Consider the following 121,896-nt stretch of genomic DNA (forward strand, 5'->3'; position numbering starts at 1 on the left):
CACACCCAGGTAACTGGTGGCTATAGTCATGCCTACTAAGATGTGGGTACATGGGGTTGATAGCAGATTCCAATATGTGCCCAGAATTAGAATATTGATCCAGATTTTTACATTAGCCATCCCTTTTGTTTCTTCTGAGCTGCAGCCAGAGATCACTAGTTGGTTCACAGGAATAAGCAGGATTAGTCTAAAATGCAGGCAAAAACTTAAAAATAACTGATGAGACTAACATCTATTAATAGAAAAATAACAGGTATATTATAATTTTTGAAACACACTGTTTCTCCAATCCTCATTTTTATAAAAAACAAATCATGATAAAACTGATTTGTTTGCAAAAATAAACTTTAGCCTTATTATACTTGGCCTGATTGTTTGCATAAAGCACAGCAAGAATAATTATTTGCCATATAGGCTCCTGGTTAAATTGGCTTTGATGGAACTTCATTCCACAAGGAATCTCAGGTAAGACTTTTTTTAAGGCTTAATCCCAGCCACAGGTTTGTACCATCAAATCCTTGTATGAGTTGGTGAATTCCTCTCTTCTTGAGGTCCCAAGATAGGGGCTCCTGGGCCTGTTAGAAAGTGACATTCTTTACAGACCACAGGTTGGGAACACTGTACAGGGACTGTATAGACAAGGTATCAAGCCAGTTTCCCCAAGAGGCTTTTATTGTCTCTGTAAGTCAAATTTGATTCCTTAAAGGAATGCATATCATTCCAGTCAAAGACTTCATAAAATAACCAGCTTCTCCAGTTGTGTTCTGTTGCAAAAGAAAACAGATTCTTGTTGTACTTATGCAAATAACTATACTGCTATAAGAAAAGAATATCTCACTGGTAGTTTCCAAATTTTGAAGAAAGGTAGAGAGAAATAAATATGCTTCAAATTTTGTTTACAGGAGTACTCAATTATTAAAAGCTGTAAATAGCTCAAAAGAAAAGTTTTCTTGGTTTTGAAAAAGGATTAGCAACATTTTAAGCAAAAGGTCATAAAAGGATTATTTCAATCTTCTATTGATTTAGTCCATTCAGTTAACTTTTGTTCTGCTTGATATTCGTGAACATTTTAGCTCTCCATTCTTTCAGGAGAAAGAAAAACTTTCTCCTGAAAGTTTTTTCTCTATTCTAATGTCACAATCTTCAAAGTTATCAGAAGCCTGTATTTAGGAGCACCTGTTAGAGTTCTATTGCTGATTATAAAACCACCTTTTAAGGAGGGTTAAAACAAGACAATAATTGTCTGTTAATGACAAAAAGTCTTAGGGTAGCCACAGTCAAAGACAATTGACAAAGACATTTGTTATCCCTGAGACACACAACAATTTAACATAACAATTATAATTATATACTGTGTTATATTAGAACTATACGAGTTTCACATAATTTTGGAACATGTACCAATAACATTTTAATAAAAAGTAGATTAATGCTTTAATAAAACTCTGTTGTGTTTTAATTCCAGTGTTTAATATATGAATAAACTTAATAAAAGTCCTTTAATTTTGGCTAATGTTCACACACAGAATTCCTTTTATAGGATTAATTTTTTCACAAACCTTCAACAACTTGGTCATACCTTCAGCTTTATCCTATCTAACATAAAACAATCCTTTAACCCTCCAAACTAGGTAAAATTTACATTCCCATGCCTTCTTATAATCTTCTAACAAAAGCACATTCTACTTTCTTTGCATACCTTACGTGTAAGACAGCTTTTCCAGTAGTCTCATGAACATGTTACACTGCTAACTCTTCACAACTTTTACTTTTTGTGAAAAACCTGGTAAGTAAGCAATTCACTAGACTGAAGTGCAGATAAGGTCTGACTCTTTCCAGCATAGCTGGGGGAATGGCTAACTCTTTAAGTCCCCAGGCCATACCTAGCTTTAAAATAGGCAAGTTGTACAGTGAAGAATCAAAGTGGCAGTTTATGAATCATTTATTTTGTAAGTCTAATAACCTTTAAAATTGCAGAACATTTCTTTCATAAATTCCCTTTCATGAATCTTTTCACAATTTACACAGATCATCTATGGCATGCTTGGACTTTCTGACTTGTCCTAAATATCCCTCTTTTTAAAGAACTAGTCATTTTACTTTAGGACAATAATTTACCATGCAAGATCCTTTCTCATGTAAAATCTCTTTTGTTTATCATCTTCCTTAGGAAAAATACCTCTTTACCTTTGAATTAGACAAAAGTCATATTCCTTTTGTTAGAAAGTTGAGATTTGTACTGAATGTTGCTGTGCAAGTTCTGTGAAGGGGAAGAAAATGAGGTTATTTACATACTATAAAAGTTATCTCCCTGTCAAGAAATTGCTCAGTTATATTTTTGCTAGGACTTGCCCAAATAATTGTAGGCTATTTCTAAACCCCTGAGGTAAGACCATCCATGTTGAAGTTGCTCATTAAAGATTCAGGTAGCTTTCCCAGGAGAAATACAGCTATTAGAAAGATGAATTCAGAGTTCAGGTAAATATTAAGCAGGCACCCATTTGGAAAGTATATTTTTGCCCAAAGGGATGTGAATCTCTTGGAGGGGGTGCCATTGGCCCCATTACCATGGGATTTGGAGGGGAGTTGCTTAGACAAGGAGATTAGCACAGAGTAGGCAGCTCTTGAAAGCAAAAGGGAAATTTATAATTTTACTTGCCACCTTCAGAGGTGATCTTGGCTTTTTCCTGTACGAGTGTTCTTAGGGCAACCCAGCAGGGGTTGGAGAACTCATAAAGCAGCCAATAGTTGAGCCTGCCTCTTGTCCCTACATTTCTCCTTTTTCTTAGCCCTGTCCTCCTTATTCTACTCTCAGTTATAAAAGACTGAGGAGGCTAATCTGAGGACCTCCTGCACAGGGGAACTGGGTTCCAAGGCTGACTTTTGTAATTTCCTCCCAGTTTATTTTTAAGCCAAACAGTATTACAAAGGAAAACTAGTTTTTTTGTTTTAACGTTTGGGAAAATCAAACTTTTCCTAGTTTTCGGGGATGCATCCCAGGGGCATGTCCTGTGCTATGGGGATGTGATTACCCATTTGCAAAGAGAACAGAAGAGAAAAAACGGAAAAAGAAAAAAGAGGGCATTCCCTCTACATTCCTATTATCCTGAATGGGACATCCACCGTTGTCCTTTGGGTTCCGGAATTAACCAGTCTTACTGTGTACTCTTGGTCCCATCTCATCACAATTACCCACTTGAGAACAGAGGAGATACTGGAGTTAACAGTGGGCTCCCTGTTCATCCTTGAGGTTCCAGAATAACTGGTCTTACTTCATACCCCTAACTTTTCATCTCTGTTCTAATGATAATCTGTTAGCCTGGGAGTACCCTTCATCTCTGTCCTATGGGTACTTTTGTCTCTTGCACCTATGGCCTTGGGCTGGCCTATACCCTTGTCTCCATGACTTTATAATGACTCTTGCTCAGAGCATTCTCTCTATAAAAACGATGACCTCTTTTCTCAGATTCCCATTTCCTATGTTAAGTAGACAAAAGCCTGTCTTTCAGCTAACTGCCACAAGGGGGCTAGACTTCCCTCCCCACTCCCTTTGAATATGACCCAGAAGGTCCTAATTCATGTTGAGAAGAGTGTGGAAGTAATTAGAGAAATGAAGGCTACAGGAAGAAGTGGGAGGAAGTGAGAGGAATACTCATGGAAAGCCTTCATATTCTTGCAAAAATAGCAGCCGTTGGATTCAAGAAGACATTTATTTGCCCTCTTGATGTAAAGTAGTAACCTCTGGAGGAGTTGGAGCTTTGGCTAATAACTGGCAGAGGAGGGGAAATTCTTCCTTTGCCACGAATGGATGCTTGCTAACTCAAAAAAAGCAAATAGGTGGGATCCTTAAAGGGCCAGGGTAAGGCCCCATGCAGGCAGACAAACTGCTTCAAAAGCCACCAGGAAACCCAGCCCTGGGGCGTAACAGGAAGGAAAAGCATATAGTAAGTCATAAGGAGCTGGTAGAGCCAAAGTTCCAATTAGTGTTTGTCCCGGCAATTTGTCAGCAGACAGGGGAAGGGTTGAAGGTCATCCAAGCTGGTAAGGTAAGAACAAGAACAAGTATAAACCTTAGGAGATATTCACAAGGGAGCCCATGTCTTTGCTGCCTCTCAAATGTGGTAAGAGCTGCGGGAGTGTGTGTTTAAGAAGTCAGGTGGCATGCGAAGTAAGAGCAAAGAGATAGACTTGCCACCGTGGCAGATGGTCCGGAGGGTGCGCAAGTCCTTTCCAGAATACACACAGAGAAAACAGGAGAATAGGCAGTGCAGGTTCTTGGGAAGGAGCCAATTTTAGTTGAAAAAGCAGAGGAAACCCCAGACATTGCACCGTTTTAGGCTTCAGCCCTACCATTCTCATGAACCTCCTGTCCAGGAGGGCCATTCATGCCTCAGATCTACTTGGTGCAGATGCCACAGTCCTTCCCACCCCTGCAAGCCATCCACCAGAGTGAACTGAGAAATCAGCCAAGAGGAGCAGAATCACTTATGGCTGAAGGACTTATTCTGGGGGTTGGTTAGTAAGCAGAAGAGAGAAAAGGAGAAGACCATGTACAGGGATTGAATGCCTCCAGCCAAAGAAGGTGTGGCAGAGAGGTCTCTTACCACTAGGGAACATATCTGAGTCATGCAGCATCAAAGTATATTAGTGGCAGAAGTTATCCGAGTCCCACGGCACCAAAATATGTTACCAGTGGCCGGTATCCAAATGACTGGGGTGAATCTGTACAAGTCTGCAGCAACCTCAATTCTTGCCTCCTTCAGAATTCTGCTGAGGGACATAAGGCAGAAGGAGAGACTGAGGCAAGTTTTAGAGCAGGAGTAAAAGTATATTAAAAGCTTTAGAGCAGAAATGAAAGCAAGAGAAGTACTTGAAGAGGGCCAAGTGAGTGACTTGCAAGACAAGTGGGTGATTTGACTTTGGCATTTTATAGGTCGACATACTTCTGGGGTCTTTCGTTCCTTTTCCCCTGATTCTTCCCTTGCGATGGGCTGTCCACATGTGCAATGGCCCGGTAGCACCTGGGAGGGAGCATGCGGAGTATGTTTACTGGAGTTTTACACATGCTCACTTGGGGCATTCTTTCCTTACCAATCTTGCATTTCTAGAGGAAGGTTATATACCAGTTAAACTCCACCATTTTGCTTAATGCTTGAACTCACTCACCCAACTCCTGAGATCTTACTGGGAAGCTGCTGATGACCAGTTTCAGGTTTTTTCTATCTATAGGGGGACTGCCTTTCCCTGGCACTGGCTGTGACCAATTATTATTTTAGAGAGACAGTTAACAACTGCATGACCCTCACCTGTCGCCTGACATTCCTGGTGTGTGTGTGTGGTGGAAGGGGGGTGTCATGGGTTGGGGGTGAACCAGGAGGAACCCTCTTCTGCTCTGCTCATGTCTGACTAGCTACCTACTGTAACACTTTTTCCTTACCATCTATCTGTGGTTTACTCCAGAACCAGCAGGAGCACTATTTTTTTTTTTTTTTTTTTAAGATCTATTGAGCTCAGTGCAGTGGCTCACATCTGCAATCCCAGCACTTTGAGAGGCCAGTGTGGGCAGATCACTTGAGGACAGGAATTTGAGACCAGCCTGGCCAACATGGCAAAACCCCGTCTATACTAAAAATACAAAAATTAACTGGGCACTGTTGCATGCACCTGTAATCCCAGCTACTCGGGAGGCTGAGGCAGGAGAATTGCTCGAACCCAGGAGGCGGAGGTTGCAGTGAGTCAAGATCAAGCCACTGCACTCCAGCCTGAGTGTCAGAGTGAGACTCTGTCTCAAGAAAAAAAAAAGGAAAGATATATATGCTCTAGTCTCTCCTGGACTGAAATAGAGTCCCAAATTCATGCTTTTTTAGAGCTTTTTATAATGCATGCCCAGGACTGAAAATAACTTGGCTAGAGGTATATAAAATAAATTACAAAACTTTAAAATGATTTCTCCAACTATCATATTTTAAAATATTGTTGTCTTCTAATTCAATTAATCAGTGATCTGCATTTGAGAAGAAAACAAAAGGAAGTATGTTCCAGTACTTTAATTGAGGACAGGAGAAAATCAGATCTGAGCATTTGTCACAATGAAGGTGAATATATTCTTCAGCATTCTGGCAGGGAAATGATAGTACATGCAAATGGGATTATTGAGAGAATTTAAAATAAACTATTTACCAGGTGTAGTGAAGGGTAAGGGAAAATCACAAGGGATGGGGTAAGTGTCCCAGGGTTCCCTAGTGGGAACCACTAGGCCTGAAGGGCAGGAGAGAGGAGGGGCAGCTGTAGGAGGGGGCCAGCAAATAGGGGCTGTCAGGAGAGAAACAACCTGCAACCCAGCCAAGAAGAAACTAAATGCCCAAACCTCATCCTTCTGCCACCTTTCAAGCTCCTGCCAGCCCCTCCCACTGGCCAAACCCAGCTGGAGGCAAAGGGCAAGAATGCTGGTTGATACGGACCATGTAGTCAGCCTTCAGCCTTCAAGGGCATGGTGTAGAGTGGAGAAGGGTGGAGCAAGGATTTAGAAGGGTAAATGGAGACTGTCTAGCACAGTAGATGATCTTACCACTGTGTATGGACACCTTAACTACTTTATTTGCTTGACAATTTTAAAGTATTAAAGGTAGTAAACATTGGTAAAATTCCTAGTTGCCTGGTACCTGAACATTGATGCTGCATTTGGGTAAATCTCCATATTTAAAGCCCTGTTTTTCCCAGATAGAAGACAGAAAATTTGTTTCCCCAGCCCCTCAATTGCAGTTAGCTCATTCGCTTGTGAACCTGAGTCCCCCAGTTAGCGCTTTCCAAGCACAGCGGAGCCTTGCTTGAAGAAAAGTTTTGGGCAGAATTCATTGTGCTGCTGAGGATGGTGAGAGGGGTGACTGGCTTTCAGGGTCAACAGAGGTAGGACTGAAGCAGCACCTACATACTACGGAGGGTGTCTTCACAGCAGAAATGGCGGTGGTGCTGGGGCAGTCATAGTTTCACTGAAGTCAAATTCCTGTAAGTATCTAGTTCATGTATCATCTAGTGGTCAGTGCTTGGAGCAGTACTGATTTTTTTCAACAGGCCAGTTCTAAAGTTTTGAGCCATTTCTGAAATGTCCTCAGGTCTGGTTCTCTGGCCTTCCCAACAAGTTTGTGAGCTACACAAAATCCTTGAAATAAATTACTTTTTTGACTAATCAGTTGGAGTCAGTTTTTGATGGTTGTATCTATGGACCCTGAAATACACAATACTTCTATTATTGTATCTGCTCTTATTTTTTTAATTCTCTGATATTTATCTAAATTAGACACTTGATAGGTTACTGCCATGTGACAGATAGACTAAAGAGCATACTGGCTAATTCAGCTTTCTATCTGGAGCAAAAAAAATGCTGGTATGCACATATTTTTATTTAAAAAACACAGCAGATTGAAACTGAGACCTTAAGGAACCTGGGTGTGAAATGTCTTTGCTTTGTAAACAATTAAGCATGAAGTAGAAATCATTTATCAAGCCTCCTAGTTATATCACTTTTGATATATGCTGTGAATGATTTTGTTGGAGAAATACAAATCTAGAAGAACCCAACCAGCTCTAGCTTTGCTACAGTATACCATGTAGCTTGGAGCAAGACCTTTAATTTCTGTTTCTTCTTGCAGATCCAGAAATGAGGGGCCTATAATATAAGCCCTTTGGTATTCCTTTGACCTCTAAAATCCTATGATTACATATCTTTTAAAAATCTTGAGGGAATATACTTGTTTTTTTCTGTATATAAATCTCGAGGAACCACAGAATCTGCAATTCAATTCAGAGAGCTCTTGTTCAGTAAAAACAGTTTGACCCTTGACAGGGAAAACCATGACCTATGATTACTTTTTTATTGTTTAATATAGAGATGGGGTCTTACTATATTGATCAGGCTCATCTCAAATTCCTGGCCTCAAGCAATCCTCCTGCCTCAGCCTCTCAAAGTGCTGGGACTATAGGTGTGAATCATTGAGCCCAGCTCCTATTATTTTTATAATCTGCCAGTCATCCTAACATTGCTAAAGACAAAAATTCCATTCGGTTTTTAAGCATGACGGCCCATGGCCTAGATACTAATTAACGGTCACTTGTGTGTCACAGAAAAGGGAAAGGATAGCAAGGTAGATTTTTTTAAAAACAGCTGTGGGCTTCTAATAAGCTGGGACTTCTAAGAAGTTCACACTTTCGCATTGCCGTTCTTCCCCAAACACATGGCAAAGATGGATAAACTAGAAAAAAAAATGACATTGCAGAGTTCAAGACCAAAAAAAAAAAGATGATGGTAAGCAACAGAATACAAAAGAGTGAGTTGGGCTGAAGCCATGGGCTTGCCGGCTCCAGGTCCAGAATCAGGTGGCAGTGGCTGGGTGACAGGAAGTCTACTACTTGAGTCTACTACCTGAGACAAGGGACCTGAATTTGAAGCATTGCTCTTAGACCGAGCTATGATTTAGGGAATCTGTGGGCCCAGGGAGGTGAGAGAATACAGATGCAGTCTTGAAACCAGAAAAAGACCCAAGCCACATGTTGCCTTGGTGACTGGACCTGAGATATCTGTGACATTGTCATGACCTAGAGCCTTGAGCTGCATTTGTAGCACCTGGTTCTGACATGGAATTCCAGAAAGCAGGGTGACAAGACACCCACAAAACCACTGGATTTAGAGAAGCAGACACAGGGAGAGAGGAGAGACAAAAAGACCAAAAACAACAAAAAACATTTTAAAATAAACCTGCAAATCAAAATTGCAAAATTCACAGAATCTAATCCTGAAAAAAATATAGTCAATAAAATATGAAATCACAACATGAAGTCAGAACACAAAATTATTCAGAATATGAACTCACTCCAGTAGGAAATTAATTTTAACGAACAGTGTGATACATTGGTTAAAACAAGGAAGCTTAAAGAGACCCATAAGAGAATAACAGTTAGCCGTCATGGAACTAAAATAGGCAAAAATGAAGCAAGAACAGATAAATATGCAAAAATAACCAAATAGAACTCTTTGAGTGGAAATATAGGCCTTGATATTTAAAAAAATACTTAATAGATGGAATGAACTCTAGACCTAGTAGGGGAAGTTCTCGTGAGTGGGAAGATCATAAGGAGGAGTTCACACCAAATTCAACACAGAAAGACAAAGAGTTCAAATATATGAATGAATGGTTACATGCATATGGGTCCAGAAAAAGAGAATGAAAAGAATGACAGAGAAGGAACATAAGGTGCTTAACATGAGAGCTTTTGTCCTAAGAATTATCCAGTTCAAAAGACATAAATCTCAGATTGAAAGTTCTCTTTTGATACCAGAAGAATAAATAAAAATAAATTCCCACCTAAGAGCATTGTAATTAGACTTAGAACGTAAAGAATAAAAGGAAATCTTACATGTGCCAGGAAGAAAACACAGATGATCAAAAAGAATAACACTATGAGACTTCTCAGCAGCAACACTAAATCCTACAAAGCAGTGGAGAAAGCAGTCTTTAAAGTGCTGAAGGAAAGAAACTTTCAACTTAGACTGTTATATCCAGCTGATCTTGCTCACATTATTAACCTTTTCTCTCCCATCCCTACTCTTCCTCACTTTACTCTTCCCCCACTGACCTGGGGCTCCTTAACTCCATGATATGGACATCAAGCACCTGCAATCTCTTGCGTCTCACCACCCTAGAGCAGCCAGTCACACCTCTGTGGCCTAGAGTTTCTGCTGCCTCCTTCCCTATAGCATGAAACCTGGGCAACCAGGACCAGAAGCAAAAAGAAATGCTGCTCCATTATCCTTCATGCAATCAAATTTGTGCAGGGGGTGGGGAGGAGGTAAGAAATACAAATGCCTGGGAAAAGGAGGAGATCCAGGTCATGGGAAGAAAGATGTGACACGACCTTTTTGAAAGTTTGAATATATCCACATTCTGTTGAAACCTTGAAACTTTAAATATTTGGGTTCTTGTCATTATCTTAAGTTCTTCATGCTACTCTTAACGTCACAAAAAGCAGTCTCTAAGTCACATAGATGATCTCTTGGGCATTTTCTCTCTCAGCCATGGAGAGCTGTGAAAGGCAGAATCATTGCTTTTCTCAAGCAAATCAGTTTCTTGATGTCTTTTGGTTCTCACTTGATGCTTTGACCCCTTTTATAGATCAGAGTGCTCCAGGGTAATGGATAGTCTTGGGTGGTGAATAAAGGTGGATAAATAGGGACATGGACAGTTAAATTGGGAGCCTTTCTTACAACCTTAATGGTTTCCCCCGCCCGCCAAGTTTCCTTCTCTATTGAAATGCCACACCAATGCTTGTTGGATTTATGAGGTGGCCATACCAATGTGTTGTTTTTTCTTTTTCTTTTTCTTTTTTTTTAAGCTTCCCTTGAGAGAATAAATGGTAATGGAGAGAACTATTTAACAAGGTCCTGGTTTTTCTTGCAAGACAGTAGCTAAACTTGCCTGCATTTATGTGCATTTTTGTAGGGATCAGTTTGGTAGACAGTATTAGCAGAGAAAGGACACCTTGATCTTGGTTTGCAAGCACTTCTCCCATCAGTCCTAGATTAGGCCCTGTTCAGCCATGCAAGGGTGTTGGTTTATATGTGCTGCAGCAGTGGGCGTAATGAATATAATTTACCCGGTGGACAAAGGTATGTACCAAGTGAATTTAAATAATTGGGGTGGATTGGCTAGTAGGTAAGGAGTGGGCTTTTAAAGAGATATTGAAGATTGAAAGGTTTGGTTTTTTTTTTTTTGAAAATAAACATTGATTGTAGATAATGAAAAGCTAGGGTTTGCCCCCTTCATATCTACTCTCCTTCCAAATAGTTGTATCCAAAACTGTTTTTCCCTCTCCCCTACCTTGCCCCCTGTTAAAATAGAAATGGGGATTGATTAATGTCCTGCTCCTGCATACATGTAAAATTTGTACAAAAATATCTTCTATGCAAATGATTTGTAATCTGTAGACTTATTACCTGGGAGATGTCTTGAGATGTGAAATCTCATCCTTTGGGTTGTGGGTTTTTTGTTTTCTCCAAATACATCTGATGAAAGAAAGAAAGAAAGAGAGAGAGAGGGAGGGAGGGAGGGAGGGAAGGAAGGGAAGGAAGGAAGAAAGAAAGATGTGACAAGAGAGATTACTGAGAATTCAGCTATTGCCATAATAATCTATGATCTTAAAATGTCTCTCTTTCCCCATCATGTGTGGGTGCATGCCTGTGTAATAGAGAGATGAGATGAGATCACTGAGATTAGTTTTTGAAATGTGGTTTCCCTCAACACATGTGTCTGAAATCAGGGGCAGCTAGTACAATAACAATGTTTCCTGACATCCTTGCGTAACAGAGTTTAATGGAATTTCCCCTCTAACCAAGAATCATTCTCATTTGTGCTGTGAAATTGCAGTGGACAGGGCTCCTGCTACACAAGAATATATTGACCTAAGGCCTGATCTTTCCCCAGCACATAGTCTTACTGGTGGAATCCTCTATTCTGCATCTTCAGTCAAGTAATTTGATCTGTGTTCTCCCTGGCTCAGCACTTGTGTCTTCTTTTCAGTTTCTGGGGTTTTCATGTTGCTTTCAGGATAGAGTTTGTCCATGAAGATTTTTGCAGTAGTGAAGAGGTGTTTTATTGCAGGCCTTGTTGCCTCTTGACCAATTAAACAGCTTATTAACACCATCTAACAACTTTTAAAGATACTTCACTGAAACAAAATTAAGGCCATTTTGACAACTTTGGCACAATCAAATTTAACTTCCCAAAAGTATTGCCTAAGTAGAAAGCAGAAGGCTTCCAAATATGATAGGAAGTGACAGATTTTTTTTAATTGATGAAAAATGTAAGAAGTAGATGTATTTCTGAAAAGCCAAGTAATTTAAGTTATAGTCAAAATATAAGGAATTAAAATATGTGCTATTTCTCAGCAGACTTGCAAATGAAGTGTCTTTTTATGACATTTGTTGCTCTTTCTTTAATTACTAAGAAAAATATAGGAAGGGTAGAAGAGAAAAAAAAAATCAGGTATTTTGGCCCTGCCTTGGAGATAGCCACTATTAAATTTTGGAGTCTACTATTTTATAGCCTGCTTTTTTCTCTTTGGATATAATAATTAACTTAATATACTATAACATTTTCTTATGAACTTTAATATGACTGCAGCATAACATTATTTTATGATTGCATAGTATTCAATTATGTGAATGTATCATAATTTGTTTAACCAGTCCTCTACTTTCTGTCTATTTGGCTGTTTCTGATTTCTCACCCTAATAAGGAATGTTGCACTGAACTCCTTTCTACAAAAATCTTTTTTGTATATCTTGGATCCTCTTTTAAAGTGACTTCTGAAACATTATTTTTTTCATCCTGAAGGTAGGAGTAACTACCCTGAGGGATAACTTTTAAGTGACAATTTTGTTCTACCACAGGCTCTCCCAGGAGTGCTGACTTTCTGGTTCACGGTGATGTCAGTTACTGGATGGCTTGATGTTAGTTGCTAAGATGGCTGCATCCATTCTTAATGGACAGGCTCTCAACTGATGAACTCTTCATTTCCTTTTTGAAACTCTAGAATTTCAAAGATGAATGGAATGCTTTTGCCATTCCATTCAAACCCATTTAAAAAAAAATGAAATGACTCATGTCACCTTCTTGAAGCAGCTGAAATTAATTTTGATGTGTTTAATTTGTTCTCTAAGAACTGTTATTTTTGGATTTTTAGTAGCTGTTCCTGTTCTTTCACAATGCCAATTCATTAAGTTTATCAGATCCATAATGTACATTTTAATTAACCCCATCGTTGGCCAAGTAGAGTTCTGTAATACTTAATTGAAATTTTGGAGAAATTTGATGGGCATCTTCACACACGGTTCAGTCCTATTTAATATGAGTCAGAAAAAAAAGACATCTTTGGCTCACAAAACTGCAGCCCTTACATTAAATCTCTCTTAAGTCTGTCTTAAATCCCAGCAGCCAGAAAATGAAGTCACTGTGGACCACAGCCTAAGAACACAATGACTTCAGAACACAAAATCTTCAATTAGGGAGGAGTTCGTAATAGTCACCCTAACAAGAAGTAAAATTTAAACTCTCCTGGACAATAGTGAAACTGCTTATGCTCAGATAGCCAGAAAAGGGGGAAGGTGAGTGGCAGGGGAAGAAGAGAGCTTTCTCAGATTTATCCATTTCGTTTCATTGTTTTTTCTTAATTTGGTGTTTTTTGATAGTACAATATCTGAATGCATAATTATGGGATACAGTAGTTCTCTTCATTTCGCCACCACTAAAAATGTTGGGAAAATGCAGATTTGTTCCAGCTGACCTAATTACTGCTAAAGTAAATCTGATTGATTAAAAGAAAGTCTTTTTTTCTCAATATAAATAACAATGTTCTGAGTATCTTGGGTTTCCAGGGTGCAGCAGCTGAAAATAAAGTTTATGGCCTATGGCAAATGCAACGTATCTTAAGATATATCAAATTATCTGGCTGAAACAAATAACTGGGGAAAATAGGCATAATGAAAGTACAGAATTTCCAGGTCAATTTTTAATATTTTTAGCAGCACTGACCCCAGAAGAATTATAATCAGTTTTTAATAAAGGCCAATTCAAAAGCAGCAGTGCAAAACTTAATATTCCTGGCACTTTTCATAATCATGGCTGTTTTCTCATAAACCACTATCATTCAATTTATAAAAATTAGATAATGCTACCTGGCTCATTAAATAGCTTACATGAGTTCATACTAACAGGATGTCAGAGAAAGAAAGAGAAGCCTTTAGAAGGGCTGGGAGAGGAGGGCCGAGGAGAAACAGAGGCTGCCCTGAGAGCTTGGGGGGACTTCAGGCATGATTCCAGCCACACCCTCCTCTTCCATACCTGAGCCAGAGCAACATTTGAGGAGCACAGAGTGACTGCAAGAATAAATGCTCCCTCATTTTTCCTCTTTATCATAAAACAAAAATTATGTGACCTTCCATCATCCGTTTGTAACTCAAGATGACTCAGAGCTGGGAAATTAGAGGAATTACCTGGGGCAGTGTGTATGGCTACTGATATGACTAAGGGAAGGAAGAGCAGAATTAGGACCTAATGAGTCTAGGAGGATGGGGTTGGGCTTCTCCTGGGGAAATATAAGCATGTAAGTCACCAGGTGACAAAGCCCTATTCCCTGACTCAATGCGTAGGAAAGAGAAGCACTGAGGGAGGGTCTATGGCATTTTAGATACCAATAATGATAATAAACAACACTGGCATTTAGAGTTTACAAAGAACTTTAATTCTTCCCTCATTTCTATTCCATGGACTCCCTTACATTTCTAACCATGGGTAAACTCAACAGGAATCATGCCTGAAATAGTATAACATTCCTGTCGGAAGCAAGTGCTCGGTGTAGCCAAAAGAAACCCGCACTTAGAATTTCTCAACAAGGCACCTTTACTTCTGCAGAAGTGTGCTGCTTGCACCTGTTACAATCACAAGAGGACACCGAAAAAAGGAGGGAAGGGGTTTTTAACCGTAACGCAGTTCCTGTTTCTATGTCCTTCCCCTGTTGGCTGGAGTTGGACCGCATAATCTAGGCTGACCTGACTAAGACTTAAACCTTTCCAAATAGGGTTAATGCACAATTTGCAGGAAGGGAGTAGAGTTTATTCACAGGTGGCAGGAAGTTAAGTCTTTGAAGAGGAATTTAGTTGTCCTAATAATTTCCCCTCTTCTATTTTATAGTTCTTCCTCTTCAAATTTCTTCAACAGGATTCGGCCTTGTTGTTCTTCTTGATTATCTAGGAGCAAGAGCTTATCTGAGCACGGAGCAGGAGGGGTGAGAAAGATTTTTGTGAGAGCTGCTTCTATGAGGGTTAACTCATGAACACAAGGTATGATACAGCAGCCCACAGGATGAGTACACCTGTAACAATTGGAAGGGAGGTAAAGATTGAGGTCATGAGTCCCTTCCATTTTCCAAACGACCTTTCCATCAGGCCCGTAAAGGGGTTGTCTATTCCAGAGTTTTCGGCTAATTCATTTGCTAGGGTGGTAAGGCCTCATAAGGCTTTTGTGATTGTCCCATTGGGGGCTGTATTATTAGAAATAAAGGTACAATTCTGGACCCCAATCATCACACAGATGCCACCTCTTTTGGCCAATATCATGTCAAGGGATATTCTATTTTCCCATGCCATCTGGCTGGTAGGGCCTAACTGTTCAGTTATTCCTTTTATGGCATCTCTAGTATAATTGACAAATCGCTGCTGATTGTAGTATATATAATTTATCCAGTCTACATTTTTGTTTATAGTGGACTACCAGAATAAGATAGACTCAAACCCAGTGGCTATTTGATTTTGAGTTTTGAAATCATTTTGTACCCCCACAGGACCCCAATACTGTCTATGTAAATGTGGGGGTCAAAGGACCCATGAGGGGCTTCTTGTTTTTTTCTGGGTTACCTGTTTTTTGTCCGGTTGATGAAATGCCAAGGTGAAAGGGATAGCCAGTTGGATTAGGGCACAAGTGCCACTCCAACTGCTTGGCAGTGTACCCCATATTGGTCCCCCACAATACCACTACACATCCGCTCAGGGATGGACTAGGGCCGACTGATTGGTTAACTCTTGAAAACGTTTAGGCCCACCACATCCTGTCAGGTTTCCAAGGAATGTCAAATTTTCCCCTTGCCAAGAGAGACACAAGGTAAAATTGGCATTGTGAGCTGGAAGTCAAATGGCCCTTGGGGGCTGTCCCATAGGGTTCCTGACCTTTGGGAAAAGTAGTGAAAGAGCAGCACATGACTTGTTTCCCCAGGCTGTGGGGTGCTGGAAGAGAGCTATTGTACAGTCCATACCTGGTTGGTTGGCCCATCTGCGTGGGAAGGAAACAGTATGGGTCTCTAACCTGCCCGTTGCACAAGCGTAACAATCACTTTTATTTAGGGTGTGACCAGAATATTTAATCCTTTTCAGCCAGACGTTTACATCTTGATACCTGGTTTCTATGGCTAGGGTTTGCTTTAAGTCTTTGACTTCTAGTACAGCTACTTTGGCTTTGTCGTTGGGCATGAAGCATTTATTGCTTCATGGTTTAATTTTGTGGGTTTGGGGAAGAGGCAATGGTGGGAGATGGAGGAGAAGAAACAAAGCACATTTGAAAGAAGCCCTTAGGATCCTTTCCAGTGATATCCACTCCCAGGCCATAAAAGCACCTTAAAGTGGACGTAGGGTTGGTGGAGGTAGGGATATTAATAGAGATAAGTACTGGGTTGCAATGATAAGACTGACAATTGGGGAAGGGGTTCCTTTGGTGAAGTGGAGGTAGGGTTTTAGTTCAGTGCCACCCACTGAGGAGGTCCAGCCCTGATGTTTAGTGGTCCAGAGAACATCACCCCACTGATAACATAATCCCCAACTTTGGGTGTGTCCCCACCAATTGCAAGAGGTGGGGGTGTCAGTTTCTCTGGAAGGACAAAGGTATTTTTCTGAGGAAGCTAGGTGTCTTTGATTTTGGAGATCCCCACAAGGCATGACAAGACAAGCATCAAATGTAATTGTTTGGGGAAAGGGTGATCAGATTACATTCATGGTAAGATGTCCTCAGGTAGCTAAAGGAAGAAGAAAAAGACTGATTAAACCGTTTTGAATGTTAGTTTGGAGACATTGGTCCTGGAGTAATGGTCCATGACTTTGCAGGGGGTAGGACCCTCTTTAGTCGAGTGTGGTGGGTCCACCATTTCTCGGCCATTGGATTGCTGTCTCAGTGGTTAGGAGTACTAGATAAGGTCCTTCCCAGGTTGGTTCAAGCTTTCCCTCTTTCCAACTTTTGATAAAGACATAATCTCTGGGCTGGTGTTGGTGAACTGGGAATTCGAGGGGTGGAGTTTGCACTAGGAGGCCTTGAGTTCTGACGGAGGAAAGGGTAGAAGACAGACCAAATACATATTTTCTTTTGAGAAGATAATTTATTTTTGTCTTAAATGTAGGAAGGTCAGTAATGGAATTTAGATTAGGCAGCCTGTAGAGCATTTCATAAGGGAACAGGCCAAGATATTTTTGAGGGGCGGTTCGGATTCTTAGTAAGGCAATGGGAAGGCATCTAGTCCATGATAACCGGGTTTCAAAGATTAATTTGGTTAGGTGGTTTTTTAGAGTTTGATTCATTCTTTCTACCCTCCCTGATGAGGGTGAATGTCAGGGAGTATGATATTCCCATTTTATTCCTAGTGCTTGGGTTAGCCGCTTAATAATGTGTGCAGTGAAGTGGGTCTCATTGTCTGAATCAATGTTCTCTATTAGTCCAAACCTGGGTATGACCTGTTCCAACAGGGCTTTGACTACGTTACTGGCTGTTGCACTTGGGAAGGGGATGGCTTCTACCCAGTGGGTGAGATGGTCTACTATGACTAGTAAATACTTGAGGCGGCCTGTTGGGGGCATTTCAGTGTAATCAAATTGGACACTTTGGAATGGCCTCAACCCTGGGTTTCTTCCCCCAGCAGGTTGCTTCTTTAGGGTTTCCTTATTAGTTTTTCTGCGCACTATGCAACCATCTGCCACTTGGCTAGTGAGGGTATATATCCCTACACACCCATAGACTCTGAGGGCTGCATCACACATAGCTTGTGGACCCCAGTGAGTTCCTTGACGAAGCTGTTACAATGTTTTCCTTCCATCTGGTAGTACCCACTTTCCCTCTAGGCTCTCCTTAGCTCCTATTTTCTTTAGTGTCTCTTGGTCTGCATGGGAGAAGATGAGGATCGAAGCCAGATCACGGGGGACAAGGGGTTAGATGGAAAATGGGTGCCTCTTGGGAAGAGGCAGCTTGCTTAGCTATTTCATCTGTGAGGTTATTTCCCCGGCTTTCAAAAGATGGGTGTCTTTTAGTGTCCTGGGACATGGATAATCGCAATTTCTTCCAACAGCTGAAGATTTTCTAGTACTTGCATGATTCATTCCTTGTGGACCAAATCTTGGCCCTTACTATTGATGAGGCCTTGTTTAGTCCAGATCTTTCCAAAGGTATGGATTATTCCGAAGGCATACTTGGAGTCAGTGTAAATAGTTCCTTCCTGATTCTGTAGGTATTTTAATGCTTGGTTTAATGCAGTTTACATGGTTAGGCAGACCAGTTATTTGGCAGTCTTCCTGACTCTACCTCTGTAAGGGTTTCCCCAGCAACTACGGAGTGCCCGTTGTGCCCTTTTCCTCCAATGACCTGGGAGGAACCATCTATAAGGAGGTGATGCCCTGTTTGGAAGGGGGTTTCGCTTAGATCCAGTCTGACTCTAGTTTGATAACTGATTAGATCTAAGCATTTATGCTCAGGTTCTTCTGGGTTTGGATTTCCTCTTAGGAAAGCAGTGGGGTTGAATGAATTGTCAGTGGTTAGTGTGACGTCATCTCTCTCTAGTAAGATGGCTTCATATTTTAAAATTCTTGAGTCAGTGAACCATCTCTTATTTGGGTCCCACCGTAAAATTTATCAAGGGCTCTTGGTGGGACTCGAGATGGAAGATGTAGAGCCCCTGACTGCCTATTCTTCAAATGTCACAAGTGGAAGGACTTCCTTCTCTCTCCCATTTGGGACATTCCCTCTTAAACTGTCCTGGCTTTCCACACCTGAAACATCTGTTTTCCCCTCTCCCCCTTCCTGTTCCTTGACTCTTGGGTTTCATCCCTTTGCTTCCTGTATGGCGTCTGGCAGTCGGGTACTTCGAAGGTTTACAAGTTCTATTTCTTTGGGACCCCTGTTGAAGAGCTCCGTGTTGTAGGGTGGACAGCATAATTTTTGCCTTTTGCTTCTGCCTTTCCTCTTCCCTCTGTACATGTACCTTTTTCCAATTTTCTATCTTTTGTAATGTCTTTGTAATGCCTGGCCAACTATTGGTGACAAAGCGGAGTTTTAACATCCCTTATCCCAGTGGGTCCTCTATGTTTAAACCTCCATATTTTCTTTTCTTTTTTTTTCTTTTGAAATGGAGTCTCACTCTGTCGCCCAGCTTAGAGTGCAGTGGCGCGGTCTCGGCTCAATGCCAGCTCCACTCCCGGGTTCACGCCATTCTCCTGCCTCAGAGTCCTGAGTAGCTGGGACCACAGGCGCCCGCCACCACATCCAGCTAATTTTTTGTGTTTTTAGTAGAGATGGGGTTTCACTGTGTTAGCCAGGATGGTCTCAATCTCTTGACCTTGTGATTCGCCCGCCTCGGCCTCCCAAAGTGCTGGGATTATAGGCGTGAACCACCATGCCCAGCAACCTCCCTATTTTCTTATCTGTTCCTTAAGTCGGTTTAAGAATTCCATGGGCTCCTCATCTTTCCCTTGTTGTACATTAAATGCTCAGGAAATATTTTGAGTTAGAGGATGTGATTCCTGAATCCCTTTAATTATCAAATCTCTGAGATCTCTCGTGTTTTCCTGATGGGCCGCATTGTTATTATCCCGCTGAGGGTCCATGTCTGGTCATTTATACTCTGCTGCAAGGACATTTTGACCAGGAGAGTGTTCACACTCCCAGACTATCATAGCAGCCCTGCGGATCATGGTTCTGTCCTCTCCTGAGAAGAGAATACCTAGAATAGACATTAATTCAGCACAAGTGTACAGTTGTGGCCCCAGAAATTGGTCTGTGACCAATTTGATCTGCGACTCCAAAAGGGTCATCTAACAGTGGCTTGAGTTCCTTTTTTAGATTTATAACCTCTGAACTAGTTAAGGGGGCATTTATGAAGCCAATATCCACTCCTCCTAGTGGTACTTCCCTTAAGGGAAAAAGGGTTTGGGCAGACTTCTTTAGGAAGAGGGGAAAGGAAAGTTCTGAATACCCCTTCGGCATTGTTCTATTTCTCACTGGAGCTTTCCTGAGGAAGGGGCATATTTGAGTGGCTGTCCAGTGGGGATGTGGGGTGGCAAGGCCCATGGGGCAGGGTTATAAGGGGGAGGGACTGAGTGTTTAACTTGGGGCAGAGGAGTAGGCAGGGGAAGATAGGCTAGAGGATCCCATGCATCTTTAGATATAGAATTTGACTTAGCTAGGTCGTCCTTGGAGGGTATTGAGTTTGGTTTTGCTTTTCATTCTCTAGGGGATAAAGGAGGACAGGTCCTTGTCTCCAATATAGACTGTAATCTCTTGATAAACTGGACTTTTATCATTGACATACTGGATCAGGAGTTGGCATATCCAGTCCTTGTCTGACCCAAACTTTGGCCAATAGACCAAAGGTCTAAGGATGGGTTCCCTACTCCAAATAAAACAGCAATACTTTATCATTTGCTGTGTATTCCTGTGTTTGGTCTTTTCATTATCCTTCCAGCATTTTAACATAAGGCTTAGGGGACTGTCAAGGGGAATTTTATTGTCTGCTTGGCCTTTTGTAGTCCCTGTCTTACTTGGGGTATTTCCCATCCTGGAGGTTGGTGAGGCTCAATCTGTCATATTAGAGATTTCTTGCACCTCCGTATCACAGAGGTTCAACCTCTCCTTTTCCCACTGGAGGTTTCTTGCACTCTCGTGAGCACTGACTTGTCCTTATTGGCTGCTTCCCTTGTGGGTATTTTAAGTCCCTCTTAGCACTGGCGGGTCGATATAATCCCCCAACTGGAAAACCGCCCTAAGCCGTATGAGGTGACCACAGAACCAAGTCCGGACTCCACACTCGCTTTGCACCCAATGGCAAGTCTCACTCACACACTTTCAACCTCCAGAGATCCTGACCACCAAGGAATACTTTGTTACCCCAATAGCGATGTTTCTTACCTTGGTCTGTGCAGAGTTACCTGGTCGCCGTAGAGTTCTTAAGGATCCTTCTATGCCCACATTGTTCAGAGTCTGGATTTAGTCATCGCTTCTGGCAGGACTCGATCCTCCACTCCTGGGGCCTCCACAACAAGGCAGTGGGATGCATCTCCCCATGAAAGATAATCACTAGCCCCTCCCGAAGGAGAATGGGATCCCAGATGAGCCCCCAAATTTGTTGGAAACAATCGCTTGGGGTAGCCAAAAGAAATCCATGCTTAGACAGAAAATTTCTCAGCCAAGCACCTTTTCTTCTGCAGAAGGGTGCTGATTGTGCTTGTTACAATCACAAGAGCCCGCTGAACAAAGGAGGGAAGGGGTTTTTAACCCTAATACAGTTCCTGTTTCTGTGTCCTTCCCCTATTGGCTGGGGTTGGACCACACAATCTAAGCTGACCTAACTGGCTGAGACTTAAACCTTTCCAAATAGGGTAAACGTGCGATTTGCAAGAAGCAGGTAGGGTTTATTCACAGGTGGCAGGAATTTAAGTCTTTGAAGAGGAATTTAGTTGTCCTAACATTCCCAAGTTGACAGGGAAACATTCAGTAGGTTTTAATTAAAATCACAAGAGAACCAGATTCCAAGTAAGTATTCAGCACAGAGCAGTGTTGCACTGTGGACTTTGCTGCACAAGAGGATTCACTCAATAGGCTCTCTAGGGTCATTCAGAGAGATAGAATATCCCACTACTTACTGAGAAGGAAACTTGAGAAATGCTGTGTTGCCTTCTAGAATCACTGATTTGCAGGCAAGTCTTACCCTAAGTATGGTAAAGAGGCACTAGAAGGGACTGGGAAGACCTAGCTGCCTATGTCTTTATTCCCCTTTTAGGTGCACGTATGCCATTTTCAGAAGAACAGAACAGTGTTCACCTATTCTCCAATCTAGTAAGGCTGGCAGTCCCAGATACTGAGTCAATGACCAAGACTGAACTCTCTCCCTCATTTCAGATTGCCCATGCATGATTTGACCCTGGGAAAGAGAGTTCCATATTGATATAATACCCGTCCTGAAGTTTACAAACAGCCTGCAACTTCCAATATCTGGTCTTGGCTTCAATATCATAACTTTTTGCATTGCTAACATAAATCTGCTTCATCTAGGAAGAGCATTAACTCCCAGAGAACCATCGTAGTCAAAGCCAACAGCTCTTCTTTCAATATTACCATCCATAGCAGGGCTCTAGCATTCCCTTGAGCCAGCTTTGGCCTTGTGATTTTTATGAAACGCTGTGACCATGGTTTCAGCAGCACTAGCTGTGGGTCCGACAATCTCAGCTATTGCGACATTAACATTCGTAGAAGCTCAGTAAAGTCTTTAGCTTTGGGAGATGAAGAAGGCATTCCATGGAAGTGCCTGATGTTTCTCTCTGCTCAAGCATAAGTAAGTCCACATTCAGCCTCATAGCTCTGGGGATCATTGACAAAGCTCCCAGGGCTGCTGGAAATGGATCAGGAATTCCCCAAGCCTTGGAGTTAGGCCTGTAAATCAGCCCGTTGAATGCTAATTTGAGGTCTAGTCATAAGGGACCAACAGCTGTTGGACACCCCAGAAAGGCAAGTGGGTAGCAAGCAGGGCTTCAGATGGCTTCCTCTCAGGGCCTTCTAAGCAGCTGGGCCATAGAACAGAAATTCTCTGGAGCTTTTCACTGTTCTAGCTGCCACCTTCGTCATTCATGAGTTTTGGTAAAGGAAAGACACAAAGAATATGATTCAGCAAGATAGAAGTACCAAGGCAGGAGAAATAACGGCAGAAAAAGTTGGAGAATGAACAATTTAAGAGAATACAGGCAAGAGCAAGGATTGAAAAAGAGCAGTTACTGAAGCTGCAGCCCATCTATAGCCGTCAGTGTCTGATACCCATGATTTAAACTTAGCTTTTGACCAAACCTCTTAACATCTTTTTGCATTACCAGGAGATGTCTTTATTTGTGTTTTGTAGATGGAGATACGAAGAGTAAGGACTGAAGTATCTTTGCCCAAGAACACACAGTGTAGTAGTCAGATTTTCCCAGCCCCTTATTTATCCTCTGGCCTTTTGAGACCTAAAATGCCTTATTGTTTAAGCCTTAACCAGTGTATTTTCTTCGAGACCTCTTCCTCATTGGGTTCCAAGACACAATTTGTTGTTGCTATTCTGCACACTGCATAAGGAGAGATGATTGTATCATAGTTTTTCCAGAATTGTAGTGAAGCATCAGAATGAAGCAAATCAATTGTACGTGTAAGAGATGAAAGCAACTTTGGAGATCACTGAGCTCATCTCCTCATTTGCTAGATTAGAAACCTGAATATAATCCAGAGAGGTGAAGAGGTTTACCCAAAATCACACGGCTGTGCAGGAAAAGCTGGAACTGCAACAGAGATATCTTGATTCCTAGGCAGCTATCCACCCAATAGTCTTACCAGACAAAGATTTGTTTCTTTTCTGAATATATCCAATCCAAAGTAGTTAGCATTCCCAGAACATTCCAAGTGGGTGACCAATAGCAAACAACTCAGTGTGATCTAAAGCACTGATTTCTGGTGTTTTCTTCAAGGACGTTTCTGGTTTTCAGTCTGTTAACCATAAGGAATATTGAATTTAGCAAAGTACATTGACGTTTTCTATGCAACATGTTAAGAACAGCTGAAACCAATTAAATGCTAATCAATTTTATTCTGTCTGATGCAGAGTGGAAAAAAATGTTCCAAAGGTCTCTCCACCCTGAGATGTTCTTGGCAACGGGTCTCTGTGCTGTGGGCCCCCTCCCATCCCTCTTAGTCATGTACCCTCAAGAAGAGGAGACCTGGCCAACTCCCTTCAGATTTAAGATGAGAGCAGAACTGAGTCCAGCATTTTCCCTTGAAATAAAAGTTTATGATTCCAAAAGCACAGGCAACAAAAGTGAAAATAGGCAAATGGGATTGCACCAAACTAAAAAGCTTCTTCACAGCAAAGCCAACAATTAAGTGAAGAGACAACCCGTGGACTGGGAGAAAATATTTGCAAACCATACATCTGATACAGAGCTAAAATACGTAAGGAACTCAAATAACTCAATTGCAAGAAAACAAATAACTTGATTTTTAAATGGGCAAAAGATCTGAATGGTATTACCTAGGTTTTCTTCTAGGGTTTTTATGGTATTAGGTCTAACATTTAAGTCTCTAATCCATCTTGAATTAATTTTCATATTAGGAGTAAGGAAAGGATCCAGTTTCAGCTTTCTACTTATGGCTAGCCAATTTTCCCAGCACCATTTATTAAATAGGGAATCCTTTCCCCATTTCTTGTTTTTCTCAGGTTTGTCAAAGATCAGATGGCTGTAGATGTGTGGTATTATTTCTGAGGACTCTGTTCTGTTCCATTGGTCTATATGTCTGTTTTGGTACCAGTACCATGCTGTTTTGGTTACTGTAGCCTTGTAGTATAGTTTGAAGTCAGGTAGCGTGATGCCTCCAGCTTTGTTCTTTTGACTTAGGATTGTCTTGGCAATGCGGTCTCTTTTTTGGTTCTATATGAACTTTAAAGCAGTTGTTTCCAATTCTATGAAGAAAGTCATTGGTAGCTTGATGGGGATGGCATTGAATCTATAAATTACCTTGGGCAGTATGGCCATTTTCACAATATTGATTCTTCCTATCCATGAGCATGGTATGTTCTTCCATTTGTTTGTGTCCTCTTTTATTTCACTGAGCAGTCATAGGCATGGGCAAGGACTTCATGTCTAAAACACCAAAAGCAATGGCAACAAAAGCCAAAATTGACAAATGGGATCTAATTAAACTAAAGAGCTTCTGCACAGCAAAAGAAACTACCATCAGAGTGAACAGGCAACCTACAGAATGGGAGAAAATTTTTGCAATCTACTCATCTGACAAAGGGCTAATATCCAGAACCTACAAAGAACTCAAACATATTTACAAGAAAAAAACAAACAACCCCATCGAAAAGTGGGCAAAGGATGGGAACAGACAGTTCTCAAAAGAAGACATTCATACAGCCAACAGACACATGAAAAAATGCTCATCATCACTGGCCATCAGAGAAATGCAAATCAAAACCACAATGAGATACCATCTCACACCAGTTAGAATGGCAATCATTAAAAAGTCAGGAAACAACAGGTACTGGAGAGGATGTGGAGAAATAGGAACACTTTTACACTGTTGGTGGGATTGTAAACTAGTTCAACCATTATGGAAAACAGTATGGCGATTCCTCAAGGATCTAGAACTAGATGTACCATATGACCCAGCCATCCCATTACTGGGTATATACCCAAAGGATTATAAATCATGCTGCTCTAAAGACACATGCACACATATGTTTATTGTGGCACTATTCACAATAGCAAAGACTTGGAATCAACCCAAATGTCCATCAGTGACAGACTGGATTAAGAAAATGTGGCACATATACACCATGGAATACTATGCAGCCATAAAAAAGGATGAGTTTGTGTCCTTTGTAGGGACATGGATGCAGCTGGAAACCATCATTCTCAGCAAACTATCACAAGAACAGAAAACCAAACACCGCATGTTCTCACTCATAGGTGGGAACTGAACAATGAGATCACTTGGACTCGGGAAGGGGAACATCACACACTGGGGCCTATCACGGGGAGTGGGGAGGGGGGAGGGATTGCATTGGGAGTTATACCTGATGTAAATGACGAGTTGATGGGTGCTGACGAGTTGATGGGTGCTGACGAGTTGATGGGTGCAGCACACCAACATGGCACAGGTATACATATGTAACAAACCTGCACGTTATCCACATGTACCCTAGAACTTAAAGTATAATAATTAAAAAAAAATAGATCTGAACAGACATTTCTCAAACAAAGATACAAGTGGCCAACATATACATGAAAAAAAAAATGTTCAAACATATCTAATTATCAGGGAGATGCAAATTAAAACCACAATGAGATATAGCCTTACACCTGTTAAAATGGCTATTAAAATGATTACAAGGTTGGTAAGGATGTGAAGAAAAGGGAACCTTTGTATACTGTTGTTGGGAATGGAAATTAGTACAGCCATTTTGGAAAATAGTGTGGAGGTGCCTCAAAAAAACTAAAAATAAGGCTGGGAGCAGTGGCTCATGCCTGTAATTCCAGCACTTTGGGAGGCTGAGGTGGGCAGAACACCTGAGGTCAGGAGTTTGAGACCAGCCTGGCCAACCTGGTGAAACCCAGTCTCTACTAAAAATACAAAAATTAGCCGGGCATGGTGTCAGCCACCTGTAATCCCAGCTACTCAGGAGGCTGAGGCAGGAGAATCACTTGAACCCAGGAGGCAGAGATTGCAGTGAGCGGGGATCGCACCATTGCATTCCAGCCTGGGTGACAACAGTGAAATTACATCTCAAAAAAAAAAAAAAAACCACCTAAAAATAGAATGACCATATGATCCAGCCATCCTGTTTCCAAAGAAATTGAAATTTGAAATTAGTATATCTAAGAGATACCTGCACTACCATATTCATTTCAGCATTATTCACAATAGCCAAGATATGGATTCAAACTGTGTCTATCAAAGGATGAATGGATACAGAAATGGTGGCATATATACACAATGGAATACTATACAATCTTCAAAAAGAAGGAAATTCTATTATTAACAGCAACATAGCTGGAACTGGAGGAATTTATGTTAAGTGAAATGAGCCAGGCACAGAAAGACAAAATACTGTGATTTCATTTATATGTAAAATCGAAAAAAGTCAATCTCATAGAAACAAAGTGTAGAAGGTGGTTATCAGAGGCTGGGGCAGGAGAAGGGATAAGGAAAGCGACAATGTTAATCACCAAAAAGTACCAAGTTTCAGTTAGACTGGAGGGATAAGTTTTAGTGACCTATTGCACTGTACGATAGGTGACCACAGTTAATAATAATGTATCATGTATTTCAAAATTGCTAAAAGAATAGATTTTTAACTATTATTTTATTGTCTCTTCACTATTAATCTCCCAACAAAAAAAATAAGTTGGTGAGATAGATATATTAATTAGCTTGATTAATCTTTCTCAAATGTATATAATACATAGATCAAAATATCACATTGTACCCTATAACTATTTGGTTATTAAAAGTACTTTTTGTTAATTAAAAATTTTTTAAAGTTCATCCTGGGAAGAAAGAAAGCTGCAACTCTGAGGCAATGTATATCACAACTATGAGAATAGGAGGGGTGGAGAAAGACAGTGAAATCCAGCCACATCCATCCTCTGTGGCCACCTCATGCACTTAACCAACCATCTCTATTACCTAATCTCCTAATGCCAGTTCCCCCAAGCTCCACCTTCTTCCATGAGAGACAGACAGCAAAGCCAAAGATTTTCAAATCCAACAAATTAGAGTTTGAATTTGGGCTCTGCCAGTTATTAGATGTGACATTAGACAAACTATTTAATCTCAATAAGCCTCGGTTTACTTATTTGTAAAAGGAGAATAATAATACCAACTTGAAAAATTAAATGATTTGAGATCTGTTTTCCAACGTGGTGACTAAATTTAAGACCAATGTATTGTATACTTGAAAAGTGCTAATAGAGTAGATTTTATATGTTCTCACCACTAATAAAAGAGAAGTACATGAGGTAACATGTAGGTTAATTAGCTTGATTTAGCCCTTTCACAATGTACATACTTCAAAATATCATGTTTTATACCATAAATGTACACAATTTTTATTTGTCCATGAAAAAATAAGAAAATAATTAAATGAGATAATGGAATATCTGACACATAGTTGGTGATCAATAATGCTAGCTTTGTTCCACACCATTCCTTCTAATAAATTATTTTTGTACCCTTTCCTATATTCAATCCATTTCATTTCATTTTCCTATTAGCCTTGTTCAAATATGTTAGAGCGTGTGTGTGTGTGTGTTTGTGTGTGCGTGCGTGCACGCACATGTGCATGTGTACATCTGTGTGTCTGACTGTCCTATTGTATCTTTCCTGGAGGACAGATAGATAAGAAGGTGTATTAGGAAACTACAAGCCAAAGTGTCCTGATCTGCTGTGTGCACAGCAGGGAACAGATCACTCTTGATCATATCCAGGGTTTTCAGTCTCTAATCCCAAAGCCCAAAATTCTCTGGGCTTCTTGAAGACATCCACAGTTTTCAGCACCAGTGTGTGTGTGTGTGTGTGTGTGTGTGTGTGTGTGTGTGTGTGTGTACACACATGGTATTATTCTCACAGTATCACCAGCTGCTGAGTGACTATAGGCCACCATCCCTAGGCTATACCCAGGGAACTGGAAACAGCCAAGTGACCCCAAAGCAGATGTGCTAAACTGCTGGCTATCATCCAAGAGCTGGGGGAGTGATCAGACCCACCTATACAGGGAGCAAGAGCACAATGAAGAGACCAAAACAAGTTACCATTCATGCTAAAGGACTAGTTTGGGAGTGGTTGGTTAAAACAGAATGGAATGCCTTATTCTAACCACCTTCTTAGTTTTGCAAGGTATTCCATCTTTTTACAAGACAGGAAGTTACAGTTCATCTCTCCTGTTCAGATGAAACATGTTTTCAAAATGGTAATTATTTGGTGTTTCTTCCTGGTTTCTTTCCTGTGGTTCAGTAGACTCTGAAACCAGCAAAGATTTTATGGTTGATTAGGATTTGCATTTTAAGTAGTTAGAGCTACTCAGATTTTTTAAAGCATTGATTTAAAAGATGCAGGTAAAAGTTTTCTATCTTACAGCAAACTGTTGCTTGCCTCCAAAATACCAGTGTTGCACTTTAATATTCTCTTTTGAATACACTCATGCAACCTAAATTGTTTTTCGTTCTGTTCCATAAAGTAATACATCTCTATGAATTTTATTTTTGATGAATACTGACAGCACTCTACTTAGTAGCCAGTCCCTGGTTTGCCATACAGTATACATTCTCTATAACTTCTTTTTTGCTTAAGCACTGCATCACTATCAATGCTTTGAAATTAAAGATGCACAAGTTATAAATACAGAATAAAGAGTAACCAACTAAACTTAACTGTTTTTTACTAAGATCGTATGTAGATTTTAGTTCTGTGTTTGCTGTAAGTTCATCAAAACATATTTAAAAATGACTAAAGCTGTTTGCATATTTATATGTATTATTTGATGTAATAAAGTTTATGTTCATTAACAATCAGTAAATAAAAATAAAGAATTAGACCCTAACAGATGAACAATTACATTAAATGCAAATAGTCTAAGATCATTAACTAAAAGAGATTGATAGATACGTTTTAAAAACAAGATCCAACTATATGCTCTGTGCAAAAACTTGCTTTAAATATAGTGATATAGGCCAGTTGAAAGTAAAAAGATGGAAAAAGATATATCATGCAAACATTAATCAAAGGAAAGCAGAAATGGTTATATCAATCACATAGACTTAATATTAACTGTCTTAATATTAATAAAGTAGACTTCAAAACAAAGAAAATTACCAGAGAAGGACACTATGTAATAAAAGAGTCAATCCACCAATAACATATAGCAATCCTAAATGTGCTTGTATCAAACAACAGAGCTGCAAACTACGTAAAGCAAAAATTGATAAAACTGAAAGGAGGCCAGATGCAGTGCACTCCAAGCTGGAGTGCAGTGGCACGATCTCGGCTCACTGCAACCTCCAACTCCCAGGTTCAAGCAATTCTCCTGCCTCAGCCTCCCAAGTAACTGGGACCACAGGTGTCCACCAACATGCCTGGCTAATATTTGTATTTTTAGTAGAGACTGAGTTTCATCATGTTGGCCAGACTGGTCTCAAACTCCTGACCTCAGGTGATCCACCCACCTCGGCCTCCCAAAGTGCTGGGATTACAGGCATGAGCCACCGCGCCCGGCCTCAGCATGATTTTTTAGAAGTAGGGATGGTAAGAAGGACTGCTCCCATCATCTCACCCCTGGTAGTCTAGGTGGGCTATCATTCCCATGTTAAGATTGCATCCAGATGGCGGTGGACTGCCAAGGTGCCCCATCTGTATCACATCACCAAGCAGGGGCACCACTCATACTGAACTAAGAAAGCATCTAGGTTTAATGCCAACATCAGTCACCCAACTGGCCAATCTTAAGCCTAGATCAAAGAGTTCTTCACATGTTTAAATCATGCAGCTATTTTTTGTATGCATCTTATAAATATTTATTACTTGTCATGGTTTTAAAAATTTTACCTTTTACAAGTATAATTTTTTTGTTTTCGTGATGTTTATAGAAGCAGCACATTGAACAAGTGTGACTGTGACACAATCGAAATCCAATTTAGTTTTCTGTTTCCTGTATCACCTCTAAACTTTATCCAGCAGTGAAAGCTTTCTTTCTACCACTGGAAAATATCCCAGCAAGCCTGGTATGCATATGTATATAGATATCTATACACACACACACACACACACACATATATATATCTGTATTTTTTTTACTAATGCTTAGATAAAAGACAGTCTTACAGACTTTTATGTGCAAACTCAGTCTTAATTTGGTAGTTTGAATATCAAGTCCTAGATATTAGTCAACTCTTCCATTTCCTTCCTGTTCCCTAGCTAAGGTTTCTGCTTGACAGCTGCCTGTTTTCCAGAAGGGAATGTGGCTGGTTTCTGCTTTCCCCACTCACTTCCTCCTTCACTGGTTATCTGAAGTTTTACTTCTTTCAGGGACAGAAAAGGGCAGGCTGGAGGGACGAGAGGTAAAGGTCAAAGGACAGTACTTGCTGGCTAGTGGCTGAGAGCTCTCTAGGCCAAGCAGAAAGTCAAACGTGGCTCCCTGCCTGGGCACTTTCATGGAGATTTCCATCATTCCATGGTGCAGGGTACCTAATAATGTCTAGTCCAAGTGGTCATTGATAATGTCTTTCAAAGCCTCTTAAAAAAAAACAGCATTCCCCTCTGGCTTCTTCTTGCTAGAAGATAGCAAGAATTCCTCTTCTCGTTGGAAGATAGCAAGAATTCCTCTTCTTGCTAGAAGAAAGCAAGAATTCCTCCAGGTCACTCAGTTAGGACGGCAGGTCAAGACTAACACAGTCACTTCTACATTTTCTTGGGTGGGAGTCAGGAGCCATTGCCCTATATCCCCTAAGTGCTGAGAGCACCTTCCATAGCTCTCCTTGTAGTTCCAAGGAAGCTTCTTGCACTAGGTTTCTTTTTTGTTTGTTTGTTTCTATTATTGTACTATGTTTAAGGAGAAGGCAGTACTCCCTCTCTTGGGTCTCTAGCATAGCACCAGGTCTCTCCTAAAAGGTCTTCCACAAATCCTCCTCTGTCTTCACATTCTGACTTATTTTAAATATCGTTGATTGAGCTAAGATATCCAAAAATCATAGAACAAGTTCTACACAAATTCCTTTGGAAATTCACATGTGAGGAGCCTGTCTCACATGAACCTTGGTAATTTACCTACTGTATTGAAACCTAAGTCTAACATCCTGCTATATTTATTTGTTTGATTACCTTCTATTTTTAAAAAGTGGGCCAGGCATTTTGGCTCATGCCTGTAATCCTAGCACTTTGGGAGGCCAAGACAGGTGGATCATTTGAGGTCAAGAGTTCGAGACCAGCCTGGCCGACATGATGAAACCCCATCTCTCCTAAAAATACAAAGATTAGCCAGGTGTGGTGGCACACACTCCAGCCTGGGCGACAGAGCGAGACCCTATCTCAAAAGAAAAAAAGAAAAATAATATCAGTTTCCCATTTATGATAGAGAGTTTATTTTTTAATTAGTATACTTGTTTATATGGTGAATCAATTTAAAGAAAAAATATTAAATAATGAAATATAGGAGATACATATATAGGACAGAAAACATAGAGATGGTAGGCTGGGCGTGGTGGCTCACACCTGTAATCCCAGCACTTTGGGAGGCCGAGAGGGCGGATCACGAGGTCAGGAGATCGAGACCATTCTGGCTAACACAGTGAAACCCTGTCTCTACTAAAAATACAAAAACAAAATTAGCCAGGTGTGGTGGCATGCGCCTGTAGTCCCAGCTACTTGGGAGGCTGAGGTGGGAGAATGGCGTGAACCCGGGAGGCGGAGCTTGCAGTGAGCCGAGATCAAGATCGCACCACTGCACTCCAGCCTGGGCGACAGAGCGAGACTCTATCTCAAAACAACAACAACAACAAAATAATAAAAATAAACATAGAGGTGGTATATAAGGCATAGTCATCATATATTATAAATCAAAGGTACTTTATAAAGATTTATTTAGTGCCAGGCGCAGTGGCTCATGCCTGTAATCCCAGCACTTTGGGAGGCCAAGGCGGGCAGATCATGAGGTCAGGAGTTCCAGACCAGTCTGGCCAACGTGGTGAAACCTTGTCTCTACTAAAAATACAAAAATTAGCTAGGCGTGGTGGTGGTGGCACACATCTGTAATCCCAGCTACTCAGGAGGCTGGGGCAGAAGAATTGCTTGAGCCTGGGAAGTTCCCCAAGGAGGTTACACTGAGCCGAGATCACGTCATTGCACTCGAGCCTGGGCGGCAAGAGCAAGACTCACTCAGTCTCAAAAAAATAAAAGATTAATTCAGTAGAAGCAAGAAGAACATGTTGAAAGGAGGAGCAACTATAGTTTTAAGTTACCGTTTTATGAGTCCTGAAGACACACACAAATACACGGTTATGAAGAAGATTTAGTAGATGGTATGAGTGACACTTGGAAGTCGAATGCCTTCTGAAAGTTCAATTACAATACAAACTGCAGATTTGCTTGCCCTGTTCTCCAACTTGTAAGGAAACTGGCCCATCCCTCCCAAATAAATCTTAAATAAAAGCAATACATTCAAAGGGGCCCATTCCCTATCCTTCCCTAGCCAGAGTTGATTGTTCCAGGATGGGAAATTGGTTTGAGTTTGGCCCATTAGACATCTTCATTAGGAATTTGGAATCATGACCAAGAGAATAAAACTCAGTTTGACTTCCCCCTTCAACAGTGAATGGATTCACTATTAGTGTGCCGGAAAATTATATTTCTGAACTTGTAGGATGGACAGTCCTCATCTCAGGTCCTAATATGTGTTACCCAAACTAGTAGAAATGAATGAACAGACAACCAGAATTTTGATTTCTAAATTTGTAATAATAAAATGATCTAATAAACTAGATACTTAGATACTTTGATTTATAGATCAGCATATTCTGTCACTGTAAGTGAATCTATATAAGCAGCCAAATCATCAGAAATTGTCTTGAAATCAGAACAAGAGATACTAGCTGAGTGATCGTGGCTGGTGGACCATGATAACCTGACGAACCCACCTCTTCCAAGGGGATCTACTAACCTTGAGAGCCGAATCCTTGTGTTCTTTAGTTCTGGATGCCTTTTATTTGACCCACTTATTGGTTCTAACTTTTTTATTCTTCCACTAACAGCTAACCCACTTTTTAATTGAAACTTTGCTTTTTAAATATCTCAATAGCAGTAGGCTGAATAATGGCCCCCCAAACTATGTCTACATCCTTATCCTAGAACCTGCGAATGTAACCTTGTTTAACCAAAAAAAGGTCTTTGCAGGTATGATTACATCAAAGACCTTGAGATGGATGGGAAGATTATCCTGGATTATCCATGTGGTCCTAATGCAACACAAGTGTCCCTCTAAGAGAGAAGGGGAGGAAAGTTTAAAAAGTGGTGGCATACCAGAGGGTAGAAATCAGCTTTCTCACATTCCAGGGTGATTGGTAATGGCTTGGAGGAGAGATGTCCAGCAGGCACCTTTTGAAGGAAGACCATCCGTACCTTTATGATAAGGGAGATGCCTGGAAGGCAACAGGAGCTTCTCGGGACTGCTTTGCTTTTTGTTGTTGCCGGTGTTGCCTAGGAAAGTTCTTCACCTTGGTGATAACAACTGGTTCTGGTTTCCATTTTTTCCATACTTGTGAGCCGACCTCATAGTGTTCCCTTGGAGACACCAGCACCAGCCAGCTGTCCCCTCTCCTCAGAGATCTGAGTTTCAGCTTCGTGAGTCCCTCCTCTGAGTTCAGAGACACCAGCAGTGACAAAGAGCCCCCAGCCTGACTTCAGCTCAGCAGGGCCTCTTTCTAAGCTTCTAGATCCAGATCACCCTGCCTCTTCCCTTAGTTCCCCTAGCCCTAGGAATGGTGGCCGCTTCTTGCAATTACATGTTTTCACACTTTACCTGGACAGTCTTCCAATACCTGTTTAACCAGTTTCTTAAGTTAAATTCTTTCTGAAAAAATAACTAGTGTGGCTTTTGTTTTTGAGACAGGGTCTTGCTCTTGTTGCCCAGGTTGGAGTGAAGTGGCATGATCTCGACTCACTGCAACCTCTGCCTTCCGGGCTTAAGCAATCCTCCCACTTCTGCCTCCCATGTAGCTGGGACTACAGGTTGCACCACCATGCCTGGGTTTCACCATGTTGCCCAGGCTGGTCTTGAACTCCTGGGCTCAAGCAATCCCCCCGTCTCAGCCTCCCAAAGTGCTGGGATAACAAGCGTTAGCCACTGTGCCTGGCCTGTTTTATTGATCAAACCCTTATTATTAGAGTCACAGACAGAAGATAAGGCAGCATGACCACGGAGGCAGAGATTAGAGTGATACAGTCACAGGCAAAGGGATGGCAGCAGCCACCAGAGGCTAGAGGGGGAAAGGAACAAATTGCCCCCTCGAGCTTCTTTTTTTTTTTTTTTTTTTCTCGAGACAGTTTCACTCTTGTTGCCCAGGCTGGAGTGCAATGGCGTGATCTCGGCTCACCACAACCTCCGCCTCCCAGGTTCAGGCAATTCTGCCTCATCCTCCTGAGTAGCTGGGACTACAGGCATGCACCACCATGCCCAGCTAATTTTGTATTTTTAGTAGAGATGGGGTTTCTCCATGTTGGTCAGGCTGGTCCCCCTCGAGCTTCTGAAAGGAGAATGGCCTGGAGTGAGCACAGCCCTGCTGACATCCTGATTCGGGCCCGGTGATACGGATTGCAGACTTCTGGCCTCCAGAACTGTGAAAGAGTAAACTTCCATTGTTTTAACCACCCCATTTTTGTGGTCATTTTTTACAGCAGCCAATGGAAACTAATACACCAATGCTCACAGTTTCAGCTGAGAGCTGAAATATGGCAACACTCTTACAGGTGTCTTTATATGCCTGAATTCTGATTCATTGTATCTGTTAAGTAACGGATACACAAGTAACAGCAACTGACTTTACCTACCATAAGCAAAAAAGGGAATTTGTAATTAGTGTACAGGGGAGTCTGATGGAGCTTGAGGTCAAGGATGCAGCTGGACCTCAAAAAGAAATGAATCCCCTGTAATCCCAGCACTTTGGGAGGCTGAGGTGGAAGGATGACCAGCCTGGGCAACATAGTGAGACCCTGTCTCTATGAAAAATAAACAAAATTAGCTGAGTGCGATGGCATGCACATGTAGTCCCAGCTACTCAGAAGGCTGAGGCAGGAGGATGGCTTGAGCCTGGGACGTCAAGGCTGCAGTGAGCTATGATTACACCACTGCACTCCAGCCCGGGTGACAGGGTAAGACCCTGTATCAAAAAACAAAAGCAAAAACAAAAACAAAAGCAAATGGATCCAGGCAACCTGGGGATCGTCTTTCACAATCGCTCTTCTCTGCTCCTTTCTGAGCATCTCTCTGCTTCATGGCCTCTCTTGCTGTTGCCTGGCTTCCTCCGTGACTCAGCCGCATAGCAGGTAATGGCTTCTACCAATGCTCTCAGCTGTAAATTGTGTTTCCTCAGCTGTTAAATGAAGAACTTGAATAATATGCTCCGCAAGCTCCCTCTGGCTCTGAAATTTGATGGAATTCTATTAGGAGTCCTGTGCACTGGGTGACACAGGGGATCCTGAGGAGTGGAGGGCAGGCCTGTGTGAGACCCAGCTGTGCAGGAGCAGGCGCGCCTCAGGAAGGTGGCCCAGTCTGACCGTAGAGTGCCGGGTGGGGATCTCTTCAGGGGCCTGGTGAGATCATGGGCTCAGCCACGCTGGAGAAGAGTTGGTGACACCTGGCACCAAGGAGGGGCATCCTGAGTCTGCACCTTTGGGCTGGCACTATCCACTTATATGCTGATGGTTGGCAGAAACTCCAGGTTTGTCATTGCCTATCTCTAATTAGCATCAATAATTTATTCATTTCTTGCCCTGTTTTGATAGGAAGAAGCCCCCCACGGCCTTTTTTTTTTTTTTTTTAATAAAATGGATTATACTGCCAACCCCACCTAACTACTCCCTCAGAGCACCTGCTTGAGATAGGTTCAAATCAGCCCTCAAGCCACAGTGTGATTAAACACATCTATGCCCACACAGAGAGTTCAGGAAATTCAACTCCGCCACCTGCCAAGACACAAAACCTCACTCTAGGCCTCTTAGCCTCTTACTGATCCTGATCCTGGGATTTGGAGCCAGCAGAAAGCCCAGGGGATTTCTTGCAGAGGCTAAGGTGGGCTTCAATGGTGGGGATATCAGGCCCAGACCTGGCCTCAAGCTGGCTCCTGGTCTTCACGTAACGAAACAGCCACCTTCCTTACATGGATTCTGCCATGCACCTCCCACTTGACCTTGTCTACTCCAGCTAGACTAAATTGCTTCCTGTTCATGGCTTCTCTCTTCTCTCTGGGCTTCTAAATTGCCCGTAGCCACAAATTCCCATTCCTACCCATCCCACTGTCCGGGTCCTTCAACTGGATAGTTTTCATCTGCTTATAAGACACTTCCTTTGGGACATGCTCCCTGACCCCCTCTCACTGAGGTTGCCCCTATGTGTTCCCATGGCACCCCTTACTTGTCATTAAGCTTCTCACTCTGGCTGGCAGTCAGCTATTTACTTTTTTGCCTCCTTCCACCAACCAGTAGTTCCAAACTTTATCTTTTTTACCTGCATCTCCTGTACTTAGTACAGAGCCTGGAACATGATGGAATCCCCATAAATGTGCAATGAGGACAGGATGAAGTGCACATTTACCACTTTCACCACCTTCCTAGGGACTACCGGCCCCTTCCATGTTTCCTACTTTCAAACTGTGGCCCCTTCATGTTATAATGATTATTTCATCATGAGGCATAGTGAAAAGAGAGACGCTGAATACCCTAAACACAGAAGAGGCAATGTTTTCTTAGATGAGCTGCCTTTCTTGTTCACAATGAACTAAAGAAGGTTTTTCCAGGCATGGCAGATATTCTGGGAGATTCAGGAAGGGGTACAGGGAGGGAAACCAACCTTTCCTGCATCCCAACTTGAACCCTGAAGGGAGGATTTCCAAACATTCTCCCAGCATTGTTATGGGAGGACATACCTTCACCTGCTCTGAGTCCCTCTCGTGGCTTTATTTATTATGCTCCCATAGATTGGAAAGCAGAGGGAATTCATTTTGAGACTTCAAATTATGTGCAGCACTCAGATGATTACATCTGTCTCGAGAAACATCACTCATTGGCCTGTCTGGAGCTATTGTTGTGTGGTTAGCTCAGCACATAGTTTCCAAGCACAAAATAAAAGGGTTAATGTGTGGAGATTCGGAAGAAGTCTCTTATTTGGCACCTGTACCAGCTATGAGATAGTTCCTCAGAACCATCCCACCACTAAGCAACCAACCCTTTCTGAAGGGTCCCAGCTACTCCCCAGGTCCTCAAGAGTTTACAGGGGCTGTGGAGCACCTCAGGGAGGGGCTCCCACTCAAGAAGGAGGCATTCTTCCTGCATGGAATAAGCCGTGGAAAGAGTCCCAGTTCTACAAGACTGAGGATATGACTTTAAAAAAAAAAAAAAAAAAAACAGCATAGACATAATCACCGCTTCTGTAGAAGGCACATCGTTACTTCCAACCCCCAAGCGAGTGTCTGGGTTGAAGAAAGAGAATGTGAGAGAGATAAGGTCTTGAGGCAACAAGGAGGAACCCTCACTTGACTCTACAGAACTGACCGTGTCTGATGTGCACACGTTATATTACTCTAGACCAGTGGTTCTCAACCAGGAGTGATCTTGTCCCCAGGAAACACCTGACAAAGTCTGGAGACACCTTTGGTTGTCGCAAATTGGAGAGTGCTACTGGCATCTAGTGAACAGAGTTCAGGCTATTTGAAAAGGCTTCAAAAGGGAGGATCTAACTCAGGCTTGGGGGTTAGAAAAGGCTTCCTGGAAGAGGTATATCTAAGATACACCCTGAACTACCAGTGAAAGTTAATCAGATAAAGGATATGATGGTTCATGGCTTTCTGGAGAGTTTCCCCTTCTTCCTTGATGTTGACCTCAGTCCAGCACATGTATGAATTCCTCACATTTTTCTGGATGACAAGATTTAGATAAGTAGCGTCATTCTCAGCCCTGGCCTCCAATATTCCTAGCTTCTCTTCCCCATTCCCCTGCCCTGCTGCTGAGGACCCCCTGCCTTGTGGTTGGACCCCACTACATACAACCTGGTGCTCATCCTCACTCCAGCACCTGCAGCTACAAGACATCAGGTGGTACCAGGTTTCCCACCTGCATCACTTCCTGCAAGAAAGTAACCACCTCAAAAGTGCCAACGAACCGTTACTCCAGAAAGAAGTTAATTCAAGTTCAATGCATTTATTGGTCTGTTCCTCACTTTTTACCTTCTTAAGCACTGGTTCTCAAATGTGGCCTCACGTTAAAAATCACACAAAGTTTTAAAAATGACTATGTCCTCAGAGATTCTGACTTTGTTGGTATGGGTGCAGCCTGAGTAGCAGAAGTTTTACACTCCTCTCAGATTATTCCAAGAGGCAGCAAACACCAAGGACCACAAAGCCCTGTCCAAGTATGTTGGGCCCCAACACGGAAGCAGTACACTGATGCTCTCTGGCCCCACACATGCAGCCAATGCTCTCCTGCATAATCTTCCCACCTTGCCCATCTGCTCCCACTAGTTCTGCCTTGGACCCCACGGAATTCTCCTTTCATTACTCTTAACTTTGAACGGCATTATCAGTTCTCCCTTTCAACTCAGGGTCTGTTCAGTTGCCTTAATCATCTTCCCATTCCCTCTATTCTATTCTGCCCAAGTACAACCTTCTTCTTCCCCACAACATGGAATCATTTATCTGCTTATCCATTCCCCTATGCATAAGTTTATTGCTGCTGTGGCAATTTACCACATACTTATTGACTTAAAACAACACACAAATTTATTATCTTACAGTTCTCTTACAGAAATAGGTTTTACTGGTCTATAACCAATGTGTCATCAGGGCTGTATTTCTTCTGGAGGCTCTAGGGGAGAATCCATTCCCTGACCTTCTCAGCTTCTAGAAGCTGCCTGCATTCTTTGGCTTGTGGCCCCTGCCACCATCTTCAAAACTAACAGCATGCCATTAGAAGTGATTAGAAGATCCTTGAGGAATCGCCATACTGTTTTCCATAATGGTTGAACTAGTTTACAATCCCACCAACAGTGTAAAAGTGTTCCTATTTCTCCACATCCTCTCCAGCACCTGTTGTCTCCTGACTTTTTAAAGATTGCCATTCTAACTGGTGTGAGATGGTATCTCATTGTGGTTTTGATTTGCATTTCTCTGATGGCCAGTGATGATGAGCATTTTTTCATGTGTCTGTTGGCTGTATGAATGTCTTCTTTTGAGAAATGTCTGTTCATATCCTTTGCCCACTTTTTGATGGGGTTGTTTGTTTTTTTCTTGTAAATTTGTTTGAGTTCTTTGTAGGTTCTGGATATTAGCCCTTTGTCAGATGACCAGCCATCCCATTACTGGGTATATACCCAAAGGATTATAAATCATGCTGCTATAAAGACACATGCACACGTATGTTTACTGCGGCACTATTCACAATAGCAAAGACTTGGAATCAACCCAAATGTGCATCAGTGACAGACTGGATTAAGAAAATGTGGCACATATACACCATGGAATACTATGCGGCCATAAAAAAGGATGAGTTTGTGTCCTTTGTAGGGACATGGATGCAGCTGGAAACCATCATTCTTAGCAAACTATCACAAGAACAGAAAACCAAACACTGCATGTTCTCACTCATAGGTGAGAACTGAACAATGAGATCACTTGGACTCGGGAAGGGAACATCACACACCGGGGCCTATCATGGGGAGGGGGGAGGGGGGAGGGATTGCATTGGGAGTTATACCTGATGTAAATGACGAGTTGATGGGTGCAGCACAGCAACATGGCACAAGTATACATATGTAACAAACCTGCACGTTATGCACATGTACCCTAGAACTTAAAGTATAATAATAATAATAAATAAATTTTAAAAAAAAGAAGTGATTAGAAGAAAACTTCTAATTACTGGTTTTCTCTGACCTCTGCTTTGTCGCTTCTCTTCCTCTAATTCAGACACCATGTCTCCCTCTTATGAGGACCCTTGGGCCAATCTGGATAATCCATAATAATTTTCCTGTCTCAAGGTCCTTTACTTAGTCATATCTGCAAAGCATCTTTTGCCATGTAAAATAACATGTTCACAGGTTTGGGAAATTAGAACATAGATATGGATATCTCTCTGGGGGTAAGGGGTGCATTCTTCTATCTACTACACCCTGTTAAGGCAGCTGTCAGTCTTGTAATCTGTCAGCTTTCAAATACCTAGAGGTTCTGAGATCTTTAAAGATGGAGACATTGTAACCCTGGACATTTTGGACTTATTTCCAGTAAAATGAGAAGGATGAGTCAAGCCAACACAGCAGGTGACACTGGTGGTGATAGTAGTGATTTTGCACCCCTCACCCTGGGGATATCTGACAATGTCTGGAGACGTATTTGGTTATCTCAAGTGGTGGTGCTAGTAGGAGGGTACTACTGGCATCTAGTGAGTTGAGGCCAGGACATGCACAGAACAGCCCCTCTACCTCAAAGAATTATCTGGCCCCAAATGTCAGTAGTGTCAAGGTTGAGAAATACTGAATTAAACTATTCCTACTCAAAAATGTGGTCCGTTAACCAGCAGCCTGAGCATGACCTAGAAGCATTTAAAAAATGCAGAATCTTGGGCTCTGGCCCAGAGCTGTTGAATCCGGGTATGCATTTTAACAAGGTCCCCAGGCTATTCTATACATATTAAAGTTAAAGAGCAATGGACCAGAGCAATGATTCTCCACCTGGGCTGCACATTAGAATCACCTGGGATGCTTTAAAAAAGACAATAACCTGAGTGTAAGGCTCAGCTCACAGATTAATTAAATCAGAACCTCTGGATGTTGGAAACCAGGCATTGATATTTGTTAAAAGAACTCCAGATGATTCTAATGTGTAGTCAGAATTGAGAAGCTCTGTCCTATGATCTCTGAAGCTCTGCTATTCAAAATGTGGTTGGTGGGCAGATATATCAGCAACACCTGGGAAAATTTTAGACGCACAGACCAACCTTTTGCTCTACCCCAGAACTTTTGAATCAGAATCTGCATTTAACAAGATGCCCAGGTAATTCCTATTCACATTAAAATTTGAGAAAAAAAATCCCATTTCTTTTCAAAATACAAAATATAGATTTTGCTGAGGCCATTTACTGTATTCCTAAGTAGGGAACTACTCAAAATCTTGTTTAAACAATGCTGTTCTGTTTCCAAATACTGCATGTTGCATGACTATATTTAGTTGTGCTGTTCACAGGTAAATCACTACATTTTAAGCAACTCACAGCTTGCCAGCTTCCAGGAACAAGGCTTTCTAAACAACGTGGTGTGTGGAAAAGCACTGTCCCCGGAGAGTCAGGAGTGAAGTTAGCAATGAGAAACCTGGCCAGGATTTGCTTGGCAAAGAAGTGTTTCTAATAGAGCCCACACTTGGGTTGTGCCAAAGGGAAGGGAGGAATGAGTTACAGAGCAAAGGCAGACAGGGAGGAAGCCCTGATGATAGCACTTAAATTAGAATGGGAGGTTGCAGAGCTGGGAGTGGAGGTATGGATTTCCAGAGATCAGTACAGCCCTTGGCAGTCAAGGCTCAAAGTAAGTTATGAGCAAACATGCTTTTTTTTCTTTTTTATCTAAATAGAGTAAGAACAATAGAGTGAGCAGAGGAAGAGGAGGAGCAACCTGTTCTACCTTCTCCTGGAAAATAAAAAAGGAGAAAGAGAATAATTTGGAATTTAAAAAAATACTATCTAATCTTTGAAATAGGAATTACCATATCCATATTATAAAGGATTAAAATGAAGGCTTTGAGAGATTAAGCTACTTGCCCAAGTACACCGACCTAGAAGTGGTTAATTTAAATACAGTTTTCTCTAATTTCTGTTCATTATGTCCTGAAGGGGGCTGTTACGGATTGAGTTGAGCCCATTCACTCCCCAATATTTATATGTTAAAGTCCTAAACCTCAGTGCCTCAAACTGTAATCTTACTTGGGCATAGGGTCTTTACAGAGGTAATCTAGTTGAAATGAGTTTTTTGGCTGGGCACTGATCTAATATGACTGGAGTCCTCATGAAAAGGGGAAATTTGGAGACAGGTAGAAATGAAAGATGGAGACACAGGAAGAAGACAGCCATTTATAAGCCAAGGATGGAGGCCTCAAACAGATTCCTCCCTCATAGCCCTCAGAAGGAACCAACCCTGCCTATACCGTGATTTTTGTCACTGGGTGGACCTCACAACTGGAGTTCGGCCTGGGAGGCCACATGAGTGCTCGGCTTTGTGCAGGAAGGAATTCAAGGGTGAGCCAACAGTAAAGTGAAAGCAAGTTTATTAAAAAGTAAAGGAATAAAAGGATGGACACTCCATAGGCAAAGCAGTGGCATGGGCTGCTTGACTGAGTACACTTATGGTTATTTCTTGATTATATGCTAAACAAGGGATGGATTATTCATGAGTTTTCCAGGAAAGGAGTGAAGAGTTCCTGGAGCTGAGGGTTCCTCCCCTTTTTAGGCCATATAAGGTAATTTCCAGACATTACCATGGCATTTGTCAACTGTCATGGTGCTGGTAAGAGTGTCTTTTAGCATGATAATGCATTATAATTATAATATAATGAGCAGTGAGGACAACTAGAAGTCATTTTTGTCACCATCTTGGTTTTGGTGGGCTTTGGCTGGCTTCTTTACCACATCGCATTTTATCAGCAGGGTCTTTGTGACTTATCTTGTGAAACCAGTCCTGCTGACCCTCTATCTCATCCTGTGAGAATGTCTAACCTCTTGGGAATGCAGCCCAGCAGGTCTCATCCTCTTTTTCCTCAACCCTTATTCAAGATGGAGTCACTCTGGTTCTAATGTCTCTTGACAATTTCAAGCTTCTAGCTGCTACACAATCAATTTCTACTGTTTAAGTAACCCAGTACTTGGTCCAGCAGCCCTAGAAAACTAAGTGACGCTACTAATAAGGGTTTAATCAAGAAAACAGGTCAGGCACAGTGGTTTATGCTTGTAATCCCAGCACTTTGGGAGGCTGAGACGGGGGGATTGCTTGAGCCCAGGAGTTCAAGACCAGCCTGGGCAACACGACGAAACCCTGTTTCTACAAAAAATACAAAAATTAATCTGGCATGATGGTGCAACCTGTAGTCCCAGCTACACGGGAGGCAGAAGTGGAAGGACTGCTTGAGTCCAGAAGGCAGAGGTTGCAGAGAGCCGAGATCATGCCACTTCACTCCAACCTGGGCAACAAGAGCAAGACCCTGTCTCAAAACAAAAGCCACACCAGTTATGTTTTTCAGAAAGAATTTAACTTAAGAAACTGGTTAGGCCGGGCGCGGTGGCTCACGCCTGTAATCCCAGCACTTTGGGAGGCCGAGGCGGGCGGATCACAAGGTCAGGAGATCGAGACCACGGTGAAACCCCGTCTCTACTAAAAATACAAAAAATTAGCCGGGCGCGGTTGTGGGCGCCTGTAGTCCCAGCTACTCAGGAGGCTGAGGCAGGAGAATGGCGTGAACCCGGGAGGCGGAGCTTGCAGTGAGCCGAGATCGCGCCACTGCACTCCAGCCTGGGCGACAGAGCCAGACTCCGTCTCAAAAAAAAAAAAAAAAAAAAAAAAAAAAAGAAACTGGTTAAACAGGTATTGGAAGACTGTCCAGGTAAAGTGTGAAAACATGTAATTGCAAGAAGCGGCCACCATTCCTAGGGCTAGGGGAACTAAGGGAAGAGGCAGGGTGATCTGGATCTAGAAGCTTAGAAAGAGGCCCTGCTGAGCTGAAGCCAGGCTGGGGGCTCTTTGTCACTGCTGGTGTCTCTGAACTCAGAGGAGGGACTCACGAAGCTGAAACTCAGATCTCTGAGGAGAGGGGACAGCTGGCTGGTGCTGCTGTCTCCAAGGGAACACAATGAGGTCGGCTCACAAGTATGGAAAAAATGGAAACCAGAACCAGTTGTTATCACCAAGGTGAAGAACTGTCCTAGGCAACACTGGCAACAACAAAAAGCAAAGCAGTCCCGAGAAGCTCCTGTTGCCTTCCAGGCATCTCCCTTATCATAAAGGTACGGATGGTCTTCCTTCAAAAGGTGCCTGCTGGACATCTCTCCTCCAAGCCATTACCAATCACCCTAGAATGTGAGAAAGCTGATTTCTACCATCTGGTATGCCAGTCCTTTTTAAAATTTCCTAAAATCCCTTTGTCACGACACTACTCCCCACTTCAAAAACCTTTATTAACTCACGGCTCTCTCTCTATCCCCATTTTCTCTCCACCTTGACCCTTATCCCTTACCAGCAATGATTTCACTGGTCCCTATTTAATACTTTTTTTATTCTTCATGTTGACAACTCCACACTCTCTCCATAAGCCCTTTCTTCAGCTGTCTGCCTCAATCTCAGCAGTTGAGATCATTTTTCCCAAAGAAAATATGCTGTCAGACAGCAACTCCTTAACTTATCTCCCCTCTTCCTCTAAACCTAACTATCATGGCCCTAACTCCTCCTTCTTCCCTGTCCCAGAGGCAGAACTTTCAGCCCTCCTGTACTGGGGTAACCTTCCCCCATGTGGGCCTCAAACCTGATCCCTCATGCCTCTTCCCAGGCCTTGCTGTCTTGTCTTTATTCTGAATCTCGCCCTTCTCCAGGAGCTACTTCCTCCCCACCTATAAATACACCCACATCTTCTCCCATCCTAAAAAAAGCTTTCAAAGACCCAGCTCCCTTTTCAAATTCTCATCCACACAAAGCTTCGCTCCCTCACTTTCCTTCCGGTCACTCCTCCACCCATGCAGTCTGCCATCTATCACTGTCACTCAAACACCTTCCATTAAGGTCAGCAATGATCGAATAGCCAATTTCACCGACCTCTTAGTAGATTCTAGGATGGTTTTTCTTGGTTTAAGAGTAATACACATTCATTATTAATCATGAACATTTTGGAAAATACAGAAAAAATATGTAATAAAAAAGAAAGTCATTGAGAGGAGTTCCACTGCCATGGGGCATCTATGAGAGAACTGGAGTTCTTGGAATGAAAAACTAAAAAAGGAGAATATAAATTGAAAACAGTTCAGAGGACACAAAATGTTGACACTGTAATCTCAACTATTGATAATCTTTGGGGAATAGTTCTGGATAATCAAGCATTCTGAACACCTAATGCTCATCGCTGTAACCACCAAGATATTTGACTCTTATCATAGAAAGCTAAAAATCTATTTAAAAGATAATATACTCCCCTGCCTTCTGTGACAGAGGATACCAAATTTAACCTTTTACTGATGGCTTAAGGTTATGACACAGTGTAGCAGAAACAATAATAGAACTGTATTTGTTACCTCTCCAGTATGTGCCAGGCCTGATCTAGATGTTTTACATAGGTAACCTGAATATCATCATATGCCGTTTCCATAGCTCATCTGCATTTTATAAATGAGCAAACTGAGGCTCACAGAAGTTAAGTTATTTACAGACTGCAGCCCATGTTCTGCGCAGCAAGGCTTAGACTTGAAGCTAAAACATTATGTTCTTTCTGCTGCACCAAGCTGCCTGCCCAGGGTGAGGAGCACTGGGTTCAATTCTTTGTCTTCCTAGAGACCTTGGAAAAGCCACAGGTCTGCTCTGGGACTAAATTACAAGCCTCAAATAGGTTTTTACTGCAGAATGCACATAACAAAGAAGCCGTTTCTTAGCATTTGGGCTTCCGTGTAGTCTTTGTATTTGCGTGCTAGGACAACCTTAACCAAGTATCACAGACTCTGTGACTTAAACAACAGAAATTTACTTTCTCAAAGTTCTGGAGGCTGGAAGTCCAAGACGAAGGTGTTGGCAGATTTGGTTTCTTCTGAGGCCTCTGTCCTCGGCTTGCAGGCAGCTGCCTTCTCACTGTGTCCTCACATAGCCTGTTCTCTATGGACACACATTCCTGGTGTCTTTTGATGTGTCCAAATTTCTTCTTACAAATAGGACACAAGTAAAATTGGATCAGACCCTAATGGCCTTGTTTTAACTTAATCACCTCTTTACAGCACCCATCTCCAAATACAGTCATGCTCTGAGGTACGGTAGGGGGTGAGGAAAGCATGATGTGGGATGTACACAATTCAGGCCATTACAGTCTGTGCAAAAACAATGGGAGAGTTGAGATCCAAAGTGTGGCTTTTAGTTACAAAAGCTAATATTCCAAAAGACTCAGGGCATAAAATCATGTCATACTATTATTATTATGTCATATTGTTAAATTATGAATCACATATTTTATAATTGGATTAGATTCCTTTAAATTCCTACTGAGATTTAAAACACTATGATTAATTATAGTACTAGGTACAAGAACAAATTAGAAATTTAAGTCATTATATTTATACTAATATCCTTTGACAGCATTAATTTTTAAAATGTTTATACCTGATTTTTGTTGTACTTCTGACTCCCCCACTGCTATCATGCTATCAGGAGCTTTTCTTAATCTTTGCAATACACAACCAGATCCTTCCATCATTTACCAACCCCATTGTAGCCCAGAAATTTATGTAAATCAATAGGCTTTGTTTGAAGGTTTAAGGGGCTTACCCATGAGTCAACTCTGTTGCACAGCGTCCATGAAACCTCTTTTAGTGACTTGGAGACTTTGCTTGCCACCTTCTACCCCCAGCTGCATTTGAATTGTTTAGGGTGACCCAGCTGCCTCAAGTTTCAGGTACATGAAATGTCATCTTGTAGAACCTTGGCAAGGGAAAATCTGTTACCTCTCCATAGAGGAAAACTTTGACATTGGCAAGCAAAACTCTAGGACATATTTAAATTCCCAGATTCATAAACACCACATTGTTATACAGAGTGGGATAATATAACCCAACATGTTCTCCCCCTGGACACCACTATCTCGCAGAATTCATTGTATCCCTTGACCAGTCTCCATTTGACCTAGGCCTAAGTCATTACCTCAGAGTAGGTTTGTTACAACAAAATATGGGTATCAAGTCAGCCCTTTGATTTTGGGTTCTAAAATAGACTTTGCAAGAGAAAAGCATTTTGAAATCCCAAAACTTGACTTTTAGATATCAAAAGCTAATTCCCCAAAAGACTCGTGGTATAAAATTATACTGTACATCGGCCGGGCACGGTGGCTCAAGCCTGTAATCCCAGCACTTTGGGAAGCCGAGGCAGGCAGATCACGAGGTCAGGAGATCGAGACCATCCTGGCTAACACCGTGAAACCCCATCTCTACTAAAAGATACAAAAAACTAGCCGGGCGTGGTGGTGGGCACCTGTAGTCCCAGCTACTCAGGAGGCAGGAGAATGGCGTGAACCCAGGGGGCGGAGTTTGCAGTGAGCCGAGATCACGCCACTGCACTCCAGCCTGGGGCACAGAGCAAGACTCCGTCTCAAAAAAAAAAAAAAATTATACCGTACATCAGTAAATTATGAATCCCATGTTTCTAAAGGGGCAATATAGAAAGTCTCTCTGGTTGGTTCTAGTTATTCATATTTTGAAAGTAAACAATAAAATATGCTATTTCTGTGCAGGTATTCTAATAAAGATAAAAACCTAAGTTTTGGCCAGGTGCAATGGCTCACACCTGTAATCTCAGCGCTTTGGGAGGCGGAGGGAAGCTGATCACTTTAGGCTAGGAGTTGGAGACCAGCCTGGCCAACATGGCAAAACCCCATCTCTACTAAAAATACAAGCATTAGCCCGGTGTGGTGGCACAGCCTATAGTCTCAGCTACTCCGGAGGCTGAGGAGAAGAGTCGCTTGAACCTGGGAGGCGGAGATTGCAGTGAGCCGAGATCTCACCGCTGTACTCCAGAATGGGCGACAGAGCGAGGCGGTCAAAACACAAACAAGTTTTAAATGAAACTATACCAGAAACAATAACTGAGAAGAATTCCAGGGGTCTACAATCCAGTCCCCACTTCTGGGGCTGCATGAGAGGGAAGAGAAAGTCATTTTGATGACTTGCAGAAGGCCCTGTAACCTTCCCCCATAAACTCAGTCCTGGGAGGAAGAGGGACAGAAGAACTCTCAGAATCATGTTTGGGAAATCTGAGCCCAGGGAGAGGTGTCCACCCCCTGTGGACACCGAATGATCTGAGTATGGGCAGAGAGGCCAGAGGCTGCCTCTGAAAGTCCCTGTGTACCCAGACAGCAGGTCAGGAACCAGGGAGCGGGTGTGCCAGGAGAAGCCGCACAGTGAGGATGAGGAGGACCACAGAGTGAAGAGGATGCCTTCGTAGATGCCGGGCGTGCACCCATGATGATGCCCATCCTCCCCACATTCTCCCAGCGGAAAAGAAGGAAAACAGTGAACTCAGTGAGCAAACCCAGATTCTGCTACCAGGGAGAAGGGAGGCTGCAGATGGGACTTTAGTTTAGTCCTAGAAAAGGAAAAAAGGTTATTTTTTTCCTGCACATCTGAGTGTATGGCCTGAGGAAACTGTTTTCCTCCTATACAGAATATTTATCCCTTTAAAGGCTATAAAGTCCAGTTGAGAGTGATTCTTTCAGTTAACACCTATACTCCATGGCACACACGCTGCCTTGAGATGTAGACGCTGGCAGTCTTCGAGACACACTCAGCTAAGCTACTCATCCACAGCTTACACATGTAAGTCCCACACGTGCCTCAGCGCACCCATTACCACAGGCCGGCCAGGGGTCTAATCACAGCCTACTTGTTCATAAGGACCAGAACCACTCAAGCTGTTGTCAGCAAAATTTTTAAAAAGAATTTATTGGAAGGATATCAGGGTATCTCATGGAACTTGGAGGCAGAAAGAACTAGGCCTCACACCAGCACCAGGCCTCTAAAGACAGAACCAGGAACTCAAGAATCAAGTCTCCACTCGCCTTTTGCCAAGACCCTCAGGCTCTCTCCTTGCTTGTTTCTGCTCCTCTGCTCTGTGTCTCTCTGAAATCCAGTTTCCTCTTCTCTGTGTGCCTGGCCCCTGCCACTCAAGACTAACATGTGGTTTCTCAGCTCAAAGCTCAGGAGAGATGGTTATAGGTTCTGGAGTGCATTCTAATTCAAGGATTTTTTTAAAGAAAATCTTTTTAAAGGGGCACTTCATTTTCCATTAAAAGCTGTTTTCAACTTTTAACATTTTAAACCAAAGAAAAATGGAAAGAATAGTACAATGAACACTTGTGTAACCTTTAGTTAGATTTACCAGTTATTAGCCCTCTATGATGTCTACTTTCTTTCTCTCTCTTTCTCTGTATAATATATACAGACAGATACACTTTTTTCTCTAAACCATTTGAAAATAAACTGCAGAATCATGAGATGTTATTGCCAGTTTCTTCTTCCGGTGTCTCCTAAAAACAAGAATAATCCAGCAGACAAAATTGAATTGACTCAATCACCACCTTAGCTCTCCCTTGGTTGGGTGTCCAGGCCTGGTCCACTCAGCTATGGTGCAGGGGTTATAAGGCACAATCCCACCTCTGGGTTCACCTCTCTGGGTGGGGTCAGTTCTCAGAGAAGGACATGGCTGGGCAGATATTCAAAATGATTCTACTGCATCCTAATTACTTTTTATCTCTTTTAGATTAAGGTTTCAGATAAAATATGCTGTCATGAATCCTTGAGGTTGTCTATAAATAGCTGAAACTGCAAAATCTGAATCTACAAATGCTGAACGTCTACAACATTTTCAAACAGCCCAAATCTATTCCTGCTAAATGACTGCACAACTTTCTACTGCTGATCACTTCCAGTAATGAAACTGTGATCTCGGAAAGCTTAGGAATAAAATAATCATGAGAAGATTCTCAGTACCTACGAATAAGTAAAATAGTTAAATAGCTAATAGTAATTGAGCATTTACTCTGTGCTAGGCACTGCGCTAAGTATTTTACATACATTATTCCATTCCATCCTCATAAAAACTCTGTGCAATATTATTCTTTATAGAAGAAGTAACTAAGGAGCAAAGAGCTTAGGCAACCAACCAGCTAGTAAGTGGCAGGTCTCTAATACTCCTTAAGCTATATTATTAACCACCACCCTGTATCCAAAAGCATAACCATGCCCTGAGTGCTTAAGGGAGCTATTCATCTTCCCCTGTGCCTCTAGAGAAAGAAACTTGAGCCCATTTTTAGTAACAAAGAATGGACACGACTCCAATGCTATAACTGGATAGCCTGCAACAACCCTTACCGCTTTTACTACAGGAAGCTCCCTAGGGAACAATCAACACAGAATGAGTATTCCTGTGCGGTTAGCACTGTCTCTGAACAATCCCCAAATACTCCAAGTTCAACTAAAAGGCCACATGCCAGATAAAGAAGGGTTACCCTTTCCTCAAGAAGATGATGGTGCTGGAATGAAACCATCCTAATTACATTCCTGCCTCGGCCAACATGTCAGCGGGAGTTTCCATCAGTGCTTGGTCAGAAGGCAGGCAGTGTGCTCCCACACACCAACAGTACGCTGTGAGGGTCCTCTCACCACAATATCCTGGGCTAAGCAGTGTCCATCAAATGCACTTTTAATTACCCTCATCCTCACAGGGTCACAAAATGTCGACTCTTAAGATACATTTAATCCACAAATTGATAAATACACCATACTCCTGCCTCAGCACCTAAGTTAGAGGTCAGGGTCAAATATTGGCACTTTACCAGCCCATCAGGATGCGTTAGCCCAGTTTGAGTTCAGTTTGCAGTTTGGGGGCTCAAGTCTCAGGGGATATTCTCAACTTTATAGCCTCTGCTGGCAGCCTCATCAAGAGGTTGCATATGACAAGGATAGCAGAGCTATATAGGGGAGGGGAACATCACTCACTTTCCTGACCTGTACCTCATAGGAGAGGAAGTAGTCCGAACATATTCAGTTTTTATCAATAACTCCTTATGATTCAACAACATAGACAATTTTTAAAGCTTTTTTTCTACTTTTCTACTGTTTTCTACTTTTCTGCTTTTGTTTTCTACTTTTGAGAGTGTTCCAAAACTTCCTTTCTGCAGTGTAAGTTACCACTTCCTGTAACTGACCTAAACTACACTCTCACATTTCCTTGGATGCCCTCTAGTATAACTATTCTCAGTTTAGTCATGGCATCTTTTGAACAGGGATTATTTACCTCTATGTTACTAGGCTCTTTCAGGCTGCTGGGAAAAGACACACTCATAATAAGGAAAAAAATGTGTTCAGTGCAAGGACACATGAGGATGTGAGCCACTTGAATCTGCATGAGAATCACTTGCACCCAGGAGGCGGAGGTTGCAGTGAGCCAGTATCACAGAGAGGCTATCACCTCTGTCCTAACCATAGACTTCCAAGATTGGGGAGCACAACACGTTTCACAGAGACCTAGAACAATAGCTTCACATTGTCTCAGTCTGAGTTCTAGTCACCCACTTTCATTTTCTCCATCTGGTATTTATTCTCCCAAAGACAGCGGACTGAATCAGCTTGTCACCATCCCACCATGGAGCGCCCCTTTTCGGTCAGTCTCTGTGACTCTTGGTCTCAATCATGTCCAACTTGTACCTATTAGATTTTGACTCAAGGGAAAAAATCTGTTGTTCCATCATTTATGGCCAGGATAGCAAGATAAGCACATAGTATATGAGAACCATCCGGAAGACAGCTGGGGGCATGACAGAAATTTCAGCCTGCATAGCCTGTCTTTTAATTTATATTTAGTAAGTTCTGTTTTATAACTTCAGAGTTGCCTTAAGTGCAGGAAATGCAATGGCCGCTGGTAAATTGCAGAGATTAAAGAATTGAAAAGTTTCACTGTCACCATGTGCAGAAAAGTGTTAACATGGCAGAGCTGAGACTACTGGACTTAGTAAGTGCTGATTGCAAGGCTTGTCCACAGCTGGCATCAGAAAACTTGGATTTAAGGAGAGTCCCCACCACTCTCAGAACTGCCTGTGTAAACAGTATGGTTTATGCTGAACACTTGCTTTCCTTCAAGGAGTCTGAAATTCTGGCACGTGATAAATAGAAGGTGCCTACGTGATCAGCCTCACAAAAAGCCTTGGTCACTGACTCGCTTATGAGCTTCCCTGGAGGACAACACTTGACGCGTGGTGTCCCAATTTGTTGCTGGAGAAATTTAGTGCATCCTGTGCGACTTCACTGGGAGAGGACTCTTGGAAGTGTGTGCCTGATTTCCACTGGTCTTTGCCCTACATGCCTTTTCCCCTTGCTGATTTTGCTTTCTATCTTGTCACTGCAATAAATCATAGCCATGAGCACAACTATAAGCTGAGTCCTGGGAGTCCCCCCTAGTGAACCGTTGAACCTGGGAGTGGTCTTGGGGACCCCAATACACAGCCAATCACATCCACAGATTCTCATTTGTATTGGGGTAGCCTATCTCCTCACATTTAAAAAAGGAACCACAAGTCTTTTCCCTGCAGAGACATTACATTGCCCCTCTCTGCCTTCAATTACAGCTATACATTCATTACCGCTATTTAAGTCGGGAACTTGAAAGAGTCAGCTTTCTTTGGAAGTAGCCATAAGAGACTAAAACTTTAATGAGGGCAAAGAGAAGACATCAAGGGGAAGAACCAGCTGGAGGAGGCTGCCATCTGATAGGCTCACTCTGAGTGGTTATTCAGCCGGTTAGTGGCAGCAATGCTATTTACCATAAAAAGCTGGTTAAAATGAGCATTTTCTGTCACACTCAGACATTCCTAATGAGCCAGATTCTTCCACGGCATGACCTTTTTGTGCAGGTCAGCTCCTTTGAACAGCTGCATTTATTCTCTTCCATTTTTAGGTTTTGCTGGCACATTAAAAATAATACCTAAGGGTCTGAAAGAAGCCCTGTCACTGCTCAAAAGTGCCTGATTTACTCCTGGGGAGTAGCCCAGACCCTGAGAGAATCTCAATCTATGAGGTCTTATGATAAATGTCAGTGATTATGCTGATAATAGAGTGGTCCACCAAAACTATGCAAGGGAAGGCATTTTCTTTTCAGGAGGAGGGGGAAGCATGAACTGCTTCCTGTAAAGCCTATGACTGGTGCTTTAGCATCCTGCCTCTTCTCCCAGGGGAGTAGGTGAGAAGAGAGAAAGAAGGTATAGGAAGGAAACAGACTACAAGGAGGGAAAGAGAAGGAAAAGAAGTGGTCAGAGAATGAGGCAAAAGCTCGCTTCAGCTTTGAGCCTCTGGCCGTGAAAAATTCCCATCCCCAGGGGTCCTCTGAAAAGTGCTCAACCCCACCCATAACCTAATGCCACCGGTTACACTTCATGCTGCCCTGAGGCCATCCCCTCATCAGTCCCACCAGGCTTACTCTAACTGGAGCTTACAGGAAGGTGGGCCCATCATTCTGATCAAACAAGCAGCCTCTCCAGTCTCCTCATAAATTCTAAAGGCAGTTGTTTAGCCCTGTCTGGAATATCCAATGCCCTGTGCTCAGGAACAAGTCTGTGGTTCTTCTGTCCAAATCCTACATGTCTTCATGATGTCCCAGGCCGAGAAAGAGCCAGGAACCTGGACAGTGGTTGTTTTAGTCTGCCCAGGGTCCCTTCTTTGGAGAAATCGCTTGCTCCGTGCCATGTGGTTTGTGAAGCTATCAGTAAGAGTGTGCAGCCTGCTATAGAGATGGTATCATGACCCAAACACAGCCAACCACAGGACTGCCCCCTTGACAATGTGCTTCGTCCAAGGGGTGGGCACCTGACACAAGCAGGGCCAACCAGAACCCTCCCCTGAGTTGGATCTATGGCCCAGGAGAACAGATGCTCTTCTGGCTAGGCTGCCAAGGCTGAAAGGATGGCATTTTAGGGCTTGCACCAGCTATCTTCTCAGCCACATGGAAAAAGTAAAACAGCTGAATAAGCTGAGAGTCTGGGGGGGGTGTGTGTGTGTGTGTATGTGTGTGTGTGTGTGTGAGAGAGAGAGAGAGAGAGAGAGAGAAACTTACAGCATTGAGTTATGCCTTAGTTTATTAGTGCTAACTCTGGTAATTTAAACAATACAAATTTATCTTCTCACAGCTCTGGAGGCCAGAAGCCTGAAATCAAGGGTCAACAGGGCAGGACTCCCTCAGTAGAGTCTGGGGAGAATCTGTTCCTGAATCTTCCAGCTTCCAATGGCTGCCAGCAATTCCTGGCATCCCTTGACTTGTGGCCACATCACTCCATCCTCGTATCACCTTCTTTTCTGTGTGTCTTTTCTCTCCTGTCTGTGTCCAATCTTGCTCTGCCTCTCTTTTATAAGAATGCATATCATTGCATTTACACCCCACCCAATGATAATCCAGAATAAATCACTCCTCCCAAGATCCTTAAGTTAATCACATATTTGCCATATAAGATAATATTCGCTCTTTGCCACATTAGGTAAAATTTACAAGTTCCAGAAAGTGACTCTGTTTTGGGTATGCTTTTTAGCCTATCACAAGTCCCATTTGAGTCCCCAAGACTTTAGATTCCACAGTTCTTCCTTCAGCCCCATGAGCCACCTCAGTAGACTCCTCATCAGCCAGTAAGTTCCTTCCTGGCCCAGGCTAGCATGAATGGGTTCAGTCACTTGTATTAAGGGCGTCTTAAATAACACACATCCCCATGTCTGTAGCAGGCTGGGCATTGGAGGAAGTAGCAAGGTGCAGCAGACAGAACATTTGCTCTTTCATGAGTGTTTGGGAAAATCACTTTCCTTTCCCAGCTCTGCTGTTTCATAATCTTTGCAAATATTAAGCTTAAAGGACTATTGCATTTGTTTATGCTATCTTATTTTTTAAATACCCTGTAATTATATTTATGGCTTGATGATCATTTAACGATTTTTTTCAAATGTGATTTTAAAAACCCAACTTAAGAGGCTTGAGCAAAAAGAAGCAGGTAACAAACCTAAAATGTCTAGGGCTATATCAGGTACAACTTGATTTGAGGCCCTAATGATGCCACTGGACTCCATCTCCTGGTGCTGCCTCTTCAGGATTGGCAGTATCTCAGGCCCAGGCAGTGGCTCCCTGCAGCTTCAGAGTCACACTATCAGTACCCAGGCTAACAGAAAAGAGAGTCAGCCTCCCTAATGAGTAAACAAGTCTTGGAATTGGATTTCATTCACTCCATTGGTCTGACTTCTGTTGAATTCCTATTCAAAGTAATCACTATGGTCAAGAGGATGAAATGTAGTGATTGGCTTATCCTAGGCCATTTGCATGGTTGAAGAGTGGAAGAAGAATGGTACTCCAGAGGGAAGGTGGATGTTGTTACCTGAAGTGTGGGGAAAGCATGCTGGGTGTGAAAGGAATCAATGTGTATTGAATACCATGACATTAAAAATTTTATAAAATCCATTTATTCTTTGGGAGGCTGAGGCAGGCGGATCACAAGGTCAGAGATGGAGACCATCCTGGCTAACACGGTGAAACCTTGTCTCTACTAAAAATACAAAACAATTAGCCGGGTGTGGTGGTGGGCGCGTGTAGTCCCAGCTACTCAGGAGGCTGAGGTAGGAGAATGGTGTGAACCCAGGAGGCGGAGCTTACAGTGAGCTGAGATCACACCACTGCACTCCAGCCTGAGTGACAGAGTGAGACTCCATCTCAAAAAAAAAAAAAAATCCATTTATTTATCCAAATGAATAGGTCTGCCAAGTTTGTAATGAATAGATGGATTATCATAAATCATACTTTTATAAATATAATACAAAAATGTATACTACCAACTTGCAGAATTTTCCAAATTAATTTGAAGGAGATCGTGTGAGTTTAGTACCTTTAGACAGGGCAAAATAGGCATACATTCAAATTATGCATTACTTTGGATATGTCAATAAACACAAATATTTAATAGATATTTTATTTCCCCAAGTTGCTGATGAAACCATCTTATCACAGATGCTCTCAATGGTTACATAAATGTCACCCTGAACATGATCAATTAACCATAATAAACATTGTACTCAACTCTCAAAGTGTTCTTTTGGCCTCAGTGTGAGATTCGATTTTCTGTAGCCATAGTTTTCAAACTTTGTAGTTACACACTACCACCAATGAGGCTAATATATACATTTAAAAACATGTAAAATATAAAATGAGTTAAAGATAAAATAATTAACATGCTTTTTTCTTTTTTCTTTTTATTTTTTCAGGATGGAGTTTCTGTTGCCCAGGCTGGAGTGCAGTGGCACAATCTCAGCTCACTGCAACCTCTGCCCCTTGCCTCGTGCCTCAGCCTCCCAAGTAGCTGGGATTACAGAGGCATGCCACCATACCCAGCTAATTTTTTGTATTTTTAGTAGAGGTACAGTTTCACTGTGTTGGCCAGGCTGGTCTCGAACTCCTGGCCTCAAGTCATCAGCCTGCCTCAGCCTCTGGAATTGCTAGGATTACAAGCGTGAGCCACCGCGCCTGGCCTAAAATAATTAACATTCTTTATTTTATTTATCAATGGTGAAAATACCTTTATGATCTCATTGAAAAAAAATAGTAGTACATTTAGTGAGCATGTTGTCATTACTTCATTTAGAATATATTTTCTAGACCGGGCATGGTGGCTCACATCTGCAATCCCAGCACTTTGGGATGCCAAGGCAGGCAGATTGCTTGAGCCCAGTAGTTTGAGACCAGCCTGGGCAACATGGGGACACCCTGTCACTAAAAAAAATACACAAAATTAATCAGCTTGGTGGCATACACTTGTAGTTCCAGCTACCCAGGAGGCTGAGAAAGGAACATCGCTTGAGCCTAGGATGTCGAGGTTGCAGTGAGCCATGATGACACCATTACACTCCATCCTTGGCAACAGAGTGAGACCCTGTCTCAAAAAGGAAAAAAAAAAAAAAAAAAAGGAAAATATTTGCCTAACATTTTGTGACAGAGAGCTGAAGGTCTGATTCTAAATCCAGTTTATTTTGATATTTGGTATTATAGCTGTCAGAGCTGAAAAAGCTAACCCAGTGTTATGAGCTGAACTGAGCTGCTTCCAAATTCACATTGAAGCCTGCACCTCCATGTGACTGTTCAGAGATACGGCCTTTAAAGATATAATTAAGGTTAAATGAGGTCATAAAGGCAGAGTCCACATTAGATAGGACTCATGTCTTTACAAGAAGAGGGAGAGACACTAGGTAAGAGCCATATGAGGACACAGGGAGGAAGCAGTCATCTGCCTGCCAAGGAGAGAGATCTCAAAAGAAATCAATGCTGCTGGCACCTCAGTCTTGTCATTCTGGCCTCCAGAACTGTGAGAAAATAAGTTCTTGTTGTTTAAGCCACCCAGTCTGTGATATACTTTTATGGCAGCCCTGGAAGATGAGAGCACCCACAAATATGGCTCTATTGGCTTGACTTTGGTCAAATTCCTACTCTTAATCACTATGGTCAAGGGGTTGAAATGTGGTGAATGGCTTATCCTAGGCCATTTACATGTTTGAAGAGTGGAAGAAGAATGGTACTCTAGAGTGAAGGTGGGTATTGTTACCTGAAGCGTGGCGAAAGCATGCTGGATGCGAAAGGAATCAATGTCTACCGAATATCATGACATTGACTTTCTACAGATACCATTGGCTCACCCACCAAATGACTCATTTTCCAGTCCTATAAACCATTCATGCAAAGGTGTTTTTTGTTGTTGTTGTTGAAACTTGGATCATAAATTCCCATCTGCTCTGGAAATCAAAATTAATTAAAAGGTTTTTTGTTTGTTTGGCTGGTTGGTTGGTTTCTGTTTGTTTGTTTTGAGACAGGGTCTCTCTCTGTCACCAAGGTTGGAGTAAAGTGGTGCCATCACAGGTCACTGCAGCCTCCACCTCCCAGGATCAAGTGATCTTCTCATCTTGGCCTCCCTACTCCCCCAGTAACTGGGACTACAGGGGAGTGCCACAATGCCCAGCTAATTTTTGTATTGTTTGTAGAGATGAGGTTTTGCCATATTTGCCCAGGCTAGTCTCAAATCCCTGGGCTCAAGTAATCCTCCCACTTCAGCTTCCAAAAGTGCTGGGATTACAGGTGTGAGCCACCATGCCGGGCCCAAGTTATTTTCAACAAATGAGTAAATAAACCACTGGAATTCTGTCTGAAGATTTTTAAACAGGTTAGAAAATTTTGTGTAAGTTTTTAAAATGTGCATACACGAGAGTTTTTATGGTGCCACACTTTTATTGTTTTGGATAACAAAATAGCCTAATGATAAGACATTTCCAAACATCCCATTTCAAAATATTTTCTCTACTGCATAGTTCTTTTAAAAGGTAATTATTTTCTCACTCATTGTTAGCATCACATTTTATCTTGAAGGGATAGATTGTGTGTAGATTTTTTTTAAAATCAGATAGGTAACATTCTACTTGTTATCACGTAAAAAGACAACAAAATGGGAACAGCTGTCTTTATGTCAAACAAAAATGTGTGTTATCAAGTTCAACAACATTTAAGGCCTCTGTCCCAAGAACAACTACGAGCCATAGTGAGGTATAAAACATATTCAGAGTCACTTCCCAAGCCATTACTGTGTTATACTCTGTTATATTTTCAATGATAAAATTTAGAAAATTAACCACATCAGTGACTTCCTATAACGTGTTATGTAGCTCTGACCTCAGTGTCTTTGCTGCAGTAGTTTATCCATAAATCGTGCAGTGAAGGATTTCATGTGTGAGCATAGCTGTGAAACTTTACCCTGAATCCTTCCACTCCGTTCAAAACTGTCATTGCCCTGCGGCTTCACTTACACAGTTCTTCCAGAAAATATTGTTTTCATTAAATAATTTATTATTAAGAATAAATGTTAGCCAGATGCATTGGCTCACGCTTGTAATCCCAGCACTTCGGGAGGCCAAGATGGGTGGCTCACTTGAGGTCGGGAGTTCAAGACCAGCCTGACCAACGTGGTGAAACCCTGTCTCTACTAAAAATACAAAAATTAGCCTGGTGTGGTGGCACGCGCCTGTAATCCTAGCTACTCGGGAGGCTGTGGTGACAGAATCACTTGAACCTGGGAGGCGGATGCTGCAGTGAGCCCAGATTGTGCCACTGCACTCCAGGCTGGGAAACACAGCGAGACTCTGTCCCAAAAAAAAAAAAAAAAAAAAAAAAAAAAGAAGAATAAACCTTTTCCAGCATACCTTTCTTTAGTTGCTCACAGAAAAAGCAGTTCTTTGTGTATCTCTTTATTGAAACGGAATCTAGTCAATATAATAATCTGAGAAACATTCGAGAGTTTTGTATTTTCATTCACTACATAGCAAATCTCCCACATGGTATAATTTACTCTAACACATTTTTGTTTTCCTGCTAATCTTCAGCTATATAAATACATATATATAAAAAACACATTTTATAGAGAATACATTATATGTAGAGTACATTTTATATATATAACACATTATATATATAATTTTTTCTTTGTCAGTTGATCTATAATCTATAAAAACAATGCTTATCACTGGCTTGCTGTTAATAAATATGTGGGCGAATCTCTGTTCGAGGCTCGCAGCTCTGAAGGCTGTGAGACCCCTGATTTCCCACTCCACACCTCTATATTTCTGTGTGTGTGTCCTTAATTCCTCTAGCGCCGCTGGGTTAGGGTCTCCCCAACCCAGCTGGTCTCAGGAATTATATCTATATATAATTTTTTCTTTGTCAGTCCCAAGGATGTGTTCTGACCAAAGAATGCATTTTAGCTTGTTATCACATTGTTTTCCATGTACTATTTCTACTATTTCTGATTAAGCAATAAGACAATTATTTTCCCCAAGGTATGTCTTTTGTCACTAACAAATCTAAAAGGAAGTCTCTAAACATTTAATATTAAACTGAGTGAAATTTTCTAAAGTACTAAGTTGAGTATTGCATGTCTTCAGACATCACTGAAAAAAAAAAATGAAAGGATTTGTCTTTATGTTCCAAACACCTGGTTTCTAAAGGTCTTGCAAATCCTAAGTACTTTTAATCAATATCTCAAAGCATACTTAGGATGAGGATGTGACTAATGATAATGAATGTGAATCTGTATTTCAAATAGCCTTATGGCTACTTTTGAATTTTTCGATTGACTTGTCTTCAGTCTCAGTCATTGTTGTCACTGTGTTAATGTGGCAGACATCGAGGTCTTTTTACAAGTAAGAAACTTGTCAGTTTTGTCCTTTTCCTATAAATAAGAAAAAGCTTTATTCTCAAAGTATAGTTTTTGTAGTTGAAATGTTTTTAATCTAGTTTAGTGAAAACTAGATAGTATGTAAATCCAGTTAAGTGGGCACACTGCAGTACATCACAATGTGTTAAAGGGAACTAGCTGTTGTCAGTCCCTTTGTGTAGGAAAACGTCCACTCTCCCCTCATAGTATTTGGCAAATGGGGTTTAACTCATGACTGTCTGACATGCGGACGAAATACTGGTGTCATAGTCAATTTATATATTCACAAAGTCAATTTCTATTTTCATATAGAAAATAAGTAAAAATAGAAGTTCTAATATTCTTCCTCTGTCTCCTGGGGATTCTGTACCCCACTTTTGAGAGCACAGATTTCGTTGTAGGATGGCTGATTCACTACTGTAGTGACATTGGATACTCCCAGAATCCATTCCCTGCTTCTCCAGCCAACACTAGCCTGATTCTCTTTCGGGTGGTTCCACTTGACATCAGTTTGGGGATGTCAAGAAACTCAATTTGGACTTCAAAACAGGATATCCTAGGACTCTTTTTTTTTTTTTTTTTTTTTTTGAGGTAGGGTCTCTGTTGCCCAGGCTGGAGTGTAGTGTAGGATCATGGCTTACTGCTGCCTCAACCTCCCAGGCTCAAGTGATCTTCCCACTTCAGCCTCCTGAGCCACTGGGACTACAGGTGCATGTCACCACGCCCAGCTAATGTAAAAAAAAATCTGTAGAGATGGGGTCTTCCTATGTTGCCCATGCTGATCTCAAACTGCTGGGCTCAAGCAATCCCCCCACCTTAGCCTCCCAAAGTGCTGGGATTATAGGCATGAGCCACCACACCCAGCCTCCTAGGACTTTTGTAGCAGCTCCAAAAAGAAGCTATGTCCCTCATCCACATGGTATAGTCCAAGGGTGTGAATTGGCCAGCACTGCAGCTAGTTTACCACACTGATAGCATAGACTGGAGCTTCCAGGAGCCACACTGTGACATCCGGGGATGAAATGAGACTGCTGAAGGTAGGGGCAAGAGAAGGCAAGAAATGGGATCTTTGGTGATCTTATTTGAGCTCCTGGATGAAGGCTTATCTAAATCCAGTCCTATCCATGGACTTCACAGCTGTAGGGGTCAATAAATTCCATTTAATTGTATAAACCATATTTAAGTTGGTTTCTCTGTCACCTGAAACAAAAAAAAATCCCTCATTAATATAAACTGTCAGCCCTCTCATGCAGTTTGTTTTCTGATTTTTACTTATTTTCATCTTTTGCTTTATTTATTGCAGAGTTAACCATACGCCATAGCACAGTTTTATGATCAGTACCTGTAAGATCTCTCTAGTGAATTATTTCCATAGCAGTGCATCTTAATTACATGCTTACTGTGTACTAGGCACTATTCTAAGTACTTTACATATTGATACATTTAATCTGCACAATAACTCTATGAAATCAGTACAATTATTATCACGATTTTATAGATGAGGCAACTGAGATGCAGAGAGGTTAAGTAACTTGCCCAAGGTTACATAATAAGTAGTAAAGCCAAGATTTACTACCAAGGCAATTTTGTACCAAGGCAGTCTGTCTCATAAACCCATGCTTTTAATTGCTACAGTACACCACAAAGATTACACTAGTCACATGCTAACACTGATATTGTCCAACTGTCTGATTTTTGCTGCCATTGTGATGAGTGTAAAGTGACATTTATAATTTACTGTGTAACTTTGGACAAACTACTCAAACTCTGTGTCTGTTTCTTCATCTGTAAATTGGAGATAATAAAATAATACTGATTTCAAACAGTTGTTGTACAATTTAAATGATAGTAGTGATGTTGAGTGTCTTTACTTATTGTCCATTTGGGGTTCCCTTTTTGGAAATTGCCTGTTCATACCTATTGCCCTTTTTTATTGGGTTTCCTGTCTTTTTCTTATTGATTTGCAGAGTGTGTGTATGTGTGTGTGTTATGAGTTACATGTCAGTTTTAGATATTTATACCTCCTTCTATCATTCTGTCTATGGTGCCCTTAGTTGAACAGGAATCTTGTGTTTCATTTTTATATACTCAAATCCATTCATTGTGTTCCAAATGTAGAGAGGATAAAGATATGAAAAACATTGTTTATGCTCTAAGCAACTTAAAAGTAGCTGGAGAATCAAGAACAACTATGAGAACAAGTGTTAAACATTGTATAGCAGTCTGCAATATGATGCCCTAAGTTGTAAGGCTGAGTAGCCAACAGTATAAACTTGGGAAAGTATCTAAATCTTCCTGAGCTTCAGTTTTATTTGGAAAACGGAAACAATTTAAAAAAAGACCTTTCCATTTACTGTATTTTTTAAAATTTTTATTTATTATTATTATTTTGAGATGGAGTCTCTCCCTGTTGCCCAATCTCAGCTCACTGCAACTTCTGCCTCCTGCGGTCAAGCAATTCTGGTGCCTCAGCCTCCTAAGCAGCTGGCACTACAGTTGCCCACCACCATACCCAGCTAATTTTTGTATTTTTAGTAGAGACGGGGTTTAATCATGTTGGCTAGGATGGTCTCGAACTCCTGGCCTCAAGTGATCCGCCTGCTTTAGCCTCCCAAAGTGCTGGGATTACAAGGCGCGAGCCATCATGCCCAGGCTCCTTTCCATCTATTGTGATAATTAAATAAGAGATGTTGAATTGTTCTCATAGTACCTGGTGTATAGTACCAACTACAATTTAGATGCAAAACAGATCAATGAGATAATAATGGCTATCATGTTTGGAGGTCTACTACCTGCCAGGCACTTTTTATATGTATCTGCTTAAATTTCACAACTCCCTGCAAGGCATTATCACTGTCATTTGTCAGACGCAGAAACCTAGGTTCAGAGGGCTTATTATTTGATGAAAGTCAGGCCACACAGCTAGTAAATGGCAGTGATAGGATGGAAAGCCAGATTGCTTTGACCTCTAACCTCCCGTGCCTTCTACTATGCCAAGCTGTTGTCAGAAAAGATACTAAGGAAGCAATGAAACTTGACGTGGTTCCTGAAAACAAAGCAAACAAACCAACCCAAGCATTTTATTAGATAGGAGGAAGGGAGGAAAGATCATGCCAGATTCTGAGAGAGTGCAGTGGATCTGCAAGGGATGCAATGTATTGAGAGTTATTCGAGGGCAGAAGCAAAACTTTATCCACCATACTTCCCTTCAATCCTCACACAGTGACCAAGACAGAGTATCTGGTGCGGAACATTTATTCCCTAATCTTATTATCCTAACAGGGGAGCAGGAGTAAGTTGTCTGACTGGCGAGTTTGAAAGAATTGGGCATGTGTCACTCTATCCCCTCAAGTTTGGGGAGCAGGCATGTCCCAGGAGGCACATGTTTTCTGCTCTTCCATGCAGTCAGTCTAGTTTTTACACAGGCAGGTTTTCCAGCTCTGCTTGTGACTGAGTGGACATGTTCAATTCTGGGCCCACTGTCCCTTCAGATCTAAAGTCATGGCTGCCATTCCAGCCTTTAGCAGAGACAAAGCTGACATTTTGCTCTCCATAAGTCTGACTCCTGCTGCTATCTCAATGGATTCTGAACTTACATGGGGACCATGGGTTTATCTTGAAGCCCCCTAAAGCCACAACAGTGGGCACTCAACAAACCAGCAGAGTGAAAATGACAAGTTCAGAGGACAATGAGAAGACGGGCCTGCTTTGAGTGGAGGAAGCACGCCGATGTAGTTGAAGAGAAGTTAGATGAACAGGGTGGGCCCAGTAATGGACGGCTTATAAGAAGGGCAGAGTTTGGATTTGATGTGGGAAGAAGAGCGTTGAAAGTTTCTGAGTGGAGGAAGAACATGAACACTAGGAAGACAGTGTTTAAAATAAGGTAGCGAACGAATATGAAAATGGATTGCAGTAGAGACTACAGGGAAGAGACTGGAGCCCTAGGACAAAGAAAGGAGGTTTCTAGAATTTCTGAGTGAGGGAGGATGAAGGTTTGGCCTAGGAAAGTGGACATGTGAACGGAGGCGAGGGGATGCATATGAGATCTCAGCGGGTAAACTGCCAGGCTAAGGGTACAAGCTGGCTCTGAGAAAAGGAGATAGGTTTGAAGGCAACCACCCTGAAAGAGGTAGATGAGCAGGCCCTGAAGCTGAGGGAAGTGAGGCTTAGCCTTGGGCATGTGAAATCTGAGTTGCTAAGTGGATCTGTTCTCCGCACCAGTTATGGCAGGAAAGGCGCCTTAATTATGAGCATTTTAGGGAGTTAACCCTGTCAAAGAGGTAGCACACTTTCGAAGGCCAAGGGGTGGGACGAAGGTGGTGAAGATGGCAAGCCTGAACACAGAGGCTACTTGGGATGACAGGGGTGGGAGGAGGGACACAGGTGATGAGTGAGTGGGCGAAGAGAAGGGGACACCACTCCCGGGCCCGAGGGAACGAGGGGATGAGGCTGCCGGCAAATGCTGGACTCAGGATCTTCCCAGCAGAGCAGGGCGCCCGCCACCTCACCCAGGACAATGCACCGTAGAACCCACAGCAGACTTCCCCACGCCGGGCGGTCTTCCCGGCCCTGCACCCACTTCCCGGCGCCCCGCTGCCCTGTTGCCGTGACACCCTCGACCCCGGGATGCGGGGTCTCCTCTGCCTCCCTGGGCCTCCCCCTTCAGCCTTGGGGGGCGGCTCCGCTTCCCAGGCCGCGGGACGTCTTTACCTCTAGGTTCCAGTCCCGGCCCTTCCCGGGCCCCCCGCGGCACCGCCCACCTGGCCACAGCCGCAGCCCGCCCGGGCCGCCGCCAGCCAGCAGCCCCTCCCGGGGTGGAGTCCCCTCCCCCTCCCCTTTGTGGCAGGGCCCCACGGGACGCCCCCTCTGCCTCCGCTGCACGTCCAGTGGGACGAAGGGGCGCCGTACTAGGGGCCGTGCGGAGAGAAGGGTTCGGCGGCGCCAGGACTCCCGCGGGCTCCCCGGAGCAGGGGGCGGGAGGAGGGGGAGCGGGAGCCGCGGGGGCCTCTGCAGCAGAAGGGGGAGGAGAATGGGGAGGAGCTGGTGGGCAGGCAGGCGGGGAAGGAGAGGTCTTAAGGGGCGGCGAGCCCAGGTCGGATTTCCTCCGAGGCTGGCGATCGGCGGAGCTCCAACCTCGGCTTAGAGCTCGCTGCGGCCGTCCTGCCCCGTGCCCTCGGAGACCTGGACCGTACCACGGTGAGCGCAGGGCGCGACGCGCGGAGGCCGGACTCTTCGGGCGGCCGGGGGTGCTCGGGCGGAGGGAGCGAGCCTGCGGGACCCGAGCAAGTTTCCCAGGTCGGCGCGGGGCCCGGCGCCTTCAGACCCGCTCTCTTCTCTCTTCCGCAGATGTGGAAACGCTGGCTCGCGCTCGCGCTAGCGCTGGTGGCGGTCGCCTGGGTCCGCGCCGAGGTAGGCGAGGGGCCGAGGAGTCCGAACTCGGTCCCCGGGGCCGCTTGGGTCTGCGCGCTGGGCGGGTGGGCGCGCGTCCTGGGGATGCTCTCCCGGGGTGGCGCTGGGAGTTTCCGTCCTTGGGGTGGGCTGGGGTGGAGCTGGGGGAGTGCTGTGAACAGAAATGCTACTCACGAAACTTAAATCTCTAAAGCAGGAAAAGTAGTTCGGGCCGTAAGCGGGAGCCCCAACGCGGCTAACATGGAGGGAGAGCGGGGAGGAGGAGAGGGGACGGGCTGGGCCGACGGGGACGAGGCGGCGACTGGAGCAGCAGCGAGTTCAAAAAGGCGCCTCAGTGCCTTCCTTCACTTCAGAGGAGACAGAGTAGTTGGGGACTTTTCCCTCCCAAGTCTGTCTCCGGGGGGCAGGGGCAGAGGAATCTCCGGATTCTTCTTTTGGGGCAAAATTAATTTTCCTTTCTCTCTTTTAAAGTGAGATCATGATTCCCTGAAATGTATTTTTTTCTTTGTGGAGTGCCCTCGGGTTATGTGTTATCATCTGGGCCATGTAACGGCCTTTTCCGAAATGTTCCCTGTAACGTTGCGCAAGTGTAAGAGAAAATCCATTGCTCTGCTCTTTGGGGGCTCGAGTTTCCAGTTAAAGCGTTTCAGCGCTTGTTTTTTTGTACCAATTTTTTCAACTCTAACGACCTTCCTGAGACACTACAAACAAACCAACAAACTCTTTGCTCAGAAGCCCCTCCATTAACTCAAAGGTTTATGGACAGAAAATAAACAATTCTAAATTCCCCGGGCTCCAGTCTCCAGGAAAGTGAGGTCAGAAACTAAACATTTGATAATTATGGCAGGAAATATGGAAGGAATTAAAAAGCATGAGGGAGAAGAAATGGAATGCACATTACAAAAGAAATAGCTCCCTGGTGGGTGGTTTATGCTCCCCGTTTGAATTTTTTCCTTCATATTACAGTTTAACCACACCCTTAGCATTGCAGCTTGACTGTGCCCAAAAAAGTCATAAATGCATACAAGGTCTTCACAATTTTTAAAAAATACGCATTGGTCTGAATTCTCATTTAATTCACTACTGCATTGTTGATTGAGGTGGAAACTCAATCAACTGTTTTTACTCCCAATGAAATAAAAGTAGCTAATATTTATTAAATATCTGCTGTGTTGTAATAGAATTCCACTTTAATGACAGATACATTGAGTCAGAGAAGCTTACCCAATGCTCTCAGCTACTAAATGCTAAGGGTGGGATTTGAACCCAAACAGTCTGGCTCTGGACCCAAGGCTCTTGACTACTAGACCACACCACTTCCAAGCACAATGGTTTAACATTTACCAAGTACATTTTTGTATACCACACATTGGGCTATGTACATTACTTGCAGTTATTTCTTTTAAAGCTCTCAAACCCTATAATGTAGGTTTTATTAACCCGATTTTACAGAGGAGGAAACAGGTTTAAGGAGATTAGGTAACTTGCCCAGGGTCATACAACTAGTTAGCTCTGAAGCAGGATCTGAGCCCACCTGTCTATCTTTGGAGCCCATCTTGAATTCCATGTCTGCTTCTTACCCATTTGGTTTCCAGGGTTTGCATTTGAGGGAGTATTCCCCTTCACTGGCTGATGTAGCCCTGGTTAAGAAACATTCCTCCATCCCCTGCTGTGGCCCTCAAAAGGCAGCTGCAGACCAGTGATGGATGAGGTGAATCCCTGGTTGGTTTTCCAGCAGGCTTAAGAATTGCCAGCCAGTGTGTGAAATCACTCAGTGAACTGGAATGCAAATATGAGGTGTGAGGAGGCTGCTGGTTCACTCACCAGGCTGTGTGGCCCAAGGTCTGGGATCTATTCTAGGCGGCCTGCAAGACACACACCCCTCCCAACCCCCTTCCTCACAGGGAAAACTTATCCCTGGTAGGAAGTTCCCCCAGCAGCAATTTCCTGCTGGAGGTAGAAGAGCATCCAGTGCTCTCACAGAATTCCCAGGCGAACTCTACAGGGAAGAAGGCAAAATAGAGAAGTACTGAGATGTAAAAACAGAGTGTGTTGGTGGAGAAAGGAGGCTGTAAACTCAGTGTGTGGAAATGGTCACAATGAAAAGAGCGAGGGGTAGGTATGAGCTAGGTTACATTCCATGGCTCCAGGTTATTAAGGATTATTATCTTTTAATTATTCCAACTTCCTGGTGCCTGGCCAAGTAACATTTGGCAAGTTTTTAATCCATTTAATAATAATATACCTTTAACTATTGAGGAGGAGGTACATTAACCCTCTCCCTCTGGGAATGGAAATTTGGATTTTTTTTAAAGCATTTTATCTTGTAGTTAGTGGTGCTTGCCGTTTAAATGTCTTCCTTGTTAACTCTAGGGACGGTCTGCAGAAATGGTCACATCATGATATTTACAGTCTTTATTGACATGAATCTATTGTAAACTTTAAATCAGCTAAAATTGTACGAATATTGTTGAACTTTTTAGAAATGGAATTTAGAAAATAAATTGAGGTGTCTTGGTGCTTTCTGCTTTTTTGCAACCGTAAATATTTAATTCAGCATATTTTTAAAAAATTTTAATCGCTTTACAAATCATGTTAATATTTGAAGCAGCCAGAGCCTCTGTAGTAAACTTCAGAATCAGAGTTGCTCACCACTTGGGAAAAGGTAATTGTCATCAGTATTAATGCCAGTCTATGTCAATCCCATTTGGTTAGATTCTCAAAATTATTAACAAAAGTCATTAAGGAGCCTGGGCTTAGGGGCTCATGCCTGTAGTTCCAGCACTTTGGGAGGCCAAGATGGGAGGACTACTTGAGTCCAGGAATTTGAGACCAGCCTTGGCAACATGGTGAGACCATATCTCTACAAAAAATAAGAAAATTAGTTGGGCATGTTAGCACACGCCTCTGGTCCCAGCTACTCAGGAGGCTGAAGCAGGAAAATCACTTGAGCCCAGGAGGTTGAGGCTGCAGTGAGCCATGATGGTGCCACTGCACTCCAGCCTGAGCAACAGAACGAAACCTTGTATTTAAAAAAATAGAAACAAACTCATTAAGCAGAGTGTCATATTGTTTTGAATGTGTTTCATGGTCTCCTACTTCCTTGGCACCTCGTGATTGCTTTCTCATTGCTGCTTCTCTTTCTTACCTGCTCACTCTCTTACTACTCTGTCTGCAGCATATACCTTCAGCCAGCCTCCCTCCAGATTCTGCCACATCCACCTGAGCACACACACCCATGCACTCTGTAGTCTGCTTGAAAGAGGGTACTGGGTGCAGCGTATGTCTCTAGATGTGTGTAGATTAACATGTGAATGGACTAGGCAGAGAGGGCAGCAGCAGAGGGAATGCCTCCACTAACAATTACACAGATACGCCTTTTCTAGATTATCTGGGGAGGGGCCTGTGTGAGCCTGCTTTTCAACCCTTTCCCATCCCCTTCGCATTGGGAATTACTGCAGTTCATTGAGAAGTGTTGATGGTGGATGCATGGTACGGAGCCTGGGAAAATGTTAAGAACACAGGCGGTAGTGTGTGTGCCCTTGAAGCTCAGTCAGTGGATATCTGTCACTCTAACATGGCGGGCTGAAGAGAACCCTGTGAGCCCAACTGCCTGCTTTAGGAAGACAGCCCTGGCAAGTACCCAAGCATATCCCAACTCTCCTTTGGTGGATGTCTCTGCTGTCACTATGATTCCCAGCATTCCAGGTCTAGAAATTCATTATGATAAGTCACATGTACAGTTGACTGATTTGTAGTTCAGAATCCTCGTTCCAGTAAGGGATCCATGCTTGACCCATGAACTTTGAGTGCTTTACCTAAGAGAGAACAGTAACAATTCTACAAACAGATGTACTTCACTTAGCTCTAGACGTGCAATACTAGAAGATTATGAGGGCTTTGTCCTTCTGAGGCCACGTTTCTTAACCTCATTTGTACCCTATTATCAGCATATAGTTAACCACTAGGGGTTTTATTCGGGAGCTCCTCTATGTTCTTTAGAATTGTTCTGATGGTAGACTCAAGTAAGCCTTGCATCTAACCCGTATCTCTGACTGCATCTTCTTGGAGCCACAACTTGTATTATTAACAAAGCTAAAGAGATCACTAAAATGATCTCTTGCTTGTTTATCCTTTGGCAAATAAGCTACTTGTTGCAATTCTAGAGACCACTGCTGGAAATTGGGCTGTAAAACATAGCAGGGATTCTGCGGACTAGCCAGAACAGAAGGACAAGCACCCAGCATATGAGGCCCTGGCTATTGCAAGTGGCTTTAGAAGGTGGACACGTTACAGTTCTCTTAGAACTTTCTGGATTGGGTGACAGAAACCAAGACTCCATCCCCAGGCTCACAGAAGCAAGTTGGAGAGGAACCATGAGGTGACAATCTGGTTGTGGGCTGAGGTGGATGTAATGATCCCAGAGGAAATGCCCCAAAGATGAAAAGAAAGTCTTCAAAGTCAGTGAGGCAGAGCAACGCATGCTGCCACAAGAACAGGAAGTAAAGGATGAGCTGTAAATACCAGTGATCACATATGAGAATTGAAAATGTCATGGATTCTTTGTCTTAGTCCTCTTCAAATAACTGGACGTCTGGCAGAATGTTTCTAACAGACATAAATTTTATTAGGTTAATGATACCAGTTAATAGGGAAAAGTAGAGTTAGATAGGTTCATGTTGTAAGCCAGATGAATAATGTCCTCAGAAGGCAAATGCATACTTTTTGTCTAGGATGCTCTATTCTGACTCCTGCTATTTTGGCAAGGGGCACTTTCTCTAAGAGGACGCCATGAATGGCGTGGCCTTCCCTTCACTGTCCTCATCGAGCCTATTCCCTCCTGCAGCTGAGCGCACCTGGTACTCAGGTGACCTGAGTCACAGTGAAGCACAGGGCATGGTCTCTGCCCTCAAATTATTTACAATCTAGTGGTGGGCCCAGGTGCTTTAAATCATGGCAGCTACAGTTTATATTATTATAACTACATAGTAACTAGCAGTTTTATACTTATTATTGCTGTTTGTTTTTTAAATTTACATTAATGTAGGGCTTTCCTTTGTAAGATCCTTTTATGGTAGCCAAATGCACAAATCTTCCATGTATAGCTTCATGAACTTTTACATCTGGCCCATGTAGGCACCATCCAATAAGACGGAGGGAGTCGGTACAGAAAGGAGGCTATGAACCTGTGTGTTACCATGAAGTTACATACAGAAAAGCTACCATGAAGAAAATGAGGGATAGGGATGATCTATCTGTGCCCAAATACAACCATCTTTTAATCTGTCTCTTCTCTTGGTGTCTAGCCCAGGTAACATTTGGCAAGTTTTTAATCAATGTTTTAACAACAGCAAACCTTCAATAATTGATGAAAGGTAAATTAACCCTCTATATGAGATTTACTATTTGGATGTTATTTTTAACATTTTAACTCGTTAACAATAAATGGCTTTCCTTGTTAGCTACAAGGATGTGCAGCAAACACAGTGAAATACAGCCTTTGTTGAAATGAATCTGTTTTAGTAAACTTTAGATCAGCTTTGGGGAGCTTTCTTGACTGTTTTGTGGATGGATAGATATTCCAGGGCTCACTGTAATCTTTATTAAATTCGGCAAAGAACTCAAATCATTCTGTTAGACCACTGTGCCCTGGTCATTATTACTTTTGAAAGGACTCTACATAAGATGTCAGTCATGTTATTTATGACAGGAAAAAACTTAACACTGACTACATAGTCAACCATAGGAGAAGGGTTAAATAAATCATGGAACAGCTATATGTGCCACCAAAAGCATTTACAAAAACATTTTGAAGCTCTGGCAAATGATTATAATTTAATTTAGAAAGCACACACACCCCCAGCTTTATTCTCACAACTGTAAACATTTATAGAAAAGTACAACAAACAAATGTGTTAGAAATTATCTGTAGGTAGTGGATTTATGGGTCATTTTATTCTTTGTCCTAGTCTTTTCTATATTCTCTCAGCTTTTAATTAGCATATTTTATTTTCATATTTTATCAGAAAATAACATACTAACTTTTTTATTTAAATAAAATACCACATATTAGGAGAAGGGAAAATTCCTCTTGAAAAAAGGAGGGGATCACAAGAATCGTCAAGATGTCAAGGCACTGGATGAAATATCCAAGGGGCAGGACTTCAGGGATTGCTTAAGGAGAAAAAGGTGGGGTGGTAAATGGCCTTTCAGAGATGGCACAGACATGACATACATATTACTACTATCCTCTCCCTTACCCATGACACACATTTCTAATCAATCATAGAATTCTTTCCTACTGAACTTGGAGAAGATTTGAAAATCCTACTCAACAATGTTCTAGGTAGCCACTAACAATGAGAGTCTATATGAGATGAAAGCTATTTACCATCCCTGCTGGAAAAATCAGTCCAATTTGACAAACATTGACACATCTTTAGCCAAAATTAAGATAATTAGAAGGCAGAGTTTGGGACTGTATGAAACTGACAAAAACAACATGGGGTAATAGGTGATAGAACTGGGTTAGCAAATGGATGAAATGTCAGGAAAACAGCACTTACACCAGATTTTGGCCCAAGCTTCTAAGCTCTTTGGATGAATCTGAACACCTTAAAATAAGCCAGACCCTCTAACATTGGCCCCATCAACAAAATATGAGAATTTTCTTGGCTATTCTGATGAAGTAAACAGTTGCTCTGCTAAAGTTCTAAGAGCTGCTGCTGTCACAGATAACAGCTTTTGCATTAGCAGCAGCCTGGCAGTAACTTGCTAATAGAATGCTCTTTGGGTATTTGGAGTACAAAATAATTCCCATAAATCTTCATTTCCTGCTTTGGTTGGAGGATTTCCATTTAATCTTTTCGTAGACTTTAGATGCTCATTTGGAAGCCATCACCAATAAACTATTCCCAGGATTAAGTCTGAATGTATGACCCCCATATATCCCTTGAATAATCCTGGACACTATTTGTGACCAGCCAAGCTGTTGCCAAACAAGTCATGTGATACATGACAAAAGCTATCACATGTTGCAGGCCCAGATTTACACGTGCATGCATGTGTGCATGTGTGTGTGTATGTCACGGGATATTGGCTTGAATTGATGTAAGGAAAACATCTCTCTGTCTTTCTATCCTTTTTGTTGTTTCAAGATTTAAAATCCTATGTCTGAGGCAAAATTTGCCTTTTCTCCTGTCTTTCCTCTTATCCTTCAATGACAGTTAATAAGTGTAATTTATTGATCTACAGAAGTGTCAGGCATTATGCTAGTCAGTTTGCACATATGCTACTATTAGGAAGAGTGTCGGACTAAAAAGCCTTACCACACGGATCCCTGTTCTGAAGGAGCTGCTACCACCATAGCTTCTTGGCCATTAGGGGTCAGATGTAAGGCTTTAGCAGAAATTCCCCTTCCTCACCTCTTGCCACTACTTCAGAAAATCCTGAAACATGGCAGTGGGATAGATGGCCCCTGCCCTCTCGGAATTTGAAAGACTCCACTTGGGCAGCTGGGGCCCTTTTCAGCCTGTCCACCTAATCAGTATGTCCAGTAGATGGCAGCTTTTTGTGTGGAACTTTATCTTACCCTGTGACTATTCCGGGGGTCTGCTGTTTTTCTCTTCCCGTTTTCCTTTCTTTTCTTGTTCTCATTTCTGGGTGTCTCCAAGTCTGCTTTTTTTTCTTTTTCTTTTTTTTTTGAGATGGAGTCCCGCTCTGTCGCCCAGGCTGGAGCACAGTGGTGCCATCTTGGCTCACTGCAACCTCCTCCGCCTCCCGGGTTCTAGTGATTCTCCTGCCTCAGCCTCCTGAGTAGCTGGGATTGCAAGCGCCTGCCACCACACCCGGCTAATTTTTGTATTTTTAGTAGAGATGGGGTTTTACCTTGTTGGCCAGGCTGGTCTTGAACTCCCAACCTCAAGTGATCCACCTGCCTCAGCTTCCGAAAGTGCTGGGATTAGAGGTGTGAGCCACAATGCCAGGCCTAAATCTGTCTTTTTCACAGACTCTGTAACAAACCCATTTTGTTATTAAGAGCAACATTGTAGAACAATGAAAGAGTCTGACTTAGAAATCCTGCTGTGCCCTTTTCTGGGCACCTTTTTAAAGTCATGTAATGTCTCTAACTTGTAGCTTCAGTTAAGAGCGAGGGCTTTGAGGCAGTGGACTGAGTTTGAATTCTGGCCTTGTCTAGCTGTGAGGCCTTGTGCAAGTTACTTAACCTCCCTGAAGTCACTTTCCTTACCAGTAGAATGGGAATCATTCCGTGTCTCTGCCTGTCTACTCGATTAGATCATGGAAAAGATCTCCTCCACTCATGGTATATAGTCAACACCAAAAACAAATACCTGCAAGAGATGAAGGGCCGCTTACCAGTCCCTACGAGGCAGGGACAAAGAATGTTTTTGACTAATGATTTCACCAAGAGAATTCTCAATATACAAGTAAACATCCACTAGGCATTGTCTTTATTTGCATAGCCTTTGTGCTGGCTCAGGTTGTTACTCTGATACTGATTTAACCTTGAGAGGAAGTATAACATAATGGCTTAGTGCTCAGACCTGGAAGCTAGATTAAATCCTAGCACTGCCCTTAGTAGCCATGTGATCTTGGGAAAACTACTTAAAACCTCTCTGAGCCTGTTTCCCCATCTCTAAAATGTGCTTAATCCAGAGTATCTACCCCATAGGTTAGTTGTGAGAATGAAATAAGTTCTTACATGTAAAGCAGAGTGTTTTGGCACACAGTGTGCAGTGTTAGTTGGTATTATCATCCTCATGACATCTCTATGGGATGAACTCCAAAAGCCATGGGGTGTGTGTGTGTGTGTGTGTACATGTGTGTATGTTGTGTGTGTGCGTACACGTGTGTTTGAGCACACATTCACGCATGTGTACATGTGTGTATGTTGTGTATGTGCATACACATGTGTTTGAGCACACGTTCACGCATGTGTACATGTGTGTATGTTGTGTATGTGCGTACACGTGTGTTTGAGCACACATTCACGCATGTGTATATGTGTGTGTTGTGTATGTGTACACGTGTGTGTTTGAGCACACATTCACGCATGTGTATATGTGTGTATGTTGTGTATGTGCGTACACGTGTGTTTGAGCACACATTCACGCATGTGTAATGTGTGTATGTTGTGTATGTGTACACGCGTGTGTTTGAGCACACATTCACGCATGTGTATATGTGTGTATGTTGTGTATGTGCGTACACGTGTGTTTGAGCACACATTCACGCATGTGTATATGTGTGTATGTTGTGTATGTGTACACGCGTGTGTTTGAGCACACATTCACGCATGTGTACATGTGTGTATGTTGTGTATTGTGTACACGTGTGTTTGAGCACACATTCACGCATGTGTATATGTATGTTGTGTATGTGCGTACACGTGTGTTTGAGCACACATTCACGCATGTGTATATGTGTGTATGTTGTGTATGTGTACACGTGTGTGTTTGAGCACACATTCACGCATGTGTATATGTGTGTATGTTGTGTATGTGCGTACACGTGTTTGAGCACACATTCACGCATGTGTATATGTGTATGCTGTGTATGTGTACATGCGTGTGTTTGAGCACACATTCACGCATGTGTATATGTGTGCTCATGGCATGCAGAAGTCTCCTTGCTGCTTTTTCCCTCTCCAGAGATTTAAGTATCACCTTCTTTTTTAAAGAGAAAACTAGGATATTTATTTCAGTGGATGCTTTAAGGCCCAGAATTTTTATCAGAACCCTTGCTTCTACTGAGCTAATCTTGCCCTTAAACTTCTATATAGTGTTGCTTCTGTGAAGCCACAGTTCTATCATTCCTCCAGGAAGAGATTGAAGTACTCATGGAGCATCTCCTGTGCAGAGGCAGTAGGATAGGAAGCCAGCATAGGTTTTCCTAAAGGTAGAGTGAGTGAATGGAAATAACTGGGAAGAAAACAGAAAGAAAAGGCAAAAAAAGATGTATGTATGGAGGTAGCAAACAGATATCTTGGGTGGTCATTTTCATTTTGCTGTGGTCTTCATAGCATGACCTGTTACCAGGCAATAAATTCCAAATTGTTGGTGTGGAAAATGTGATAATGCAAAGGAATAGGATCCTTTGCTTTCATTATTTCAAAAATAAGTGCCAGTTACTCTCAAAGACAGGGTGAGAAGTATTCCTGGAGCAAGCTGGAATTTGTCCCTTTGGGAGCCAAGGCCATAGCTTCTGGTACTTTGCACACAGACCTGGAGTCCCACTAGGGAGGGGCTGCTGTGTCTGCAGCCAGTCCGATGCCAGCCTTACATGGCCACCCCTTCCTGGCCGTAGAGCCAGCTCTCTTTACCACTCCTTATGTTGCTCTTTGCTCTTTGCTTCATCTTTCTCCTCTATTTTCCTTTTCTCACCATCACAGAGAGGTCATCCTGAAGTGTCTGGGCCGCGGTAGGAGCTGCCAAACATTCACGAACCACCATGTTCACATTAGATGCAGAGATAAAACTGCACAAAGTCTCAGTACACTATTTTTCATCACTCATCTGGGACAAAGTAAAATTTTTCAAAGTCAGCTCAAAAGAGGAAGGCAAAAGGTATTGCAAATCTGTTCAGGCACTGAGTTAGTGCTGGTGGATAAGAGACCTTGTGCCCAAAGAGCTTGCAGTCCAGAGGGGAGGCAGACAGGAACACAGGCTCAAAGTGATGCAATGTGAGGAGTATTAGGACAGGGCTGAAAACCTAACCCAGCATAACAGGCTCAGGAGCGCTTCCAGGAGGAAGTGACCCACCAGCTGAGCTCTGAAAAATGACTGATAGTCACTGTGTCTTACTTGTGGAAGTTGGAAAACAAACCAAAGACACTTGCGCTGGGTAACATGCACTCAGCATTGTAGAGGCCCATCATTTCACTTTCCGGGTTACATCACTTGTTATATGGCTATGTGTCTGGAATGACGGGTCAGACTTGGCCATTCTGGCCACACAGACATGGCAGGCATGACTTCCATTTGGTCCAGTTACTTCTGAGTCACATTGGAATGCAGTTTTTACAATGGAGCATTTGCAGCCTAATGATCAGTGACTTAGGAGTCTGGGGGATTTTTTTGTGGTGGTTGTTTTGTTTTTTTGACACAGGATCTTGCTCTGTTGCCTAGGCTGGATAGCAGTGACACAATCTTAGCTCACTGCAGCCTCTACATGCTGGCTTAAGCAATCCTTCCACCTCGGCCTCCAGAGTAGCTGGGACTACAGGCATGTGCCATCAGGCCCAGCTAATTTTTGTGTTTTTAGTGGAGACAGGGTTTCACCTTGTCGCCCACGCTGGTCTCTAACTCCTGGGCTTAGGTGATCCTCCCTCCTCAGCTTCCCAAAGCCCTGGCATTACAGTCGTGAGCCACAGCGCCCAGCCTTGGGAGATGTTTTAAGGCAATTTCTTTGTTCTCCAGATGTATTCACAAGTGTTCCGCATTAAATAAGGCCAAATGGCAAGACAGCTCTAAAACGCCAGCTGAGTTGCTAGGTAGGGTTGTACAGACTGTTCACTGCACAAATGTGTCATGTACCTGTGTGTGGTACAGGGCTTGTCTGCCCACCCACAGGAAGGGGCACCTTTTTTTCTAACTGATGTGCAAAGCTCTCCAAACCCAACGTTATCTCTGAGTCATATGATGTTTATTAGACTGTGGTGGTCATTTCTACATTTGTGCATCTTATAAATTGATTTTGTTCAGACTCCTGCAAAGTTTTTGTACTAGGCCTCCATCAAAAGCCAGTTCTGTGTTTTTGTAGATTTTCCTCATAGATAAGCAGAGATGATAGACATGAAAATCTTAAACATCTGGTTTCTTGTACCCACAGTGTGCTACTTTGGGCTGTTGCACTACTCAGTCTAGTTTGGGAACTGTGATTCCCAGGAATTAAAACAAGTATTCCCAGCTTCCTTCTGATTGCTGGATTAGCAGAATTTCCCTGGCCTCCAGCTGAATTCCAGCCCCTGGGAAGAAATGTCTTAGAGTGAACCCCCAGGCTGGAGCCTGTCAGAGGTTGTGTCATGTGTTTGCATTAGCTGAACAAAAACGAAGCAGGCTTTCCGGCCTTGCTCTCCCCTCCTCCCTGCACGCCTCTCCGCTGGGAGAGGCCAGTTAAAGTCTAGACACTGTCTGCTTGGCTCTGTGCCTTTTTAGCACAATCCGCACGGTTCTGCAGCTCTTACTTTGGTTGCCTGTCCTCACTCGTTTCCCCAGTTTTCCTAGTCAGCCTTAAACTGTCTCGGGGGACTGGCAACGAGCCGCACACGTAGGAAACAGGTGAGTGAATTTATGAGACTGTCAGCATTCAACTGCCTTGAAAGGTTCAGAGTGAAGATAGCAGCAGTGCTGGCTGAAACTGTGGCTGAGTTTACAGACATCCCTGGTGTGAGCTGGCTTCAAACGAACCTCCACTTACTGGCCAGAGATGGGCTGGGACGAATAACTCAGGACAGATAGTGGCACCCCAGGTAATGAGCAGCCACCTGACTCCTCAACTGCCAAATATGGGGGGTTAGAGTAGGTGGGCTCTAAAATGCAGTTTTGAAATCCTATTCATATAAAAGGAGGCAGATATTCTAGGCTGGATTATCAAAATATCCTACTTAATGGAATTGGGATTAACTCTTACCGTGATTTACAGCCTAGCGAAGAACAGTTTGAAAGATAGGCTGGCTCAAGAATGAGAAAACGGTGAATAAAAACAGGAGGCATCTTGTGTCCTTTACTTCCTCTCGCCATGTAGTGAGTGGAATATAAACAGTACAGCATATGGCACCTGAACAGTCTTCATGCCCAGGAATCCCAAATGCTGTTTACTCTACAGAAAGGAATCCCTTGATTTTCCACTTCAGAAGCTCAACAACACTGGGGAAGAAATGAAGAACCCTGGGTCTCCTTGTAGTTGATCAAGAAATTTTGGGGGCAAAAAAGGGAAGACAACCCCTAATTCAGAGTGTGCAATTTGAGATTTATTGAACTTATTTGAAAAACAAAAGCAAACAAAACTTTCTTCTCACTTCTGTAAATGTTCACATTTTCTTTTAAAAATAATGATGCAGTATTGCAAATGGCTTACAGAAATAGTTGTCTGAAACTATTGCATGGACCCTGATTTTGTTTTCTGGAATACTTCTTATTACCTTTTATCATGTTGCCTGGCCCATGGTCAGGATCCAGGGGCTCCTGAACAAGTATTAATGAATTGCCTGCCCTGCTCCCCTGGCCCTGATCTCTGGTCAGATCAGGGCTCTTACTACAGCCCATGGGCACTGGTCTTTTGCTTTGACCCAATGGTTAAATCAGGTGACTTGTTATGGTGAACACATAAGGAAGCAGAGGCCAATGCAGATGTTTTAGTCCTACTGAAATGCTTGGTACCTTGCCTGTACTCCAGTTCCCGAATCTCACTAGAAAATCCCAGTGTACTAAATCGTGCTATTGATCCTGACTGGGGAGCCAGCCAGCTCAATATTGGAGGGGGCCTTCCTAGTAAAGGTATAGTACAGATTAGGAATTAAAATTGGCCGTGCCCCAGGGTAGACTATATGTGTGTGTGTGTGTCTGTGTACATACAGAATACACATACATGCACACACACACAGATAGACACTACTTAAATTTCACCACTAGGAGAACATGGCCATCTCCCTGTAGCTCAAATAGTGAGACTTTTCTCACAAAAATTCCTATGGAATTTGTTTTGTTTTAATTTAGTTTTGTGTTTGACTTCTGATATACTGCCCTGATTTCTTTCTAAGCCTGGACACATAGACACAGTGCTTATTTTTATGGTGCGAAGTTGGTCTGTTAATGAATTTAATAAGTGCATGTCATTATTCACTCATTCCCTACCATATTCCAAACAATAAGAGGTTTTCCCTCCCTAATCCCAACATATCCTATTAGCTTCTGTAAGGGTTGGGCTAATTACATGTATTTTTAGCTATTGAGAAGGCCCATGTTTGTAGTTTGTGGCATAACATTTGTGACAGAGAAATAGAAAATGGACGGGACCTCAAAGATGGTCCAAGAAATTTCTGATCACTTTCACACAGATACCTGGCTCATCTAAACTGTAGTGTGAAATTGATACATGTGGAATTTCTATCAGAGAGGCTAAACACTATTGAAACAGAAATGCAGACGCTCACCCTGAGCAAAGACTCAGACATACTGAGTTCTCTTTATTGTCAGGGTCCCTACCAGGAGGGCCCAGCATGGCTTCTTGGCGGCCCAGCCCAGCTCACAAAACTTGCTTTGGGATGGAGGCAGATGTATGCTTGTCAGTCATTCACAAATACTCGGAGCACACAGCTTCACTTCTCCCAGGGCACCACCATCCTTGGTTCTGCACTGTGTGCTATAATTCTGATGCTATAGGGACAGGCCGAGGCCTACATCAGAAGCAGGAAATTCACCTGGCTTCTCCCGAGAGTCCCAACAGTCTTTCAGGAATGTATCTGTCTATGCTTTGTTCCCCTTCCTCTAGTATTCCCTCCTTGACATTTTCTATTTTCTTTCTTTTCTTATCCTGTGTGGCCTTGGTCTTGCTGACAGCCACATGCAGAGATGCAGATTTTCTGGTTTAGCTATTTAAAGGAGAAAGACGTTCACTTTATGCATTAATTGGCGTCTGCTTCCTGTTCCACAGAAGGGTAATTTTCTGTGTGGCACTAAGGGCTTGATAATGATCAAAGAAAACCCCAGTTCCCAGTAGGAACACACTTCAGGTGTGAGTCCACTTTGGGTTTCTCAGTCTCCTTTCTTGGGAGATGGAACTAGAAGAGAGAATGGGACTGGGAAGTGTTTTGAGTAGAGGCCAGACATTCAAGTCTTGGCTAAATGTTGGGTAAAATAATTTCAGTACTCACTGCAGGCTTATTTCTTAATAAAACTCCCCAAGCTACTTGTGGACCATGTTGTTTTAAAGGATAGGTACAACGTTAACCGCTTCCTCTTACAGATGCAGTTGAAGAGTCTTTGTGTTTCTTCATTTTCTCCAAAAGAACATATATAAGCTAGATAATAAGAAACCATGTTGGGCTTGTTTTGTTTATTACATGTCCTATTTTAGGTACTTTTTTTGACAAAAATAAAAAAGGGATATGAAGTCCTGTAAAAACAACCAGCGCTTGAGGATGACTAACCCCACTATATTGGTCATTTTACAGCTTAGGTAATTGCGTTTTTCCTCCAAATTCCCCATACACATTTGATCAAATAGAAGTCTCTTCATTTCCTGCTTTAAGTTGCTCCATGGAATTGCTGTGTGGATTAGAGAGCAAGTTGGGTTCCTCCCCAGTGGCTGTGTTTCCGTTGGTTGATTGGGTTATTTTCCAGGTAATACTATCATTATTTTGCCCAGTCTAAATAGCATTGTCGTGTAGTGACCGTAATTACTCATGTTAACAGTGGCCTGGAATGTAAAGACTTCCTCATTCTCCAGTGATTTGTTGTTTAACTCCAGGAAAAAGTATGTTCTCTGCCTAGGCTGAAGTGTGTGCATGTATTTGGCGCTTAGATAGCTGAGGCTCTAGACTGGCAGTCTGTGGGCTCAGATGTGACAGTAGCCATATTCAGAAAGTCATGACAGTCTCTGAGAGAGAGACAAAAGTTAGCAATTCTAAGCCTAAGAGTGTTCAAAGCATGTGATGAACTGTCCCCAAATGGTTCTTGTCCTAGAAGTTGGTGGAACAAATAGGAAGAAGGAAAATAGGGATGAGGAAGACTGGGAGAAAGGAGGTAGTGATGCACGTGGGAAACTCCGTTAATTTTAGTGGGTTAAGCAAATGCAGATGAGGCGACTGAGTGAAGAATTTCTGTTCTTTAAGTGCTTCATAAGAAAATACTGTGAGTGAACACTGCAGATATATATGATCAGAAAAGATGTATCACTGTTTTTTGTTTGTTTGTTTTTGTTTTGAGACAGAGTCTTGCTCTGTCGCTCAGACTGGAGTGCAGTGGCAGGATCTTGGCTCACTGCAACCTCCGCCTCCTGGATTCAAGCAATTCTCGTGCCTCAGCCTCCCAAGTAGCTGGGATTACAGGTGCCTGTAACCACACCTGGCTAATTTTTGTATTTTAAATGTGTGGTCTGTAAGCAAAACTTACAAATGATAATTAAAGCTGTAAATTAAAATAGGACCTCTACATAGTATGTGGCAAGGGAGATGACGTCTACAAAGGTGCCTCCCACAAGGAAAGTACTCAATAAATAGTAGTTGCTATTGTTCTCCTTGTTATGGCTTGAATTCCAAGGAACAGTAACACCATAGGGAGAGACATGAAGAGTCTAGACCCAAAGTATGTAGTGAGTGAAGTCCATATATGTGCTAGGTTAAATGGTTTTTTAGTTAGAGGACATTCCAGAGTTTTACAAAGTTCGTGTGCATTTATGACTCTAGGAAGGAAGTATAATAAGTAATGTTTCCCAAACATTTTACCACAGAGCACCATTTCAAAAAAAGCCATAAATATTTCAAGGCTAGTGTTCCATGGACAGACTTCCCATGAACAGGATCTATTTATATGTGACCCCAGGTCTTAGTGGCCTTGCTGAACTCACTTCATAAACTAAGTTTCCTCAGGAAGACATGGGACTTGTCTGGACCCAGAGCCTGTCTCAGAGAAGATCCTCTTGGTGGTGACTCTAAAATGGACCATCAGCATGGCCATGTGCACATCTACCTAGAACTGGCTGGGCTTTTGGATATCAACTTATGTACCCAGGAATTTTCTCTTTGATTTTTCACTTCCCCTGTTCATACCCAGTCTGTCAGAAAGTCCCATCTTCTGAACTGTCAGAATGTATCACCTCTCCATTGACTGTCCTCTGTCCCCACCCTAGCCAAGCTGCCATCATTATTGTGCCTGAACTATTGCAATAGCACCTAGCTGCTCTCCCCTTTCTCTCTCCTGCAACCTTGCTCTTTCTGTACAGGACAGCCTGAGTAATCTTTATAAAACACATATCTGATCATGTCACTCCCTGAGCAAAACCCCCCAGTGGTATCCATTGCATTAAGATAAAATACAGACTTATTATCAGTACCTTTAAGACCCTACAAGCTCTACCCCTTGCCAGCTTTTCCCAGCTTACTTCTTGCTGCTTTGCCGTTTGGACCCAGTGATGTGGCTACACTGGCCTTTTCTCTGTTCCAGGAATGTAACAAATTCCACCCTGCTTCAGAACCTTTGCACTTTTCTTCTCTGTCTGAATTGCTCTCATCCTTCTGGTCCCAGCTCAGGAAAGCATTCCCTGACCACTCAATCTAAGTTGTGCCCTCTCTCCCAGTCATACATACTCTATTTTCCTCTATATACTGATCACAGGCTGAAATGAACTTGTTATTTTTGTTTATTCGCCTTCCTCCCTCTAGAGCGTGTACTCCTTTAGAACAGAGGCTTTGTCTCTCTCATTCTCCAATGGGTCTCTGATACCTAGAACCAGCTGTGCTTCGTGTATAGTAGATGCTTAGTAAATATTTGTTGAATTAATCCACTAGCTAAATGGATTAATAAGGCCAAATGTCTCATATGTAATATGAAGAGGTGCCTACAATCTTTGTATCTTAATGATAGTCATCTCTGTGCCGTATTCTGCAAGAATATTGTGCATCTGGGAAGATGGTTGACAGCACTTGCCTGTCAACAGTTCGCTTAATCTTGGACATGACAGTAGTGCTGGGCTTGCTTAATCAGACACCTGGATTCTAATTCTCTCAGCCCCAGGTGAAGCTGGAATTTAAGCAGAGGCTAGCTGAATAGTAAATATTTTTATTCTTTCCTTCCATGATCAGCAATTTTAATATAACTTGGCACCATTCCCAGAGGAAGCTAATGTCCCAAGGAATATAAAATAAAGCATTAAATTATATTGTTGGTAAATCTTTGCCCAAAGTCACTAGTCACCCTTGTCTTTTGACCTCACTTTTGCTGAAACCTTTACTTTTTTTGGATCCTTCTTGCTCTTACTCTCTCTGGTTTCATTTGAATAGCAACTGTGATATTTCCAGTATGGATAAAACAACGAAAAAGGCATTCAGTGCCACTGGATTTACACATTAAGATCTCAGAGGTGAAGTCTCATTCTGGGGAAAGTTCTACCACTAACACAGTGGTCAGCATTGGGTGAAGCCCCGGGGAACCACCCACCTCCCACTTACCTGTGGCCTTAACTCCTTAAGTCAGAGTTCCCGGACTTAGCATACTGCTTCATTTTTCAGTGGAGCTGGGGGTTCCTCAGGGTAACCCCAAACATTTAAATATGTGGCATTTCTCCAGTGTTTACACAGTTAAAATGAAGGATACCAGAGCTGTGAGAACAATATTGTTACATGATACTTGGAAGTGTTTTTACCACAAATGATAATCTATCCATAGCAACTAAGCTAGTACGTTTTTGTGTAGAGTTTCTAATGCAGTCCTTGGGGAAAGACAGAATGAACAAAAAAGGAGGTCTTTGTGCATTGTGTACAGCTTGAGGGTCCCAGAGGGTTTTAATTTCTGAAAAAATAGGGGGGAATTTGTTGCAGTGGAACAGAATACCTGGCAGCCCCTCATTGGTGGGCCTCCTGTCAGCCAAGGCCTGATTGGCCAGGATAAGTAGGTTTTACAGCTCCTTCCCCCCAGCTGTGACATCCCAACTGCTTCAAGGAAAGAATGCAAGGCAGGAATGTCTCAAGAAGAATAGAATGTGCATGTTTTCATTGACTTTAATCTCAAGGCACTGAAACTATGTGTGTGTGTGTGTGTGTAATATTGAAAGCTGGCAGCAAAAGAGTGTAGCAGTCAAGCCAAGAAAAATTTTTAAAAAGGTTTTGAAAAGATAATATCTATCTCATTGCCAAATTTGTCCATCGATTTGTATGCCCCCAAAAAAGCATATGTAGCTAAAAGAAGGCTCCAAATATGTACAACTTAATTAGCCCTTTTGTCATTGTTTCTGAGCTAAGCCATAGAAAGTCTTACAGAGAGAAAGTACCAAACATTTTACCTTTCTTATAGAGGAGACCAGAAGGGTGAAATGACTTGTCCACAGGCATTGAAAACAGAGCCAGAATTCAGCCTGAGTGCCCATGACGCCTGCCCGTTCTCGAAGGACTAGGTCCTCATTACTCAGTATCCTGGTCCCAGATGCAGCCTGACATGCTGCCTTGCCTGTATGTTCAGATAATCACTTCAAAAGTATTCCAAGTTAAAGAAGGTCTTACTCTTTCTACTCAGACCCTCCTCCTCTGACGCAGTGAGGTCAGAAACTCAGAACTATTTTTATTTCCTTTTTTCTTTTTTTTTAAGAGACAGGGTCTTGCTATATTGCCCAGGCTGGTCTCAAATTCCTGGCTTCAAGGAATTGTCTCGCCTTGGCCTCCCAAAGTGCTGGGATAACAGGTGTGAGCCACTGCATCCAGCCATAACTGTTTAGAACCATGCTATTCGATGCCGATAGCTGCCAGCTACAGTGGCTATTGAGCACTTGAAATGTGGCTAGTCCAATTTAGATGTCCTGTAAGTGTAAAAGACGTACCAGATTCCAAAGACTTAGTGTGAAAAAAGAGTGTACCATATCTCCATATTATTGATTACATGTTGAGATGGTAATATTTTGGATATATTTTCTTAAAATAAGTGATTACACTTAATTTCACTTTATTTCTTTTGAGTTTTTAAAATGTACCTACTAGAGGCCAGGCACAGTGGCTCACAACTATAATCCCAGCACTTTGGGAGACTGAGGTGGCGGATCACTTGTGGTCAGGAGTTCAAGACCAGTCTGGCCAACATGGTGAAATCCTGTCTCTACTAAAAACACAAAAATTATCTGGGCATGGTTGCAGGTGCCTGTAATCCCAGGTACTCGGCAGACTGAGGAAGGAGAATTGCTTGAACCCAGGAGGTGGAGTTTGCAGTGAGCTGAGATCATGCCACTGCACTCCAGCATGGGCAATAGATTGGTCTCAAAAAAAAAGTACCTACTAGAAAATTTTAAATTCTATATGAGATGGCTATTCTATTTCTGTTGGATAGCACTGCTCTAGACAGTTGTCACTTAACCATGCATTGCATTTAACCACACATTGACTTATCTCTTATTAGATTGTGTTGTTCTGTTATTTAAAATTGCATATATTCATTCCTCCAGCTCCTCACCTAAGCTACAAGCTCCTTAGAGACACAGCCTGTGCTTTACTCTTCCTTGAGCCCCCAGCACTTGGCATGATGTTTGGTATTTTTTTGTTTGATTGTCCTGTGTATTACTTATTGGTTTCTTCTGTTTCCGTGTTGGATAATGATAAGGAAATGCAGATTAATTTGTGTTTGGATTGCTGCTTTTCTTTTCAAAGGAACTGATTTTATGTGGTTCTTAATTTGTTCCACAAACATTAACGTTCCTCTAAACTATTAAAATCCAGGGGACCTGTAGAGGGTGCCAGAACTTCCTGACACCCATGCCTAGCAGAGAACAATGGTGTTAAAATTGATGCTTACAGGTTTTAAGGAGCCCCTCCTGACCACCCTAGAAATCTTGGAGAAATTCCAAACTCAGCTCAGAAACTTGTGCTCTACTTTTCAGGACCTGAGTAATAGGTGCAATAAATTAGGCATGTTGGCCCAGGGACTCCCAGCCTTAAACCAGGGTTGAGAAGAGGGCCACCACCAGCCTCAGTCATTAAATAACTGTCAGGAACTCCTACCAAATGTCTGTGATTCTCAGAGTCTTTGAGAAAATTCTAGGAGACACACTCTGGGTGGGCCTTACCCTTTCAACATCCTACAATTTTGTAACTGAGTCTGTGGCTGAACCACATGCTCATAATATCTAGGCTGGCTATCTTATGCCTAAAACATAGTCATTTCTGCTGGTGCCCTGGGAGAGCCTGACCTTTCCCTGATTTCATGACTGCAGGATCCCTGTGCCACTGTTTTCAGTTCAGATGTTAAAGAGGAGTTAAGAGGAGTAGTTGGAAGGATTTGTAATGATCAAGACTTAGAAGCAAAGATAGTCCCATCTGCTGAGGCTCCCCAGCTTCCCAGCAGCAGAACCCCCCAAAAATCTTCTTGTGGCTGTTGAATCAAGGGAGATTAAGGCTACAAAAGGCAGTTCATGCCCAGAGCAGTAAATTAGGGTTTGTCTTTCGTAGGTTATTGGGTTTGGGTCTTTTGAGTATGGAAAAATTTATGCCCCCTTGAAAATCCAGTCCCAAAATTTATGGCTGGGTTTCTGGGGGTCCATAGATACCAGGTTAGCATCCTCACTCTCTAAAATAAAAACCACAAATTTTCCCATCCCATAGGCAGCCTAGTAATTCAGGCGACCATGTGTCACAGTTTAGGCCTGTTGTCCAAGTGTGTCTGTTTAAAAGGTTTCCTTTAATTCTCAAATGTCCCCTTTTGGATGATAAAATATATGGCTGAAGGCCACACTCATGGTTGCTCCAGAGTGATGCATAAATTAAACTTGCAGCCTCCCTGACTGATCCTCACTCAGCTCCAGAAAGCCCCAGGGACCAGAGATTACTCGGAAGAACAGCCTCTTCTGCACAAACTCTCCTCTGAGAGTTCCTCATTCCTTCCTTTGGGTGCCCTCTGAAGGGAGCCCTTGATTTGCATTTGGAATTGCTCCGGGGTGGGGATGGGGATGAGAAGGAATTTGAGGGAGAGGGCCTTCTAGAGCCTGGGCATGGGCAAGCTGAAGCCCAAGCATGATGAACACCACTGGCATTTCCTTGGAAGACTGTATTCCTCGGACTCCAGGTTTCCCCCACTTTCCTCCTGGCCAGCAGTAGCTGTGGCAACACAATGTCTGAGAACTTCTAATTACATCTGTCTGCTTCTCCTAGAACCCTGCTGTGCCACACATATGGAGACTTCATTTAGCTTGGAGTTTCTTGCGGGTTTTAACCCTGTCTGCATCCTTAGGCTAGAGAATAATTGCCAGGGTGCTGGAGCCTTAACTGCTTTGCAGCCACACTACCCCCAGAGATTCCCAGGACTTTGTCCCTGTTGATTTTGTTGTTTTGTTTTTTGTCTGAGACAGAGTCTTACTTCGTTACCCAGGCTGGAGTACAGTGGTGCGATCTAGGCTCATTGCAACCTCCGCCTTCCAGGTTCAAGCAGTTCTCGTGCCTTAGCCTCTAGAGTATCTGGAATTACAGGTGCAAGTCACCACACCCAGCTTATTTTTGTCTTTTTAATGGAGAGGGGGTTTCACCATGTTGGCCAGGCTGGTCTCAAACTCCTGTCCTCAAGTGATCCATCTGCCTAGGCCTCCCAGAGGGCTGGGATTACAGGTGTGAGCCACTGTGCCCGGCCTGTCCTTGTTTTTAAAGTGGAGACTGGTGCTACTCTGCTACGCTGGATCTCCCAGCTCCATTTTGTTTCTGTCAACCCTGACATCCCTACTATCCCCCCAGCCTCCACCATTGTATCAGGTGATCTCACCTCTTGGTTGGGCATCACAGTTCCTATTAATGTGCCCAATCCAAGGGGAGATAAATCACGTGGGCATAGTTAAGGCCTTGCTGTCCCCTGGCAACTCGTGTTTCAGTGTATTCCACCCCACTGCAAGGTCAGCCTAGTGGATGAACCAGAAGGGAACAGTTAGAGATCCCCAGAATATTTTGGGAGTGGAGGAGGGGTAGAGCAAGGCAAGAAGCATTTTTCCTGGTCTAGGAATGTTGACCAGCCTGCCTCCCTCTACCTCAGAGGACAGTGTAAGGGTGGGGTTCCTCAGAAGGGTTCAAGCAAAAAGCAGTGGCCTCAGATAATCCCATTTCTGCAGTTTCTCCTGCCTTCTTCTCACTTGCTTCTCTTCATCTCTACTTCCCCCTAGTATAGGCCCCCAAGGTATCAGGCAGCTCTTTGGCTGCCCCTGCCCTATACTCGGAAGTTTACCCAATTTTGCTTTGCTCTGACGTACCCCACATTCCCACATTACCTTATGTTCCTCTTCACCAAATTCTTACTTCTCTCAGCATGTCTCAGTTAGGTTATATATTAACTGTGGACAAAGGAAATGACTGAAAGCCATTTTAGACCTCCGTTGCTCTTCTGTCTACCTCATTAACACACATATGCATGCACACACGTGTGCACACACTCTTCAGTGTCTTTCTGTGGGCCTAAGACAATCTCTAATTATCCAGGCTGAATATGTATGACCTGGTGGTGGAGGGTGGGTCTTTAGGGTATTTCCTCAAAAAAGACCAGTTCTGGGAGGCAGCAGCCCCAGGAAAAGATTTGGCACAAATGTTGTTCCTCTCTGTCCCTATCCCAAGTCCCCAGGGCAGTGTGGTTCAATCCATCCTGTTTTGCTTTCAGCAAAAGTTAATGGAGTGGCACAAGGTATATGCTAGGTCCTACAAAAGGATGGACAAACAGAATCTTTGTCCTCTAGGAGCTTATAGGTCAGCCAGAAAGACAAAATCCACACAATCAATTCTATTTCTTAAAAAATAAATGATCAAAATGAGTTCATACAAAGGAATCAAAGTTCAGAGAAGGAAGGGGGAATTCATACCAGTAGAAAGTAAAAGCTCACTGAGAATGGAGTGGTGCAACTTGAGCCAAGCCTTGAAGGATAGGGAGAATTTGGGCAAGCCAGATAACAAATCAGACTTCCCAGATGGTGACATGATTTTTTTAGGTGGTCTTATGGGACATTCTCTGCCCATCTGAAGGTTAAAGAAGCATCTAACAATTCCTCATCATGCTGACATTTTCAAAGGCTAATGAGTTCTTATTTGAAAACATAGAACCTTGGGAGCCCTAGACCCTTTTTTTAATTTTAGTCCACTTACAGCTTAAATCTGCTGTGGCTACCTGCTCTGCTCACAGACACTTCCCAAAGCTCTCAGTAGCCAGGGTCCCTAAGAAGTGGAGAGTTGCTTGAAGTGAGGAGCCCAAGGATCTCGAGGCTATGTGAACAATGAAGTCACCCAGGAGAAAGGAAAAACACCCTGTGCCATGTGCCAAAGACTTTGTTAACAGTGCCCAGGTAGAAGGCAGTAGGTGATAGTGTCGGGCATGCAACTCAGTGCCAGGGCAATGTGGACCACCTTGGAGAATAGTGGCTCAGCTTGCAGGTTTAGGGGGAATCATGTGCAAATTAGGGTAATGGAAAGCAGCCACAGAAGTGATGGGGGGACTGTTCCAGCTCAGGGAAGCACACAAGTTCTCTGCCACAGTGGATTCCATTCCCAGCAGGTATGTGGTATCAGGAACCACCCAGGGACTACTTAAATTCAGTGGCACCCAAGGCAAAACGGGTGGAGAGGAGAACTAGATACCTCTTAGGCGATATCCATCTCATCTGCCTTCCACTGTATCAGGGAAGTAAATCCTGCATTCCACTTAGAACTCCAAAGAATGCAAATCCTAATAGGTTCAGGGCTTGGGAAGCTGGGGTGGGTGGAGGGTGGGCTTGCATGGGATGGAGGGATGGGAATGTGCAGGGATGTTGGCCCAGATGTGGCAGGCTCTGCAGGGGATGTTTCTAAAACTGCCTGTCTTGAGAATTTTCCCACAGCTGTCCTAGAGCTTTCTCCCTTCTTTCAGTTGAAGGTACTGGGATTTAGGTGTGTGGAATTTTCTTTTTTAAACTTTTGATCAACCATTTTCCTTGAACTACATGTGGAAATACTTAGAGCATGAATGCTGAGTAAATGTGAGCCCTGGCAGCCCCAGACATACTTCAGTGACAGGTTCTTGGCAGGAATGAAGAATTGTGAATCTCATGTGAATTTCCTTTAGCCTTTCTCTCCTTTCTTTTCTTCCCTTTTCTCCTTGCAAGGCAAATGCAAGTAGAATAAAAACTTTATTAGTAGCATTCTAGGGGCATAGAGGGTTCCAGCCAGTTCACTAGAAACAAAATCAGAACACTCAATTGGGGTCCCATTACTGCTTCCCTGATTCCCTCTGCCATGATCTGGGAGGGAATGAAAAGGCATTGCTTATGAGAATCCTTTGACTATGAGAGCCAACTTTAATCCCCCCTTCAGAACCCAGCAAAAACCCTGAAACACCCTCATGTGACTGTATACATAACCACTTTCTTTAGTTTGGCCATATAGGTTAGCTTCCTTGGGTGGGTGAAGTTTGATATTCAGGGACATCTGAAGTGGTAAATTCCTGAGCTTTCTAATTAATAGAATTCTTACAATTTAAGGGACTTAGGCATCACCTATAACCTCTGCATTTTATAGCTGAGGAAACTGAGACCCAGAGAGGTCAAGCACCTTGCCCCATGTCACACCATATGTTAGAGGCAGAGATATGTCCAGGGCCCATTTCAGTCCTCCTGCATTAATTCTTCTTACACAGGACATCACTGCCTCTGCCAGGCCTACACTCTGGGTTACTAGTTCAGGTTTCAGCAGAAGTTTAAAAGCTTTTTTTTTTTTTTTTGACTGTTTTATCTCAACATTTGCCAAATGATTTCTCGTACATGGCGTTCATCATCCACTTCTGGGAGCTCTCTAGGCTTCCTGGTTTTCCTCCCAGTTCTCTGAATGCTCCTACTCTACTCTCTTGGCTGCTCTGCTGTCAGAGTTGTCATACCGTTGTACAGGCTGTTGATTGCATGAGGAGGTGACGGGCTGAAATCCAAGCTGCACTCTGCTAGCCAAGCCCCATACCCTGGTGGTGTGCTGCATCTCCCTGGAGAGGAAGGTGCCTTTTCTGATTTACACAGAGACCCCTTGTGGGCTGTTCTTCCTGCTCTCTGTGTTCCCCCTTTTCCTTCCACGCCCTAGCCGCCCTCAGCCTTCCATGACCACCCCTTCCTCCTGAGCTCATTTGTTCCTCTGCCTCCATTTCTCACCTTTACACAGATGGCGCCCAGATATGCATTTTTAGCCAATATTGGCAGCTGTCAGTGGGATGTTTCACTGTCCCTTGAGACACATGTCCATAATTGACTCATCATTGGCCACCCCACCCTCAAGGGACACTCTTCCCAGGCTTTATCTCTGACACAGACACACCGCCAACCCTCCCGGCCCTTGAAGCCAAAGGTCTGGCAGCCCCCAGACTGTCTCCTTCCTCTCTCTATTCAGCATGTTGCCAGACCTCGTTATTCTGTAGAGATTTCTCTTGGATCCCTTCCTTCTGTAACCATGCCATCCATCACTAGTGTAGATGCAACTCTCATCACCCAGGCCTTTTCCAACTGATTTCCTTCTGCCCCCAATTCCGCCTTACCCATTTCTTGCCATGTGCCACTGTTCAAGTGTTCTTCTTAACACTCTCCTGCTCAAAAACCTATAGATTTTCCATCCAGATCCTACCTTTCTTAAAGAGCTCGGCTCAAGTCCCATTTCTTCTATGAAGTCCCATCTCCTGGAGTTGGCCCCATTACTTCAGACTGCATTGGCCTGTATTCTTGTTTCATCAGCCCAACTAGGTTAGACACTCCTGTGGTAGGGGCAGCCACATCCTCTGCTCCTTTTTGGGTTTTTTTGTTGTTGTTATTTTTAGAGACAGGGTCTCACTCTGTCACCCAGGCTGGAGTGGAGTGACATGATCCTAGCTCACTGCAGCCTCAAACTCGTGGACTGAAGCAATCTTCCCATCTCAGCCTCCTGAGTAGCTGGGACTATACGCACATGCCACCACACCCAACTAATCTTATTTTTTGTAGTGACAGGGTTTTGCCATGTTGCCCAAGCTCGTCTGGAACTCCTGAGCTCAAGTAATCCTCCCAAAGTGCCGGAATGACAGGCATGAGCCACTGCACCCGGGCCTCCCTTTTGGGTTTATGCCACAGAGCTTGCGCCATGCTTATCACAGACCATTCTCTTTTATGTTTTGCCGTTACAGGCATTCATCAAATACGCATTTTGATGGGTTTAAGTCATTTTCCTTGGCTGTTACTGAAGAAGACTGGAGGATTTATACTCTCTATATTGGCCGTCAAAGTGGACAAGTCTTATGTAGACAATTGGAGAGGAGAAAATAAGAACCATACTCAAACCTAACAAGCAAATTCAGGACAGATAAATGGTCTGTATTAGAAACTTCCACTTGGGCTTTCCTAAGAAACTGAAGGGTGAAATTGTGAAACCAGTGGCAGCCTTACAAAAACACTCCTTAGGAAGAGTGACGAGATATCTTGGGAACTCCCAGGAATCACTCTGAGGAGTGTTGCTTTCGTAATGGGGAGCCCGAAAGACCCCGTCAGTAGCGGTGGAGTCACTGAGTGTTCCTGTGTTGAGAAGGCGGTATGGTATGTCACAGGGGAGACTCTCCAACTCGTCACTGTGGACGTGAGAACAGAAGCACCTCTCTCAGGTACCAGAGTTGGAGCCCCCTGGGTCTGACTCTTTCCGCAGTCATGGCCCAGCTCGTGAAGTCACAGTCTCCTCAGTGCAAACAGGGATGAATCCCCGAGCCTCATAGATCTTTGTGAGATGATTTTCAGTCCTATATAAACAGGCCTAACATGTTTCTAACTCTGTAAGTGCTTACTATACTGCTGTACTTCTGCTATGACTAGAAAAGACCATTGCAGAACACAGGAACTGATCATTCTTTAGAAACCAAGCATCTAGTGTGCTATGTTATGTCTGGGCCACTTCAAGAAAGCCCTAAGGATAGGCAGCAGGAGGCATTCCAGAGATGACATGTGAGCAGCAGCGAAGGGGAGAGGCTTCCTTGTGAAGGTGGCCTGAGCCAACCTAGATTCTTCAGTCTGAAAACACAAATACTTAGAGAATGTGACAGAATCTGTAAAATAATAAAGAAAATGGTTGAGGTAAACAGCACTGTCCCATTTGAAATCTGAATGTAGTAATTTCCAGGCACACAATATGCAATGAGTAGTAAAAGGAACGTGTTATATCCCATAAGCTGTGATAGAGGCTAATCATAGAAATTAATCAAAGGGTAATTAAATAATTCTTGATTGACGGGGCACAGTGACTCAGGCTTGTAATCCCAGCACTTTGGAAGGCCGAGGCAGGTGGATCACTTGCAATCAGGAGTTCGAGACCAGCCTGGCCAACATGGTGAAACCCCATCTCTACTAAACATACAAAAATTGGCCAGGCATGGGGGTGTGCGCCTGTAATTCCAGCTACTCGGGAGGCTGAGGCAGGAGAATCGCTTGAACCCGGGAGGCGGAGGTTGCGGTGAGCTGAGATCGCACCACTGCACTCCAGCCTTGGCACCAGAGTGAGACTCCATCTCAAAAAAAAAAAAAAAGGCCGGGCGCAGTGGTTCATGCCTGTAATCCCAGCACTTTGGGAGGCCGAGGCGGGTGGATCACGAGGTCAGGAGATCGAGACCATCTTGGCTAACACAGTGAAACCCCATCTCTACTAAAAATACAAAAATTGGCAGGGCGTGGTGGCGGGTGCCTATAGTCCCAGCTACTCGGGGAGGCTGAGGCAGGAGAATGGTGTGAACCCGGGAGGTGGAGCTTACAGTGAGCCGAGATTGCGCCACTGCACTCTAGCCTGGGCGACAGAGCCAGACTCCATCTCAAAAAAAAAAAAAAAAAAGTTCTTGACTGACAGCTTCATAGTAGATTTTTTAAAATCTTAAAGCTAATCTTCATTGGGCAATACATCTCTTATTTGGATGTCATGGAGTCCAGCCGTACTGACCCAAAAATATCCTAAGTGCCACTGTTGGCTGCTGCACTAACCTGAAGAGACTGCAAATGACATTTTAAAATAATTTTTCTTTATTTTTAAGCAGCTTTATTGAGATATCACTGACATATAAAAATTGCATATATTTAAGGTGTACAAATGTTTTAATGTTTTAATATTCGTATATATGGTGAAATGTTCACCATAATCTAATTAACATATTCACTACCTCTACATAGTTACCATTTTGTGTGTGTGCATGTTGAGAAGATTTAATTTATGATCTATCCTCTTATCAAATTAAAAGTATACAAACAGTATTATTAACTACCATTGCCATGCTGTACATTACATCTCCAAAAATTACTCATCTTGCGTAACTGAAACTTTGTACCCCCAAATGACATTTAATATACAAACCATTTGTTGAGCATTTTCTCAGGCAGGACACTGGTGGGTCCGTGGGAAGCTGAAGTGTGCAAGGCTCTTACAGTCTACTTGAGATAAGCCATATGTGCATCAAATATTGACTAGGACTGTCTCTAATAGACTAAGGACCCAAAAGCCATTATTGGAAAGATCTTGTTTATGAAGAAAATAATAGGGCAAATGGAGACTTGGATTACCATGAAGCTAATTAAGCTTTGATTTCAGACCTTTTATTTGCAAGGGCCTTGCCAGGCCATGTACCCAATTTGCATTTATAATTGCATATTCTTTTTCATGTAGAGCCCTCCCAAAACCATTTAAGCTTCAGGCCCCACAAAACCTGGGTCTGGCCCTGGTGCGTTAACCTTGAGATGGGGGACTGATTGTGAACACATATAAGGAAGGGACACTTATAGCAGGGACTGCACACATGCAGTGCCCCCTCCCACACACATCAGAACCACTGCTAGAAATCACCAGTCCCTCTTGTCTGTCCATAGCATATGCAGGATGTACCAACACATTACTTTCCAGAAAAAATAATCAGAGAGACTTGAGCAAGGTCATGAGATACTCCAGCAAGATTTCAAGGTCCTGAAGCAATTTCGCTCTTTCCCTCTGCTTTTCTCAGGCCTGTGCTACTGGGTTCCAGAAGAGCTGCCTGGGAGCAACCAGCATCTCACCCCATACGCCCCACTGCAGACCTCCCCCTGCTCTTCCCAGTTCTGCGAATTCCTTTGTCCCCAGCTCCATGGTACTCTGTGTATATCTGAGGGGCCCTGGTGTTCCTGTGAAGTTTCCATGACTAATTCTGGCAAAGCAAAGAGAGCTTTTCTCACGTCAACAAAGCCACTCTGTCACAGAATAGTGGCAAGTGGAGCCAAAATTCCACCTTGGCATAAGTAGAGCTGTTCTTTTTTAAAAGAGTTGGAAAGAGGAAAAGTATGGAGGGGACAGAGTCGACCCACTTCATGTTAGTGAAATGATGGTATATTAAGCTGACAGTTTTATGGCTTTGCTTATAAGCTTCCTCCCCTGCCAAAGCACACTGTTCTTCCAGAAATTGTTTTACTTCAGAAGACTTCTTTTTAAACATTCAACGTGTGTTTTATGTTCAGACTTAATTCTGGTTGGCCCAGAGACTCAGATACACGATCACCTCTACTGGTGGTTTTGTAAATAACTTCTTTCTCCATTTGCTTGCAAAGGATCTTTTTTGATTGCAAAAATAATTCCATTTTTTAAGACCTTGGATTCAAGACAACACCTTTCCTAGCTTTGATTTGTAAAGAGGTAGAGTGGTTTAGTGGAAAGAGGCTTGGATTAAAGTCTGGAGACCTAGGGCCAGGCCCCAGCTCTACAACTGTGAGATCTTGGACCAGTCACATGTAGCTGTGAGCCTCAGTTTTATTTTCACCATAGGATCTTAAATCTGGAAGGGCCTCACAGGTAACCCCTGCCTGCCTATCTGTAAAAATTACAGATTAACCAAAATTGCTGTGCAAGTATGAAGTATCATTATTGCCATTTCAATGGTTGCTCAGATACTTTCTACCTAGTAAAAAGTCGGGAATGTTCCCAGTCTGTGTTCTACCAAAGGGAGTTTGCAATGTGAAAATTAATGAGACCAAATCGCCAGAGCTTGGCTTGCAACACACGAAATGAAAACAACATGGAGACTAGTCAGGAAGACGATGCAGAAGGATAAAGCTAGAAATCTGATGTTTCTCCATTGCAGGCAGATATTTTGTTGATTTTTATCAATATGTCTGAGTGTCCACACTTCCAGAACACACCCTCTACCCCCACTCAAATCAATTACATTCTCACAGGTACATCTAGACTTATAGGTTAATACTTTTGTAATATTGGACCTGCCCATAACCTCATACTCCTAGAGAACATCCATGTGCCAATGTGGTCATCTGTGCATACACGAAATCCTCATACTGATTTGGGACATCATTCCTAAAATCATTACAGTGGTAGAGCAAACAGTTCTATTTACAAGAACTGCATTGTACCTTGTGACCTCACCCTGTGTCAGCCCTTGGAACTGTCCCCCCTCCCCAAAGCTCACTGCCTTGATTGTACCCCAAGAGGGAACCTTGAGGCTCTGGAATCCGGCTGGCCTTTGTTCTGTTCCTGACTCAGCTCTCACTAGTTATGTGGCCTCCATGCATCACAGAGCTTTTCTGACTCTCCAATGCCTCTGCATCTGTTACATGGGACTAAAAATACAGAGACCTGCACAGAGGTTGTGAGGACAGAGATATCTGCAGAGCCTCACTCAGCTGAAGGTCCTAAAATTAACACTGGCCTTCGGTCCTAGGCCCTTGTCATCCCCGACTAGATTTACAGTCTTAAACCTGGCCGGTTTTCCTGCTTGCAGCCTCTCTCCATCCAGGCTGCCCCGCACTTTGAATCAGAATTTCAGAAAGGACCCGACACAAATTAACATTCCAAATCACCATATCCATCATGTTACCTACCCAATCCCAAACCTTCCAAGGTTCTCACTGCTCATAGTTGCTGTGGAGAGCCCCCCGGGTCAGCCATCGAGCACCACCCCTTTCCCCACCATCACCTGCCACCCTGTTCATCTCCCTATTCCTCACCACAGCCCTCCCCACCAGGCAGCTATTACTCCAACCCATGAGAATGTTCAACCCCTCTCAAGGTGTTCTTTTCCCCCACTCCGAATCAGTCTCTCAGCAGATGGGTAAGACCACCCACCACCCTAAGCAACTTTGTAGGCACCTCAGGGATGCACCTGACACTCCCACTCCCAGAGAAGATGAGGCTTGGAGAAGGGTTTTCAATGGCACAAAAGCTATCTCTCTGGAGAAAATTTTCTTCATTGTTCATTTCTGCATTAAAGCATGCCTGTGAATGGGGATCACTGGGGAGGGCTATGAGGCTGCCGGTGAGACCTCTCCCACGTTGGTAGATCACCCTACCCGTATTTGTGGGGCAGCCACCCTATTCTTCTACCTCCTGCACCACTTCTGGCTCCAAGGACAGAGCTGGGTGGAGCTGCAGGAGCCAACACTGCGCTTCTGCATTGCGGCACTGGGCTGTGCAAGACAAAGAGAGAGATTGCCACCTATTGACAGACGTATCACCTGCAAAGAGGCATGATTGTGTAACTAGTGGCTCCCCTCTTGCCTGTGTGCTCTTCAAACGGGCCTTTTGTTTTTTCTATTCAGTCAGTCCTTCTGTTCTTTATTACCACTGCAGTGCAAGGGAGGACAGGGAAAAACGGGACATGACAGCCCAAGGTGGTAGTGACAGCATCTCAGTGGGAAAGTTGTCTGAAAATAAATTGCCCATTGTAGTAATAGCCACTTTCAGTTGTGTGGCAGGCACTGTGCTGCCTGCAGTACATCCCATTTAATCCTCACAACGACCCTCTAAGAATCAGTACTCCCAGTTTTCACTTGAGGAAGCTGAGGTTTAAAGAGAGCACCTGGCCCACGACCAGCAAGTAAGGAATAGAGGTGGGATGTGGGTAATTTAAATCTAAATCTCTGACGCACTCTTAACGCACATTCTCCCAACACTTGCTAATTATGCAACTCACACCCCCGTCATAATTTCCTTATGTCATCTGGATATGAAAATAAATCAAATATAAACTACTTTCCCTTAGATTGGGCAGAATTCTAGCTCTGCCACTTTCTAGTTATTTAAGGCTCAGCCCTCTCACCTGTGAAATGGGGCTAGTGATGTCTAACTTAGCGAGTTATTGAGGAGCTTAAATCACATATAAAAATAACTTAGTAGGATGCCGGGTATTTATAAATGGGAGTTTAGTTATCAGTGGTTGAAGATATGAGTTGGAATCCTAGCTCCTCTCATTTCTAGCTTTGGAACCTTGGGCAAGTTATCCGACCTTTCTGGTCTTCAATTTCCTCATCTATGGAATAGGGTTAATAATAATATACCTGTTCTTGCAGGGTTTCCCTGTAAGATGAAATCATGTGTATGAAAACATTTTGTAAATCTTAATTGTACTCTTCAAATATTAGTTGTTATAACTCAAAAGTTATGTTTCTTCAAATGGATTGTTGAGAACTATTCCTGAAAAATGACTTGATTGAATTCAATCTATTTTTGATACTTACTAAAAACACCAATATAAGTTAAAAGGAGGTTCCATACATGCCACAGGCTTTTCTGCAACAGCTCTATAAGGCATTCCCATGAATAACAGGTTTCATAGGCAGCTTGATTTACAGTTGGTACTTCCAAATGTATCTCACTGAATGTCCACAGGGCAGGGCTGGCATTTACCCCTACTTTATAGATGACGACATGTGAGGCTTAAAGAATGAAAATTACTAGTTAAGGACAGAGACTAGTGAGTGGAGGTTTGTGGGTGTTTGCCTGTGGAGCTGTGTGCGGGTGTATTTGAGTGCAGGCATGTGTCTGAGCATGCTTTTTTATGCATTTGTGTGTCCATAACTCATGGGACACACCCACAGGGGGGGTGCATATTTGTCTGTATCCCTTGGCTAGAGTGTCGTTTTTGGGGAGAGGAGAAGGTAAACATATCTGAGGTTTTTTACAATTCGTCAGCAAAAACCTTTTCCTCTTCCTTTTTCGTGTTGCCTTACATTCTCAGGCAGTTTCCACAAGATGGCCCTGCCCGGAGAATATCCTTGATTTTTATCTCCACTCTCTGTTTAGGAAAACAACAGCTCTCCAATCCCCGCAGACTTCTGGGAATTACTTCCTCTTTCTTCCCCGCCTGCTAGCTTTCTTGAATTCGCCTTAGCAACATTCAAAAAAGAATTGGTTTATCCACAGCATGTGAACCAATGAAATGTGAGCATGAGAATGGCTTCTAGACCAATGGGAGCCCTGCATGACCCACAAGCAGGCTTGGGACAGAAAATAATAACCTGGAGTTTGCAGAGCAGCCTCTGGGTGGCAGCAGACTAGCTGTATTGGATACAGCACCTCAGCTCGAAAGCCTGTACTTTCTTTTTGCCTTTTTTGCCCTAATCTTGGATATAAAACATTCACCAACTATAAGAATTGTACTGTTACAAGACTTGTGGGTGTGAGTTCTCTGCATAATGTAGTAGACATGGCCTGGAGGGTGGACTGTTGGGTTCCATCCCTGCCTCACCACAGCCAGCCCGATGACCCCATTGTGCCTCCTGCAGTCTTTGTTGGTTTTGTCACAGCCAATGCTAGCCCAGTAGCCTTGGGCCTGGAGGTCTTTCATGATTTTGCCTGCCCAGCCAGTCAGGATGAGAAGCTGGGGAAATCACATTCTCCTTCATGTAACCACCACTACCCCTGGGTTGAGTGGTGAATGAGGTGGGGCTGGCTTTCTGCCACCAGTGAATGGGAGGGAAGGGATGAGCCACCAACAGATCAGTGCCTGTCAATACCCCCACATTCTCAGGTGCATACACCGAGACCATTCCCTACCTTGTCAGTTCTGCTGCACATGTCTGAACAGGGAAATGCCTGACTAGCAAATGATTTGAGAATAGTTCTGCTATCAGGCAGTTTAGCCCTCTTAATCTTGAAGCCAGTGGCAGACATGGGCAGAGGCTAAATGGGACCATAGCAAATATAGCAAATCCACGTTTCCACTGGTTTAGCCATCCTTCTTTTTGCCCTTTGAGATGATAATGCCTTGAACACCATTCAGTCAGGTTTGGGTCCTTCAGATAGTCATAGTTCTCCACAATGTTTCCATTTCTGCCTGACTTACTCCTCTCATCCTTTAAGAATCAGTTAAGGCCTAGTATCTTCAGAAAGTATCCTCTGAAAAATTCTCCCCCTCCCCCTCCCCCTCCCTTCCAGCTCCCTGGTGATCCTGTTCTTGCACTTCCTGTGTTGTTTTCCAAATGTCTCTTTCTTTGTGAGTTTCCTCTGAGAGTCATGGAGCTTCCTGAGGACAGGGTCTGTCCTTTGTATCTCCATCCCTTAGTGTAGTGTTGGCATAAGATAGGTGCTTAATAAGCATTTTTATGAGAAAGGAAGCATGCAAGAAAGGAACTCTTGCTCTTTGAGAAACATATTAGGGACTCAGAAGTACCTGAACCTGGGCTGAAGCAGTGTCTGGGAGTAGGGCACTCGCTGTTGGAGGCAACGTCTAGCTGTTTAAGACCCAACATCTAGCTGTTTAAGACCATGAGCCATGATTCCAGAGCAAAGCCCAAGCCTGAAAGATAATCTCATTATGGGCTTATCCCTTAGTGGGTTCATCTCAGTCACATGGTTTCCTTTATGATTGTGTGTTTTAGGAAGAGCTAAGGAGCAAATCCAAGATCTGTGCCAATGTGTTTTGTGGAGCTGGCCGGGAATGTGCAGTCACAGAGAAAGGGGAACCCACCTGTCTCTGCATTGAGGTAAGTCCTAATGTCAGGAGCCAGAGGACAGTGGCCAAGGCCAGTGTGGCTACCTTGCGGAGCCACCCATTAGCAGGCAGTGCCAATGATTTCAGTCTCTTTATAAAAGCATACCTCATGCCTCTGAGAAACATGGAATTTTTATTCCAGGTTCCTGATTTTTAATGCATGGATATTTTTTCTTTTTTTTTAATTTAGCTTTATAAGATTTTTTTAATTAAAAAATAAGAATTGTTTTATATAAGTCAAATAGTACAGACATTTACACAGATGTAAAATTATAATCTTCTCCCATAACCCTTCAATCCCTTAGTCTGAAGTAACCAGTGTTAACAATTTGGTACATGTTGTTCCACATGTTTTTCTTTTCTATGTTACTATAAGCATTAGGGTTTATATAGTACTGTAGACATAATGGTTCCCCCTATTTTATGCAAAAATGGGATCATGATACAGATATAGATATATACAGTTTATATTCTTTACTCATTATCAGGGATAACACTCTAGATCAGCACATGTAGTTTTAACTCATTTAACTCATTGTAGTGGCATAATAGTAATACAAAAGAACTAGATTTATTATATCATTTTCCCATAAATGGACATTCAGTTGGTTCTATGGGTTGTTTACCACTATAACCAATAACATCCTTGTGCAAATACCCTTACATGCTACTGCCTTTATTTCTGTAGCATTGATTGACACCAGAGCTTGCTAGGTCAGAGGATACGCAAATTTTTAAAAACAGTAGATGAGATGCAGGTTTTTTTTGATGTTTAAAAACCAGAGAGAGCCTTTGATAAATACTTCTTCTGTAGGCTAGATTCTGACAAGTTCTGCCACCAAAATGAACATAAATACCCTGGACATTCTCTTTTCTGTCAAACCAACTCATAGCCTGGAAACACGTCTGTCTGCAAATTAAATACAACCAATTTAGTCCCCAGGTTAAGGATCCTGATTTGTTGCCCCAGAAAGGAAGTTTTCTAACTCAGAAACCTAAAAGCCAGATCCTGCTGGGGATCCGTTAGCTCTGGGAGGTTCTCACTGGCAGTGTACCTGGCCACAGTGTGGTGGCATAAGCCTGGCCTTATGATCTGGAAACCTTATCCTAAAAATTGTACAACTAGATGTGGGTGAGCTGGGACCAAACCTAAGGTTTCAGGAGATGCTGTGAAGACAGAGACCACGTTTGGTTTTGTCCATTTCCCAGCACATAGTGAGCACTCCATAATAAATACTGGTTCACTGAAATTTGTATTTTTGGTATTCTCAACTAAAACCGGAGAGGTTGGGCTGCCATCCACTTCCAGTGCTCTGTGCTTCTTTTTACCATCTGCTCTTTCTTGTTTCACTTCCTTTCTTTATTGGATCTGAGCTAAACTTGCTTCCTACTTCTCCCCCTTAAAAACCGTAGAAGTCCAAAGAAACTGAGTTTGCCTGTGATCTTGGTACCTTCAGCAGCCAAAGCATAAGCTAGTTTCCAAATGAACTTTGTTCCATTTCCCTATCCATAATGATTCTCTGTAGTACTTCACAAAGACCCAGACAACCTTACTCCTAGCTTCACAATAAAGGCTTGAGATTAGGAGGAAAACAAAGTGGCCCCCCAAATAGTATATAAAGCAAGAGATCCTTATAGTTAGGCTGTGGAAGAATTGGAGTGTGTGTGTGTTTGCCTGCCTGCCTATCAGTCTCTCCACATTCCCAGCTCTCAGCTCTGGCTGTTTTATGTCATTGAATGTTGGAATATTAAGGGATCTCAGATCTTCTGAGACATTAAATGACTTTTTCCAAAGTGACAGAGAATTCAAATTTCTGATTTTTAATAGAACGCCTTTTCTGCTAATTTGATGTGATGAGGCAGTTGTCTTTGTTTCGGTGGCTATAATAAAATATCTGAGATTGGGTAAATAATAAATAAAAAGAATTTAATTCTCACAGTTCTAGAGGCTGAGAAGTCCAAGATTGAGGCGCAGGCAGATTTGATGTCTGGTGAGGGCCTGGTCTCTAACTTCCAAGATGGCACCTTGAATGTGGCATCCTTACATGGCAGAAGGCAGAAGGACCAAAGGGCCAAATGCTGTAGGAAGACTGATATATTCACTTCTTAACCTCATCCACAAGGGAGGAGTCCTCATGACCTAATCACCCCCTAAAGGCCTCACCTCTTAATAGTTTTGCATTGTAGATTAAGTAGCAGCATGAATTTTGGAGGGATCACAAACATTCAAACCATAGAGGGTGTCTCTTTCTTCACTGAATAGAAGAGATGACCCTGGACCAGGATAGGCACTAAGGGCCATAGGCAACTGAGACAGGGTCAGTTGGCCAGAACTGTCACTGCCTGTGCCCTGGTAGGATAGAAGCACCATCTCTGGTGGTGGAGAGTCCCCTTACAAAATGGCTCTGTGTGTGTGTGTCTGTGTGTCGATATCCATAACTGCACAAACATTCTCTCTTGGGTCTGTTTCAGCAATGCAAACCTCACAAGAGGCCTGTATGTGGCAGTAACGGCAAGACCTACCTCAACCACTGTGAACTGCATCGAGATGCCTGCCTCACTGGATCCAAAATCCAGGTTGATTACGATGGACACTGCAAAGGTAAGGTGTGGTCTCACCACTGCAAGGCAGCTTCAGCCATGGGAGCTGAGGAACAGAGCAGTGTGGCCTGGCTGACCACATGGTCTTTCTACCGTGACCACAGCCTCTCAGAGCTGTGGAAAGCACCCAGTTGGTTGGAGTTGCATCCTCTTGTCACTCATGAGCCTGCTGGGGTTTTCAGCACTGTCTACAGCTGGATAGTAAATACGGTGGACTCCATCAGTAATCAGTAACAATAATGAAGTTCCTTAAATGAATTATGTACCTTTTTAGAAAGCACATAAGTTTCACTTTCCTCATGCTTTTTAATTTGGGCACCTCTCAGTATTATTTCCTCTATTTTGCGCTGAAACCATTGCCATTAGAATAAGAAGGAAGTCCCACACTTGTTGCTAATTAGATACCAGCCCCCTGCCAAGCCATAGCCCTGCCCAGCCGCTCTCAGCCTTGCCCTTCCTTGAAGAAACAAGAAGCTGTTTCCCAGGCGATTGTCTCCACTCCATTCCCTATCCAGAATGATTCTCCATTTGAATTCTCAAAATCCCAGTGACCCCTCAATGCAACAGGAGGAGGTGTGAGACCAGAAGGGTAACTCAGTGGCCCTAAATTGTCAGACAAAGCAGGAAACAGAAGATCCTCATACCTGGGCCCTAGAAGAAGGAAAGGATTCAATACAAGATGATGAAAAGGTTACAAATAGTCCCCTACATGTGGAGCAGCTGTAATCCTAGAAATACAGAAAAATTTTCTTTTTTTCTTCACTTTGTATTACACATTTTCTTTTTTTGTCTTGCAGAGAAGAAATCCGTAAGTCCATCTGCCAGCCCAGGTGAGTGCCTATTTTTTCTACTGTGTGCATCTCGGGGAGGACATTCTTTTCATGATAGAAATACTGTGTTCCACAATCCCTGCCAAGCTCATAAGATCTTCTGTGCATCAGAATTGTGTCCCAGAACTGGCCACTCCTCAACACAGCTCAGAAAAGCTGCAAAACTACATTTGTGTGTGTGTGTGTGTTTGCCAATTGAAGCAGCTGGTTGGGTCAGAATGTTGACTGTGTTTTCCCATTTTTCCTGAGTAGTGATTGAACTGCATGAACAGGACAGCCACTGAGTTCGTTTTTCAACATCCTGTAAGACATGCTCATGTTATGGGACTAGCAAATAGAAGGCACAACTCTTTTTGAAAGGGGATAGATAACTGGAAGTGCCTGTAAGACTTCTGTGGTTTTCTATTAGTGATCACTAAAATTTTATCATGATTTATAGTTACAGAACTTTTTTGCGCATACTTTCCTTAGATTCTCATAGTAGCCTTTGTGAAGTAGATTGTACTGTAATTACTATATAGATGAGGAAATTGAGGCTCGAAGAGGCTAAGTGAGTTTTCTGTATCACACAGCTGGTAATTGGCAGACTAGGGAAGGACTCCCAGATTTTCATTCCCCTGGCCCAGTGCCCTTTTCACCCGCAACATGTGTTGTCTTCCAGGAATTCTCTTTTGCCAAAGCTTTTTCTCCTCTGCTTCCCCATCCACTCAACTCTCAGCACCCCCTGTTATTTCCAGTGGAAAACAGCTGTCCAGAGCATGGCTTCGACATGGCCCTCGCTGGGCTTCACATTCTCTTGTTCATAATAAAGGACGATGTAGGTGGTATACAGTTGTAAGTGGGGGAAAGTTTGGATGGACCTAGTTGGTGAGAAAGGGAGAAACTGGAGAAAATCAGAAATCTAGTGGCATAAAAAACTGTAATATTCTCATTTATTCATGTATTTCAGCTCATCTTTGAGTCAAGAGAGCTGCTTTATTGATTTTTTTCCCCTTCAGCTTCCTAAAGTTAATGAAAGTATCCTTTATTTTTCTGCTCTAGTTATTTCTCACATAAGCAGCAAAATCTCTCTGTTTCAATATTCTCAATCTTTACAAATATTTTAGAGATGGGAGCTTGAATCCTGGGCTAGACTTTTTCCAGTTGTGTACCCTGGATGTGCTAATCCTGTCTCCGTGGGCACCGATCCTCCCACACAGTGGGTACCAGATATCATTGGGGTCCTCCCCTGACTGCTCCAGCTGACATCCTCCACTTTCCTGCAGTTGTTTGCTATCAGTCCAACCGTGATGAGCTCCGACGTCGCATCATCCAGTGGCTGGAAGCTGAGATCATTCCAGATGGCTGGTTCTCTAAAGGCAGCAACTACAGTGAAATCCTAGACAAGTATTTTAAGGTAATCCAGAGGTAGGAGGAAGACTATTCAGGCCCATAGAAAGGGAAGCTTCCTTCTCCCATTGCCTGATCACATCTTCCCATACCACAGGAAATGTAAACCTGTATAGACTCCCTGAGTTTCCTCATCATAGATCATTGATGAAGCCATGAAAGTTGCCTTCTCACCAGCTTTATTAGTGGGAGTAAGCAGTGGAGTCTTTGGGATCTAACACACATGTGCTGCTGCCTTTAGGCAGTTAAAGCCACAAAGGTCTTGGAGAACCTGTCAGTTAGGGCCAAGCTCTGTCCCCTACTCCCCATGACACCTTATGGAGCTGGCTGTTAATACAAAATATCCTCTGATTGCACCCAGACCGGGACCACTTCAGCCTCTTTCCTGCCTAGTTTGACATTTCTCTAAGTCATTAACTTGACTGCCCATGGCCTGGAGAGATTCTTCATCTGAGAAGAATCAATGGACTGGCATTTCATGGGTCCAGAGATTCTTCCTGAACTTAAAGATATTGCTGTTCCCTATCATAATTAGTTGAAGAGACAGAGTGTTCCACTTGGGAGCAGGAGAGATGCTATTTTCACAAAGAGAAATTAAGGAGGTTATAATATTTAGTGATGGCTCGGGCTATCATGGCATGCAGATCTTTCACAGAACTTGAGAGTTAGAAGCAGCAATTAAGGGCATTCTTACAGCTGATTGACAAGAACACAGACACACACAGGCGCATCACACTCAGAAGCACAGAGAAAGACACACTCAATCTCAAACATGCAGACACGCACACACACACACCACATACAGAGACTCACATGCCACACGGAGACACATCCTACACGCAGACATATTCAGATACCCACATTTCCATGCAAGCACCAAAGCCCTCTTCACTTATAGACATCTAGGTAGATGCCCCAGCCATCTACTCCCTCACATACCTCCAGGGCCCAACCCAGTTGGGACTTGGGAGCAACTTCAGACACATGAGGGACTTTTTGGCTGCTCTGAGGCCACCTAATGTGGCCAATGCCAGTCTAGTCTGTGGATTTCTCTTTCTGACACTATAGAACCTACAGATGAAGAAGTACTGTGTTGGCTTCAAATGGATATTTGGTTAAGACTTCACTTGTGTTACTATTTTTATATAGAGATTTCTCTCCTCTATGGCAGATATTAAGTCTCTGGATTTCAAGTTTTTGAGATCATACCCAGATGAAAAAGCACAGCCTTTCTTGCTCTGTCCTCTGTCTTAACCACTCCCACATCACGGAGCCCTTAGGGCAAGAATGGTTCCTCTTCTACAGAAAAACACATCATAGTGCTGAGCCAGGAGAGTTGGACAGGAACAAAAAGTAATGTAAAGAAAGTGACTGTTCAAAAGCTGAGTGAATGGCAAAGGTACCTGCAGGGCCTGCTGTGAGCAGTGACTTTGCCCTACAATTACAGCATAGGAGGTATGGGACCCAGGACACTCCTTTCCAAGGGCCACTTGGGACCTTGTAAGCATTTTTTAGTGGCCCTTCGATGGCACTCCGCCTCGGGCATCACTGACACCTGCTATTAGATTTGATTCCCAAGAACCTAGACCACATTCCCCTCAACACATCTCCATCTCCTCCAGCAGCAACTCACTTTTACAGGCTCCCTTCTGAAAGCTGTAAGGCCCTTTGAGAAAGTAGCTCTTCTCTAGGGCATTCTCACACCCGAGCATCTAAGAAAGCTTGATCATGACTGACAGACATAAAATCCCCTCTTCCCAGACACTCTGGCAGTGTCTTCCAGGAGAAAACAGGTTTCATTTTCTACTTTTTGACGATTATCAGAGTCTTATGTGCTGCTGTCTTCAAAGGAAGACTGCCTCCTCCTAGGTCAGCAGCTGCCTGTTGATGAGAGGTCTTACAGGCACAGAGAGATACTAGGTCTTTGTAACTGACTGACTGAAGAGAGGCTGAATGAATTAGGTTGGTTCATGGTCCATGATTAGGAGGACCTCACAGGCAGACCCCCCAGGAATTCCAGGCTGTTTCTGGGGCAGGCACCAGAATTCTGTGTTCTGTGGATTCTATATACAGCTCTGGTCTGGGGAGTTGAGCCCTGGGCCCTCCTGAGTTGAGAAAGCACATGGGCTGGACCTTCCCTCAGCTGCAGGCCTGATTCTAGTCCTACTGAAGTGTGTGTACACAGCACTGCCTTTTGAGAGCTGGACTGTGGTTGCCAGGTTCATGGTGCCCACTTGGGCCATGTGGCACTGGGTCTGCAGCTAGTGCTGGATGGTTCCCCTCCCTACACTCATTCCATCATCAGGCCCTGACGACACTGGGGTCTTTGAGGGTTGCTCCCATTTGCCCAGTACATGCAGCATTTGAACTCAAGAAAGTCCTGTGCTACTAACAGTGGCCGCCAGCCAAACTTACTTAATTATTTTCGATTACTTAATCAAGACCTCACAAGGTAAACACTTAGGGAAGTTTCTCAGGGAAAATCGTATAGTGAATAAAGGACATCAGAGACCTGTTCTTGGGAATTAGGACAAGAATAGTAAGTACGTACTAAGCATAGGCCTAATAGTTGTTTCATGCACACCTTCATTATACAACATTAGAGTGGAACACCTGTGATGCGTGGCAGTCAGGAGAGAGTTGCTAGCTACATCTTGCCTTTCTATCTAGAAATTTGGACAGATGTTTCTTCCAGAATCCCTTGCACCATCTGGGGAGCCAACTTGAAAGTAATATGGGGAAGCTAATCCTTTCCCAGGGCAGCAGCATGAGGCAGCCTAGGGAAAGGATTTGGGAGGGAAGGGGAAAATGCTATCGAAACTTGTTAGGAGAGCAGCAGTATGCAACTTGGAATTTGATCAGTCTTGATTTTGACACCCTCCTGCAGCTAGTGCCTAGGTATCTTGAATGGTCCCAGATGGCTGAGGTCTCAGTTTAGCATCTTGCCATAGAGAACAATGTGTGAGCTCACTGCACCCCTCACTTTGTGCTCGTGGGATGCCAGCTGGGTCATGAGGACAGCCTGAGCTGGGTGATCTGAGGACCTGTGCACACATCTGCAGTGGGGCCCACAGGGCAGAGGAGCAGGAACTTTGCATGATGAACCCTGTCTGTAGCTTATTGCTTTGAGGGCTTTGCCTGAGTTCTCACTGATGTGATCAGTTACGGGCACCAAGGTGAAAGTTAAGCACCGAGAACAGGACAAGGAGGCTGGAATCAAGCAACAAGAAATGATCTTATAAGTCCGAAGTGAGCTCAGAGGGTTATCTGCATTGCTGTTCGTGACCAGTTCATTAGAAACATGTTCTGGGACCTGCTACAGAGATTCTGATTCACAGCTTGCAACTTTAAACTCTTGTTACATGTTCGTCAGGGTTTGAGAACATGATGTGGAGGTTGGTCTGTACCCAAAGGTACAGTCAAAAGTGTCTACAGGGCAGTGTCAGAGATAGGGCCACACAGTGTGCTTAGGGACCCCAGGGGCCTCTGTTCAGGTTGCCTCCTCTCCCCAGGCACTTCTCCTCTTTCATCTTGGGCACAGGTACCTTCTCTGCATGTCCCACGGATTAGAGCATTTGTTGCCATGACCCTCTGAGGCCAGGGCAGGGTTGGAATGTATTAAGAATAAGATGAATCAGAGGCGGGTCAGCTGAGTGGAGCAATGATGGAACAGGGGTTCTGCAAAACATTACTGAATGATCTCGTCACGCCCTTTCTAGAACTTTGATAATGGTGACTCTCGCCTGGACTCCAGCGAATTCCTGAAGTTTGTGGAACAGAATGAAACTGCCATCAATATTACCACGTATCCAGACCAGGAGAACAACAAGTTGCTTAGGTGAGAGGAACAAGGGGTCAGAGAATGATCCACAAGGAAAAACTGCCTAGGAGAGGGGACTTAAACCCTTTCCCACCTGCAAAAGAGCCACCAGTGAGAGAATGTCATGTAAAAAGCAAAATGAGAATTCTGTCCTGTTCTATTCTATGAAAGTATGAATTAATATATTGAGTACCACTGATATCTAATCAAATAGTTATTGTTTTTGGTCAGAACTTGCAAGGAATAGAAGAATATAATTTTAAAATAAATTGCCAAGGGCACATCAGGGCAAGTTGTTTCTGAATGTTGTGGGTGATGTTTTACTGATTAATTTTCTGAAGGAATTACATTAATCTATTACTTAACTGTAGGTCCAAAGTAGCTTTGTTCTGATTTTTAGGTAATTAGTGCTATTTCATGTCGATTGCCCTGACTGTTACAGATATATGCCCATCTACTTTTATGGTATTATTCCAGAATAAATATTAATAAAAACTAATTGCTAAGAAACTTTTGATGTGGTTTCAGCATCAGTAAGAATTAAAAATAGGAAAAGCATCTCTTTTTTTCAAAAGAAGTACATTGCACAGTTTCTAGAAGGATTCTTCTTTAATAATAGTCTATGACCTTAAAGTATAGCTTCTGTAAATCCTTCACATTTTGATAATCTGAAATTACATAATGTTTTACAATTTCAACGTTTGAGCCTCATGATATCTCAGTGAAGGAGGGCTTCTTGACCTCCTTTTACGGATGGGAAGACAGGCTCAGAAAAGTTGAATAACTAGCCCAAGTTCATTTATTGAGCCAGGCCTCAAATCCAGCCCAAGGAAGAATTAATGGAGCTGAGTTCTAGAAGCTTTTCTGAAAATCTCTTTCTAGAATGATGATAATGGTGATTCTTGCTTGAACTTCATATTCTTTCACATCCTATATTCTTTTCATATCATCTGTCATATCTCTTCTGTTTTGATTTTCCTAGTTTGGTTGACTTGACATGTGTATACCATGGGGAAAGGCAATTGCTAGTGGAAGGTGTGCAGGCAGTGAAAACATTTGTCAATCAAAGTAGACAAAACCGTTCACGAAACTTTAGTCATCTTAAGGGGAACATTTGAACAGCCGGAGTGATCTGACATTCAGTATAACAAACTAAAGGTTAGATGCCTGCACTGGTGAGGATGGATAATAGTTGTGTTGGGTCAGTGTACAGAGAGGCTGTTACAGTTAGCATTCATCTTCTTGGCCTCCTATGGAAGCCCTGGGTGTATGTGGTCTTGATGCTTACTTCCCTTCTTCTGAGTGAAGCTAAGGTCTTGCTAACACATTTATCCTGTGTTTTGTTTCAGGGGACTCTGTGTTGATGCTCTCATTGAACTGTCTGATGAAAATGCTGATTGGAAACTCAGCTTCCAAGAGTTTCTCAAGTGCCTCAACCCATCTTTCAACCCTCCTGAGAAGAGTATGCCTAACCTAAGAAATAGAGAGCTGTAGGGAATGGAGGCATTTTGTAGGAGCCAAGATAGAGAGGATTGGTGGAACTCTCCAGAGCTAGCTGAGAAATGCCCTCCCATGATTCTAAACTGGGCCCCAGCCCATTATTCCCATGGTGAAGTTAGGACCCCACATTCTTTAGGTTGATTGTGGCATTTGCTCAGATATAGTGCTTCTGAGTGACAGGCAGGTCTTGTCTGGGAAAAAAGGGTAAGGTGCACAGACTGTAGCAAAGATGCCCTGTTCCACCCTCACAACTAAACTGTTGCCCCACATTTCTGGCCCAACAGAGTGTGCCCTGGAGGATGAAACGTATGCAGATGGAGCTGAGACTGAGGTGGACTGTAACCGCTGTGTCTGTGCCTGTGGAAACTGGGTCTGTACAGCCATGACCTGTGACGGTGAGCTGTGCTTCAGAAAGAAAAAACAGCAAGGAGAGAGCTTCATGAAATCAGCATGAGAGAAGTTGGGGTGGGGATGATGGAGAAGAGGGTGGTGGCTGGGAGCAAGGAACCCAGGGAGCAACTGGCAGACCCACACCTGTAAGGTTGGAGCCCCAAGTGGGGAGCTTTGAGGGCAAAGCACTTATCCTATAGGCATTCAGTTTGAAAGTCACTCCAGAGGCTTGGAATAAGAGAGGACCAAGACCCAGGGCAAAAGTAAATGATAATGGAATAGTAACATTATGGAAATAGTAATAATGGAATAATAATTTAAAATAATAATTAATAATTAAAATGTTAAAATAAAAATAATTATTTAATAAGTAATTAAAAATAATAATGGAATAGTAACAGTGAAAGCAAATACTTACTCAGCAAGAACCATTTGCCAGGCTCTCTTCTAAGCATTTTACATATTAACCCATTGATCCTTATAACACCTTAGGAAATAGCAAAAGACTCTGGTGGTTGAAAGACAAAATGACTTCTCCTTGCCATACCCAGCAGAAAAAGAAAAAATGTTTGTAGACCCTCTTTCAACTAACAGAGATGGGTAATCTTTTTTTAAAAAGAGAAAGTTGAGCTAGTTGAGATGTGTGCAGGGTGGTCTGGGGAGACAGAGAAATCTGAGAGTTTGGGGGGCAGTGTGAGGCTACAGGTTATGTTGGAACCACTGGAGTCCCATCTGGGTCCTGGGCTACAATGATGCCAAAGATCAAGAGGGACTCTTAAAGCCGAGCCCTAGCAAAGAACCAGGGACATTCAGAGTGGAGGCAAGACAGAGAAGGGTGTCGAAGCTAGGTCTGCGACAGAGAGTTGCCTTACGGTCAGTTGGAACCAGGCCCAAAAGTTTCACCAGCTAGGGTAAACCTAAAGTTATATCAGCCAGGGGCAGTGGCTTATGCCTATAATCCCAACACTTTGGGAGGCCAAGGTGGGAAGCCCAGGAGTTCAAGACCAGCCTTGCCAACATAGCGAGACCATATCTCTACAAAAATGTGAAAATTAGCCAGGTGTGATGGCACATGCCTGTAGTCCAGCTACTTGGGAGGCTGAAGTGCAAGAATTGCCTGAGCCTGGGAGGTTGAGGCTGCCATGAGCCATAGTCACACCACTGCATTCTAGCCTGGACAACAGAGCAAGACTGTCTTAAAAAAAAAAAAAAAAAAAAGTTGAAGAAGTTAACTGTGTCGGCCAGGCGTGGTGGCTCACGTCTATAATCCCAGCACTTTGGGAGGCCAAGATGGGCAGATCACAAGGTCAGGAGATCGAGACCATCCTGGCTAACGCAGTGAAACCCCGTCTCTACTAAAAATACAAAACATTAGTCAGGCGTAGTGGTGGACGCCTGTAGTCCCAGCTACTCGGGAGGCTGGGGCAGGAGAATGGCGTGAACCCAGGAGGCAGAGCTTGCAGTGAGCCGAGATTGTGCCACTGCACTCCAGCCTGGGCAACAGAGCGAGACTCCGTCTCAAAAAAAAAAAAAAAAAAGTTAACTGTGTTAAGAACTGGCTGGAACCTAGGATCATGTTCAGGAAGATCAGGTTAAATGGTAACTAGGAGGCTCTTCTAGACAAGGATCCTAGAGAACACCAACAGTATAAATGGTCCAGTACTGTCTAAGGTATCACTGGCCTACCACTGCCCAGGACCAAGTCTGTTTTCGGTGTGGAAAGACAGGAAAGCAATGTAACTCCAGGGACAGGTGAAAGAACAGGAAGAGGCTATTTAGAGACTAGAAATTCCTACAAGTTCCTGGAAGTCAAGACCAAGCCAGCATCTCCAGAAGAAACACAGAGTTGCTACTGAAACCAACAAAAAACATCTCAAAATAGTCAGTGGCCTAGCCTGCCTCAACCATGAAGCATCCTATACTTGTCTTCCCTAAACTCCATTCAGTACCTCTCCGCTTCTAACTGCTGCTGTTCTGGCTTTGTAAAGGTAGCCCTCCATTTCTAAGGTGCAGGCAGTTGGTATGCAGTTGGCTTACAGAATAAGCGTGGTCATTTGGATAATAATCTCTATCACATGCATCTTGATCCTCTGACAAAATTCAAATGATCAGCCCCATGGGACACTGCCCATTTCCACAGCCACTCAGCTGTGGGCTGCTCATCCTCCCTGGATGACCAAGTCCAGAACTCTGTGTGGGTATAACATGGAGCAATCCATGTTAGATGGTGGTGCCCCAGGGGTCTGAGCACGTATGGATGTGTAGGCCATGGATCTGAGAGGAGTTTGTGGAGCCAGCATTCTGGGGTATTTTCAGGTTAGTACCTGAGAGCAGTCTGATCTTAGATCACAAATCAAAATGGGACGGGCAAAAAGGGGCATCAAGATGTGAAGCCAGGAGGAGGCAGAGCCAAGGGAAACTGCTGTGAGGGGAAGGTTGATAGCAATGTTTGGAAGATACGTCCTAGCAGTGTTTCCTAATGGTCAACATTCTTCTTGATAAGCATAGAGATTTCATCCTAAACATAGTGAATCAGCATTTGCAAAAGAGCAGCTTGGGAACCTGTGTAGTTTTTGTTTTGTTTATCACTGCAAGTTTGAGAAACATTGCTGATGAAATGGTTGTCAACCCTGGCTGCACATTAGAACCAACCAGAAAGACTTGTAAAAAAAGTACTGGTGTCCAGGTCCCACCTCACATCAATTACATCGGAACCTCTGAAGGTGGAACTAGACAGCTATCTTTTCAAATGTTCTCCAGGACATTTTGATGGTGTGTGAATGGCTGAGAGTCATTGTCTCAGAGGAATCTCCTGTGTCAGGATCCAGGTTTTCACCATAACTTTTTTTGCAGGGCCAGCTTCTGGCAGGGATGTGCTAAGCAGTTAAAGGAACAAAAGCCAGAGAGGAGTTGGGATAGATTGCTTTGTTACAGTGTGTTACCTTGGAGGTATCAGTTACACAGGGCCCCTTCATGCCTTCATACTTAGAAAATGTGGGTAATTCACCTCTCCTTCCGCAAGTTAAATGGGAGATGAATTGAGAGCCTCTAGGTAGATCTTGGCGAATTCCTCACTGGCTTACCACAGCTGCCACTGCTCTGAGCTTTGGTTCTTCTTGCAGGAAAGAATCAGAAGGGGGCCCAGACTCAGACAGAGGAGGAGATGACCAGATACGTCCAGGAGCTCCAGAAGCATCAGGTGAATGGTAGCCTCCATGCTGGTTCAGGTGTTGCTGTTGCCATCAGGCCCTATACCACTCAAACACTGCCCAGTGCCCCAGGAGACCAAGGAGGCATGCTCTGTTCAATACAGTAGATCTTGAGTGATACCCCATCCCCTGTACTATCAAACTGTGATACAGACAGTTTCCTGATGAAGTCCTCACAGGGCCCAGTAGGTCTCAACAGGTATAGGTTACAGCTCAGTGAGTGGCTACATAAGGCAAAATCAGGCAGGTGGTCATTTGCAAATGAGGTGGAAGTGGTTTGCAAATGAGCATGGTTTAAGGAAGTGTGTATCCTGTCATGACCAGTGTCCAGACCCAAAGACTGTGAGCTCCTGAAAGCAGGCTCTGTAACTTGCTCATCATTGTACCCTCGCAGTCTCACAGGGCCTGGTATGTAGTCAGCACTCAGTGAGTATGAAAGTAGTGGATTGGGGCCACAGCAGAAAGGATTTAAGTTCAACATCAGTCTAGCTAGAAAATAGCCTGGGGTTAACAAAGAGTCTCCTTCCCAGATACTCAAGAAGATAATAAGAACATTGTTCAGGTTCTATGTCATTAAGTTAAAGGCTTCCTTGGGGAAAGAGTTCTTAGCAGAATAGTGATCCTCTGACATACTGTGGAACTGCTGAACTCCTGGCCCATCCTCCTACTGGCTTATTATGTAGTCTTAATATAGGATATTGCACCTTCCATTACCTGTCTGTAGACCAAATGTAGTAGTATTAGCCTTCTCTCTGACATAGAAGTTTTTAAGGAATGTAATGGTCATAAGAACTGCTAAACTATTGATAAGAAATATTTGACATGAGCAAACAGAACTATTACTATTAATAGTAATTGCTCATATCTATTAATCATTCTCGATGTGCATTTTGTCATCATTGTTACTGATAGTATAGAAATCTCATGTCAGTTGTTTAAGCAGAAACAAAAGCTTCTAGACTTTTGCTTTTTCAGATTTCACCAGTCTTGAGTCTCCAAATGAGTTCAATCCCATGAAGGAGAAAAAAAACTTCATAGGAATTACTTTCGTCTAGGATACAGTAGTTATCAGACAGTACAGAGTGAATTATAATAGCTAATATGTTTAAGTTTCTGTGTTTGATGTGAGTCCCCTCAGATCTGATACTGAGGCAAGGATGCAAGTACACATAGTTTATTTGGGAAGCAATGCCAGGAAACACCAGGGGGAGATTTGGGAAATGAGTCCAGGAAGGGAAGGAAGTAATAAAGAGTGTGTATTCAGGCATGTTACCACTGTTAACAAGTGGCTCTTAATGCTCTTGGGGATCTCTGGGAATGGAGTAACAGTGCCTGAGTCGGGATGAAGCTGGGCTGTTTCTACAAGAACTCCCATCAGCCACTGGCTGAGGGCTTCTACTGGGAAACAATAATTCCCTGGCATTTGTGGCCTACCAGTGTGTGTGGACAGAGTAGGCTACAGCAGCCAGAGAAAGGCGTCAGGCAGAGATGCAGGTGCTGGCAATAGGTAGGAAGTCATGCCAGTGTACACCGAAACATTAAACACAAAGGGGCTATGGATGGAACCCCAGCAGTGTCTGCTAGATATCAGCCACTGTTGTCAGGTTTTTTTTAATTTATTTCTTTAATTGAAATATGATTGACATAGCATAAAATTCACCCCTTTAAAGTGTATATTCCTAAGATTGTCAGTCATCTCACTACTATCTTAATTCCAGAACATTTTCATTATCCCAGAAAGAAATCCCATACCCATTAGAAGTAACCCTCCATTCTCATCTTCCTCCAGCCCTTTGCAACCACTAATCTACTTTCTAACTATAGATTTTCCTGTTGTGGACATATTACAGTAGTATCATACAACAGTATAGCCTTTTCGGTCTTTGACTTAGCATAATGTTTTCAAGGTTCATTCTTACAGTATGAATCAGTACTTTTTTCCTATTTATGGCTGAGTAACATTCCATTATATGGATATACCACATGTTGTGTTACCCATTCATCATTTAATGAATATTTAGGTTGTTTCAATTTGGGGGCCCTGATAAATAAAGCTGTTAGGAACATTTTCGTACAAGTTTTTGTGTAGATACATGTTGTCAGCTCTCTTGGGTATTTACCTAGGAGTGGAATTGCTGGGTCATACGGTGACTCCATGTTTAACCTTTGGAGAAATGGCCAAACTGGTTTCCAAAGCTACTGCACCATTGTACATCTTCACCATAGAGTTCCAATTTCTTCACATACTCGCCAATGGTTTTGTTACTGTTATTTTTTATTTTAGCTGTCCTAGCAGGTGTGAAGTGGTTTTGATTTGCATTTCCCGCGTGATTAATGATGTTGTTGAGCATCTTCGTATGTCCTTATTGGCCATTTTGTGCCAGGCACTGTTGTAAGAGATGGTACTTTATTACTGTGGTTTTGCAGTTGAAGACATTGAGACACAGAAGATTTCACAATATGCCCAAGGTCACCCAAAAAGTAGCACAGCCCGTTGAAGCTCAGGCAGTCTGCCTCCAGAACCTGTTGTAATTAATTAACACTTCTTTGGACTTGTTGGATTCAGAACATCTTGTAGCATTTCCATTTAACATCATTTTTTTCATTCTTAAAATGGGAACCATAATGTCTGATCTGCTTGTTTCATAGGAGTCCAAATGGTGTCAGCTTAATTCAGTAGACAGCCCCTGCATGACCATATCATGAATAGGCCATAGTTCTTGTTCTCAAGTTGTTCATTGTCCACAGAGGAGCCAGACAAGTAAACAACTAAAATTCAGCATAAGCTTGTAAATGCCAATGCTATATAGTCTTGAAGAATAAATGCCAACAGTTGTTTAATATTTCCATGACGCCTGTTTTCTCTTACATCTCAAAGGAAACAGCTGAAAAGACCAAGAGAGTGAGCACCAAAGAGATCTAATGAGGCGGCACAGGATAGTGTCTGGAGCCCAGCATCTTCTCTTCCACTTCAGCGCTGAGTCCAGTATACACGAGTGTCTGCTACAGTCGCCAAATCACCAGTATTTGCTTATATAGCAATGAATTTCATTTTGTTTATTTGTTTTGCAATAAAGGAGATGAAGGTGGCTGGCTAGGAGGGGAAGGGCCACAGCCTTCATTTCTAGGAGTGCTTTAAGAGACACTGCAAACGGTGCTCTGGGGCCGTTTAGTAAGGAAACTGCATCACGATTGAAAGAGGAACAAACCCAAATCTGAACCTCTTTTGAGTTTACTGCATCTGTCAGCAGGTTACAGGGAGTGCACACAATGCCAGAGAGAACTTAGCAGGGTGTCCCTGGAGGAGAGGTTTGGGAAGTTCCACAGAGAGGAACGCTCTCTGCTTCCAGCCTCTTTCCATTGCCGTCAGCATGACAGACCTCCAGCATCCACGCATCTCTTGGTCCCAGTTACTGCCTCTAGATACATAGCCATCCTGCTAGTTAACCCAGTGTCCCTCAGACTTAGATGGAGTTTCTGGGAGAGTATACCCAAATGATGCAGATACTTGTATACTTTGAGGCCCTTGGCAACCTAACCAAATTTTAAAAATACTTTTGACCAAAGGTGCTATTTCTCTGTAAAACACTTTTTTTTTTTTGGCAAGTTGACTTTATTCTTCAATTATTATCATTATATTATTGTTTTTTAATATTTTATTTTCTTGACTAGGTATTAAGCTTTTTTTATTATTTTTCAATAGTCCCACCACTTCATAGGTGGAAGGAGTCTGGGGTTCTTCCTGGTGCAGGGGCTCAAATAACCCAGATGCCCCCACCCTGCCACATACTAGATGCAGCCCATAGTTGGCCCCCCAGCTTCCAGCAGTCCACTATCTGCCAGAGGAGCAAGGGGTGCCTTAGACCGAAGCCAGGGGAGGAAGCATCTTCATAAAAAACTTTCGAGATCCAAACATTAATTTGTTTTTATTTATTCTGAGAAGTTCAGGCAAATCAGTATTCCCAAGGATGGAGATAAGTACAGCCAAGCGGGCTTAGGATATCCCAGCCTACCAATATGCTCATTGGCCTACAACTAACTAGGAGAGTGAGTTGGCCCTGTCTCTCTTCTTTTTTCTGGACCTCAGTTTCCTCAGTAGCTGGTAAGAATGCACTAGCCTTTTGATGTGATAAGTTATAAATTCTGTGGTTCTGATCATTGGTCCAGAGGGGAAATAGGTTCCTGTGATTTTTCCTTCTTCTCTGTAGAATAAATGAAATCTCGTTGTTAGAACAAGAAATGTCAGATGGCCAAAAACAAGATGACCAAATTTGATCTCAGCCTGATGACGCTACAGGTTATGCTGTGATACAGAGTCCTCATGGGTAAAGCAGAAAGAGAGTGGGAAAGAGAACCACCCCACTCTGTCTTCATATTTGCATTTCATGTTTAACCTCCGGCTGGAAATAGAAAGCATTCCCTTAGCGATGAGGATAAAAGAAAGTTTGTAATTCAACAGGGGGAAGAAAATGGAGATTTAATCCTAAAACTATGACTTGGGGAGGTCAGTCATTTACAGTTAGTCTTGTGTCTTTCGACTTCTGTGATAGTTAACCCCACTCACTACCCTGTTTAAGATGCATTTGGAATACCAAAGATTAAAGCCTTGACATAAGATCTCATTTGTAGAAAGTAGATTAAAGACCATCAGAAGGAAATTATTTAGGTTGTAATGCACAAGCAACTGTGAGAAACTGTTGTGCCAAAAATATAATTCCTTCTAGTTTTCCTTGTTCTTATTTGAAAGGAGAAAATCCCACTTTGTTCAGCATTTTAAGCTTTTGTGTATCAATCCCATCTAAAAACTCTCTTCAAACTCCACTTGTTCAGTCTGAAATGCAGCTCCCTGTCCAAGTGCCTTGGAGAACTCACAGCAGCATGCCTTAATCAAAAGTTTTGCCAGCCCTTGGACACTATGGGAGGAGGGCAAGAGTATCAGTTTGTTAAAAGCAAAAAAGCCACAGTGTCTCTTCACTAGTCATATTTAGAACAGTGGTTACCATCCAAGACTACTCTGTCCTGCAACATTGAACTCTCAAGAGCAAATCCACATTCCTCTGCTTCTGTGTAAATAGGGCAGCTGTTGTCTATGCCATAGAATCACATGATCTGAGGACCATTCATGGAAAGCTGCTAAATAGCCTAGTCTGGGAAGTCTTGCATAAAGTTTTGCATGAAGCAAACAGGATTAAATCAGGTTTGGTTCCTTCAGCCCTCTAAAGGCATAGGGCTTAGCCTGCAGGCTTCCTTGGGCTTTCTCTGTGTGTGTAGTTTTGTAAACACTATAGCATCTGTTAAGATCCAGTGTCCATGGAAACCTTCCCACATGCCGTGACTCTGGACTCTCAGTTTTTGAAAGCAGGGTTCCTCTGCCTGCTAACAAGCCCACGTGGACCAGTCTGAATGTCTTTCCTTTACACCTATGTTTTTAAATAGTCAAACTTCAAGAAACAATCTAAACAAGTTTCTGTTGCATATGTGTTTGTGAACTTGTATTTGTATTTAGTAGGCTTCCATATTGCATTTAACTTGTTTTTGTAACTCCTGATTCTTTCTTTTTGGATACTATTGATGAATAAAGAAATTAAAGTGATAGTTTTATTGGTTTCCTTTCCCCCAATTAAGGCCAAATAAAGTTGTGAGAACATTACCCATTTACTTCCTAAGAGTGGATTGGAGTTTCAGGAGCCTTACAAAGGACTGAAGAGTTTCTCCTGGGACTGCAGCTTGGATGGGAAGTTTACTCGGGGACTGGCAGAACAAGTTTCTTTGAAAGGATCATGGATGATGGGTCTGGAGTAGAAGGTGATGACAAGTCAGAGAGTGTCTTAGTCCCTTCAGGTTGCTATAACAAAATGCCTCAGACTGGGTAATTATAGACAACAGAAATGTATTGCTCACAGTTCTGAAGGCTGGGAAGCCTAAGATTAAGGTGCCAACAGATTTAATGTCTGATGAGGGCTTGTTGAAGCTTGTCTGCTTCAAAGAATGCACCTTCTTGATGCATCCCCACATGGTGGAAAGGGTGAACAAACTCCCTTAGGCCTCTTTTATAAGGGCACGAGGGTTAAACTTTTGATGACCTAATCATCTCCCAAGAGCCTCACCTCTCAATACCATTGCTTTGGGGGATTCAATTTTATCATGAATTTTGGGGGGACATAAACATTCAAACCATAGCAGGGTGCATTCCTGTATTGGGAAGATGTTAAATTAAATGACTTCTAAATCCCCCATACGATTTAGGAGACTAAATGGCATCCTGTGAGGCTGACTGCAGTGGCCTGTGAGAAGGCAAATAAACATGGGAAGGTAGTACAGGGAACATGGAATCGTTGCCAGGGACAGGCTAAATAACCTTAATGGCACTTCCTTGATACACACATTCCATGGGGATAAACATTTCCAAGTGGGCTGAATGTTGGCTGGTTAAAACCTCTTCTGCTCCATCTTGGGGACACATGACTAATGTTTTCCAACCTGCCATTTTCATATGTATCGTGCACTCTCCACCCCCAATAATTCTGCCTCCCAAAAGAGCATATAGTCGATGAGGTTTAAGGTTTCTTCAGTTCAGTCATGTGGAAGTGTTGCTATCCTAAAATTATAGCTGGATCACTTTGATTGGATTTGGGATATAACCCAAATACTAATCAAATATTAAAAGGCAATCTTTTTTGTTACGTGATTGCTACAGATTACTGATCTCATTTGTCACAGTTTGATTCTTCAAATTTTCATTCTCAGAAGGGAATCTTAAACCCAGTTTGAAGGGTACCTTGTCCACAACCACTTTTAAATTTTGGCTAACTACTCCCAACCTTCTACTGTGTTCTGGGAAAACTTTTTCTGCTGTTATGTATGTATTCAGGAAGTGCAACATTATTAAAATAACCTAAACTAAGCATAATTCAGAAGTTAAGTTTCCTTTCATCAAAATTTAATATTATGAATTATGCAGAGAAGTATGTTACTTTGATCCACTTTATTTTAGAACTTCTTTATCAAGTTATCAGTCCTCTTGAACTATTTCTGAAATAAGGGGAAGGAAGGAAGGGAAAAAATATGAATGTGTAGATAGATCTAAGCAGATGCCCTCAGAGCCCTGGAATAATCCTAGCCGGGATGTGGGACATGAAAACAACTCTGGCCTCCTGCTGCTGGG

At 43.0% G+C, this 121,896-nt stretch overlaps 1 protein-coding gene and 1 pseudogene across 1 annotated transcript; both read left to right on the top strand.

Moving 5' to 3' along the window:
- Positions 1–27,983: 27,983 nt before the first annotated feature.
- LOC135969459 (cyclin-dependent kinase 2-associated protein 1 pseudogene) lies at positions 27,984–28,247 on the top strand (annotated as a pseudogene).
- A 37,008-nt stretch (positions 28,248–65,255) lies between these two features.
- FSTL1 (follistatin like 1) lies at positions 65,256–120,324 on the top strand. The gene is made up of 11 exons (XM_005548047.5): positions 65,256–65,353; positions 65,504–65,566; positions 100,880–100,984; positions 103,465–103,594; positions 104,391–104,423; positions 105,689–105,819; positions 109,532–109,650; positions 110,982–111,094; positions 111,417–111,527; positions 114,645–114,721; positions 117,610–120,324. Exons 2-11 carry the CDS (start codon positions 65,504–65,506, stop codon positions 117,652–117,654), a joined length of 927 nt encoding a protein of 308 aa, XP_005548104.3. The 5' UTR covers positions 65,256–65,353; the 3' UTR covers positions 117,655–120,324.
- Positions 120,325–121,896: the final 1,572 nt, after the last annotated feature.

The sequence above is a fragment of the Macaca fascicularis genome, chromosome 2, assembly GCF_037993035.2.
Source record: "Macaca fascicularis isolate 582-1 chromosome 2, T2T-MFA8v1.1".
In the NCBI taxonomy this organism is placed as follows: domain Eukaryota; kingdom Metazoa; phylum Chordata; class Mammalia; order Primates; family Cercopithecidae; genus Macaca; species Macaca fascicularis.

What these genes read in the sequence shown, in the direction of transcription:
- FSTL1 (XM_005548047.5), top strand. Translation starts at nt 65,504, where the DNA reads ATGTGGAAACGCTGGCTCGCGCTCGCGCTAGCGCTGGTGGCGGTCGCC. An exon ending in CCACCTGTCTCTGCATTGAG is followed by an intron (nt 100,985 to 103,464) that starts GTAAGTCCTAAT and finishes GGTCTGTTTCAG; the next exon opens with CAATGCAAACCTCACAAGAG. An exon ending in AGGAGCTCCAGAAGCATCAG is followed by an intron (nt 114,722 to 117,609) that starts GTGAATGGTAGC and finishes TACATCTCAAAG; the next exon opens with GAAACAGCTGAAAAGACCAA.